At 38.9% G+C, this 121,896-nt stretch overlaps 1 protein-coding gene and 3 long non-coding RNA genes across 5 annotated transcripts in view; 2 read left to right on the top strand and 2 right to left on the bottom strand.

Moving 5' to 3' along the window:
- Positions 1-3,686: 3,686 nt before the first annotated feature.
- LOC113034749 (contactin-associated protein-like 4) lies at positions 3,687-84,743 on the top strand. Of its 2 annotated transcripts, XM_026189729.2 has the most exons (24): positions 3,687-3,983; positions 20,833-20,943; positions 33,005-33,198; positions 37,901-38,048; positions 39,562-39,765; positions 48,931-49,106; positions 49,226-49,351; positions 51,076-51,340; positions 52,018-52,167; positions 52,398-52,569; positions 57,199-57,305; positions 59,532-59,651; positions 59,828-60,028; positions 60,660-60,822; positions 61,092-61,219; positions 61,358-61,528; positions 65,614-65,832; positions 67,564-67,803; positions 71,303-71,542; positions 76,841-76,974; positions 77,191-77,278; positions 78,612-78,830; positions 80,667-80,738; positions 82,554-84,743. In XM_026189729.2, the coding sequence occupies exons 1-24, from the start codon at positions 3,749-3,751 to the stop codon at positions 82,748-82,750; spliced, it is 4,080 nt and encodes a 1,359-aa protein (XP_026045514.2). In that variant the 5' UTR covers positions 3,687-3,748; the 3' UTR covers positions 82,751-84,743. The 2 variants fall into 2 exon arrangements, with proteins under 2 accessions (XP_026045514.2, XP_080143744.1); XM_080287618.1 differs by lacking the exons at positions 3,687-3,983; positions 20,833-20,943 and adding an exon at positions 27,556-28,168.
- LOC113034750 (uncharacterized) lies at positions 19,065-23,584 on the bottom strand. The gene is made up of 3 exons (XR_003274233.2): positions 23,133-23,584; positions 20,798-20,927; positions 19,065-19,867 (listed from the first exon to the last, which is right to left on the bottom strand). It is a non-coding gene; the product is annotated as an uncharacterized LOC113034750 (long non-coding RNA).
- Positions 84,744-88,951: 4,208 nt separating the features above from the next.
- On the bottom strand, positions 88,952-95,809 carry LOC145419789 (uncharacterized). The gene is made up of 2 exons (XR_013901131.1): positions 95,114-95,809; positions 88,952-90,788 (listed from the first exon to the last, which is right to left on the bottom strand). It is a non-coding gene; the product is annotated as an uncharacterized LOC145419789 (long non-coding RNA).
- Positions 95,810-120,575: 24,766 nt separating this feature from the next.
- Positions 120,576-121,896, top strand: part of LOC145419709 (uncharacterized) — a 4,363-nt gene continuing 3,042 nt past the window's right edge. The window contains exons 1-3 of the long non-coding RNA XR_013901040.1: positions 120,576-120,702; positions 120,797-120,915; positions 121,004-121,219. This is a non-coding gene — a long non-coding RNA (uncharacterized LOC145419709). The remainder of the gene's footprint in view (positions 120,703-120,796; positions 120,916-121,003; positions 121,220-121,896) is intronic.

Here is a 121,896-nt window from a genome sequence, read left to right as displayed (position 1 = left end):
ATCCAGAGGTGGGACCAAGTCATTGTTTTGCAAGTCTCAAGTAAGTCTCAAGTCTTTATCCTCAAGTCTCAAGTCAAGTCTCAAGTAATGTCAGGCAAGTCAGAGTCGAGTCTCAAGTCACTGGTGTAAAAGTCCGAGTCAAGTCACAAGTCTGAAACTTTGAATTTCAAGTCTTTTCGAGTCTTTAAAAAAAAAAATGAAAAAATAATGTTGCAGTTATGCTAAATGTAAATATTAGACCATGTAATTTTAAAATCTGTGTTTTTCTCAACACATGACAAAATAGTGAACTTAGAAAATATACACAAATTGTGAAATTGCACCTCTTTAAAATGCAGCTCAATTAAACCTAGCTCCAAGAATAATTTTCACCGACAGTTCTGAGATACGCTGCATGTTATTCTTGGATGCGGTTGTAGGACCAGCTTTAAAATCGCATGACAAAAATAGACACCTTCGTTTTGGGATTTTGGTGGAGGGCCTTCGTGGTTTTATTTTCCTTATCTTTGTTTTTCTACGTTGCACCCCGGTTGCCTAGGCCGGGGTGTAACACATACACATTAAAAAAAACTGTATCACCAACGTAGCCTGGACAACATTTGCTAGTTAGATGAAGTCAGCTATCTCATCTTAGCATATTTATATGCATATTTATAATTATACGCTTCTTGGAGTGAGTGCACACACTCATGAAGTTTAGTAACTTCAGGTCACTGCAACAAGCCCAGGTACAGTTTACCGACGGATGGGTGCAGGACCTTGAAATGCACCGTGTAGAAAGTAAAGACCATCGTACGTATCATAAGTTTACCAGTCTCACAAATCGTCGTCATAAATACACATTCATTAACCGTTTATTAATATAACCTTTGAGCTCAACGGTAATTAATTAGCAGTGGAAATAATTTCTGGTAGCATCACAGAAATGTAGCAGTGACAATAATATATGCTGTAATCGTACTGGACAATTAGTGATACAAAAAACCTGTTTTATCCTGTGAATAAAAGTATATGTTTTTGTCAATGTACCATAATAACAGAAGCGAAACACAATATTGTGTCAGGACAATTCACTATTTATGCACAATAAACAAAGGAGCATAGCGCGACAATTTCTGTTCAGCGCCAGACTTGCTTGTAACCTATATCACCAATTATGTTAAGAAAAATGACGCATTAACTACTAAAAAACACTGACCTTCGTGTAAATGCTTGGAGCAGACTAACCTGTGAGCTGGAGGGTTCTGGGACGTTATAATTGGTCTTTGAATGGCTGCGATCCAGGCCATCTGTCGCCTCTTTGTTACTTCGGAAACATGGCTCGAACAATTTCTCTTCAACGACGTAATCCGATAACAACCGATCTCTTTACCCGTCGGCTTCCCGTGGCTGTCATGCGACCGGCTATTGCAGTTAATAATACAACGGCTTCTTGACATTTTTGTGTTTCTTTTTATCGCTGTATAACTGATTTTAATTGAAAGCCTGCGTGCGCTAGTACCGCTTGACCGCTTGCCACGAGTTCCCAGAATCCTTTGCGGTTCTACCCGTGAATGACGTCACATTTTCAATCTCTATATAATATGCATGTTAAATTTTATATTTGGGGTAAAATATCAAGTCTTTTCAAGTAAACCGGTTCAAGTCCAATTCAAGTCCCAAGTCATTGGTGTAAAAGTCCAAGTCAAGTCACAAGTCTTAGAACATTTTTTCAAGTCAAGTCTAAAGTCATAAAATTAATGACTCGAGTCTGACTCGAGTCCAAGTCATGTGACTCGAGTCCACACCTCTGGTACAATCATTCCACCCTGAAAGAACAGAAATCAACCCCCCAAATTACCATGACATTCATGTTCATGATGGTTTTATGTAAACATCTGACCACATCTGGATATTCCATTTCTGTACCACTCTTTGCACGGCACCAAGCCAACGTCTCTTTGTGTAAAAGCTTGCCAATAAATGTAATTCTGACTCTGAATGACCTTTTTGCTGACATATAAATACTCAGAATACCCAATGCATGTTCTTTGTGCGTGATAGGATGAGAGTGGGTTTCAGCTTCTCACTTTCAGAAACGTTTAAAACTAAAATTACACTTCAATAAGATGCAGGCAGCTTCAGCCCGTATCTCTAGTTTCTCTGTCACAGTGCTTACTCATTCATATGCAGCCTGCCTCCCTGCTCCTGAAAAGCCTCACTCACATTCCTGAGTGGCTGCATGGTAAGCCATCATGGCAGATAAAACAAGCACAGCGACGTGATCCAGGAATAGTTATATTAACTGTGATAATGCCACAAAGACCGCCGTATTATCTACTTCTTCATTCAGAAGAAGTGAGCTATTTACACAGTATTCACATCAACGTGTGAAAACCCAATTTAGACAGAGAAATTACTTCTCTCACCTCCTCATTATGTGTTGGTTTCAAATGACAGATGACTGCGCAGCAATGTCGGACTTTTCAAGTGAACAATAAAGAGTATTTTTTAAGACAGGTGGTGTTTTATCAGGCCTGTTTTTCTTGTCTTTTTGTTTGAGTACAAAGACTGGAGGTGGCGAGAAGAAAAAAAAACAATACCTGAGGCTTTCTGTCACAATCCAAGAGCATTGTTTCGATTTGGCAGTTTTTTTTATTACTATTTTAAAGCTGTTGCCATATTGCCATATACATTTTAGAAGCAATAAATATTTATATCTGTTTATAATTGGTTGGAGTTTAGATTTTCCCATGCTTGGACTCGAATGTATCAAATGAATATAGAGATGAAGAAAATTTGAAGCCTAGATTTTGATTTCTAGCTTCCATGAGCAGAGAATAAATTGTTCTGGATGTTGGAGGAGTTCGGACTGGTGTATATAAATACTTGCAAATTACAACTTCAGACCTAATTAAAAGGACTTCTGTTTTCATGCTATGAAGCGTTCATTGCCAGCAGGAATTTATACTGTCAAACCAAAGCCAGTGTAGTGCTAAAATCTTTGGATGTGATTACAAGAGGCCGTAAACTCATTATAATTATAATTCTTCATTGATTAAAGCTGATTGACTAAAATACTTGGAAAATAATACAGATGGTGATTAGCTTGTATGTTCAAAGTGGTTATATATTTGTGCATTGACCTTATTTTAACCAGTTTATGGTGCATATGTTGCATTTATTGCCATAAAAATATTTTCATGTATTTTTGGGACAGTTTCTGGATCTAGATTTCGCTCAGAGTAAAGATTAAAGTAACAGCGCTGAGAATCAGACCTTTAATTTGAAGTCATCCTTTAAATTCCTGTATCATCCTTCACTGTGCTGCTTTGGCTGATTTGCAGTGACTGAGTAACTGTGCTGGGGATCCCGTCACTGACCACTGGACCCGAACTGTTGGATTACAAACAGACCGTGAGCAGGAGCCCCGAGCCCAGTGGGACCTAAGATGACTCTTTTTCTCAAATGTTGCTGGAACACAATAGCCCAGCCTGCAGTGGGTTTTCCATAGTTTTCCACCAAAGGATTCAAGCACACTAGAATTTCTTTAAGTCCTCTTAATGACTAAAGTACCTTGCTTTGGCGCTGTGACATAATGAAAGCTTTCTCACTCCTCTCTCTCTCTCTCTCTCTCTTTTCTCTTTCGCTCTCTCTCTCTCTGACTGTGTGCCTCTCTCCCTCACTTACTTCTTTCCCCTCACTCTGCAGAGTGCAGCCAAACAGAGAGCAGCCTTGCTTCTGGTGCTATCTCTTTGGAGCCAGGCGGATGTTGGTAAGCACGTTGGACGCAGAAGCAAAAAAATTCATCAGGGATCTGGGGAGTGAGAGAGTCTGGAGGACTGAAGTAAAGAGGAGTGGAGAGGCAGACTGTCTCCCTCCTTCCCCGTGCTTTTCTTCAGCATCGTTTCACTTCGTCATGGATCTCTGGAGTAAAACAGTCCTGGGAATTAATGCACATGTCGCCCTTATATTATTCAGCTTGTATGGGGCAGTGAAAGCTGGTGAGTAGAATGAGATGTCATGTAAAGTTGTTTTGCAGTTTGCATTAATACAAGTAGCTCATTTGCCTTGGAGTTGGAGTTTTTGAGCTCTCAGATATTTTGCATTCTGTGTGTCATCCATAAAAACTAACTTTGCTGTTTTACATGCTTTTTACAAAAACAATATCTGGATTTGGGAAAATGCACTCAAATCTTTTCATTGATTTTGTTTCAGTTAAAAGAAGGCACTGGGAACCAGTGCATGAAGCATGGGGTTGGGAAAAGCGAACAAGAAACAATTTCTTCTCCCAAACCTTATTAAGCAGTTGCCCTTGAGCAAGGCACCTGCTCCAGTGAAGCTGCATACTTTAGAAGCATGAACATTGTGAACCAGGGAAAAAAGATAAAATAAGTTGTTGTTTTTTACTTTAATAATTCTTCATTTATTTCCTTAGTAGAATGTAGATATCAAAATGCTCAGAGTGTGAGAAAAAAGGCCTGTTTGTTTCTGAAAACGTAAACTTCAGACTAAATTCACTAAGTTCTACTATTTTCATCTTTTTCTCCCTGTTTGTGTTTTGCAAATTCTTTTGCAGTAACACGTTTCTTTTGATTTATTTCTCCCTTTTTTTGTTTTAAATCAGTTGCCATGTGTTTTTTCTGATTTGGAACTTTTGAAGCACAATTGCTGATGATTTAGCAAAGCATAAAAGATCAACCGTAGGCATGAATCAAAGTATCCTGCCCTCACAAAGTGAAATATATCCCAAAATGCTTGTGTCACATAATCCCACTACACCACTGGGATCCAGATCACACACTGTTTTGATGGAAATGTTAACAGAGGGATCACTTTACATCTGAGTTGTTTGCATGTGCCACACACTGGTGTATCAGTGACAAAGCTGCTAACACAGTGGAATGAAGTGGGCAAATTTCTCCTCTCCTAGAGGTGATGGTGTATTAAACTGTATTTTGAGTCAACATGCCTGAACAAATACGATTTATTAAGCTTTTCAGAAACACCACAGGCTTCATTCGGTGGAGGCAGCATTGGACAGGCAGATAAATGGTAGATATTACTACGTCAGGCTTATATTCCCCTTGACAGACAACAGCCGCTGGACACGGAGATGTGCTGATATTATGGGCTTTGAAAGAGTGAAAAAAAGAGATAAAGAGATTTCTCTGCCTTGGAGGAAATGGTTTGGGCTGAACAAAGTGCCTACCAGAAACTATAACTAAAACAAAAGAAAATGCAGCGGTCACTCTCAAATCAATAAGGCGTACTTGTAACCCATTTCTGCACTCTCAGAAAGCAAACATACAGTACATCATCCACTTAATAATCTCCAGTGCCCAGACCTCTCTCCACATTTTATTTGACTTTGTGTTAGTGCTGAGCCAGTGCCATAGGCAAGGTCTGACTCAAGCTATTTGTCAGAGTGAACAAAGGAGGTAAAACCGTCACAAGAGGGCAGATGCTTCTGTTTCTGCAGCTGGTCACAGTGACCCTGCCGTCCACCCGCTGCTTCTCCCAAAAGTACTGAAGCAGCAATGTTCTTTTGGGAGAAGCAGCAGGTGGATGGCTGGACAAACATTTCTGTGACATGACAATTCAGGCTTCAGACAGGTCTGTGATGGGCAGCCTGTTTGCCCTATGAAGACTTCTAACGAATGAAAAGGCTCAACATCAACAACAGCAGGTGTTCTGATTAGTGGGTGCCAGCAAAGATTTCAAGAGAATACATGAATTATCTCAGGTTATAATCATTAATGTTGTAGGAAGTTCTTTGATATTAGCCATATCCCATCTTATGAATTCCAAATGATACCAGTAAAAAAAAAAAAGTGGGTATTAAAGTGTACCCACATGGGAAGTGTTGTGTGAACTGGCGTGATGACCAAACGCGGATGAAAATCAGTGACATTCTATGCCCAACTCTGAGGTAAGCAATTAAAGTAACTAAATTAAGAGCACAAGATACGAGTGATTGACACATGACAGAAGAGCATTAGAGGGTTACCTAGGCAACTGGAACCTGGAATGTGCGTTAGTAACCAATTGTCAGCTTCATAGTGATGTGAAAAAAATTGAATCGCTACCTGTGTGGAAGCGACTTTGTGATGGTCTGCACACATGGAAGCTTTGCTTCAATCAGTCATGTCCTACAGAATAATTTGAAAGATGCTAACAATGGACATACACCCACTGGTAATTTAATGTATTAAGAATTAGCATAAGTGTCCAGTTTTAACATTCTTAGGGTTTTAGGGCTGTGTACACTGATATACATTGATTGAGGAATAGTTTACAATTTTAAGTCATCCCTCTGGACCAAAGAACCACAAAGAAGAACTTTTTTTTCCCTCCAGTGTGTTTCAATCAATTTGTGTTCACAATCTGTTTGTAATTTGCTCCTGATGAACTAAAACAGCTGCTCAGTTGGTGCCCTTGACTGTTTGTACAGTTATTTTCTGCAGATCATAGAAAGCGCAGATGCAATTTAGTGGTGGGATTTGTCCAGGATCACCAAGCTCCCTAATGAAGTTGTGGCTGTAGGAACAGCAAAGTAAAGACAGCTGATAACGAAAACTCTGAGGAAGGAGGAAAGATGAAGCTGATATAGCTAATATCTCACTAACACTGCACCTAACTGTTAACATCTTATCAGAATCATTCACATCCCAGCGTGACTAGATATCCTGTTCCAAGTCTCCCCAGTCTCACCTGAAGAAAGACAACAGTGGTTGATTTTTGACTACAGATTAAACGACATCTTGTTTGGATGATAAAAGGCCACTCACCTAAACACATTTTCCGTGTCTCCACAGGCCATTGTACAATAAAAATGACTCTCTTCTCATTAATTATGAGGCATTCATTAAATTCACATCCAACTTTCAATAACCGTTTGTTTCTCATTTCAAACCAACAGTCAAAGTGGTTCTTTTTACTCGCAGGTTACAAGTCTGCCGTAACCAACGAGAGTGAATTTTTTAACAATGACAGCAAAAAACCTTAGAGTGCTTAAGAAAGCCAACCCATGATCCTTCCCTACAGTATATATAAGAAAATTTTAAGCAAAACTTTCCCATTATATTGCTGCATAATGATGTGGTTATTACTATAGCTATGATCTTACCACGAATATGCTTTATTTATTTATTTCTCTGTCATCTATAAAATTAAAAGCTTAGGTTCTTTTTCAACCACAGCCTTCCTCTGTTACACCGTGCTTCAAAGACACGTTTTTCCGCTCCAAAATGGTCCCGCATAGGTTGTGTGAACCTGGCACATCCAGCTGAATGCACAGAACTACTTATCTCCTCCAATTATCTACACCACGTTCCTCCAAATTCACATGCTGACAAACACAGACCGCTAATGACGAGACAAAGCACGCGTCCAGACTGCTGTGTCTGTTCACACAAGACTTTAGACACCTAAAAGAGGTGCGAGGGATGTTTTTCTCTCTCTCTCTTCTTCTACTTGTCTCTAAAGTGCAACGTGGGATCATTATCTCTTCACTCAGCTGATTTTGGACTCTGTGAAATGTGTGTTTCACCCGGGGCCTAATGACAGATAATACCACTTCTCTTCTAACCTGTGTGTCTGTGCGTAGGAGCATGCATGCGCTGATGTGTGAAACGTGTGCATCCTCTGACAAGAGGATGTGTGAACATGATGAAAGCAGAGCAAAGGAATGCTAATAAGAGATGTGCCTGTGAATGCACACATGATGGCTAAAAAATGTTTACATAATGCATGAATCACCAGTCTTTCACACATACTAATAACCAAGAAGAGAGGTTTCCAAACTGAAACATATATACGGTACTTAACTGGCAGTAGGTGCTGCATCTCGTAAAAACAAAAAAGCACAAGGAAGTGTTGTCTTCTTTAAGTTCAGTTTCCTTTTATAGTTAATGTCGTGCAGGCACTTGTGGAGATTCTGGGGAAAACACAATAGAACAAGAAAAGTTTCCAGTGACCTTAAATAGATCACCTTATTTTCAGACAGGGTAAAAAACAAAAATCTGAGGATATTTCAGCCTAATAAACGTAAACATGATCAAAGGCACGGAGGCTAAAGCTTATAGAAGACTGACATTAATCTCAAGCACGGATATTTATGCCAGTAGAAGAAATTAGGAAAATATATGTACATAATTTAAAAAAACAAATGCAAAATGAACTTAAATTGCAGGAACTGAAACAGTCATATTAACGTGAAACTGCTATGTGAACCTTCAGTATTTCAGCCACCTTCTACTTTAACTACAATAATTGCTTGGCAATATTGTATCGATACAGGAAAACCAAATATTGCTTTTCTATTAAATAAATTAAAATAACCTGGGAATAATATGAACAAGAGGATTCATCTCATGGATCACCATCTAATCTGCAATCATTCTCAGAGTGAGCTCAGCCAATCAGGAAGCTCTGTGAAGGTATGTCATTTCCTTGTTACCTGGAAGCAGGAGCTGAAAGTTTACCATCAGTGCTTGAGCTAAGCTACCGGTGCTAAAGCAGCTGGTCATGAATGAATCAACTTTTGAGTACTCTCTGCGGGGTTTTAAAAATGATGAAATCTTTATATCACTAGCTGAATCGCTTGTTCTTATTATCAGCATAGCAGCAATGTATTCATGTTTAATATATATTATTAGCTCACTGATACAGTCACTACCCAATTTACATATTTTATGGAGTTTCCTGATTTTCTAATGGCTAACCCGAAATTTTGAGTTATTTTCTCAAAATGTTGCCTTGTTTCAAGTTGCACAAGTTGTTCAAGTTAGTGTATGAGGTTTGACTCACTTTTGGAGCCAGCCTCAAGTGGCCACAAGAGGAAGTACAGTTTGGTCAAGCCGACATTCTTTTGTTCACAAACAGACTGAAGATGCATTTTCTGACACAGCACATTTATGTGCTCATAACATAGTCTAATGTTCAAATATGAAAAACTGATTTTAACCAAAAACCCTCGAACACTATAGAGTGTGTGTCTGTTTTTTAAACACATTTTGGAAAATAAAATCTATTCAGTACTCTCAAGATGATTAAATTTGGTTGAAAATTGCATGAGCTGGGTAAATTAGCACCTGCCACAAGCCAAATTCCAGTAAAATATTTAAGTGGTTAGTATATTCCATTCATAAAATGAAAATCAGAAGTAATTATTTTGTCACTGGATGTTACATTTTCACATTTTATGATGTTAATTTCTCACCCTAGTCCTCAGAAAGATGTAAGCTGATGGGTTCCCAGAATGGGCATCAAATAACACCCTAGGCAGATGACCAGTACATCATAGGTCCAACACATCAAGACAGTGATTAGCAATGTGGCATCACAGCCAAAAGGTCCTGGGTTTGAATCTACAGCCCGGCTGTCCCCCATCACTGTGAATGTTGATGTTCTCCCCATCCCTGTGTGGGTTCTGTCTAGATACCATGACTTCTTCCCACAGTACAAAGACACGCACATTACATTAACTGGTGATGCCAAATTGGCTGTAGGCGTGAATATGAGTGTGAAAGTTTAGCTCAAATTCAAAACTAGGGATTTTTGTCGAATGAGCTTTAAAGAGATTTACACTAGACAAAGTGGGTAATTAATGAAATGCTGGATATGTGATTTTCCTTCAAGATTCGATTTGATTTCAGACTGTCCATTTCACATAGAATATCCAGATAAAATTTTTACTTTTCACTGTTTTGATATAAACATAAACCTGCAAATTTCATTAGTGAGGAAAGTGTTGTGCATTTCTTTACGCCTTTGATGTGATGGTGATGAATGATTCATGAGACACTGGTTTGTGACAGCAGAGATGAGAAAAGTGAGAGGAAGCTAAGGAGAACCCCTTGTCATATTTCTTCTTTAGTGTCATTTATGAAAATGTGTGTTCAGAGAAGGCGAGTCATGAATGTGAGTTGATGAAGTCAAGGCCACGTTACGGCGGCGGCACCCTTCAGAGTAAACTTGGAGCTGTCAGTCAAGAATCAGGATTTATTAACCCAGAGACAAGTAGTTAAGTGATAAAACTGACAGTCCTGTGCGGTCCATCCATCTGAGTTTGTGACACACTGATATTTGCTCAAGGCCAATGCCCCTGAATCTCTGGCTCCCTAAACACACGCTCATTTATCACAGGGTCCTGTCATCACTGTAGATCATGTGTAGCTGGTCCAAGAATCTGTCAAACTCTGCTAAGATCATTGTGTTCGGTCACCGCATTGTTGTGGGTCCTAGTTTGTATAAGAAGAGAACTTCAATTTACTGGTTGAAGATTTAAACCTTGCTGTAAAGAATCACTTGAGCAAAGTGTGAGAATCCCAACATACTAGAAGAATAAAGTGATGTTAAACCTAACTCAGGGCCAGATGTATTCTTTTCAGATTTCTAAAACTCTCAAGGATCTCAAAAGTTTGATTAGCCAGATTTAAAATCCCATCATTAGCTATGAGCGGAGTGGCTCCATAGTGTCATGGTTAATACATTCAGCTTACAAGCAAATATTCTTGTGAGCACTCCCAGCGGGGGAGGGATGTGTGTCAGGAAGGCCATCTTGCATCAAATTTGCGTGAAATCAAATATGCAGACTCATCATGTGACATTTAGAGCAAGAAAAGGAATTTCAGTGCATTCTTATTTAATTTGGACGTAAAATCAATCTTTGCACAAAAGGATATTAGACATGGTAATGAAGACAGCAAAAAACAGAAAAGTTCTCATAAGAAGATTGGAAGATTGGAAGATTGTTCGTGAGTAAAAATCCTTTCTCCAAGGACACTGGCTTTGTTTGTTGGACCTTGATAGTTTTGCGATATAGTTTTTTCACTTAAAACATCGTTGAAGGGTAAATATGTAGGCCTCCACATTATATTTAAAAAACAAACAAACAAAAAGAAGTCTCTCTTTTTGTTTTAACTTGCTCTTTGTTAAGCTTGTGGTTAGGATTAGGAAAAAAGAAATTGGGTTAACCCCAAATAATAACCCCATGTTACAAAGGTCTATTTCTATTTTGCTACACTGCCAAGTCACACCCTGACAACTTGACCCCAAAAACAAGATTTTCACAGTTTTTGTAAAAATACTACCCTTGTACCAACGCAGCTGTGACATTCTGCTCCAAGTCTGAGCTCATGCACTGTATCTCTCTCATTAGCTGATAGACATGTTGTACCTACATGCATTTCTTCACAGAAATTAGAATGTGGAACTCCTCAGTTACATAAAAGCCTTTCTACAGTACTTCTGGGTCATAGTTTATTATTTATAATGTACTGTTATAATACTTCTACTTGTTAGTTTTAATTAGTAAGCATGCAGTATTCCTTCTGTGTTTGGTGTTGTACGTATTTATTCTGCACGTACCGTACATTGTTTACCGGTCATTTATTACACCTGCCCTGACTGTAATGCATTAACTTTAGGTTGATTTAATGGATGTCGCTGACAGCTGAATGTCATCTCTAACATGCATATTTTACGAAGAACAGGGACAACGTAATGTATTCATAATTCAGAAATAATTTAGCTTGCCACATGTATGCTTTGTCATCCTCACATTCCTTTGGACTGCAAATCATCTTCTGCAACCTACCACACTCAGAGCTGCCACTGTAATTAGATTAGATGCAGCATCGTGGCAAATGTGAGAGCGGTTGAAATGCCAAAACATAATCTGATATTGAACACCTTGGGATAAAGCTGAGTCAAAGCTAAAACTTTGAGATGTAAGAGAAATGTATATCTGACAAGCAATTTAACGATTCAGTAAACGAGGCTGAAGAAATAGCAGAGAAAGATGAGTGTGCACCGTCAGAGTACTGAAACTTTCAGTTCCATTCATTTTATGTTACTTCACTATATAATCAGTTTGAGAATAGCATCCCAGCAGCTGGCAAAAATTCAAAGACAAAAATCTACACCAAACAGCTGAGAAAACTCCCACTGTAACTACTGTGACCCCAAATTATGAATAGGCTAAAACTTATGCATTTTACATAATAATAATTAGCTGGTGACATAAATATTTCTCACTGATTAAAATCTAGCATCATCTCATTTGAATTGTTTTCATCCTTCCCTCTCATGCATACTAATCCTTCTTCCAGAAGCAAGCAGAGAATTGTTTGTAATAATCATAAAATCTGTCAGTGGCGCAGACAGCCACGGTTATAAATGCGTCTCTCTGAGATGAGATAATGAGTAGCAAACATTGTTTCATTTAGGAAAAATCATATAAGAATATGATCAGTAACCTAATTCAGTTCAAGTTTAATGTGTAGAAAATGAGATTTCGCAGCAACACTTAAATAATTACAAATACATGCAAAATTAATTTTTTCTTCATAAATAAAAGAAAATATAACAGTTATTGTTGCATCAATGTTGCATCCTGTCATGTTGTTGGCTTTTTGGTGTATTCGTTGGCTTCTGGTTTCCATGTTTACTTTTCCTAGTTCTAGGGTCACTGCTTGCTACAGCCCATTTAATTTTAATGATATAGGTACACTAACCGGTCCCTTTGTCTGGTACCCCTGTTCAGCTGCTGGTGAACGTCCAAACCGAGCATCAAGATGGTTGAAGAAATACGATTTAAGTGACTTTGAATGTGAAATTGTTGCTGATGCCAGACAGACTTGGTTTGAAGATTTCAGAAATTGCTAATTGCTAATTGCTAATAAAAAAATATCCAATGAGCAGCACTTCTCTGAGCCAAAATGCCATGATGATGCCAAAGATCAGAGCAGAATAGCCAGACTGACAAGCTGATAGGAGGCCAAAAGCAACTCAAATAACCACTGTTACAAAGGTGTGCAGAAGATTATCTGTAAACGCACAACATGTCGAACCCTGAAGAACTACAGCAGCCGCAGAAGACCACAGCGAGTGCCAAGTGCTAAGAAAAGGAAAACTAAGGCTATAATGTGCACAGGCTCACTAAATTTGTCAATATGATCCGAACTCTCAGAGTAATGCTTCCAGTACCTTGTTGAATCAATACCATGAAAGTTAAAGTAGTTCTGAAGGCAAAGTGGGGTCCAAACTGATACTAGCAGTGATTGGTGAGTGTATATTCCAAAGATTTTCCTTGCGCTTGTTCCTTTTGTTGTTGTACTTCCTTTGTCTATCCACATGTTTACATTGTGTTCACATGCTCAAAAAATTAAGTGAACCTTCAGACATTGAATCTTATTGAATGGAATTTTAAAGTTTTAAATCTCTACTAACATATATTGTGCACTTTGTTAAAAAAAACAGGAAAAGGTCAGTGGTAACCAAAATAAGCATTAACCCTTTGAGGATTGGTTTTTAAAGGGGGATATACTTAATTTATCCCAAATTTAGGAAATTACTAATATTATCAAGTTTTGAAGTATGTCCTCCCAACAGGAAGTCTTATATCCTCTCCTGTGTCAACAGACCTTACTAAAAATGTATTTGTGTGTAACGATGAATCCCTGCCAACTATAAAAGTGCTGATCATTAGTATATGGACTAATCTACTTGTGCATTACTAGTTCAGGAACCAATACAATGAGACACAAGAAAGAAAGGCAGATGAACGCTGTAAAATAAAATCTTTTGTTGATAGTTCTATAAACTCCTCAGGGTAGAGGCAGTAGCATGAAGCCATAATGAAGTATGGAGTTAAATATGGAGGTTAAGGCAGTTGGTGTAACTGTCATATAAGTTATGCACCCAATCTGTCTTTAACGCACAAATGTACAAAGATGAAATGGCTTCAGGTGTATAGCAACAGCTTAAGAGAAGTCCACGCTGTGCTGTCTTTGCACTGTTGTAAATTTATCTGCTGGTAAAATCCAGTTTTTGGAATTAGCCTCTTGGTTATTTTCTCAAATGGGAAATACTAAAAACTTGCAAAACGATAATAATAAAAAATGTCATGCTGTGACAAAAAAAGGCTTCCTCTTCACGCATATATCATTAACTAGTAGCTCCCAGTTATTCCAGCAAATGACAGACTTAATGTGATGAGCTGAATATTCAGTATTTCAAAAATGCAAAACAGGAACCATCAACAAGCTCGGCCAGCAATGACTTGTTTTTGTTTTTTTAGTATGTTCCTTTTGATTTCTATGCCGCATTACGTGAGTAGTTGGGAGTCCAATATTTTATCAGTAATTGAAGTCTGTGACGTTTTGCATTGTTTTGCCGTATTCTGTAACCTTTCCGGCACTGAGGAACCAGGGGTTTCAGTTTTCTGTCACTGCAGATGGGATGGAAGTTAAACGTGTATGCAGAGTATTGCTCCTCTGGTACTCAAAGGATTACAGTCACCTGCACATCTCAAGTAAAGGTCTGTTTCTCACTTGAAAACATTTTCGTAATGTAGACAGCTCTCTTGATATGCTGCCAAAATCTTATTGAATCTAAATTTGGTCAGAAAATATGCTTCACCGAGCTGCTACTTTTTTCTTTGCCCTTGGCCTAAATTATATGCGAATGTGCCAAGGATTGTACCTAGGACATGCATGAGCGAACACAAGGTTTTGCAGCAGCATGAAAGACTTCTACCTGTCTTGTTCCCTAAATATTCCTGCAATGAGCACAAAGATGCTTTGATATTGTTAGAATTCTGCACCATACACAGGGGTCAGGCCCTCCCACCAGGGGAGGAAGCCACAGTTTCTGCTCAGTGCAGGAGCCCAGTGGAGATTTAATGCGTAGCGCATTTCTACATATTTCTTTTCCTTTTTCTTCTTTGATTTCTCTCTGGTCTCTGTTTTATTTTATTTGTAACCAGAATTTCCAGAACCTTATATTTGCATACTAAAGAAAAACATTGTCTCTGTGAACTTATTTTTATCTGTTACTCTTAAAGAATGAACTGCGAAAATTCCTCAGTGATTGTGGTTCATTTTTTTTTAGAATTGAAGACGTGTGTAGGATGAGTGGTGAAACATCTTCCCGAACTCAAAGAACTCCGGTTGGCTTTATTGTACACGTCAACATGTACAAGTTATTATGTGACACATCCCACAGCTGCCACAGATTTGTCAGCGGCACAACTATAATGCAATTATTGCAATCCAGCACATTCTAAAATTGCTCTACTGGACTGAAATCTGGTGACAGTGAAAACCATTTCTGTACAGTGAACTCACTCTCATGTTCAAGAAGACAGTTTAAGAGTTAGATTAAATGTTTTCCTGCTGGAAGCAGCCATCAGAAGATGGGTATATGGTCATAAAGGGATGGACATGGTTACACAACAGTACTCATTAAAACGATACCCAACTGGTACTAAAGTATACCAAGAAAATATTCCCCCCACCGTTTTACCACTACGGTGATACATGGATCCATGTTGTTTACACTAAATTCTTTGTGTAGCCTCAGTTTCCCATCAGGAATGCAACCCAGTGTGGTCTTCTGCTGCTGTAGCCCATCTGCTTCAGTGTTTGATGTGTTCATTCAAACATGCTTTTTTTCATACCTTGGATATAACAATCGATTTCATTTGATTCTCTGTTGGATTTCTGTCAGTTTGAAGCAGTCTGGGCTTTCTCCTCTCACACAACAAGTCATTTTCATCTAGAGTAAGGTCTCAAGAACTCAAGAGATGGTTGTGTAGGAAAATCAAAGCAGTTTCTGAAATACTCAGAGCACATCTGTCACCAATAACCATGGCATATTCAAAGTCACAAAAATCACCTTTCTTTCCTATTCAGATCCTCGGTTTGAACTTCAGTAGGTGGTCTTGAACATGTCTACATGCCTACATGCTTTGAGCCATATGACTGGCTAAACTGAAATTTGTGTCAGCGAGTAGTGACTGTATTTCTGAAGGTGTTACACGATCAATAGAAACAGCAATGTAACACAGTCTAACACAATATCCAGCCTCAAATATAACTCTACTTAACATCAGCATTAAGACATTATGTGTCATTATTAGGTATTTGAAAATAAATCTACTCATGTTGCCTCTTTAAAAAAAAGAAAGAGAGATGTAATACACTTTGCAAGATATGACTTGCCCTGGATACTGTGTTTGACAGTGAACTGAGCTACTGACCGGCAGTTTCTGAGTGGATAAGCATCCGTTTCAAACAATACCAGCATGCCAGAGGTGTTTATAACAAGGCAGGACTGGAAACATTTTTTTTAGCATTCAGTCGCAGCTCAGGAGCTATTCAATAGGCAGGCTCCTGTCTCAAGCCAGAGATACATGCTGGAATGAAGGCACGCAAGTCAGAGCAGAAGAGAGATCTCCCCGATGAAATGCCCCATTCTGCTACCTATATACACTAGCAAAAACGTGACATTACGAAGCTTATTTTTAATTAAAACACAACTGAAGACACACATACTTAATTGGGTCTGTGTAAGCGCGCCATCATGAAAAAATGCAGTCCTGAGATCCCAACTGTAGTGGGAAGTACCACAGGGATGGATTTAAGTACTTCAACAGGTGTTTAGAAGTCTGTCTTTCTCTCTTTGGACAGATTTGTCAATACAAGTAGTCCCTAGGTGCTCACAAATAGAAATATAAACATCGTAATGGGCATTGCTGCCGGTGTGATGTTACTGCAAAATGGTCTCTGGTGCACATAATTCACAGTGATCCAGAGACTCCACTATTATCTGTATAATAATTTATCACCTAGTAATTTTTTCAACATCTGCCCCTAAGCAATCCAAGCCAGCCTGGCATTGCAAAATCCGAAATAAATAATATGCCAAATGATTAAATGTTATCCCCAGAAATACTTTGCTTTTTCTTTGTATACTTTTGGTATCCTGTGATTAACTTCCTGGTATGTATTACTGAAACAAACTGTTGTATTTGCAATAAGTACTTACAATTTTTGTTGGAGGATTTATTTAAAAACCTATTTTTTGCCTTTTTACAGCTTTATTTGAAAGGGTACAGTGAAGAGTGACAGGAAAGCAGAGGGAATGACATGCGGCAAAGGGCCACAGGTCGGACTCGAATCTGCCTCCTCATCCCAGTGAGCTTAACTGGCACCTTCTTATTGGAGGATTGAGGAAGATTTGAGTTTGAGGCTCTAATATTTTTTGCTCGGCATTACTGGCTAGAAAATAAAGTCAGTTAGACATTAAGCACCACTGTATTGAGAGTCCAGTATCATTAAGGAGCTCCATACCAATAAATCTGACAGCTCTTGTTCATTTAGGTGAAGCCACTCATAAATGCTTCTGCTATTTCACTGACAGAGTAAAGTTGACTCTATTTGGTGACACAACACGATGGCAGGATGCATGAGAGAATGTGTGTAAAGTTCATTCTTTTGGATATATATTTATTTCATACATGCCATGGGCGTGCAGAGCACTGGGAGGGGTTCTCTTTTTATAGCACTCTCAAAGTCACAGGAGTTATGATTATAAGAGCTGTCAGGGCTAATGATTCACAATATCACTATTTAGGCTGAGGCCTGTCAAGCTAGCACTCCATTACTAGCCCTAACACCCAGTCCTCTGAGAGCCTACACTGTCTGCTTCTACATGGTGTTAAAAATATGCTAAGGCTGGAAACATAAATCTGGAAAGAAATAACCAAAAACGTGAGTATAATGAGTACCAGAGAATTTAATTGTACTGTGTGGTCTCTGTTTTATGTCTTAACTCTTCCATGAGAAACTGAGCTCCAGTTGAGTAAGCAGTAAGTGTTCAGAGCCAGCTTAATTCATTATGCACAATTCTGTGATTGTCTATGCAGCTTCACAGCTAACAACACCAGCTACTGGACCTATAAAATGTTATGATTGAGTGAGTGTAGACCTAATAGTTAAAGTTAGTTAAACTTAAGTTTTCTTAAGAGAAGCCCTTAAAAGGTATTACAACCATTAGAATCCAATTTGGAAAAATTACAACATTTATCAATCCACAGGTTTAGCTTCATATACATGAGTGTGAAACAGCAGAAGAAGAAGTTCTATTGGGCTTAGTTAGGTTGTGACACTCAGGAGGCAGCTGACAGGTACAAAAAGGACAGTTGGAGTGAGGTCCTTGCAGTACGTGAAGCAAAAACTTGGATGCAGGAGGAGTTTGGGTAGGCCATCGAGCAAGACTTTCAGCCAACATCACGGCACTTCTGAGAAACCGTCAGGTAACTGCAGAAGGGCAAGCAACCTCCTTTTCAAAGTGTATACAGTGGGGACAGAGTGGTGCTGACCTTAACTGAGGTTATAGTCAGTTGTTGCAAAGAATACTTTAAAGAATGTGAGAGGAATTGAGGAGATCCTCAAAGTGGAAGCAGAGCAGGGGACGATGGGGATGACTCGCTTATCAGGGTGGCCGAGGTCACTGAAGCAGTCAAAAAGTGACAAAGCTTTGCTTTGGGTTTCTTAAAGTTGACTGACACACCTCTGCAGCGTCAGATAGACGTTAGGGATAGTGCCTCTGTATTGACACCGGACAGTGGTCACCCTTTTTAAGAAGTGGAACCAGGAAATGTGGTCCAGTTTCAGAAGCATTGCACTCCTCAGCCTATGACTTTATCCTGTGCTTTCTGTTGCTAAATGTGCATAGGTGAACTCAGTGAAGGTCTTTAATTTCAACCCACAAAAAGCTGCATTTCAAATATGTAATAAATGAATAACTGGACACTGAACAAAATAAGAACAAGGTCTCGAAGTTCTCTTTAAATTTCTTTTTAAATGGACACGAGAAATTTCAAATATATTTTAAATCATTAAAATGTTGACATTCAAGAATGCCTGAAATATCTTGTATTATAATGTTTCATAGGAGTTCGAACAATATATTCAAAGATACTGATTATTATTATTGCAGTTTTGAATTATATCTTTATCACATATGTTTGCTGGAAATACAACCAACGCCTAGTCATCCTGCATCATCACATTCTGCCTATTTGTGAAATACCTGTCTCACTATGTAGAATGTCACCTTTGCTTTTAGTCCTTGATGCACTTAATGCAGCAATATTTTTCCTGAGAAATTAAAACAGTTGTGTTTTAAGGCACAAGGTCTAGATTTGGAAGTTAGCAGGGTGTTGTGGTTAATGTCCTGTTTGGACATTTGTGTTGCAAGTTTCTTTTTTTACTTAAAACTAACTAAAACTACATGGTCTGGTTTAACTTAAATAAATGTTTGAAAAAAATCAGGAAAGCGTGACGTATGAGCACCCATATGTGACTAGTTGGAAGTGAGCTATCCATCTCACTACTGTCGCTACACACTGCCGCTAAAGGACACCTTGTATTCAAAATTAGCTTTGACAGCAACACAGAAATGGGAACCGACTACATAATAACTTCTCCGCTTAAAGAATCAAATGATCTCTTACTCATGAAAACTTTATTTCTTATCTTTGCATAATTTTAGACACACAAAACCACAAACAGTACACATTATACCTCTCTTTCATATTAATTTCCAACCTTGGCATTCTTGGAAATCTATATAGGTATTTTGTTTCGTGTAGGCAATGGCACAAACACCATGGTATGCCTAAACATATATACGGTTTTAATCTTCGGTGTTTCACCGAAAGAAGATCTGTTTACACCTTAATTTTCAAGTCCAGACTCTAAGTGTCTTTTTCATACACATTGAAAGGGGATGAAAAATGCAGCTGTCAGCTTCACCTCTCTCAGTTGATAATTGAAAAGATAGACTAGATGGCACTTTCATTCAGGAAGGGGTGGGGTGAAAAACTAAAAATATATTGCAAATCATCAATTGTCATAGGAACAGGAACACCTGACTGTAGACAATTGTGGAAGTCCTTTCAAGTATCAAGGAGACATTAGTAGATTTTTATAATTATGCATTCTCTTTAAGTTGCTCCCCTTTATCAGCTGCCAGACAAAGGTGCTTTTGTTTGGAGATGAAGTGCACAGATGTAGATCTTTCAGAGTAGAATCTTAAAAAAAAACAAAAACATTTTATGCAAATAATCTTTAAACTGTGTAAACACACAAATGCCTTTTACGCTTTATCAAAAAGTTCAATTGTATTTAGCTTCTGATCATTTTTATCCTTAATGTCAGTACTTTTGTTTATAATCCAGAGTAATTTTGTACTTGATTTTTAATGCTTTACTTTTTACATTGCAAAAATCGCTGTACCGTGTTGTTTAAGCACAATTAAAATGATGAAAGTGAAAGCAAAGTCAAACTTTCTGTCTAATTTCCCAGAACAGGCAGAAATCCAATATCAAAGCAGGAAGGCAAAGTCTGATTAAATCTAGACTAAACAAAGCTTAAGATGCTTCATTTATATAATCTCACCAAGAGATATCTCTCTCTCCAAGCTCTCTAAGATATTTGGCTCCCGGCCACAAAGATCATCTAGCAGGAGGATTTAGCTGAAGTCCAATCCTCAAGTCACTTCAGCGGATTACTGAACATTTTAGTTTGTTAAATAACTGTTTATCAGACATGAATGCACAAAAATCTGCATATTTCTTTTCTTTATTGCTTATAACTGACAAAATGTTGCCTTGAACTTATGCTTGCAGTGTTTTTTTAAATGAACGTAAAAATGTAATTATGTATATTCATGTAATCCTTGGAGAAACTGATAAAGCTGAAAGATGCTGCTGAGTCTGTAAATTGAAAGAAAGGCTAAATGTTGTATCGTACCACACTCGGCATCAATTTAATATAGTCAATAAGAATTAGACAGTATGAGTAGCCTCACATGACATGACTGATCCACTCCACTGTTGGCCATTATGTTAAATGAATGTGTTTTGTCAGATGGCGAGAACACTACACAGCTTAAAGCTAATCATGAACATTAATCTCTATTGTTGTTTAACATTTGCAACAATGACGAGGTGTATGCTCACCTATTGTTTTAAATTATGTGTTCTCTGATTCTCAGAGGTGTGTCACAGTCCGCTAGTATCCAACCTGCCACCATCATCGTTCAGGAGCTCATCACAATTATCCGGCAGCCATGGACCCGGCTTTGCCAAGCTGAACCGGAGAGAAGGTGAGTAACAGTAATTACTGCATTTGTCTTGGCTGAAATGTTTTTGATCAATAAATCAAACTCCATTAGCTTTCCACATGGATTCTCCTAAGTGTTGTTCTTAGGGCACAAGGTAGGCATTACTTTTCATATTAATACTTACTCAAACGAAAGTGTGAAACTGTGTGATATGAGCGATTCTGCAGATTTTAGCAACTCCATCCACTGCTGTGTTTCAGCAACCGATGTACAACTGTCAATATGAAATTGGAGGGCATAACTCTAAAAGGAGCTGTTGTTAAGAAGCTAGATAAACTAAAGTTTAGTTTTTCTATATAGCACAGATTCACAAACACTTATATTATGGTAAAAAGCCCCTTAACACCTACAATATTAGAGAGTTAATGCCAATGATTTAACAGTCCTTTTTGCACAAGGACAGCATGATGCTTGGGAGCAAGATAGCTCTGAAATAACCAAGGCTCAAGTAGCAGCAGTCATCTCCCTCCCACACACTGGAGGCTTAGGGGTAAAGAAAGGAAAGAAAAGCAATACCTCTGTACAGGACAGAGTAGACAAAAGGTAATGACATGCAGTTGTGGCAGAGATTGCATGCAGAGTTTAAATAAATAAATAAATAAAAATTGAGAGTCATTGAGAGTCCCACTGAAGTTTCAGTCTATTGCAACTTGACCCAGCCCTAACTATAAACTCAATCAAGAAGTTTTAAGCCTAATTTCCTGAACTCCAACTAGGAATAGTTTTCACAGCAGAGTAGACCAATAGCTAAAAGTTCAGCCTCCCATTTTATTTTTGGAAACTCCTGCAAGTAAGCCTGCAGTTTGAGAATGATGTACTATGACTAAATATTATGGGCTGATCATTCAAGAGTTTGAATCCCTTCTACTCACAAATTAAATCTGGCATTGACATTTAGGAGAAATATGATCTCTCTCCCTCCTCCCTGTTAGTAGTGATGGGACGTTCTGTATCGAGGCTTCGGAGCGTGTGTCGAGTAATGGAGGGGGCGTTTCCGCGAAGCGCGTATCGAGGCTTGCTTCATTTATGGGAGGAGCTGAAAATGATGACGTCCGAAGCCTCGCTGCCCGGCTGTACCACGTGACTGGTTCATGAAGCGGTTCGAACTTTGCCGCAAATAATCATTTTCCATACTGCCAGCATAAATATACACAGTATACTGCCATCACTACAATATACATGTTTTACACACTCCTTTTGTTGTTGACATTTACAGGCTGTGTGCAAAATGCCACACTCTTCAAATTCATGCCAGCTATTATTTTTACGTCCAGTAGGTGTCCTGCTAGAGCAAATGAAGCTTCATGAAGCTTCGCGTTGGGGTGAACCAATTGGATGAAAAGCTCCAGTGCTTCATGGGGCTTCATCTGCCCATCACTACCTGTTAGTGCTCTCAGTGTGGTTTTTAAACTCAACTGAATAACTTCACTGGGAGCTTTGAGAATAAGCTAATAACAAGAAATTATGTATAGGCTAGAAGTTAGAAATGCATGGACTAGAATATAACCAGTGTTGTAAGTGGTGGAAAAGGGACAAAAATTAAGAGGTTTCAATGCAAAACTTAATAAACAACCTGAACCTAAGTTAGTTGGATTATAGAAGTCAGTCACAAATCCAAAAAACAAATATAAACAGCAGAATCAAAAGTCACCCAGCAAACATGAGGGACGACAACAACCAAGCAAGGGACACAAAAAAAAAAAAAATCTAACAGAGGTCAGAGGAAATATATGGCTATTTATACACTAAGTTAATTAGGACAGAGTGGAAACACCAGGGGAACAAGACACAGCTGAACCAAGTCTGAAAATGAGACATGAGGGGGTGTCCAAATTCACGGGCTGCATCCTCCTGAGGCCGCATTTGTAGGCCAATTACGTCACAGCGATGCGACGAAGGCTGTCCAAATTCGTAGACTCAAATGCAGCCGACAAATGCATCCTCATTTTCCCCGAATTTGAAGGATGGGTCGGTGTGTCCTTCGTGGCCTACCATATCCCAGAATTCATAGCGCGGCTCAACCAATTCCGTGTGTGAATTATTTAGGACCCAAGATGCGGCAGCTCTGGTGCAAGTGAGTTTATTTAGCAAAAGTAGACACAAACAGAGATGGTGAGGGTGAGCTTAAAACTAAGAAAGCCTAAACTGGGAACAACTAAGGAAAAACAAACCTGAAATTTTGAGACAAGAAACCGAGATACAGGGAGACGGAGACGACGACGACGACGACGACGACGAGAAGAACATAGGGAAAAACCACACAGGATGACGGCGGGAGAAACGCAGACGAACCAGCAACTAACAGAGGCAGACACAAGATTTAAATACACAGAAGGATAATGAGGGAATGAGACACAAAAGGAGGGCACAGCTGGGAGTAATCCGGCCTGACGAGACAGGGGAAAAGTAAAGTGAACACACTGAGATCAGACACGGATCTTCAAAGTAAAACAGGAAACACATACACGTAATGACATAACCCACAACCTTAACACAGACTGGGGGACACAGAACATAGGAACATGAACCATGAAACAGAAGAGTACAAACACCCAAGGTAACCAAAACCACAGAATAATAATAATAAACTAAAACATAAACACGGAGTCACAGACTCCGGATCATGACAGGTACTAAGTTTTAAAATTACTCTTATTACTCTTTCTGGGTCACAAAATAAACTTTTAACATATTTTCAGGCGAGAATGTAGCTGTGTAAACTTCAAATATGCTCAGTTTATCAAGATATCACATGTTTGCAAAACGTCTTCGGAGACGTCTGTTATCCACCAGCTTGATAGCTAGCCGGAAGCTCGAGGGTCACTGAAGCCACCGAGAACGGCACAACTCCCGGCACATCATTTTCAGATCACCGCATTCTTTCGCTACTCAGGTTAAACGTAATTTATAAGTCACTTAGACAACCTAAAAATGTTATTGTTGGGCTTTTTTCAGTGTTTAATTTGTTCGTGAGTAAATCGGTTTGATTGAGATTAAAGTCATTAGATTAGATTTGATAAAAAAAACTTTTTTAATCCCCCGGGTGGTTTTCACACAGCTGAATAAACATCAAACAGAAAACCGATTAAACAGAAGTGAGAGATGGTCGAGAATTTACACCACTGTCCTGTTATATTTTAGATAGGAAGGAGCAGACAGCTGAGTTTATTAAACTCCACCGAGACAGCGGTGACGCAGATCTGAAGGCTAGACCGTCACAGCCGTTTACTTCCGGTCTACCTGACCTTCTGAGGACCCGGCCCACGTAGACCGCAAAGGCTGGGTCCTCAGGAGGATGCAGCCCACGAATTTGGACGTGACTATGGGCAAGTAAAAGTAAGGAACAAAACACAAATGACTATCAAAATAAGACAGGAAGTAACATAACATATAAACATGTAACATAGAGACAACCAATTGATAAGATACAAACATATACAAGCTTGGAATAAACGAAAGCACAAAGGCTTAAATATAACTGAACACTAACAGAAAATAGAATACAAAAGTAGTGAGAACTAAAAACTACAAATCCTAAAGACTAAACACAGAATGATGATGGACTTGATGCAAAATAAAAGGAATTCAAAAACCCAAGAATATTAAAGAAAACCTACAAAACAAAGAAAAACAATAACATAAACTGAATATAAAACTATATGACACAGAGTTACAGAGGTATAGGAAACTTCATATACCGTATTAGGAATTTAGTATATTCCTCCCCTCTTTTTGAAGAAGTATTATAAGTGACATTTTCAATGCTCATATTTCAGTCTGTGCTTTCACCGGTGCCTTCTAGTATAAAAGGAATCCTGGGCTTGCAAGACTTTTAAAATAGAAGGTGCGATCCTCCAAAATAGATTCATAGAGCGTTCTCCTATTGTGTCAAAGATATTATATATTTCTTAAAGCTAATAAAAATCAAATAATGGATTTGAAAGCTTCTGAAACCTTTTCATATTTCTGTGACTCACCACTGAATCCTATGATGAAAAATAGAGTGGATGCAATCATTTATTTATTTATCTGCTTATTCAAATCAATAACTTTTCCATCTTATTAAATACTGTTATTTGACCAGAATTGGGACACTGATGCAAAATGTAACCAGCTATGGGAATCCTTTCCACTCTGATCAAGTCATAACTTTTTAAAATGTATCCTCTTCACGCAGATGTATAGATTTTATTGTAGATAAACATTCTCATTTTCACTCTTTAATTCCACTGGTGGGTTGAGCGAATTTCCTGAACACGCCTCAGAGGTAGCTGTCTTTAAACCAGATGTATGCACTTCAGAACCCCAGGATCCTGCCATCTCATTGGCATTTACCAACATTTTGTTGTTTTAGATTAAAATTTTTCATGACATCTACTCGTCATCTCAGGAAACAGGCTCAAAGGTAACAGGCAAGGTTGGTGATGTAGTTAAGCCAAAGAGTGTTACAATAGTTTAACTATTCTATCCCTCCCTCTGCTATACTCACAAGTATTCACATATAAAATTTAGAAGTTTAACATTAATAAATTATTGCTGCATCATTGTCATTTTTTTAACTCTCCAGTGTTTTCCTTGAGCAGATGTAGAGGGAAGCTCTCCTTTGTTTCTGCTCTGATGGTGCAGCAGCGCGTCTGATGGTGCAGCAGCACGTCTGATGGTGCAGCATGCAACATTAAAGACACATTTCAGCTGGATTCACATCAACTGACACCTTGTGATTTGACTAATCGGCAAAGAGAATATTTTGCAAACACATTAGAAGATAGAGGTCAACAACTGAATGTGTGGCTACGTGGTCACTGGGAAAAAATTTTGGTGCATCAGTCACCATCATTTGGCTTCTTTACACTCAAACCAGAGACATAAATCAAAAAGGAAATTTGATGTCTTTGTCTTTGACACAACTCAGGATGTGAATGATTTTCACCACCTAACAGACAGCAGGAAGCGCAGCCTGCAGGTTTCTGTTTCCTCGGTGTGTTTGATGGCAAAAGCTGTGAGCAAACACACCCACTGTGTTTCTCCACTTCTGTCAACCTGTTCCGTTTGTTTACGGATCCGAGTTTGATCTGCATAACAGAAGATGTGTTGCTTCTGAAGGAAGATTAAGTACATCTGAACAACATCAGTTAGTTTTTCTTTTTTTTTTCCCCGCACGGCTAAAAAAAAATCACCAAGGAGATGAAGATAGAATAAAACTTGGAATAAAAACGAAACTGAAGCTAATGATGTGCGTCAGATTTTGTGCAAACAAGAAACTACCATTTCTAAATCAGAGCACTCATTTTGCCTGTACATGTGTACTGTGTCACTCTATGGTACTTAATTTGGCTCCACATTTTGTTTTGGCATATTGTTACACTAGATATCCTTCGTGATGCAACCCGCAAGTTAGTGAAGTTTCACTTGTTAGGGAAATATGTTACCCACCATAGGGCCTTACTCATATTGATTGGTATATACACATGCACAGCAAGATACAGCTGATTTGCATGCAAGGTGTACAATATGTTTTAAACATGAGACAGTATGGAGCCTCTGAGCTGAGAGGTTTAACTGTTTGCTAATACAGAATCTTGCAGGCTCTACTGTTTAGTATCAGTGAGGATTTAAGTTATTGCTAATAATAAGAAATGCTTCATTTACTTATCTCTTGCACTAACAGCTGGGATCATTAAGGTTACAAAGCCTTATTAGTTTTCTAAATCTAAAGCTGAATTACTATGGATTCCTTAACAGATTGCATTTCGTTTTGAAAGTATTAACACAAAAACTAGAAAGAATCCAAAATTTGTCCATGTTAACAGATTAATTAACCAGAGCTGCTTTTATTTTAAAGTCCCAACTGTTCTCCAAAGAAATCAGTGAATAAATCAGCAGCTTCTGTTCATTTACGTCTCCTCCAGCTGCTGCTAACACTCCTCATACTCTATAGTTATTCTCTAAGGAGCCACCTTATTCAGAGTTAATTTACCAGCACATTTAGCAGACTCGTATGGAACAACACAGATGTTTAAGAGAAATGGATTGCTAATTTTGCTTCGAATCACTGCGCATCAGTCTTGTTGCACTGTTAACCCCAGCATTAGCCTGTGAGCAACCATGATTATGCAAATGTTGCCTAAACCTCTAACTGGCCTTCTTCATATCCTAAAACAGTTATTGTTTCCTTATTTTACTGTATTTTGTTTATTATTTTTTTGCAAATTTAATTTAAATATTTGGGAACAAATTATTGGAAAAATAAAATGGAGCTACCATGTGTTTATTATTTCTATGATTTCTAAAAAATAAATAAATAAAAATGAGCTGAAGGAAACAAACTGTTTAAACATTAACTGATTTCCCACCAAAATCAAATCAGAAAAACTGCTTTAACATTTAGAAACGTGCACAACCTATTCAGCCATGTAATTCTGTGTGAACTGCAGGCTAATCAGGAGTACTTAAATTAGATGAGAGTAAATGCAGGGGTGCACTGAAAACCAGTGTTGGTCAAGTTACTTGAAAAAAGTAATCAATAACTAATTACTGATTACTCCCCCCAAAAAGTAATCCCGTTACTTTACTGATTACTTATTTTCAAAAGTAATTAATTACTTAGTTACTTAGTTACTTTTTAAAAACACGATTTACAACCTGAAGAGGTGATAAAGCGATAGATCTTTCAGCCCAATTCTACTTTTTCTACATAATCCATCATACAAAATGTAATCAAATGGAAAAGTCTCTTTTTTTAACTTGTTTTATCAGTTTTAATCTTTTAACTTTATGCATCAAGCAAAACATTTAATTATATGCAACATTCTCTGACTTGAATAAATTAGTTTAACATTTAAACCTATTTTCTACACATTCCAGCACATAAAATAAAATATTTTTTGTGTTTTCACTCACTCTTTCAAACAGATGCAAGTAAAACACAGCAGAAAATAAATAAAGTCAAAGACTCAGCGGTCCTTTTGCTCTATTTTCACCTGTAAAGCAGGAGCAGGGTAGGCGGAGGGTTACCCTGGTGCAGGTGTGCTGCGGTCAGTTGAAGAATCCGCGCGAGTGTCTCTGTGAGTTTCCCATCACGTCGTAGCTACTCGGGTGCTTGCTCGGAAGTTTAGGGGTTTTTTTCGCTGTAAAAAGAAGTTTTCTTCCCACGCACGATGGACGCTAATGTTTTTGTCACTTTTTATGGAATCAAACTCAAAGTAAGGTCAGTACTTCCACACTTTAAACGCTGCACGCTCATACTCTCTCCCGCACTCGATATATTATCCATTGTTGATCTGCACACAGCTGCTGTCACCAACGTCGCACTTGCTTACGTCACTGTCATGAGACATTCTCGCAAAAAAAATCACGGTTTTAGTAACGCAGTAACGCAGCGTTCCTACGGGAAAGTAACGGTAATCTAATTACCGATTTTGCAATAGTAATCCCTTACTTTACTCGTTACTTGAAAAAAGTAATCAGATTACAGTAACGCGTTACAAGTAACGCGTTACTGCCCATCTCTGCTGAAAACAGATCTCATCCAAGAAGAAGAAAAGTTTATCCTACTGTAGCTTGCCATGTCAACATATACTGTGAAATCTCAGAAGTAATGAAATAATGATTACTGTTGTTTTTACTGTAATAGTAACAATAGTCATAAGAATGCTAATCTTGTCATATCACCTACCTTCATGATATCATTTTTTTTCTCCAGTGTCCAGCATGGACACCAGCAAACGCTGCAACCAGTGAAACTGTCACAAATATTAAACCAAACCTTCACAGTCCCGGGTTCTTGTTTACTTTTTATTAAGTTTTGGTTCTTGTTTAGATTTTACTGTTTGCTTTTATATTTGTCTAAATTCTTATTGTTTCATTCTCCCCCTTATCAGTTCCCAAGTAGCATATCCTCTATTCCTGCCTTTATTCCTCCCATTAGAGATGGGATCAGAGGAGGCGAGGAAAAGATGCAAAAGGAGAGGAGTCAAAGCAAACAAAATGTAACAAAATGAGACCTGTTTGACTTGGATCAAATATTTTAAAGTGTCAATTAATTATGATGTTTGATGCAATCGGATCATAAATAGTTTTGTTCATCGCCCAACTACATCTCTACTTTATGACATATAATAATATTAATGATATTTTTTACATTTATGACTACTTTTAATTCATTTCACAACATGTGATAAGATATTATACCTTCTTTTGAATATACACGGAAACAGGGCTGTCAAAGTCCAGTCATATGATATGAATCATATGCATAAAACCAGTGAGTTGCTAAAAGAGCACTCGTGGTTTGTTTACAGTAGTGCTCCAGTCTTTGGGTTTGTCTGTCCTGACTTAATTTTTTCCACCTGCCCCATGTACGTCCCCATGTATGTCCTCCATGTGTGCATGCATTCTCTTTGTCAGATCATGTTGGACTTTTGTAGAGCCAAAAACTCAACAATTCACTTTTCTTTTTAAAACCTGCTTATGTGTCCTGTGTTTGGGTCCTCTCTCTCTCACCCAATACGTTAATTCTGATCTGTTCAACCTGAAAGCTTCAATTGCTACACACAGAAATTGCTGCAACATTCAAGTACAGACAAGATAACTTGCCATTTTTTGGATAGGTTTGGTGAGCTGCGGTATACAAGATTTGGACAGATGAGAACACCTTGGAAAAAAAAAATCAATCAAGCAGCTGATCAGACAGCCCAATTTTTTTCTTTTTTTCCCATTTCTATTAACTTATGATCGATCAAATGTCCACAAAGAACAGTACTTTTTAATCTTTAATTAGATCTGTCCAGTTTTTCTCAGCCTGACATAATTTATGCAGTGAGACTGACATGCTTGATGTCTTTTGTCCATTCCTTGCTTTTCCCCATTTCAATCTTTTCCCTTTTTTCCTCACATAGCAGAAATAATGGGAAAACAGACTTTTGTTAGCTACATGCAGCTAATTGTGAAGCTGTCACTATTGAGGCAATCTGGCCATGGCATTGAACACATCTGAACTACCAGATGAGGGTATTCAATCATCTGTCTCTTTGGACAAACATGCAGGGCCCAACTTTGAGGTCAGCTTCAAAATCCTAATGTGTAATCTCACTGTAATTAAGTAGAAAAGCTGGAAATCAAAATGATAATATCTCGTTTGGAGGGAAATTGATTCCTCGAAGAACTATCAGATTCTGGTTCCAAAAGGGTTGGCTGTGTGAAAGTAATATCACTGGCTATGCAAAAACATTTAACTTTTTCTACATTAAATTGGATTTGGGAGGCCTTTAATGTTCTCGGAGAAAATTCTGGAACTTCCTACTCCTTGAGAAGATACAAAGGATTAAGTGAGCAGAGCAGAAGTGATTTTTCTTTAATTTTTGCTTAAGTCTCAAACTCAAACTTTTAATTCTACTGATACCAAGTGACTCAGCGGGCTTTAATCACAGACTCAAAAGTTTTTCACAAAAAAGCAGACATTGCATTCATATATTTCTATTATCATTGTCTTTCATTATAAAAAAGAATTGTGCTGGGAAGATAATGATACTGATGATATTTGGTGATATCTGTATGCATTCTCCTAAATCCACATTTAAACCTTTCAATTCTGTGTATCACTGTACCTTACAACTCATCACAGGTGATTCTTCGTCAGCCATGAAAAATGTGATAACCATGTATGTACGGTGTTTATTTAGGAGGCTCTATACTGCAAAGACTGCCTGCTTACCTCTGCTTTCTGACTCAATTTAAACACAGCACTTACAATATCAGATCCCAGGACACTTTAACATCAGCTGTACCTCTTATTCAAACTGAGCTTGGAAAAACTGGATTTAAATACTTTGCTGCCTATAAATGGAATGAGCTACAAAAAACCCAAAACAAAACACAACAAAAAAACAAAGAACTATGGCGTAACATTCTCTAATTTCTCTAACAACAACAACAACAAAAACAACAACAACAATAATGAACAATAGATTTGTCAGCCAAAAACACACATATAATTGAGCACAAGCTGCTTTAACATCAGAACGAATTATAGCTGTTTTTGGTATAATCACACTTTCTCTATAAGGACCGTTTCCTTTAACCTTCACAAAGTTGTTCAGTGTGTTGAATAATATTTTTTATGCTTTGATTATAATTTCAGCTTGGCCTGGGATAAAAAGTGACTGATGCTGCACAATTGACTGAGAGTTACAGAACCCCTGAAGTCCAAAAAGACATTTAAAAAATATATTATGTGTTCAAATTATTATCTTGATAAGATAGTTGTCTTATGAGAACAAATTATCTTATTCAAACTGGGGTTGCTGATTCATCAAATAGGAAGTTGCTAAATATTGTTTTTTCTTACTAACAAAATACGTTTGAACACTTGTGTACTGTTTATATCTATAGTTACATTAGATATTGTTTTGTTTTTTACTTTGATGACAGATTTGACTTTTTCATATTATTTTATTTATATATTATTTAATTGCTTTACCCATTATCCTTAGTGTACAAGGACAGTTGTAGGCTACAGAAGACATTAGTGCAAAATATATAAATAGACATCTGTGAACAGATCCTCTCATAGGTTGTCCTCTGTGTCCACATATGGTCTAAAGATCAGTCATTACTGGGCAGAATAAAACAGCTGTCTATAAAGGACATGATCCTCCCATAGTTTTACTGCTGTTCTGACATTGTTTCTACTAAGCTTTCAGTGGAAACAACTTGTATTCACAGTGACAGTCACATCTATTAGTGTGGCAGATATATATAACAAGGTGTCTGCAAACATGGGAAACAACTCTAGTGTTGGTTGTCTCTTGTGTCTAATTGTGTTAGGTTTTAAATATCTCTTTGTGTTCATCTAGCGTTCTGTTAAGGACTCTAAATTACCTTTATTCTGAATAGTGCAATACAAATAAGTTTGACTTGACTTGCCTATGATTATACTTACACTATATGGTCAAAAGTACTGGGCCAGGACTCTTAGTCCTTAAATTATCCTGTAGTCACAACCTGCAGGATATTTTTGAGATAAAGTGTTAATGACTAATTTGCAAACAAATTAAAAGAAAAAATAGGAAAAAGAGTTATGAACTCTATAAGAAAGGCAGTTAAGTTATGAGCCAAAAAAATCAGATCTGCTAATGAGGGAGAAGCAGGATTAACAAAAGCATCTGTTTATAGTTTGTATACAAAAAACTTTTTTTTTTTTTGGTAACATCTATTGTTATTATCTAATTTCAGTTGAACGTGACCCAGTACTGCAAACATAAAAATCACCTTTTGGTATTTTAATAATTGCCTGTCAAGCTGTTTGTTTTTGTTTTTGCTTGTTTGTCAGTGAAATTGTGCAAACATGTCATTTGTTTTTCCAAAGGAAACATAATGAGGTAGAGGCCAAATAGAAAAATGCTGGTGCAGTGCCTTATAGCTTTCTTTAACATTTCTGACAGGAAGAAATCATCCTGGGAGGAAGAATTCTTTGATTTTATCTTGTCTTCACCGTATTATGAGCCTCTGCCATGTACGGTGGTAATATGGAGCCCATGAGCTCAGGGCGCAATTATTGTGTACTTGAATTGAAATGTCTTAGTTGCAGCTTTTATTATGCACAGAAAATATTTTAAGCCAGAGATTAAACTCTTTACTCCAAATTAAACATTAAAGAAAGAAGCTTATAAAGCATTTGCATTTAAGGTGCTTGTACTACAAAAAGAAGTTTGTTTAGTGAAATCAGTTTCGGAAGAACTTGCTCAAATTTGCCTGAATGCTTTTTTGTTCTTCTTAATTATGAAATTGTATTTAAAGCATTCAGCAGATGTTTTTGTATAGCTTAGTGCTTCTTGATACTATTTAATTTATTTTATTCCCCTTTGGTGTTCTTTTAGTCTTAACTTTCTTGAGAAAAGTTTAAAGGTATTGTACTGTCAAGGTTTAACCTTTTTTTTTGAAGCTCCAAAAAATATATAATGAGATAGAAAAGTCAACTCTCAATTCCTCTGGTTATTAAGGGTGTTTTTCTTTCCCTCCCCTCTCTCTTTTTCCCTCTGCCCAGGAGCTGGAGGTTGGTCTCCTCTGAGTTCAGACAGATATCAGTGGTTGGAAGTCGACCTGGGTGGGCGGACACGAATCACTGCTGTTGCAACACAAGGCCGCTATGGCAGTTCTGACTGGCAGACAGCCTACCTGCTGATGTTCAGCGACGCAGGGCACAACTGGAAACAGTATCGACAGGAAGGCAGTATAGGGGTGAGTTTGTTGTAATAGCTCAGAGTCATCAGAGTTGGAGGAAAGTGAGCCTGAAGCGTGACTAAAGAAAACAACATTTTCTGAAAAAATCAAGTAAAGGTGTTAATGTATTAAGGTTTCCATCATCTACAATTATGTGAACATTTTGAGCTGTGGAAATAGAGAACAAATCTAAGTCTTCAGGTGTTTGCTATTAATTTACTGCAGAGGGAGAGCATCAAGAGAGATTTAAAATGTGGAAGTCAAACCTCTAGTGTTAAAAAAAGAAAGAAAGAAAAATCAGGATGGTGTTTCATTTATTTAGTGTATTGGTTAAGTCAGGTTTTTTCTAATGCTAATCAGGAGAAGTTGTTTCATCCATCCACTGGTTATATGAAGTGGGAACAGCAGGCTAAGCAGGTTATTCCAGACGTCCTGCTTTCTAGGAATGCTTTCCAGTTCCTCCTGAGGGATCCCAATGTATTCCTCCGCCAGATATATAATCTCTAGAGCAGGTTCTGGGTCTACCTCAGGGTCTGATGGAGGTAAATATCCACAGAAAGACCCTCAAACTACTATAGTGTTCATGACCATTATGTTATTATTTACTGGTTATGAAGTTTTAATACTGTAACTATGAGCTTTATGATCTTTCGCCCTGCTAGCTATACTAACAAGTTGACTGCTAGTGTCACAACTCTAACTCCACATGTTCAACTCAGTAGTGAATCCGAATGCAGGGCGCAGGATCTATTGATTAATATTTGATTATTATTGGCTCCACTCACCACTGTCTTACTTTTTTTTCCCTCTTCCTCTTTTCCTGTCAGTCACAGAAGAATAACTCCTCTTTGTTGTCATTACATTTGCTTAAACAGAATCATGTACACAACTTCGACGGCAGTGAGTGTAGTCAGATGGAGCCCCTTGAGGGAGGTCAAGTCTCTGTTGTAGTTTAAAAGTTTGTCAGCCCTTGGGGGTCTCCCCACTGACCTGGGGCCCTAACAGTTTCTAGTTTTAACTAGTGGCAAATGGCGCCTCTGGGCACATATGAGACACCCTAATTAAATGCCTGAACCATCTCAGCTGGCTTCTTTTGACCTCTGACTTAACTGCACTGGAGATATTGCCCTGAAGCGGGAAAAAAATAGCATCAATTTGCCGCCCTGTGGGTTAACCACACGCCAAGACAGACACTAAGGTCAGGTGCAATGTGACCCAAGTGGGGTGCAGTGGCAGGGGCCTGGGGAGACTGACCAGCTGAATTGCAGACTGATTTTGGGGGATTTCGATGTGAAGGGAGTTACTGTTGAAAAATATAAAACATACATTATTCATTTTATTGTAAAATATATGCTTTTTAATTTTGTATTATATAAATATGTGTATTTAGTAAGTTGCCAAGCTTGCATTCCCTCTTCTGACCTGACCAAATTTAGGGGAACCAATTCTAAAAAAATCCCCTGCAGTGTTAATTTAGGTGACGCTGCTTTCTCGTCATTGGTGGCAAAGATCCAATGTTGTTTAATCTGCTAATATAACATCAGTCTTCAACACTAATTGGTAGAGTTAAAGGTTGGGTGGCATTTAAAAGTTTTACATATATATATATATCAATTTTGCCCTTGAGAATGTTCCATGTTATTTTGTAGAATTGATAAACCAATTTTTCCAGTTGTGGCAAGGACAGAAAAAATTACAAAGATTTTTATATTTTCAGTTATTCTTTTAAAGGTTTAAAAAAAAAATGCTGAAATTAAAAAAGGAGTCTAGAACCACGTGGAAAGAAACAGTGCAATGTCATGGCAGTGAAACTGAAGGAGCTAAATGAAATTCAGCTATTGTTACTTTCTTTCTTAAACCTCTGTGTTTTTTCTCCTCTATGTTCTGATGTCTTCTTTGGTGGAAGCAAGACTGAAAAAATTATGTTATTATAACAGCATTAATAATTTAGAAACTGTTAAAAATATATGACCGAGAGTGTGTTCTTAGGTGATCTTGGGCTTACATCCAAATGCATTGTCTTGACTAAAATGCTCGATCTAAAACAGAAATCTGTTGAAAGTAAGCAGCAAAAATATAAAATATCAGAAGTCAGTAAAGCAGATAGCTTTTCAGTCAACTAAATAAAAAGATCACCTTTCCAGGAGTCTGCATTTCATTACTAGTGATAATTTTGCTTGGCCAGAAACTGAATATTAACAACTACCTTCCAGTTTATTCAAATGTACAAAAGCCAAAGTAATTAGCATCGCATTTTCTGATCACTTTCTAAGATCTAACAACTTTTTGCTTAAACCACACCTAGTGGGTAATGAATCCCAGTCATGCTGATGCTGTGGCAAATAGCTTTATTTTAAAGATTAGGAGAGTTAAGACTTTCACAGCAAGGGTAAAACTAATGTCAGCTTAATACTCCTTCTGAGGGAGAACAAAAAAGACTTCTCACAGCTTAAGAGCTTGTTGATTTCACACACAGCATAAGTCGGTATAAATCTGTGGCATGTCTCAGAAGTCCTTCCAAAGCTCTGCATATTAGTCAGCCTAGTTTATCACGGCTTTCAGGGTACAGAGTCGACTGCTGAGCAGCTTCATCAGTCACAATTCCTCCAGGACCTCTTTTTCCTTTAAGCTTAGAGGACAGAGTTTGTGAGGCTGAGTGAAGCGCTCATTCTCCAATTTTCGCTCTCATCGTCTCCTCTTTCATGCTTCGCATCAGCTGTTATGGTATAAAAGAGCAGGTTGTGTTGGGGATGTATATACTGTTCTAATTAAGAAATACAAATTCTTTAAGTGTCAGTAGAGGTAAATTTACTAGATTTGCATAACATATTTTCATTTCCTTCTGATGCTGATTGTCTCTTAATTATTTTTCTGTTAATGTTAGTGGAGCAGATTTGTCCTGGTCTATGTTATGACTCCTGGATGTTCATTGACTTTGTAGGTTTAGTAGTGGTTAAAGTGTTCTGAAGCAGCATTCTGGCACCTTCAGTTCACAAGCAATTAAACCTTATACACAGAATAATACATATTATGATTTAATTAGTTCGTTTTTTGTGTGCTGTAGATTGACAGCATGGAGATTTCTTGCCCAGTAATAAGAAAATAATTACATCCCACAGCCCACTTACACCTTCAACACATCCCTTCTGTTTTCTCCTCCCTTGAATTTGTTCATAGTCAAAATGTAAATAAAGTCTTGGCCACAATTTAAATGAAAAAACGTTTCTTTTTTAAGAGGCCGGTCATTTCAAATGAAATTATTCAAGCAGCTCACATATCATCATATGTAAACATGGATGCATTTAGCATTTCTGTGCAGTTTGTCACAAAATGTGTCCTCTATCAAATTCACATTTGTTCTACATATTTGACACTTTGAGTGTCATCAGTGACGTTTAAAAAAATGGAAACTTAAACTATGCATATATTGTCTTGTTCATTTTAAACTACTGTTTGTAAATAAGTGATATCTAAACGTGTGTTGCTGAATTATGTTTGGTGCACAGAGGCTGTGGCATTCATGGTCAAATGTTAGGATGTAGATCAAGGGTATTAGATATGAGTCTATATTTAAGGTGATGATGCCTCAAAAAGCAGTGAATATGAGCTGATCACAACCAGCTGAAAAACCTACTGCTGCTCACAAAACAAGTTATTATGAAAGAAGTATTTGCTCCCTTTGGATCATCATACATATGTTAATGTAAGATAAAGATAACCTGAGTAATAATTTACTATTATTATTATCTAATCAAACCTACCTGGCACTTCAAACAAGGTCAAGAAGTCCAATGCAGTGATTTGAATTAGCGGCTAACCTCATGCTCCACACCCTCCTGTCAGAGCCTCGAGCAAGTGGGGACTGAATGGTTTGTTTAAGGGCTTTCCAGCTGGGCAGATGTCCTCCATGTGAAGGACGTTGCTCACTGAGCCATCCTTTATTTCCGCGCAGAGCTACAATTCTGCTGTTTAGGTTGAGTTTACAGTATTTGCATATTAATTAAAAATAATGATCAGAATAGGTACACAAAGTAACCTTTCAAGTGAAACATTTTAATTGAAAAGCACCAAGAGAGGGAATATTAAGAAAAAGCATAAGCACTTGTATTTTAGGAAAACAGACTAGGTTCTGCAATTTATAATGGAAGTCATTTACTTATTAAAAGTCTTTTACTTATGTCCCTGTTGGGTTCTGGGAGGGAGAAGAAAAGAAAAACAGTCAGCTAAAGGTTTAAAATGTACATAGAGGAATTTTAATGCATCACGTTAAGTCCAAGTTGAAGCTGAAACGCTAAAACAAAATGCAGACAGGCTGTTTTAGGATTGCAGAAGTTAATAAATGTTATTCTCCACGGACCACATGTTTACCAAAGCATTTAACGCACATAAAACTACAACTACTGCTTCACAAATCTAATTTTCTACCTGATTGAGAAACCATTCACCAGAAACCTGGCCATATCTCAACAATATTCCCTCCATTAGGAGAAAAATCAAACACATCACTTCTCACAGATACCTTGGGGATAGTAGTTCAGCTTCAATGAAGAGATGAAATGTTCATTTTCTGTAAGAATCCTACTACAATAAATGTCCACAGGAGGAAATTTTAGTTATCTTTGTAGTGTCTCACAAACAAAAGATGAGTCGACTGATGCATGAATGCAAATTCACAAAACCAGCTAACTGTGATTTTATGTCTTTGTTTGTTTTCTTTAAGGCATTTGCAGGTAACAGTAATGCAGACAGTGTGGTTCAGCATAAGCTACAGCACCAAGTGATCGCTCGCTACGTCCGCCTGATTCCTCTCAACTGGAATCCAAATGGTCGGATTGGACTCAGACTGGAAACCTATGGATGTCCTTACAGTCAGTTTTTGTTTTTCAGTACTTGTTTCTCTACACTTACAGACATTAACTGAAAGCATGACAGTAGATTAGACACTTAATTTTGTTTTTGCGTCTTGAAAAAATTATATAACACTTTGTATTTACTGTATATTCCTATTTGTGTGACTTTGAAGCATATTTTGGGGGTAAAATACCAAAATGGTTTTTTTTCAGTGTCTCTTTTCATTTTTTTTTTTTGTTATGCTTAGCATCTAATAGGGACAGGTTTGCATCATCTAGCCTTGTGAGAGGGTTGGACATCAATGCATTTGTTAACCAATTTTTAGAATTAAACAATAAATTTCATTTCTTTTACCTTTGGAACCTTACCAAAGATTTCTTTCCTCAAAAGGCGTAAATAAAACAATGTGTACATAAAACAGGGGATGTAAATGTACCTTGGGGGTTGGTGAAGAGGCGGCAGATCAATGCTGATTACAGTAGAAATGAGCCACAGGTGAAACAGACAGTAGGAGCTCACCAAACACCTGCTCAGAGGAAGTGTTGATGGAGAGGGTTAGGGCGGAGCTATGGCCATGCTGGTTCAGCACGGTGTGAAAATATAACCTTGCAGCTTTACTGTTAATGGTGTTGATGCTAATGGGTTTAATTAGACTTTGACATGTTGCTGGCAGCGCGCAAACGTTTTGTGACTTTTCCGCACAACTCTGTAACTCTGTAACTGTATGTGATCTCCCACTTTGTAAATAAAAAAACAAAAGTCTTTCAGATCCCCAAAGATTTACCCCACATAAGGGCATCTTATATGAGTTCATTTTATTTACTTATTAAAATCTTATATGATTAAGGAATTTAAATTAATTTTTCAGTTGTTTTTTTTGTTTTTTTTTACCTGCACTAACTTCAGTGTACACACTTTGGTAACAGTGGTAGAAAAGAAGATTTATGTAAAGCATATAATATACCAGCCCTGACAGACAAACTTTTGAACAATTTCAAGGCATATTTTTTTTCTGGTGCTTTCAGCCTTTCTGTCACTTGTAGAAGTTCAAATGCATTGGATCCAATAACTCATGTGTCTGAGTTGGCGTTTCTAATTTGACGCTTCAATAGAGACACTGTAGGCTAGAGATTTGTGTTCTTAAGCAACACTTTCACCATTAGTGTATAATTTTCTTCAGAGTGACATGAAAGCTGCACAGTGGTCATTAATCTGCTTTCTATAGTCAGACATCATTTGAATATTAGCTTCTCTTCTTCTTTTATTGATGCTTAAATATTAATTTGCCTTTGGGAAGCGTTTACTGTAATATTTTATATGTATATGAACACTGCAGGTAGAAGATGAAGAATCCAGAATGTATGTTTTGCAACAGAAAATTGCAAAATGTGCAGCATATCAGATGGGATTTCTGGAAAGCAGGGTTGCATAATTAAATATTTAATGAGTGTAATGAATTATAACAATTACAAGCATCTGAGTCCAGGGTAATGATTTTGTGTGTGTGTGTGTGTGTGTGTCTTTTTAAAGATTCTGACGTGTTGAGTTTCAATGGCCAAAGCAGCCTCATCTACAGGTTGACTCCCAGGCCGAGGCAGATGTCCAGTGAGAGCATCAGCCTGAAGTTTAAAACCCTGAAGAACTCTGGGATACTGCTTCATGCAGAGGGACAGAACGGGCACAGCCTCACCTTGGAGTTAGAAAAAGGAAAACTTCAATTGCTCATCAGAAAAGGTACAAATCTGAGGTTTTTATTTATGCAGTGTGGAAACTGCCTGTGCTGCTGTTTTTATTGAACAAACTAAAAGAACTAACAAACAATTTGTTGGTGAATTACTAGTAGCTATAAAATGAAAGTTGTGTTGACATTGCAGCATTTTCTGGTGGATGTATTTCTTGAACATTGCTTGGTCATCATTGTTATTAGACAGAGGGGTTTGTGTATATGCATAATCTTACACCTGTTAACTCTTAGATGAAAAGAGCAAAGACTTCCCAATAATAATAATAATATAAAAACATGAAAACAAATTTCACTACAAGGGAAACCTCACTTTCAAGGTCAGGGCTTATCATTCAAGGTCTACTCAACTTTACAGCACTCCTTGAAGTTTGTGGATTTTCATTTATGCATAGCTCTCTTAAGTTCTCACCACAGCATTTCAGTTGGATTGATGTCTGACTTTGACTAGACCATTGCAACACCTTGATTCATTTTCTGGGAGATCCCTTTCTTCTGCAGAAGTGAGTGGGCCTTAACGCCCACTCACTTCCTGGGCCAATTGATCTTAGTAAATCACATGATAGGGTAGTTGATAGGGTAGGCTAGCTTTCACAGTGTGTTCACCCAAAACTAGGGATGGGTATCGTTTAGGTTTTATCCGATACCGGAGCCAAACTGGTACTTTTGAAACGGTGCCTGTGCTTAAACGGTGCTCAAACCGGTGCTTATGGAATGGAGAACACAAAATTGGTCCAAAAACCTCTCATGTTCAGCTGTTTTCCACTTTTTCTTTGGTCATTTTAGCCTTTTTGGCCAGGGTGACGGGAGTATCTGCCATCAAACAAGAAGACAGCTGCATGTAACTATGACGGTGTTTGCTAGTTCACCTTACATGCATTAATTTAATAACGTGGTTAGCCTACTCAACGTAAATTACACATGAACAACATTAAGCCACTCACCCAGAGAAGAACGGCTGCTGCTGCCATCATCATCCGTCATCATTTCTGCTACACTGGCAGGGCTAGGGGCCAGGACTCTCCTCTTTGGGTTCTTGGGGAATGTTGCTAACTCCGGGACTGATAACAGGCACCACACCCGCAGTAGATGTGCTGCTAAGTGTGAGGTCTTGCAGCAAGCTATCAAATACGTGCATTTCTCGGCTTTTAAAAAAACACTATGCGTTGCCGGGTGTTTCATCAGATTCGAGGTGTTACCTCCTTTGCACAGTATCAGCTTAAAGCACTTGTTGCAGGCTGCTGAGTTTGTATCTTTTACTGTGAAGTACAGCCAGACTTTTGACCGCTTTGCCTTGGGCATTTTTAATCTGTAGCTCTGCTCTAAAAGAACGTACGTACCTGGGTCTGCCTACTATCCTTGGAAAGGGAAAATGATTGGCTCGAATCAAAAGTGTATGACATCTCAGGGAAAAAAAGCACCAAAATAAAGCACTGAAATGTGCGCTGCTTTTCGGTCTGGTTACTACCGTTTATGTCAGAACACCGGATACCCATCCCTAGCCGAGACCTTGGCTGATTGTGACCCACACCCGTTTTCACACCTTGGCTCATGTGATTAGGTAGAGGATCAACAAGGGGTCCATGACCCATTCTGTTATAGATTTGCTAATGTGCTTGGGCTATTGTCCTGTTTCATGACCCAGTATCATTCAAGCTTTGTCTGGCAAATAAGAGATGGAATCATGTTTGAGTCTAGAGTACTTTGATACTCAGAAGAGTTCATGGTCAACTCAATGACAGAAAGAAGCCCAGTTGGTATAAGGTGCTGATATGCTGTGTTTGGTTTTCACCAAACCATACTTGTTCAGTCTTTTTCTAATTGCAGTGTTATGATAACTTTAGAGTCTGAGATGTAGTTTGTCTTGCAGTTTATCTGAAGCATTGCATTTTCTGACTTTGAGGTGAATTTGCTAGGACACCCACTCCTGAGAAGATTTTGGCATTGTGTAGTAACACACACCTGAATGCCAAAACCTCTGCTTTTATGGAGGTGATGATGTCACATCTGATGATGATCACTTAGGTGGGCTAGATTAGTAGCACCTGGCTGCTACCTACCCTCCTGATTCCTCTGGAAGCAACAAGGTTGTTTTTTCCATTATTGCACAGAGTCATGAGAAAACTTTCTTTTTCACAATATTTTATTCCATCACACTGCTATTTCAAAGAAGTTTGCTATGTTAGATAATATTAAAAGAACTGTAAAATATATATATATATATAGTTTTTAAAGAAAAACTCAAGTAAGAACCAGCTGCCACAAGATAACCTTTCAATGGTTTATTTTATTGGTTTTTCATTTGGTTGGCAAACTTGCCAGCTTTATTAATGTTATCCCAGAGATTTTATGGTGGAGAAGAACACATTTATCTATGGTTTATGCTTCTTCAGTTCATCACTACAGGATATGCTGAATTTACATTTACCACGTGTAGTACAGTAATATTTCATAAAAGATCTTCCTTCAAGTAATTCTCTGGTTTTAATTAAACGTCTAACCTTTATACTTCTGCTGCGCTTTGTTTAATTTATTTCACTAAACAGGATATTCATTTTACTTTTATGTGGATAAAATGAAAATATCCTAGATCCTATCTGGGTTCAGTATGTCATCATAGGGACTTATTATTATTATTGTCACTCTCCAATCTCAGTTATGCCTCAATTAAAAACAAAAATCCACTCTGTCCATATTTGATTGGCTAGCTGACTTTTTGGGCATGTTTTCTCTCTGGTATTTTACTTTTTGTCATTCCACTCCCTATTTTATTGGCTGCTGTGGTTGGGTTTATCTCTGCCCCTCTGCCCTCTGCACTCAGTCTCTTCTTCTGCCTTAACAGTTCTGCATTAGTAATTTATCACCATCCTTTGAATATGTCATTCCAGTTCTCTGCTTGCCTTTCTTTTTATGTTTTGTTTTGAAATTGAGTCATTTACCTTCCATTAACTGTGGGACTGTGCTTATTTGTCCTATTCTCTCTCATTATTTTCCCACCTACTTGCCCCCTTCTTCCTATATATGTGCAACCTGAAAGCAATACTTTCAGGTTGCATATACAACTAACAACTTAAAAATATACATTTCTGTGAAATTCGTAGTAAAGTTCCAAAACATAGGGGGTGAGAGGCAACACATTATTCCACTTGAATTACACTGGTCTCAAAGTTATGCTGACCCATGAGACCTGACTGAAATGTCTAATTTACAACTGTAGTTCCTGATTGTACTGCAGCGAAAACAAATTCCTCAGCTTGAACATGATCAACACAGATTGCTTAAATTTGTTGAAGGTTTTTAAAGAACTGTGTGATAATAGATTTATGTTTTTTCACTTTTTGGACATGCAAGCTTGAATGAGTTCACTCAAAAACATTTTTGGCCATGACAAAAATGTCACTGTTGGAATGGCGACAGTAAGGTTGATTTTGTAACACGATCTTTTCTCTTTTTTTCCTTTTAGCTGCTACACAGATATGAGACTTTGTCGTGAGTTTCTGGTGGAAGTTGTTGTCTGAAGCAGCTCTCTGTGATTTGTGTTTGAATTTTGGCCTAAAGCAAATTTTATTGCTGAATGTGTTTTTCTTTAGAGAGCATATGAATAAACATCAGTTCATCCAGAATCCATCCTCGATCTGTGGGTTTGTTCCAAGATGCTGAAAAGAATAAATGCAAAAGGCATGCAGCCCACTGAGATAATCACTATGAAAACATTCAAAAATCAGGTTGAAGTTGACTGAGATGACAGAGCTTTTTGAACGCTGACCTCTTGATCATGACAGCATTTGAAAATCAGGTTTTTTTAACACCAGCCAAAGATCAACCTTGGATCAAACCTTGAGTTAATGTAAAAAAAAACTGACAGGAGATTCTTCAAAACACTTCACAGGTAAAGAGAAGAAAGGACAGTGTAGCTTAACTTTCACACATGGCTGAAACATGCATTTTTGGATGTCCCTCTTTTTCTGCACATATTCACAGAACTGCATGGATAGAGCTGGCCGTGCTATGTCTGATCAGTTTTGTTGGCCCAGTGAATCACTCTGTGATAATTCAGCCCTTTGTCATTCTGTGCACTTCTTTAAAAGTTTAACTTTCCAAATTACAGCAAAGGTAATAACTGACTGATTTGCACCTGTACCAGCATTAGATTGAGAGTTTTATTTGCCCACATTCACAATGCAGCCTTCAGCAGTATTTAACAGACGATGCTTAGCTCTCGAGCCCAGTTTGAATAAATACGCTGGCTCATTAAAATTCATGGGTTCTTTCCAGAAGCAAACCATTTCATGGTTACTATACATTCATCAAATTCTTGGATTATAGTTCTCAGGGTCATACCTATTTAAGCTTGTAATTAAGCTGAGTTCTCTTTTATTTTGGCTTTTGATTATTTAGTGAAAGCAAATCTGCCAGCAGTCATTGTTCACTGATCTTGTGCCCTCTGGTCAAGTGTTTTTGTTAGGTGAAGAATGAAGACAGTGCTGCTTAAAAAATGTAGCACTTTTCTCTTGTAAAATAAAGAAGCTGCCTACCAGGTATAAGATATAAATATATACATATATATCATGGAAATATTGGAAGTTTTCTACATGTAAAAATAATCCCTTAGGAGACAGGTATAAAATATAAATGCCTTTTTTGCAGAAATATGTAGTAGCAGACAACATCCCCAGAGTTTTCGCTATAGCTCCTACAAACACACTGTAGATATTTGCAGTAATAACAAGGAAAGCTCTACTTAAGGCCCTTTTTTCAGGCACCACAGGAGAGGGGGAAAAAACTCCAAAAGGGACTCCTTCAGGCTTCCCCAAAATAGTGAGGTTCCACTAAACAGAGGGGTCATGTCCCAAGGCCAGTAACTGTACACAACAGTATGCATTTAGAGTTGTTGATAAAGTGTGTCTCTTTTACTCACGCTCATTTGCACAAACAGAGTACAGTTCATTTACTGTCCATGTAGGCACACATGACAAATCAAAATGACAAACTGAGGAGTCTTAGGCGGCACATCAGAATGCCGAACATGTCAAAAGTGACTGGTCGTATTTTACTCCCAACAGGCAGCTGGGAATCGCCTGCATTATTATGAGCACTCAGAGCTTTTTATAGCACATGATGAATTATTACAGGTGTAAAATATTTAAATATTTCCTGTCATTTAGTGGCTGTTCTTCTCGACCCTGCTGTTGGATGCAGGTGATGACTCATTCTGCCAGCTCAGCTGTCACAGTGAATGGTGGGCTGCATGTCATGTTCAATACCGTCTTACAATATTGACTTACCTTGTTATTCTGCTCTGCCTGTATTGACTGATGCGAAGGCGTTGCAGGTTTACTCAGTCTTACGGGGTTGCAAATAAGCTGCTTAGCTTTCATCCAAGAAGCAACATGCTCATGTCAGAAGGAGCCGACTGTGTTTAATTTTACAGCCCACAGCTGAATCATTTCAGTGACACAGAGGCTATGTTTGACTCACAACTGTAAACTGATTAGCTGTAAGCCCTGTGAGACTTGGATGGTCTTGAGTTTGGAGCAGGCCCAAATGTTTTTGGATTTGCTTGCTATGTTTAAAAACTACTGAATATGATCTTCTGGATATTCCATATTGCTTATGCTCCAAAGGAGCCAATTCTTTAACAATGTAACAACTCGGGTACATGTCCACTTGCTTTACTTTTTGATGCATCTCAGAAACAATCCAGCAGTAGAGTAGTTGTACTGGAAATTCTTCATATCGACTTGATTTGCTATGTTTCTTGCTTCCGTTTTGTTTTAAACTGTAATTCCTTCTTTTTTGCTTATTTTTTTTTTTGCTTGCTTGAGAAACTTTTGCTCCTGGAGCAGCAGCTTGTGTTGTGAGCACATTTAGAGGTTGTTCATTATGCTTGTGTTGACTGATTGTGCACACCGTCTCAATCATTTACTCTAAATAGAATAAAATGAAAACACTGAAACAATTATATCAGTCTGTCATCTACCAGTGCCTTCTAACAAAATTAGATTTAGAGCTGCAGCGAAGTGCTGAAATGCAGAAGTAGACAGCAGATTATGAGGAGGTATTGCCCTGGGTAGCTGTCTGAAATGATTTAAAACAAGGACCTATGTGAAAATTAAAACAGCTTTGAGGAACTTTTCACAGTAAAAAAAATCTTTTTTATTCTGAGGGCATACTCTAAATTAAGATGATGTCATACTGGGAAATTTCCAAAAGTCCATTATACAACAAATATTCCAGAGAAGGATTTTCTGGACAGGAAAAAGCTTTTACGGTGGGATAAAAAATTCAAGAGTTTCACATTGTTTTGCTTATCTTCGTGGCCTGTTTCGAATAATTTAAAGATGTCATGTGAACTTTTCTGGTAAATAAAAATTATGTATACATTCAACAAATGTGCTGAATGCATTTCCTTCCTCATAAAACATTTTTAAAGTTGACTTCTTGCACAATTTGAACTTGTATTGAATTGTTTACCTCCATGTTCTTTTTTTCCCCAAACCTCTCTCTTGCTTTCGGTGCCATAATGATGTAATAATTATAATAAATGTATTTGTCTCTTTGGCACCTGTTGCCAGCTGTTTAACACTGGAATATTGTGAAACCATTGGTATGAAGGTGTATTGCATCACTGGTATGTGTGTGCATGAGAGAAGAATAATGTGGACTCAGCTGGCACGAGAGATGGTGGTTTTTTTATTAATATTTCCAGTCATCTGCTGTCAGGTTTTGGTGAGCACGCGTGGATTGTAGCCTCAGTTTTATGTTCTAAACTGACTAGAGTGGCATCCAGTGTGGTCTTTTTCTGCTTAAGCCAATCTGCTTCAAGGATTTATGTGTTGTGTGTTCAGAGATGCTCTTCTGCATTCCCTGCTTTTAGAATAATCCTTTAATTGTCCCACAAGGGGACATTTGGATGTAACAGCAGCAAGAAAGACACATATACAAACAAGTAGTACACAAGACACAGAACAGAAACATACACAATTTTTACATATTTACATCAAGGACAATGGTTATCAAAAACAGATTAAATACAGATAAGAGGCAAACCCTGGTTATAGTGTGAATCGGTTGATAAAATAGTGCACGTTACAGCGCTGATGTAAACATCTATGTTTTTTGGGAGCAGTTTTGATTGTACAGTCTGACAGCTGCAGGGAGGAAGGACCTGCGGAAACGCTCCTTCATGCATCGAGGATGCAGCAGTCTGTCACTGAAGGAGCTCTGCAGTTCAGCAACATTTACATGCATGGGGTGGGAGACTCTGTCCATCAAAGATGTTATTTTGGCCAGTGGGTCCAGGGTGCATCCCAGAACAGAGCTGGCCTTCCCAATGAGTTTATCCAACCTCTTCCTCTCAGCTGCCGATAAACTGCTGCTCCAACATACAACGCTGTAAAAATGACAAATGCCACCACAGAGTCATAGAAGGTCTTTAAAAGTGCTCCCTGGACTCCAAATGACCTCAGCCGCCTCAGCAGGTAGAGTCTGCTCTGACCCTTCCGGTAAAGAGCATCAGTGTTGTGGCTCCAGTCTAGCTTATTATTCAGCTGAACACCCAGGTACCTATACGAGTCCACTATCTCAATGTCCACTCCCTGGATGTTCACCGGTGTCAGTATGGTGGGTCTGCGTCTCCGGAAATCCACCACCAGCTCCTTGGTTTTCCCAGCATTGATCAGCAGGTGGTTCTGCTGGCACCAGTCCACAAAGTCCAGAGTCCACTGTCTGTACTCTGAGTCATCCTCACCTGTGATGAGGCCGACTATGGCAGAGTTGTCAGAGAACGTCTGTAGGTGGCAGCGTGGGGAGTTGATGGAGAAGTCTGCAGTGTAGAGGGTGAAGAGGAATGTTGTCCCTCTGATGTTGTCCTGTTTTGGTTATTTGAGTTGCCTTCCTATGAGCTCGAAGCGTTTATCCATTCTCCCGTGACCTCTGGCATCAACAAGGCATTTGTTGTTGATTCTTTGTAAACCCTAGAGATGGTTCTGCAGACAAATCCCAGTAGTTCAGCAGTTTCTGAAATACTCAAACCAGCCTGCCTGGGATAGTGTGACAATACCACATTCAAACTCACCTAAATCATCTTCTCCACTGTGATGCTCATTGTGAGCTTGACCAGGTTGTTTTAACTATGTCTACATGATTACATTCATAGAGTTACTGCCATGTGATTTGGTGTAATGAGCAGCTGAACCAGGTGTAAAGTGGCTTGTGAGTGAATATTTTACCCAAAACATAGAAGTTATTAGTATAGTAAAAAGAAAAAAAAACAGTTGTCAGTAGACTACACCTTTGCTCAGTTTCCCTGTTTCTCTTCATCCTTGTGCGGTGCAGACATCAGTCTGCTGATCAGTGATGACTACTCCCATCTCTTTCTCAGGTCTCTCCCTCTTTTGTGCCAACTATCTGTTTGACAGATCAATTATGATTGATGACAGAACACAGTGAACTTGGCCCCAGTCTGTCTCCCTTTCTCATTCACTCATTCTTTCTTTCCCCACACAGACAAAGTAGTCTCCTTTCAAACAATATCTAATTCATATTTAATGACAGAGTGCATTTAGCTCCCCCATCACTCAGTGAAAGTGCTTCACTCTGCTGACACTTTAGGGAGTAGAAAGAATCAGAAGCATTTCACTGGTCATTTTTTTTATACCCATCTACCTCTCTTTCTCTTTTTCTCTACCCCATTTAGTGTTAATTACTGAATGTTTCGCCATCTGCGTTTTCTGGTTCTTTCTGAAATGTAGACCTAGCCTTAGTTTTGTTTCCAAGATATAAACCCCGGCAGAAAACTGTGACACCGTGGCACCACTTCAGAGACCTAGAAAACAGCGGGGAGTTCAAGTTGATGAGAAATTTGAAACTTCATTTCCAGAGAGGAGGAGGAGGAGAAGCGATAGCTCCTGCTGTGCAGTTAGAAATAAATATGTCAGAGTCAAATTCTTTCACTGCAGAAATCATTTGGAGGAAAACAGAATTAAAATAAACAGTTTCTACATGGAAAAGATCCTGACAGCCTGCAGAAAGAAAAGTCAGTGATGTAATACTTATCGCCATTGGTAAAGAAAAAGGTTTTAAGATTCAACTGTTCTCTCTTTTAACCACTGTTACTACATGATCATGTCATTCTTCGTCTTCCTCCCACGCGCCAGGAAAAAGTTTGTCTCCTGACAGCCGGTATCTTGTGACTCTGGGCAGCCTGCTAGACGACCAGCACTGGCATCACGTTGCAGTGGAGCATCACAGCAATCACCTCAAGCTCACAGTGGACAAAAGCACAGAGTGGGTGCACATCTCACCAACATTTGCACATTGGGACCATGATCAGGTCTGTATTTGAGGATAGGATGACAACTCATGAAAAGACAGATGGCAGAAAGACACCCACCTCGCAGCTGCAGACATTTTATTGTATCTGCTTGTTTGTGTACTCTGTCTCCTGTACAGATGATACTGGGAGCACAGCAGGGCTTCAGCTATACGTCATTCTATGGCTGTCTGGAAAACCCAGTTTACAATGGCCTGAACCTGGTAGACCTCGCTAAACAAAAAGACCAGCGGGTTACAGTGAAGGTAAACTTGCTCATAGTGTGCTGCTGAAAAAGCTATTTTGTGTATCTTTCACAATGTGTAGACAGGAGTCAAAGTAGAACTACCTAGTTATAAGTAAAAGTACTTGATTTAAACAATAAACAGATAAATAATTCTTAAAGGGGCCGATGTAAAAATAATGTCACAATATTCATGTATTTAAATGCATGTAAAAATGTGATTAGGAATTAATTTAGTTTTAAAAAGTTCAGTATAGTTCAATGTATCTCTCTGCATATTAAATATTTTCTGTCAGGCCTCTATTATGATAAAAATGGCACCTCAGACCAACATCTAGTCAATCTAAACTCCAGGTAAGTTCTGTCCTCTTGATGTCTGCCTGGAGGTCTCTGTCCAGGTGTTTCTTGACTGTCCTTTCTTTCTCTTTCCTTCATTGCATGTTAGAGCTTCTCTGGTGATGCTTGGTGATGATTTTATGATGACCTCACCTGGCCAGCTGCTTTTGAATCTCACACCGTGAGATTAAAACTTCCAGATGTTGATACACTGATAGCTTTTGAGTCTCTCTCCTTCTGTGAGGGGAGTATCATCTTCCAACTTGCCAGTCCTGTTTGGCTGGATGGCATCCACCTCCTAGACTCATTACTAGCAGAGTGATCTTACATTTATGTCTATGCTTTACACATATTGACAGCATGGGCACATATTGTATCTCATTTTTCTTGTCCTGTTTTTTAGAGGAAAGTTTGACTTTCTTCTTTTTTCTCATTAATTCTGGAGGCCCTTCTGCTATCTACACAAATCTCTAACTATTCATAATGTGGAATATTTGTTTATAATGAGCATGGATGCTGAAACTGACTACAAACACACTTTGTAGAGACAATTTTAATGGATGTTGAAATGATGAAGTCGGGTAAAAAACAAATATTTTAGTAAAAATGGTGGAAAACTACAAATGCAACACATAAGAGAACATACTGGCATTTATATAGTGTCGTTCAAGTCTTTAGTGGACCACTCAAAGTACTTATGCCTGCAGGTCACAAAGTGCCTCGTCACATATATTTATGCAGCACTTTACTTGTTTTATTTACCTTGCGTCCACATCTGCAGTCAATTTAAATTCACCAATTAATCTTGTTTGCTTGTGTGTGTGTGTTTGTGCACATAAAAATGTATGCGTGGCTTTTAGATCTCATCAAGCTACAGCAATATGTACAAGAAAACTGACCATCTTTAGCTTTCACCTCTTCAGTCTGCATTACTCTATATTGCTTTGACTACCCCACAAAGAGCTTTTAGATTTGATCAAGTGTCAGTGTGCTCTGTGCTGAACTGAAAATAGAAACCCAGTATTCCCACTAGAGGACACGGAATGGAACGTATCACTGTTGCTGCCCCAGCGGTGGATTTACTGCAATTACCACTTCTCGAAGCCTGCTTCTCACTCTCTCGCTATCTGTTTTTGCCTCTCCAAACTTCTGCTCCCTGGTGTGACCTTAGAAATCTTTTGGCTGACATTGGTCTTCACTAAGATCTGTGCTTATATTAAGCCTGACTATAATCATCATGGTAATGCTCCTATGCTTTTTAAAGGAGAATTGCTGATGACATCTTTTTGTATTTGGGTAGCACCAGACAGCCTTGGAACTAATTTATATTCAGACATGATTGTTTTCTATACTCATTCCTCTCTATTCATATATTTTCCTGTCTCCTCTTCTCTTTTCCATCTGTCTCAGGGCAATGTGACCTTTTCATGTTCTGAACCCGTTTTTGTTGCCACGACGTTCACCGGCCCCCAGAGTTTCCTTCGGTTACCAAGGATAGATCAATCTTCACTGGGTATCTCAGTGGGACTTCAGTTTCGGACATGGAACAAGGCCGGGCTGCTCCTGACCTTTGAACTCCCAAATCGAGAAGGCAGAGTCTGGCTTTACCTGAGCAAAGCCAGAGCACATTTACAGATCCACAAGTCTGGCAGGGCACCCCTGGAGCTCAACGCAGGTCAGTCTGACAACTCAAAATCATGTTAAACTCTTTCTCGGGTGCCTCCATCCTGCCTGCACTTACTAACTGGACTAATTTAAAGCCGTGATGTAAAAAAGGAGCTTAATGTTAGAAATTCAGTATCAAAAATCGTGATAAAAAATTTCTGTTTTGAGCCCAAAACACTGGAAGGCAGCAAGCTGATATCATCTAAACATCCAAATTTACTTATCAAGATACAAAATCCTGACCAACTCCAGAAAGACATTTTTGTGGTTAAAACTGACTCCCAAACATCAGATGTCCAAAGTGAACCATAATAAGTCTGTAGTATGAAGTCTGTTTGATGGCTGAGTGTTCAAATGTGAGAATTACACAGGTATTTTTTAGGTATTCTTCTTTTTGTATGCTTGCATGATTTTTCCAAGTGTCACCATTTCCTAATAGAAACTACTTCCAGGAGTGATAATAGAACTGAATGAAACTATGTCCTGTTATAGGCTGTGTGGCATTTGAGAAAGTGCAAATTATTCTTCAAGCATTGTTGGGAGTTCTTATGTTAAAGTAGTTGTAATATCACACACTTAGACATTCCTGAGCAAGAACCATCTTCTATTTTTTCCATTTTCAACAAATTATAATTGAAACATGATATCAACATAAAAACACTTAGACATATATGTGTGGCTCTTCAGGTTCAGCTCTGAATGATGGTCAGTGGCACTCTGTGGACTTGATATCAGGAGGAGGACGTCTGACCATCACAGTGGATGGTGATGAAGGAGCCAGTGCTCACGCGAGCCCCTCATTTTTAATTACCACAGGAGGTCATATATTCTTTGGTGGTAAGCGAGAAATGAACGATAAAACACATGCATCATTATTCATCTTTGTCTATATAATCTAATCTTGCATCGCAGCGCATTCAGTTTAGTTTTATTTATATAGCGCCAAATCACAACAACTTCTTTATATTGCAAGTTAGAGACCCTACAATAATACAGTGGTATGGTAGAATGATGGCTTGATTTCTCTTGTGTTTCATTTACTGATTGATGTTTTCTCTTCTGTCCAGGTTGTCCTGCTGAAGAAAATAGCCAGGAGTGCTTGAACCCCTTCAAAGCTTTCCAGGGCTGCATGCGTCTACTGACTGTGGACAACCGGCCAGTGGACCTGATCAAGGTGCAGCAGAGGCTGATCGGAAACTACAGTCACCTGCAAATCGATATGTGCGGCATTATTGACAGGTAAGACCTAAAGGGGCCGTTTGCGACACTGATTTATGTAAATGCCATGTATTGGGTATTGCTTATGTCTGTCTCTCCATTTGTCCAGGAAAAGAAACGCATTATTCTATGTAATGCATTTGTTGTATTAACGAGGATTGTCAGAAAAGAGGATTCACTGGCATTAAAATGTTTGATTTTGTTGTCACGCTTGCTTTGTAAACCTCCTTAATCTCCCTCTGAAGCCTTTTTGTGAAATGGGGTCGCATGTGGATTATTAGGCAACAGTGAATATGATACAAACGCAATATGGCGTCAATGTTTCCCGAAATGTGTTCTGGTTAAGAAAACGTCATAATTTTTCATGTAGCTTGTCTCTGTTTCAACTGGTATGAGGAAAATAAACCTGGAGGCGTTCACACACACACACTCCAAAGCAATTAGTGTTCAGCAGCGTGCTGATTAAACTTTTCTTCAAGTTTCCTGATTGCTGCCTCTTCATTCCTGCTCTTCCAGTGGTTATCTGTGTGGCTGTGCTCTGCATCTGGTGCTGTGCTTTGTATTGACAGTATAACATTTTATAAGGACACCAGCACCATGTATGCATACATGCTGGGGACTAAAATGCTGTAGCTGAAAAATCCTTTTTTACCGTCTGACAGAATCGATATTTCTGGGATTTCCATATCATAAAATAGTCGAGCAACTGCAGCCACTAACATGTCTATTTTCTCTTTCCATACTGCAGAAAATGTCAAGTTAAGCTCCTCTGTGTGAGTTTAATGTTGTGCTGTGTGTGAGCAATAACACATTGCTCTCAGAACATGACATTAGACCTTTTTCCAAATCATTAGAGCCCACTGGTGAATGGCACACATATTACCCACAGAGCAGCTTTTGTTTCAATAAAATGTCAACTTGAAAAATTGATTTACATTTCTCCAACCCCTCACCTCCAACCCACAGCACACTTTGTTGAAATAAGTGGTGCTTGATTGATCATATGTATACCAAATGTATCAGTGGACTCTCAGGCTTGATTGAAAAATGTATAAAAAAAAGAATGATAAATGCAAATATTTAAAGTGGTGGAGGAAATACGGAGTGCTGCACCTGGCTTCATGTCAACTTACTTTAAGTAGAAAAGAAGCAAAGAAATTGGGTGTTAAAAAAACAAACTTTACCATCTGACAGAGCTGCTGAGTAAGTCTTTTTCTAACAGCAAATTTCCCCCTGACTAAAAGATTAAAAATAGATGCTGCTCTCCCTCCCCTTCTTTTTCACTCTCCGCAGTCACAATTTGCTGACCTCATTTCCCCTTCCAAATATATTTACGTACTCATTCACTGCTCTGTTCATCCAACCTTCGTTCCCTTTGTTGCTCATTCCTCTCCTTCAACACACCCCAAACTTTATTTCCCCTTTCCTTTCTCTCCATGTTCTTTTTTTCCTCTCGCTGTTTCTGATGTTCCGCTTCTTTTCCTCCAGTCATCCGCTTTGCTGCTTTCCGTGTTTTACACAGGAAGACTGAGGAGGAAAAAGTTAACAGCAGCACAGTTTTCTCAGACTTGTTCTATGGTGTGTAATTTTGACACGAATTGCTGTGAAAATTCAGGTACTTTTGTCCAGTGATGTATTATTCTCACATATACAACTGTGTACTGTAAATCTGCAAGTTTCCTTTCAATCTTATAATTCTATATTTTCCACTTAGGTCAGGCTTGACTCTCATGCTTGAAGCTGTCAATGCCTCATCCAAGTAAAATCACAATGCATTAGGTGCAATTACTTTATTTAACACACACTCACATTAAAAGGCATGAAATATTTTAGCAACTTGAGGTGGTATTTGCTCAGCACACCGATGGTTCTGTTTGCATCCATAAATAGGAGGTTTTGTAATGGCTGTGCTGAATTTAAACATCACTTCTTGTGGATGATTAATCTGGTTTTGCAGTATTTAATATGTGAGGTCCATACAGCACAAGCAGGGCCTGTAGTGATTTATCCTGTATGAGGGTGTCTCACTTGCCCTCTGGCCTTAAGTGACACCCTCCTGTGCAGCTGATTTTACTCAGCAATTAGGCCACAGTATTAAAGACCGGGGGGGCGCTCCAGCCCTGAGAGCCTTTGTAGCTTTTGCTTGTGAGCTGTGTTTGGCACCGCTTCATCCCACTGAGTGGGATGAAGTGGTGCTTCAGTCATTTTGTCTTATTGACTTACTGTTTTGTTTGGCAACAAACTTACAGTTTTATTGTCTTCTTGTCATGGTCCTGAGTCCGACGACTCAGTGCTCTGTGTTCGTGTTTATTCTGTTATGTCTTGTCTGTTATGTTCAGTGTCTTGTCTGGTTCTGTGTCTGTTAGTTTCCTGTTTTATTCTGAAGGTCCTTGTCTTATGTGAGTGTGTTCACTTTACGTTTCCCCTGCCTCGTCAGTTGTGATTTCACCCAGGTGTGCTTCCCTCCTGTGTGTATTTAAGCCCTGTGTGTTCTCCTGCCTGTTGCTGGTTCGTCTGTGTTATTTGGTGTTTTCTTGTCTGTGAATCTCCTTCCGTCATCCTGTGAATTCTCCCTGCAAGTCGCTTTCTCTCGTGTTCAGGTTTGTTGTTTAGGTTTTGGTTTTCCCAGTGTAGTTTATGTCTAAGTTTGGTTTTTCGCCACACTCTCCTTTTGTTTGTTATCACTCGGGTTCTGTGTCAATAAAGCCCTCTCACTTCACTGTATATCCGCATCTTGGGTCCTTTGTTAAATTCACACGGCTTTCCCCGGCAGCCCGTGACACTTCTCTATTTTGATGGAACTTTTTTTAGTTTAAATACCCCCCTGGACTTTTTAAGGAAACATAACAGTGGTTAAGAACAAGGTTTAGCCAGCAGTGGGCTTTCATAGACTCTTAATGAATAATGATTTGCGTCCAGTGTGGGTATTTTTAAAAAGGTAATATTTATGTAAAGAAAATTGTCGCAGAAGCTGAGATATTGGCATAGGCGTGTTATGTGTGTCATACACACACCTGCACATACAAATAGCAAACCCAACCTTCTAATTTAGTGGTCTATTTCTGTACAACTGGCACCAGTCTGCTTTGCTGTCTGTTTCAACCCCTCCACCTGTCACTGGGGTTTGTAATATATTTGTTGTTTTAGATTTTTATATAAGTTGGGTTTGTGTTTCTATGTGTGTATAGTTTTGTTTTTTTCCACTGCCTTTATTGACCATCTTTTTATGCGAGGAGAGGAGATCATTCCATCCCAGATGTCAAAATGAGGCGCCATCCAACCATTTATTAAAAATATCAACTTAATAGGCAAAGTGGCACACATCATGTAAATATTAATAATAAATTTGCTTTCCATTTGCATGACCTGCTGGTATGTTTTGAATTTTTAACAACAGGCTGTCAAACTCACAGCTGGTGCAGCTGCTGTAATAAAATCTGCTTCTTGTCCAGATGTTCCCCTGCATGAAGAGCATAGAACTATATGAGCTCTCTAAATCAAGTTTATGTGCTAATTGATCAAAGTGTGTTTAAAGTTCACTATAGTTCAGTTGTCTTTACTAATGCCTTGGAAATGATGATGAATTAATTTTCACTTTGACTCAGCTGTGGTAAGTGACCAAAGTGAATTTAACTTTGGTCACAAAACTCCAAACCAAGGAGGGGTAATTGAGTTGGACTACTTTCCAGCAGAAAGCCTATATGTTATCTTTAAAGTTCCAACTTTTGTAATGGCATTATTTTTATGTTGTGGTAAAAAGTTTAAAATAACAGAGTAGCGGTAAGATACTCATTTTGTAGTCCATCTTATGAACAGATATTAACATTCTTAATTCAAGCCCATTAGACTTTGTGTAATGTACACATTACTGGAGATAAATTTCAGGAGTGGGTCCACCCCTCCTAACCTTTCGGTTCTCACCTATGTATGTTCCCCCAGTTCACCAAGCTGTTCATTCTTGTTTACTGGCCCCACCTTCCCTCTCCTTTTCAATTCTTTAACTTCTTCACTTCTATTTAGTACATGGGGATCTGCCAGGCCCGGGAGCCATCACCAGTCCCCTTTGAGGCCTTCCCCAAACCGCAGCTCAATTCATGTCCAAGCCATTCACCTTTACCTACTGAAGCACTGTCAAACCTAAAATGAGGACGTGGGCCCAGCTAGTGAAGTTTATTATAAATAGATTTATGAAATCCTTCATCCAGCCATCCATTCGCTTCTGCTTATCCTTTTCAGGGTCGCGGGGGGTGCTGGAGCTTATTCCAGCTGTTATAGGGTGAGAGGTGGGGTACACCCTATACAGGTCGCCTGTCTGTCGCAGGGCTAACACACAGGAACAGATAACCATTCGCACTCACATTCACTACCGCATTCACACCTATGGGCAATTTAGATTTTTCAATTAACCTATCCCCACAAACTGCATGTCTTTGGACTGTGGGAGGAAGCCGGAGTACCCATCTTTTGTCTTCAGTTGCCTTTGTCTTTGAGACTAAGCAAACAAGTTTTAATAAGACCCCAGAACTGATGCATTCTCTCCCTTTCTCCACCAAACTGGGCATCGAGAGCTACTTGCACTGTTCTCTCATGACGATGGGGTATTTTACATAGATATGGAGACGTGTGCTTTCTTTCCTGTCTCTCTCTCAGATGTTCCCCCAGCCACTGTGAACATGGAGGCAGCTGCAGTCAGTCATGGAGCACCTTCCACTGTAACTGCTCTGGGACCGGGTACAGCGGAGCCACTTGTCACAGCTGTAAGGCCATGATGGTTTTTTGAGTGGTGTCGTTCAAAGGTCACAGATCTGTATTTCAACTCATGTTTGGGAGTTTCCGTTAACCAGCGGTCCCCAACCCCCGGGCCTCGGACCGGTACCGGTCCATGAGTCGTTTGGTACCAGGCCGCTAGAGTTGAGGCTCAGGTGTGAAATGTATGGTTTTCAGGGTTTTTATCAGTTTTCAGCGTTGTCATTGTTTTTATCGTTAACTCGGTTTTCCTGGGTCTTTTCACGTGTGTTATGAATAAATCTTCTTTTTTTCGGTACCGGTACTAGTTTTATTTTGTTGTATTTATCCACGACACCTTAAATATTGTCGGGCATAAACTGGTCCGTGGCGCAAAAAAGGTTGGGGACCGCTGAATTAGACAGCCTGCTGCTTTAACTTTCCCTTCAGACATTTTTGTGGCAGAAGGTCAAGCAGAGATCTAACTTCTTTCCAGCAGTCATGATTGTAAGCACTCATGGAATAACTCTTAGCACAAAAACAGAGTGATTTAGAGGTCACACAAGAAATAATGAAAGAAGTGATACACAACTCTATTGGAAAATACATCCTTTATAAGCACTTTAGTTTAAACCATGAGGCAGTTTCTAAGACGAGCATGTAACATGTGCTTCTTTTTAGCAAATTAATGAATTTCCTTTGCAAAAGCGTTGCTATTTTTTTCTTCTTTTCAGGGCTTTGTAAAGTGCTCATTTTTGACCATCTAACAAAACTGAAAATCACTGGATATTTTACAGGACAAGCATGGCTATGCAGTCTTTGTTCAGCAGTGGCAACAGCAGCCTCTGTAAACGATAAGTGGTAATTACAAGATTCTAGTGCATTAAATTAAATGGTAAATGGACTGGTGCTTGTATAGAGCTTTATGTAGCACTCTTGTAACTGGGCACTCAAATTGCTCTTTACACCCATTCACTATATTCACCCATTCACAGTGTGCTTTATTCCATGCTTTCAAGTGGTTTCAAGCAAGCACAAGAGCACAAGATATGATATCCACATCTATTCATCTGCTGCTGAATAATTTTTGTTAATCAAGGTGCACCAACCTGTGGACATAGATTTGGGTTTAGAGAATATATCTTCAGCTTTTATTGAGGTTTCCATTTTTTTTTCATTAATTTGACCAGTATAAACAGTACAATCATAATTCATATTAATATAATAATTACAATTATTAGGCAATAATTCATTTTTTGTTGCTTTGCACTAATATAAGAGTTAAAAAAAAAAAAGACCAGCAAAATTAAATCAGATATATTAGCATAAACTTTATTCAATAAACCTTGAAGATATATAGCCAGATACACTTGCAACCATTAGGTGCACCTTTTTTGTACCTGGTTGGACTTGAAAAAATGTTCTCTAGTCTGATGATTCTCAATCTTCTATTGTCCAGTCTTGGTGAACTGTGAATTGTAGTCTCAGTTTCCTGTTCTTCCTCAGTGGCACCCAGTGTGGTCTTCTGCTGCTGTAGCCCATCTGCGTCAAGATGTGACATGCACCTCTGAATGCCTTAGCTCTACTGGTAACTTCCTATCAGCTCAAAGCAGCCTGGCCTTTCTTCTCTGACCTCTGGAATCACCAAGTCACTTTCACCCAACTACTACTCGCTGGATATTTTCTCATTTTCAGACCATTCTCTCTAAACCCTAGAGAAGGTTGTGTGGGAAAATCATCAGTTTCTGAAATACTCAGATCAGCCCTCTATCGCCAACAATCACGTCATGTTCAAAGTCAGTCACATTTATTCTCAGTTATAATGTTTTCCATAAATTAAAAAATACTAGTGCATTAAATTAAATAGTAAGTGGGCTGGTGATCTATATAGTATATAGTTAACTTTATGAGATTGTTTTGACCATGTCTACATGCTCACATGCATTGAGTTGGAACCATATGATGAAGTAATTTAACATATTCATTAAGCAGCAGTTGCACAGGTGCACCTATTAAAGTGATGAGTGTATTAAATGGTAACAATAATATCACTAAAATGTAGCTAAACAGATAATCCAGTGGAGAAAAGTTGGTCCCTCTGCATCTACATTGTAAAAAAAATCTTAAGTTACTTGCAATATGTTGAACAAGACCAGATGCTGAAAAACGAAATGAGCAACCACTGTGCAGTTGCATAGACAGAAAAACAAACTTAAATGTCTGCAGTGATGATGACGAGGATGTCTCTCTCTCCTCAGCAATATACGAGCAGTCCTGCGAGGCTTACAAACACAAAGGCAACATTTCGGGGCATTATTACATTGATGTGGACAGCAGCGGACCCATCAAGCCACAGCTGTTATACTGCAACATGACAGGTAGCTGATACACACATCAAAACACACACGCGTCAACATGCCTGGCGCACAATCTCTTCCCCTCTCTCTTTCATCCTGCCTTATTCTTCCTCTTTCAGTCCTGCATACATACAAATACAGATACAGGTGAAAATTAAAAATACACGCTTTCCCTTATTCTTCTTTCATTGCACCAGAGGACAACACATGGATGGTGATCCACCACAACAACACAGACCTAACGAGAGTCCAGCCATCACCAGAAGTGAATACACATGTAGTGCATTTTGAATATGCATCTGATGAGGAGCAACTAGCAGCAATCATAAGCCTATCAGAGCACTGCGAACAGGAAATTGCTTATCATTGCAGGAAGTCACGCCTACTCACCTCACCAGGTAAAGACCTTGGATGATCTTTAACGCCAAATTTATGTATTGTTGTGATGCAGTTTAAACAGGCAGTTGAAGTTATTTTGGACCAAGCATGGGTACTTCAAGACAATAGTTAAGACTCTTGCATAGTGTGTATTGTGTATCACATTGCATCATAACAGGTTTCTGTTTTTAATAATAATTAATTGTTTTTTATAATGTGAGATATGATCAACAGAATGTCTGTTTTACCTTTGGCAGCCAGCAGTAATAAAAAAGTAGGACCTTTTGACTCAAGGCAGCACAGGTCACTGTGGTTAGCACTGTTGCTGCACCGCAAGAAGGTCCTGAGTTCAATTCCACCATCAGGCCAGGGTGTACCCTGCCTCTCGCCCTATGACAGCTGCAATAGGCTCCAGCCTGACCCTAAAAAAGGATAAGTGGAAGCGAATGATTGGATGGACCTTTTGATTGAATTTACTACCATATAGTTGTGGTTGTGGTATAAAATCATTCAGTATAGCCATGTCTTTTTCTTTTTGTGTTTCTTTTTTTATTGATTACAATAGTCTACAAAAATGTGTCCCATTATAGAAACATAGCTACCATCTGGGGATCGGTCACTTGATATAAGTGATATGTCTGTGTGTTTCAGAGGGCTCTCCCCTCAGCTGGTGGGTAGGAGGCCCAGGTGTGGGACAAATGCACACTCACTGGGGCGGAGCTCCACCAGGGAGCCAGCAATGTGCCTGCAGTCTGCAAAATAACTGTGTGGACTCCAGATATCACTGCAACTGTGATGCTGACAGCAATGAATGGTACTGTATATCATAATACTCATATCAAAACAATTATAGTGTGACGTGTTCCGCTATAAAAATAGCTCATATCCTCACTGCATTTATAAGTCACCAAATTTGCTGCCAGTGCAGCAGATTTTTGTAGGTGTGGCAGCTGCAAGAGCATAAATCAACAACATGTGTTATCCTTTACAGTGAATCACATTTTATGCTAAAGATAGATGTCTTTCCCTCCTCTAGTTTGGAGTTTGTTTTTAATAAAAAAAATTCTGCTCCTTATTTTTTAGGACTAATGACTCAGGCCTGTTGACCCATAAGGAGACACTCCCGGTTAGATCTCTGGTGCTGGGTGATATCCAGAGACCTGGCTCCGAAAGCACCTACAAGGTGGGACCTCTCCGTTGTCATGGAGACAGTAAGTCGAAATCAGAGTGCCAATGTCAGTTTGTCACTTTGTACATGTTTTTAAAATGATGCAGGTGTGTCATGTCAGAGTTGTAAACTCATTCCTGTACCTTGCTTCATGTTTAAAATGCTTTCATGCATTTTGCAGAAAATGTTTGGAATGCTGCATTTTTTGACAAGGAGACATCATACCTCCACTTTCCTACATTACATGGAGAGCTGAGTGCCGACATCTCCTTCCTGTTTAAAACCACTTCATCATCTGGTGTCTTCCTGGAAAACCTGGGCATCAAAGACTTCATTCGAATTGAACTCAACTGTGAGTAAAACCTCTCTGGTGAGATGTCTAATCTAGACTTCACTTAGATGTGAGTACAAACTGAGCAGGAAGAAGAGTCCTCCGAGTTAAAGTTTCATGTGGTTTTAACTCAGCCGAGGTGATGGTGTCCATCAACCCTTCAAAAGAAATACTTTACAGCAGCACTGCCATTTATTTCTCCTCCTCTGGGAAATCACAGAATTGTTGTTTTTGATGTTGTTGTTGCAGCCAGCTGCAGTGCTTTTATAACCACCAGAGCGTGTAGCTCTCTATCACTCTACTTAAAACACTGAACTACCATGTAAAAGAAACATTTGACCCACCTGCAGTCATTTATATCTGCTGGTGGAAGTCCCCACAGACATCCCTGCAGAGCAGACATTATGACCAGGGGTGCATATAAATGGTCTGTAGGTGTGCATGTGCTGTCAAAATAAAAAACGCGCACCAGATAAGAAGTTGCAACGCACGTTTGCGTACATAAGATTTTCTGGAGGGATTTTCACGGCATATTTTGCACCACATCTCTGTTCATTATTTGTTTGAAGGCAGCTCACCTCCAGTAACCACTTTTCCGAGAATACACACTTCTTTCGCGGTTCGGACTCCTTCTGAAATTTCTTTGGAGGTGGAGGAACACCAAAGTAATTGCTTAAAGGAGCTTCTTCGACTTTTTTAAAATTTCTAAACAAATGTCTGTCTTTCTCCAGAAAATCTTATGTACGTAAACGGGTGTTGCAACTTCTTATCTGGTGCGCGTTTTTTATTTTGACAGTGTATGCGCACCTGCGGACCACTTATGTGTACCCCTGAATATGACAACAGACTAGTCTAGCATAGTATTAAAAAAGAGATGCTGGCATGGTCTGTGTGTCAGTTTATGTGAACTTGCACTGAGAGCATATGATGTGCCGCTGTAGATCAGGAGGCAGTGCAGCCTGTCCAGTAATCAGAAAGAGTGTGGTTTGATCACGGGTCTCATGCTCAAAGTATCCCCAGGCAAACTACTGAATGCCCAGCATATCGATTGTGTGTGTAGTGTTATTGATAAAGTATGCAGAATAAAGTGGTGTATGCAATGTATGCTTGAATTGCCTTGTACAGCAAAAAGTGCTTCGAGTAGTAAGACTACAAAGGAGCTGTATAAATGCAAGTCTATATACTTACAAGTCTATTTACTATTGTAGTTCAGCTTGACTGAATTGCTCCAGTTCAAACACTGATGTGTGTGCTGTTGTTGCTTTCCTCTTTGTTCCTCTCTTGATGAGGTGCTTCACTTCATGTGATTGCAAAAGAAATCGAATCTACCGCTGTAGCTGGTTTTACCTTAAAAAGAAGTCCATGTAACTATATATGCTTAAGGCTAGCAATCAGATCTGACACTCGATTCAGTACTTTCACAGTATTTTGCCGTAAGGCTACAACTGTTGCACTGTAAGCAAGACAGTATCTGCAGTGTGGAGGTACTGTTACTTCCTTTCCTTTTTTATATTCTCTTATATTATTTGTTTCATTTTCTTTTCCAGACTAAGCAGCTAGCTCAACATGCAACATATTTCAGTTAGAATAATTAGAGCTTGAGTAATAAAAAGGATGAAGGCAACAAAGCAATAAAGGAGAGCCGGTCCTGCTGAAGATAGAAAACAGGAAGAGGGAGAGCTAGCCTTGAACTTAGATGTGGATTGCTGCTCTCTGAACATCCAGAAAAGGGATTAGAGACTAACGGACTGATAGCAGGTGGATGAGGAGGTTATTTGGCCAGGGGAATGATGACAGAATTAAGAACAAACTGAGTTTGGTAGCATGGGAACTCAGAAGTGAGGAAAAGAAGAGAAAAGAATAAGGATCTTTTCAAATATCCTTTTTCCTACTTTCCTACCTGCCTGACGTTCCTTAAAAGCAAACCCTGAAAAGAATTTTAAAATGGCAAACATTTACAGCATATATATTTTTGACATAATTTCTCCTCCTGTGAACACCATGAATTCCTTGTACAAGACTGATTCTTTTACTACTTAAGTGATATATTTCTTCATATTACTTAGGTAGTAAAAGAACTTCCCCAGGATGAGGCTTGTCCTGAGTTCCTAAAGGCTCTGGATGTTATAGGGCTGTCTTGGTTGACGCAGCTCTTCAATGCTGCATCGAGATCAGGGGCGGTACCTCTGGTTTGGCAGACCAGGATGGTGAAGACCGAAGGGTGTGTTCCAACTATATGGGAATCACAGGTTCAACCTCCCCAGGAAAGTCTGTGCCAGGGTGCTGGAAAAGAGAGTCCATCTGTTTATCGAACATCAGATTCAGGAGTTGTCGTCCAAGGTTGCAGAACACTGGACCAGCTCTTTACCCTCTCAGGGAAATTTGAGGGTGCATGGGATGTACTTCTGGAGTATGGGGTGTCTGCCCCATTCTTTGCAAGAGCTTGGTCCACATAGCTAGCAATAAGTCAGACTCATTCTGGTAGGTGTGGACTCCACCAGGGCTGCCCTGGGTGCTGGCCCACCTTGGTGTTTCCCCAGAGAAGCTGGAGGAGGTGGTCAGGGAGAGTGAGGTCTGGGCTTCTCCAATTAGGCTGCTGGCCTTGTGAAGCAGAAGAAGATGGATGGACATTGACTCTACATCAATAACTTTAGCTTGTTTCTGTGAAAACAAACTAGTGCTTTATCTTTGTAGCTGGTTGTCACAACTACAGTACTTCATTTTTATCTTCCAAAGTTGTCGGCAGTTTTATGTGACATGCTTACGAGCTGCTTGGTGTCAGGTTGTGTTTGCATCACTTAGGTGATACATTACTTCAGCCTGAAAGTGTTTTTTCTCATCAGAGTTCCAGTGGTGCTCGTGTGTCAGCTGCCTCTGTTCCTTATCTTTCTTCCACAGATGATGTACTGTAGTTCTAACAGAGAATGAGGACTTCAGAGTGAGCATGCTGACAAGTAAAAGGGGAAAGCAAGAAAGAGTTTAGCAAGATAAAAGATCCTTTGTGGTTCCACTATAAAACAACACAAAGTTGCTGGTGTTCAAAACAAAGGAACATGCTCTACTGGTAATAATTCCTGGCATGCAAACAACTTGATGTGATCAGATTTGGCTATGAAAATGTTGCTCTGTGTCCTTTCTTTCTATTTTCTGGGGGAAAATAAATAAATATGACAGACAGATGACAAATTAAAGGACATTGTAGTGAGTGGATGCAGTGGCTGTGTTTAGCTGTGGATAGTGTTTTACTGGCATGGTTTGTGTCCACCTGTCTCTTCAGTTTAAAAGGTTATTGTAAATCAATACAAAATGGCTTTGAGTTGATCACCTTTAACCTACCTGAGTCAGAGACTCACCAGGCAAGGCAGGAAACTGCAGTGGGCTGCCAAACTTTAAGCTTTAGCAGTGGCAATGCTCAAAATTTGCAGTGACAGTGGGAGAGACCTGACTTGACCTGGCCCCGCCTGACTCAACTCATTCTGCTTACCGACCGAATGCAGTCTTTGAGCCTGAGGGACATACTGTAATAAACAGCATTTGCACAAATCATGGCCCCCAACCAATATTCACAATGTTTTTAGATGGTGTCAAAATAGTTATAACATAACTATGATGAATGCTGGTTGTAGAGGCCTCCTGTGAATTGTTGCCTGGCGCCTCAACCGACTCTAGAATTACCACTGAACAAAGCGGTCTCCTCCAAGGTGGAAGTGCTCCCATCCATATGATGTTAGAAAATGATTTGAATCATATGCTATGGTCTTTGCAGTCATCAGAACTCAAGCCACCTGAAAGTCTATTTGAGTTTCTGCAGAGAATCAATACCAAGATGCAGTGAAGGTCTTCTTTTGGCAAGGTAATAGCTCAATACATTAGTAGGATAATATTTTTTCCTTTACACTTGTTACCCACCATTAATTAGTTAGAGGTTAGACAAACAAAAGCTCACTCAGTTAAATCATGCAAATAATGAGCACATCTTTGTGTGTGAGCTGCCTTGTGTGCAGGGCAACAAGTACCAAACAAGCTGCAGGAAGGTACAGGAGACACAGAAGGTGCTTCTTACATGTTCTAAAATAAGTCTTATTTTTCTTTCCTCTCTGATGCAGCCTCCAATGAGGTCCTCTTCTCCTTTGACGTGGGTAATGGTCCATTGGAGGTTTCGGTGAAAGCTGGATCACCTCTGAATGACAACAGGTGGCATCGTATTCAAGCCGAGCGAAACGTTAAAGAGGCATCGCTTCGCCTCGACGAGCTTCCTGCTGTCACGCAGGAGGCGCCGGCTGATGGGCACATCCACCTGCAGCTGAACAGCCAGTTATTTATAGGTGTGCAATCAATTCAAAGCTGCTTTTTTTGAGGTCCCAACAAAAACAATGCGACATTTGGTTTTTACTCATGTAATTATTATTAGAGATTAGGATTTCTTTCATTTCAGTCCATGCTTGTTGTTGGAGCTGTCAGATTTCTACTTTTATTTCTTAAACTTTTTCAAATAGTCTGTTTTCTGCTCGGTCTTTGTTTCATTGTGTCCCTTATTTTTACACACAAAACCGCTCTGTGCTCATAGGGTACATTTTCATTGACCCCCTGGGAGGTTGGTGGATTTGCATTCTCGTCACAGAATATATAATCTTCCACGACTCCACACTTCCCTCATAGTGCACAAAGAACATATTGCATTGTCTGCTTATTGATCCGCATTGATGCTGACAGGTTTAAACAAGTCCACAGTAAAGCAGTTCTTGTTTCTAAACCTTACTTCGATATAAGCTTAATAGACTTAATAGAAAATCCCCACAAAGTGATAGAAATTCCCTGGGGATGTGTAGAAAAAAGTCACAGTTTTGTGGTCAGTGTCCTTGCAGTAACCTTGGTAGAGTGTTTGAACTCAGTCCATTAGTTAAGGTAGTCATTTCCTGACAGGTCCTGATGAAACTCTTGGCCCTGATACGAACCTCATCAACTCTGCAGCCATGGGAAACTGTTTATCTCATCATAACAGTCTTGAGATTGCCAGTTTGGCAGTCTGAGACAATTATAATGTTGCAGAGCGTGAACTCTGAGGACAGCTGGAGGTTGTGATGCGAAAACTCAGAAAACAATAACTTTTTGAGTTTAAATTCTGACCTGGAAGGAAAAAAAAAATATTTTCCTGTCACTGTCAGCCAACCAGACAGGACAAGCAGACTGTCAGAGCGATTGGCAGGTCGCTAACTTTCTAGATAACAACAATCAGCTTGGTGCTGGGTGAGCAGAGCCACAGCCAGTGAAATGTCAATTTCTGGAATTTTTCACCTGCCAGTTTGGGTTTCATTGTGCTTCATTTTAAAAATTCAGTATGAAACCGATGACAGGCCTTTTTTTCTTGGAGGTTGATAACACAGATTGTTTGTCATTCATGCGTGTCTGTACAGTATGAATGCATAAAAATCATATAGGTAGTGTTTTAGATTAAGATAAATTACATCTAAAAAGATAAAGCACTGCAAATATGTCTCCTAAGTTGCATTGTCCTGCAGCACTTTTATTTCACTGTGAATGATAAATATATAAAAATAAACTGGTTAAAATAGAGTTACATTCAGTTACATTCATAACTTTGTTAGTTCCAATTATCAAAATGTTGCATCTCTTTTTCACCTATTCATCAGGTAAATCCTAGACAACCTAAGACCAGGTGGCTAAAAATGTTCCCACAGACTGCCACAGTTAGAAAAGGTGTTTTCTTTTTTAAATTAGCAATAGATACATCAGCTTTCAAGAAGAGAGCCTTTCTGCATGTGCAAGAACCATATTTGCTAGATTAGTTTTATGGCAACTGTTTCTCAAATGCGAGGATTTGTGATTTATGCCACTGTGTTTAAATATATTTTGGGTCTTGGACAAACCTGCAATTTTTAACTTGTTCTCAAGGCAACTGTTAAATGTTTAAACATCACTGGGATTATATTATTTCACATTGGTGGTTTGCACAAAAACATAAGTAGAATAAAATAGACAACAGAGAAAATTCATTACAGTGTATGCTTTTTTTTCTGTGTCTCCTGTGTGTTCAGGAGGCACAGCTTCAAGGCAGAAGGGCTTTCGAGGTTGCATCCGCTCTCTGCAGTTGAATGGCGTCACTCTGGACCTGGAGGAGAGAGCAAAGATCACCCCTGGGGTTCAGGCAGGATGCCCAGGCCATTGTAGCAGCTACGGCTCGCTGTGCCAAAATCAGGGTCGCTGTGTGGAGAGACCCACCAGCTTCTCCTGCGACTGCAGCTCATCCGCTTACACTGGACCTTTTTGCAACAAAGGTACAGAGACTTGGTCTTCAAGCTCAAAGATGCACAATGTCAAATTGAAAATTACATTAAAAATCACTTAAAAGCTTAAATTTGGGGTTTAATAATATGTAGCCTTGGGTCACTTTAGCAGTAGTGCAGTTCTTGTTCTTCCTCTATCAAAAGTCACATAATCCAAATTAACACAGGAACCTGAAGAATGAGTGTATCTTTTGAAATTTTTAAAAACCCAGTCAGCATCTCTTGAGCAACTGTAGTTGCTGACCTCCAACACAGCCACCTTCATATGCGCTACAGTGCAGCACTTGGATGGCCTATAAATAAAACACATATACAGTAATGTCATATATAAGTGAGGTCACACCCAGCTGTGCTGGGGCACACTCTGCATACTCTACTGTATATACACAAGGATTAGCTGAGAGGTTTGGTTTGTACATGTAGATGTACGACGACCAGTGTTGGAGACCAAAGTACAACCAAAAGTATTGCTATGATGTGCATCAGACGTGTGCTGTTTTTGCCTTTGAAATAGTAGTTTTAAAGATAAAGATTAAGAGATGCATCATAGACAAGTTGCACTTATCGACACTACTGTAATTGATTGTGACATGTTGGCCTTTCTGTTTATATTTATGAATTAGACAGGAATTATTTGCTAACCTTTAGCAATCCGTTTGAGAGTGATTGCAATCAGTCAAAGCTGGACAGCAATAGGAGACAAGTTGCTTCCCAATCAAAAGGCAATCAAAAGTGGTAACCCAGAGGCAGTGTCACATGCCCAACTTCAGATTAACTATTTGAAACTACTTGTAATCAGTTGGTGAATGTGTACAAACTCAACTGCACAGACTGGGATGTATTCAAGGTGCAGGACACTGACAATCGTGTCGCATTGGACAGTTACACCTCCACTGTCTTGGACTACATCTGTTTCTGTGTGGACAATGTAACAACTTGGAAATGATTCTGTGTGTTCCCTAATAATCCACCCTGGATGACACACGGAGTTCAACAACTTATTCGGACAAGGAACAACGCTTTCAAATCCGGGGACCAGGAGGCATACAGTGCTGCCAGGGCCAACCTGAGAAGAGGCATCAAGACTGCCAAGCAGCAGCACAGGAGGCGTATCGAGGCCAGGTTTGAGAACAACACAAACCCAAGGCAGGTCTGGGAGGGCATCAGGGCTATCACGGACTACAAAAGAAGAACACCATCACCCTCAGCCGACAGTTCTACTCTGGCTGAGGATCTAAATCTCTTTTATGCCCGTTTTGATAGGGAGAACACCGACCCTGTCCTGTCCCCTCTCCCCTCAACCGACCCTGCTCCGGTCCTGAGCACTCATGAGCTGAGGCGTGTGTTCCGGAGCATTAACACCAGGAAGGCGGCCGGGCCGGATGGAGTGCTGGGCCGGGTGCTAAAAGACTGTGCTGCGGACCTGGCGGACGTCTTCACCTCTATATATAACACCTCGCTGTCCTCTTCACTGGTACCATCCTGTTTCAAAGCAGCAACCATCGTTCCCATCCCTAAACAGTCAAATGTCACATGTCTGAACGATTTCAGACCTGTGGCACTCACCCCCATTCCCGCCAAATGCCTGGAGAGACTGGTCATTAAACACATCAGAGCTGCTTTTCCACCATCTCTGGACCCGCACCAGTTTGCATACAGGGAGAACCGGTCAACCGAGGATGCGATCGCCACATTGTTAAGTTTGCAGATGACACCACAGTGCTCGGACTTATATCCAACAATGATGAGACAAACTATAGGACAGAGGTGCAACAACTAGAGTCATGGTGCCACGACAATAACTTGGTCTTAAACACCAAAAAGACCAAGGAGATCATTGTAGATTTCCGGAAGAGGGGTCATAACAACCATCTGCCTCTCTTCATTGGCAGTGAGGCGGTGGAGAGGGTGAGCAGTTTTAAATTCTTGGGGGTAACTGTGACCGAGGACCTGTCCTGGGGCAACCATATCACCTCAGTTGTCTTATTGCATTGGAGTCACACTGGGTTAAATATGTACACTTGGGTTTTAAGGGGTATTTATTATTTTCTTCTTTTTTTGGGGTTGTATGGAAGCCCCAAACGCAATTTCATTGTTCTTGACAATGACAATAAATAAATAAATAAATACTAAAAAAAAAAAAAAAAATTAAAACGTATTTATAAAACACAAACAAGGTCAAAAAGTGCCTAAAATCAAGAGAAAATATAAATAAATAAAACAAATGAACAACACTGTTAGAACATAAAAGATACAAGCTTACCAGCTACCTTTTCTATCACCTTAAAGCTACCAGTTTTTCCTGTCTTTAGCAGGTTGCTGTCCTATTTTCGGTTTAGTGTGACTGAGACATAGTGTACTATCACTTGTGTCTTCATTCTGAAAGGCAAAACTAAGTTTTAAAATCTACTCAAATCCTTTTTAAACTATGATGAAAAAGGATCAGTACCGCTGCTGACCAACACTGCTGCATGCAGGTGTATTTGATGTGGCATCTGCCGTCAAATCTAAGCCAAAATGCTTCGCATTCATTTTTGGCTTGGTCCCGGCACTGAGAGTGCAAAAGCTTGCAACCTTAATGGCAGGAGTAAAGCCAGCCCAGGCAGGAGGAAAAGATAAGAGCCAAAGAGGAGACGTATTGATGTGGTGAGAGAGGAAGATCAGTTATGTTGACTTCTTAAAGAAGCCAAAAGAAGAGGAGGATTTTAAAATGGAAACCAGAAGCTTTGTGAAGATTTTCAACTGAACTTTTCTGACAAATGTTTCATTTTCCGAAAACTGTCAGTAAAGAAGCCCCTGCTGGGCATCCTGATGGAGGGATTCTGTCATAACACTAGTGCGCACCCATACTTCTTTTTATTTAAGTTATCAGAGAAATATTGAGTCATTACATCGGCATAGTAACACAGCTTATCTATATTCAGTTATTAACAATCCCAGCTGTGTTGCTTGTTATAACTCTGCATTTTTATCTACAGTGGAAATCATAACTCTGACATCCGACTCTGTTATAATTAGAGAGCCAGATTTGTTGTTTTTTTTTTTCACCTGTCAGCTGGTTTCCTGTGGCTGCCTTTTCACCAGCTCACTAATTAGGTGTTGTCAATGAAACAGAGGCACAGCACATTTAAATATATGAATCATTGATATTGTCTCTTGTGAGATTAGTTGTCAGTATAAAGACATATTATTTATAGCCATGTAAATCATACTATACAGTATCTGCAGAATGATGTGGTTCAGTGAAATGACACGACTGGGATAAACTGTTTCCGGGGCTTATTTATCAGGTATAATGTGTATGAAATGGTAAAGAAATGCTTGATGTGAGGAAGAAGAACTCCTAGCTAAAATCTAAAAGCTCAAGTAAAATCTTTCACAGCTTGTAAATTAATCATCTACATATTAAAATATAATGCCCGCCACAACTACTGCATAACTGCTGTAACTTCTATGTTTGTAATTCAATTTATCGACTTACTCCCTACAGAGGTTTCAGCCAGCTTCAAGTCAGAAACATCAGTCACCTATGCCTTCAAGGAGCAGATGGTGAACGAGCTAAACAGGAGCAGCAGCAGCAGCAGCTCCTTCCCCTCCTCCATCTACTCTGACATAACCCTAAAAGCAGAAAATGTGTCCCTGAGCTTCAGGACCAGCCAGAGTCCTGCTCTGCTCCTGTACGTCAGCTCCTACCACAGAGAGTACTTTGCTGTGCTGCTCAGCAAGCCAGGTGAGCACTGAGATCCTCTCTGTATTTTTAATAAGGAAAGTGTTCTTGCATCAAATACTTTGACTTGGCCTTTATAAAATAACCATGACCTTTTGTTGCTTATATTTATAAGTTGTAACAGTGGTGTTGTAGCATAAGGCAAAAATTGTAGCATCAGTTTCCTGTTTTTAGCTCGCAGGAGTGGCACCCAGTATGGTCGTCTGCTGCTGTAGCCCATATGATTCAGGGTTTGAGTTGTTATTTGCGTTACTGTTGCCTTACTATCAGCTCGATCAGTCTGTCTATTCTCCTCTGACATCAACCAGATGTGTTCAGTATTTACTCTTTTTTTAGACCGTCTCTGTAAATCCTAGAGATGATTGTATGGGGAAAATCCCAGTAAATCACCTGCTTCTAAACCAGTAAGCTTCAGAACCAGCCCGGACAGTCTCATTCAAAGTCAATGAAATCTCTTTCCTTCCCTGTTTTAATGCTCAGTTTCATCAAAATGTAGACATGGTCATGGTCAATGGGCCTCCATGTTGCTACCATTTGATTGGCTGATTGCGTATTTGCCTTAGTGAGCAGTTGAACAGGTGTAACTAAAAAAAAAAAGTGAGGAGTGTTACAAAAAATGAAACGTTTTTTCAGTCTTATCAAAATAACAGATTTAAATGGATTTCTAAAGCTATTTATTGGTGTTTCTGTAATAGGCATGTAATAGTGAATGACATCAAAATCAAGAATTCAGGCTATGAAGGCCTCATCCATAATTTCAGCTCATCTCCGTTTGTCATCCTTCTTTTTTTTAATACAACGAGTCTTCCTGCCCTCACTCACCTTCTTTTTCCTATCATCAAGTTCCCCTCTTCTCTATTCCTGTTCACTTCTGTGTTTAATCAACTCACTGTGAGTTCAGCCAAAGAAAGAGACAAGAGGGGCCCATCTGAGTCGGAAAGGACAAAGAAGGCTGACAGACCTATTGAAAGTGGGATACCACCTAAATTAGCTGTAAATAGACTGCGAATCGGCTGCTTTAATAACCCAGGAGGAAGCTGATGACCAGGAGGTCACACAGTTTCCATGGTGATCAGGTAGTCAACATGACAATAAACTGAAGCACCCCATTAAAACTCTTGGACAAGCCTTTTCTGGTGAAAAGACTCTGTGCCAAGACTGCGAGCAGCTTGGTTGATGTGTCGCTGCTGCTGCTGTGCTGTTACTGCACCTGTGTAACATTTTTATTTTTGCTGTAGTTTTAAACAGGAAGATTATATTTCATCGCATGTCTAAATAAAGGATACGTCTGCTGAAATTCAGTACTTTTGTGATCGTCAATAAAAAAGATGATCAAGCCAATGATTAACCAATCTACCACCATGTTTTGGTGGGGCACTTGGGCTCAGAAGGCAAAGTTGGTCCCTGTCTCCTCTTGACTGCATGTTGAAATGTTCTAGAAAAAAGTAAGATACAAAGGTCTGTAAAATGGCATTTTAGTGTGAAAGTGCTTTAAATGGTCAGTAAGGCTAAAAAGTACTGCATGAACACCAGTCTATGCACCATTACAATTGACACCAATCAATATTTTCAGGTCTTGTTCTCTGCTGTCGTAAAGAGAGGCGAGTGTGAAGTCGTACACCAGATTGATTAAACTATTCCTGGATCTGTTCTTTGACAGAAAATGTCATCAGCTTCATCCTTTTGGCAGTTTTAGCCCACACCACACACATTGAGATGATTCTGGGACCGTAAACATGGTTTGCACTGTATTTGAATTTTAGTGGAAAAGTCAGCTCGTGAAATTTATCTTACTAATATTCAGTGTTTTGTTATGAAGCTAATGTTGTCTTGTAGGCTAACAGCTGTGAGTGAACACAGGTTTTGAAAATCCTGATGCTGAAGAATTTAGAGCTTAAAGCATTGCATTCAGGGAGCTACAATAGTGAAAATTATACTGAATACAGCTTGAATGTGGTAGTATCATTACATAATTTACCATAATTATACTTTTTTCTTGTTTTAAAAAGGTTAGAAGGAAGGGGCTTGTCTTCGGTAGCTGACTGAAATTCCTTTTATAAGCCGTGTTTCCACTTTTACGCTTATAATTCGTGAAACCAGTTGTTAAATCAGTGAGGCTCCACCTTCACTTTCAACCATTTAATATCAGACTGCTGAAATGACAGAATTAATACCTCTTATTTCATCTTGTTTATCTAATAACTCCACCGCTGAGCACATGTGGTTAATAAGTACATAAGAGGTAACAGGTGCACTGAAATTTGGGATTCATTCGTGGGATATTTTAGCTACCTGAAAGCGGTAAAAGTGAAAGAGTGATTTGACTGTCTGTAAACAGACTTATTCTAGTTTAGACCCATCTAGTAAAAGCATGGAAATGCCTTTTCCCACACTTGAACTGTTATTTCTACAGGAAAATGTGTTTTAGACAGCATTTTATAGGCTTTTTTTAGGGAGTCTCTACATCCATTCGTGGATGATGATAAGAGCGGAAATTAGCCTCGGGCACATACAGATAATATATTTCTAATAGACTGAACAAAAACAATGTGCATGCAAATTTCTCTTTTTTTCCACACAGTTTTAGTTGTGAATCTCTAGAGTTTTATACTTCTGGCACCTGGTGTTGTTAGTGATGGCTGAACCTTTCATCTTCAGTATTTGCTAACTTTTTACCACCTACTAGCTTAAAGCTTGCTGACAAACTCTCTCTGTGGAGTAATTTCAGTCTGTCAGCTCAGCAATCACCTCCCCTGACTTGTTAATCGTGGTCATTACAGTGTGAACACACTTTATAACTGCCTTTGGCTCACTGCTGTTTCTTCACCTTTAATAAGCACGGTTCAGAAGCCAAACGGGTGTTAAAAGTATTAAATTGTTTAAAAAAAATTATTAGCAGAGCTGAAAATATGAATAATGCATGATTTGAAAGTTGGAACAGGTTTCTTTCTCACCCCCATTTTTTTTCTGCTGCTCTCACTTTGTCTCTCCTGTCATTGTTCTCATAAGCAAATTATTATTAAAGATATGCTGATATGAATAGGAGTAAACTAAAAATAATGTGTTTAAATTCGCAGTGGATGACGGAACATTTGCTTTTGAGAAAAGCCTGATCAGCAACACATCTTCCTACAACCAATGGAGATCAGTCATTATTCATTTAAAAAAGGTGTGAGGAAAATCAAAGTACTTCATGCTGTAGAGAGCCTGGCTTTTCCAAATACTGAATTATTTCGGGATATTTTTTGGATCATTGTTCAGTTGCTAATACCCTTGAAGAGCTAGATCTTTTGAATTAATATAATCTTCAATATATTCATGATTATATAATGAGGCATGTTTATGGAGAAAATTTGATTGGGTCTATTTTTAATATAAATAGGAAGATGGCTTTTAAAATGCTACAAACGTAAAAGGTTTATGTTTGGAATTAAGTCATGAAGGTTTGAAATTAGGAATTGTGCACTCACCGGCTGCTTAGTTACAGTTTTTATAGTACTGGTTAGGAATATGTTTTGTCTATAAAAATCTCTCAATTCTTCGTGACACCTTTATACTCATGCTAGGTTTGAACTTCAGCAGCAGAACTTCTAAAGCCCCCCTTATTTTAAGCACAGGCTGGAGGATCCAGAACAAGGACCTCTGGAGCATTTAAAAAGGTTTAATGGAGTGAATAACACCAATATAGAGAGCTGTCAAAATGTCAAAAGAGGAAGCACATCAAGTAAATGTGATGAAAATGGCAACAGAGAGTGGACAAGGAGGGAAGTGGAAAAACCTTTGCAGAAGAGCAAAAAATCACTCAAATGTTATCAGAATCAGAATCAGAATACTTTATTAATCCCTAGAGAAATTTTGTGGGTTACAGTTGCTAAAGAACAGTAGCATTAACAATAACAAATTAGACTATTTATCAATATAATATGTTAATATATGAGGAATAGCACAATATATACAACAAATACAAGTCACCAAGTAATAAATATTCAGGGTTGACAGATGTGATTATAAATAAATATCAATAAATTGACAGCAACATTACAGAGTAAGAACGAGTATGTGCAAAAAGGATGTAACCATTGCTTGATACCACACTGATAGCAAAATCAAGGGGAGAGTAAGTGACACGACCGCATTATATATGCAACAGGTTGATGAGTGGATGAGATCAGGCAGAAACAACATAAACAGTTCTGAGACATGACAAAAACTATTTACTGGATGTAGACACTCCTCCACTTCATAATTTGCATCTAAATTTGCCATTTACACCTCAAGTTATTAGACACTGCAATTGAGACTTTTCTAGGGAAGAAGTGCAATTTTCATTAACACATAAGTGGAGGAAAGGAAATGTGAGTTTCCAGAAAGATGGCTCGAATAACTTTCAAAGCAAAAAAGCAACAGAGGATCATATAAACAATCCTACAATGAAAGCACACTATTATATAAATGAAGTTACTGATAACATTCACAGTAAAGTTGAAAAGGTAAACTGTGCATATTGACAGTGGTGTGTGAGTTTGAAAACAGAAAATGTAAATCTTGGCTGTTTTTGTTTCATATTAACCTCCTAAGACTGGAACTCTTTCATGGCATGCATTTTTAATTTCTCTTTGCTATTTGGGCTGATTGGGACCTGATGAATGTGAAAACAAAGAATTGCCTGATTTTTATTTTTTACCTGATTTTTGTTTCTGACAAAAATGATCCACATATGAGGACATTCATTTTAAATTTCAAAAGAACAGTGGCAGTATAATGTCCTCGTAAGTGGATATCAGGCCCCTGTGGGGCAAAATTTGTTTTTTTGGGTCTAGACAACCCAAAATGTGATGTCTACATATGTTGACGCCAGGTCCTAGGAGGTTAAGAATTATTTTTTTATTTCTTCTTCACCTTATAAAGTTCAGCATGCTCTTGAAAATGAGCATCACATAGTCTAGAATATGCATGAGATCCACACCAGCCACACAAAAATCAGTTGGTATGAAGGAATTCCAATACTTAATTTGGTATTTTAATATCTAACGCCAGCTTATTAAAAGAAAGGCAGGGACAATGAATCCACACAATGGACAGAGATGGCAAAGAGGAAGGATGCATGGCGGCAATGAAAGCTTTCTTTTTTGAATATAATCGGAGAAGAATATCTCTTATGTAAGGTGATTTTAGACAATATTTTCTTCAACTACAGGAGCTTTTGAAACTTCCCATTTAAACATGTATTCAATGTTATTCAGTCCTGTCTTTTGTGCCACACAGAAATATAGCAGTTTACTGTGCTGTTGCTAACCACAGATAAGCTAGAGGTGAGGTACAGACTGGACAGCAGCAAAGATGCAGAGATACTGAGGAGCAAAGTGAAGAACCTCGCCGACCGACAGCTGCATGTTATTACCATCAGTCGACTGGCAGACGTTGTCTCTATGCAGGTAACACACACGTGCAAACAAAAAGCACTCAACCCGTCTTCTTAGTCAATAATAAACAATAAGTCAGCCTCTGTCAGCGGAAAAAGCAACAGACAGGAGGTTTATGAAATAAAACCTCTCTGAAAATCAGTATTTACCAAAGTACTTACTAACTATTCAAGTGTTGGCGTTTATTTGAAAGCCCGTTTTGAAGGGAAACCTTTTATTTTCTGTCAGATTGACCAGAATCCCAAAGAGGACTTCAACCTGACATCTGGTGTAGAATTCAATGGCATAAGGTCGCTGGTTCTTGGCAGTGTGCACGGTAAGTGAGACAGCAAGGCCTTTCAGGCTGAAGAGCACTCAGACAGAATATTATTTTTTCTGCTATATCAGACAATAAGGCTTTCAAACCTTTCCTCACTGGTTCCCTCACTGGAGGCGGTGTTGTCTAGACTATAGGGTGTATACGACACAAGGTTTGCTTTCAGTTTTACTGCACAAAATGACAAGAACAAAACTCCTTCCAGGCCAGAAACAACTATTCCCTGCTGTTAACATAACACCAGCTTTACTACAACTTTACAACTTCATTAAGTGCTAACCATAGACAGTATACAAAATGAAAGCTGCTGTGACATCACCCACCGGTTCCTGAAAGACTGAGACGAATGTTTCTGCCATTGCAATCTTGGTTGCATTCAGTTTTCTGTTTTTGAGACTTCTAGATCATCTATGTATATTTTCCCCTTCTGAAAAAACTAAATCAATTGCTTAATATTTTTTAAAGGAATTTTTTTTAAAAAGCCAGATGCAGCAAAATACATTGCAAGTTAAATTATTTTTATGCAAATTCATCAGATGGCTTAATAAAACTTCTGTTTTATAAACATTTGAATTTTCTGGCAACTATTTAATCATTCAGGCTTTAAAGGGTTAAAGCTGTGTGTCCCGACTCCAGCCAAGCAGCTAAAGCTTGACTTTCAACAAGTAACAAAATCAGTGACCTCAAATGCACTAAGATTCGTTTCAGGGTCACGTCACAGGCAAAAAGTACAGAGGAGACAATGAGCCAAAGAACAGAAAAGCTTCATATGTGTCTTCATGCTTTCTTGAGTATTTTGGGACTTTTTTGTTTGTTTTGTTGGATCCTCCAGTAACCTTGTTTTTGTTCCCAGCCATTTGTCAGCATTATTTGTCCTTTTTTTTGTCTTTGTGTAAAACATTTGATCATTTGTAACAACTAAATGTACGACATTAGCATCTTTAATAGAAGGTTCATTGATGCCAGTTTTTACCTCATAGCGAAACTGCATCAGTAACCTCATCATTGTCATCTTCTCCTAGTAATTATGAGTGCATTGTAGTGGAGTTAATAGACCTCAGACTATTTGGAAGAGAGAAAACCAGACACTGATTATTTGGTCAATACTCTAAATCAGCCGCTGCACCTACCACTTTGAAGCAATATTCTTTCAGCTTGTTTTCTTATTATCTGCTTTTGCTATGCCCAAAGTATTATTTTTCCTTTTTGTTCTTTAGCAGAGTTACAGTAGCACTGCTAAAGCAAAATCAATTTTAAAAAAGTGAAGTAATCACCATCCTTACTGTACATTTTATAAAACATCACAGTCTGTGTGCTTGTCTTTTCTCTATAGATTCTGAAGGGTTGGATCCGGACTTGGCTCAGATTGCTTCTCTGGGTTTCACTGGCTGTCTATCTGCTGTCTTCTTTAACTCCATCAGCCCTCTGAAAGCTGCTCTGCTCCACCCAAAAACTAGTCCAGTTACCGTAACTGGTCCGCTGATCCAGTCCATTTGTGGCTTTACTTCAGCCAACCTCTCTCATGCAACAGAAACCACACACCATCTATCAGGTAAGAGGGTTATTTCCTTGCTCTCTTTATTGGTATTGGAGATTGAAGGAGATTGGAGTGGTGGCAATGATGGTCAAACTGTGTCTCCAACACAGTTTTGTTCTGTCCCTCGCATGGCTTCAGATCACGCAGAGAGAATTTCAGAAGCAGAGCATGTTGTCTGCATGGGGTCATCTGTTTTGAGAGTTGACTGGATTTTCTCTGCTGTTCCTGTATCTGACTTCCTGCTCCCCTTATCTGATTTGTTCAGCTTGAAATGGCTTACATAAAAAAATAGAGCTGGTGCTGTTTGCGTGACGCAGAGTGATTTGCTTTGAAATCACTGGCTGATTTCTTTTCTTTTCAGGTGCTTTTTATTTTTGTTTCTTTGGACACCTCAGTTTAGGCATCTAATTCAGGCCTCTTTGCACTAACTCTGCATGTTGCAAAGTGTCAGTTAGCTTGTGCATGTGCATGTGGCATCAGGAGATCCTTTAAAAGCATCCATATGGGACGAGTTAAGAATGACACCACTGCTACTGCCACAGCAGAAATGCCAAAGGACACCCGAGACAGCAAGTGTTTTGCCAAATGAGAATGAAAATTAGAAAGGACTGGTGTGTCATGGGCAGAAAAAGTATTACTTACTTTCACTTTAGACCGTATATGTGTTTAAAACTATTAATACGTTTTGAAAATATAATATTGTGTCTCTACCAATGATATCTGAATTTCTAAAGCTGCACATCCTATTTAATGAGCTGTTGCTTCCTCAGTTGTGTTATATGTAGATCTGGAACCACGCATAACGACTAGGTGAAGACAATCTCGACGTTTCATGGGGCAATTTCTGCTGGATGATGGTTTTTCTGCATTATTCCTGCGACTAGGATAGTGTCAAACATCAGTTTTTTTATGCCAGCCTCTACAGATGTTCTTTTTACAATTGCAAATGCATGTGTCAGGGAAAGGAATTAAATGTAATGACATTATCCTGGTGGTTTGCATAATTAGAACATCATCCAAATAGCTTTGAATATCATCATAAATGCAATGTCTGGTCTCCCCCTGCAGATTTTCAAATAAACACTGCTACAAAAAAAGAAAAGAAAGATGCTAAACTGCTTACCACTCAGACTTATCATGTCTCAGGTTTCTGCACAGCGGAGCAACAACAGTCATAAAGGTCATGTGCTATTCTTGTAAAAGTCAGCCTAAACGTATTACAGAAAATAAAGGCATATATTAAAACACAGATTTGTAGTTAGGGGACAACGCTTGGACATGTCTCATCTGTGAAAGCTACAGCATCCTCCACACAGGTCAGATAGTGAGTAGCAAACACATCCTCCAATATTTGTAATGTTCCTTTACCGCACAGCCACGGGATTATGTTTCCCATCAGACTCAAATAATTAATATTACTGAAATTCCTATCATAGGCACTTCTGTGTGGGTGATACCTCTCCAACTTCATGATGTGGATGACTCTAATGCTGTTGTGCACTGCAGTAACGGCTAGAAAATGAGGCAATTAATTTGAACCAGTGGTGAGAGTTTGCGTTGTCATATCCTTCCCCTGTGGTCACTCATCTAATCCACTCTGAAGTCCCACCATAGATGATTCCTGTTTCCCCCTCTCTGCATTCTCTTTTCAGCATGTCGCAATATCTATTTTTCGCCTCACTAATGGCCATCCTTTGCTTCCTTATTTTTCTTTTTCTCTTATCTATTCTCTGTACTTTATTTCATCATCTTCTTTCAGTTCCCCTGTGATGCTTGTGCTGCAAATTCCCTCTTTTCTCTTTCATATTTTCATTCTCCCTGCACCTTTTCTTCTATGTCTCTGTTCTGCAGGCCAGTCTGGATCAGTGGGAACAGGTCAGCCTTTAGTGAATGCCATCAGGAGTGACTCAGCTCTCATCGGAGGTACTGTGGCAGCAACCTGTTTCAATGTGGCTCTGCCATTATCATCAATCATGAGACAGAAACTGTGTACAAAGCCAACGGGGATAATGTGATGTCAAGTCAGTTAATAGACAGTTTCAAACTTGTTCTCCTATCACATCTTTTTTCCTTTATTGGAATTCATTTATACCTTTCTTTTGACACACCTCAGTGCAGAGGAACTGGCATTGAAATGATGATTAAAACTGAACTGCAGGTTGTGCAAATGAAAGCCCACAGCTGCCTCTCAAACAGCTTGACTGTGTCTGAATACACAAAGGAAAACATGGCTAATTAGAATACAAATTACGTTCGACTCCAAGTACAATTCCTGTCAGTTTTTGTTATTGCTAACATCAGTGTAGATACCTTCTAATAGCTCAAATTGCCCAGGGAGCCTGGAGAAGATGTGGACCCTGCAGTACTAATGATGAAGCAAAGCAATTTTGTTTCCTGTGTCTGTTGGGCCACTGACCACTCGCCTTCAGATAGGAGTTTTATTTCATAATGTTTTGTTTCCAGTTTGGCTCTCCGGTGATAATTTATTCCAATTGAAAATAAGACAAAAGCACTCAATTGTAACCAGTTTAGTTTCCTGAATCTGCTTTCATTGTAGAACAGCAATGAATAGTTTCAGCCTTTTTCAGGAGTTTCCAGAGGTTGTGTGTGTCCTGCATTATGATTTGCATAAAGTAGTCCAGATGGTAGGCACATGCCATGAGTCTATAACTGGTTTTATTTCAATATGTAAAGGATTAAGAGAGTTGCAGTTATTTTTACAAGAAGAAATGTTAAGATGTATGCAAACTTGAAGAAACTTTTAATTTCAGCTTTGACAATTAACAGGTGTTAACAATTCATGATGCATAAAACGTTTTTTCTTTTGATCACATACAGTTCTGACATATTTTAAACTGTTGCAGGTATATTTTCAGCAACGTATTATAAAATAATATCTCACCTCCATGTTACACATATGGCTGGGTGTTTCATTAGAGACTGCTGCTCCTTTTTCTCCCGACTCTCTTTCCTTTACTGACAGCTTGTGTACACCGTACTTGTGGTTCTGATGAATCATGTAAAGCAAACAAAAGAAAATTATGACATCCTTAGAACAGGGTGATATGTGCTGTGGCTTTCTGTGGAAGTCTTGTGAAAGACAAAAAAAATGTCCCAATAAGGCCAATTGAAATTCCCTGAAATGTTCAAAACTCAGTCCAATCCACAAATTGCTGGCTTGAGAATTTCACAAGTTTTTCATTAGACATGAAGAAAAAGCAGAAACATAGACTCAAACAGATTGTCTCTACGAACACTGACTTTTAGGAAAAATGCTAGTATGATACCAAGAAATTATGAACAAGAGTTTTCATTTTTATCAAAGGCAAAAAAATATGCTTTGAATTTCAAAGTGACATTTTTAAAACTGTTCCATTAACACTGTTCAGGTGTGTTAATGGAATTGTTCACTGTTCACTTTTTATTTTTGTGAGTCAAATCAGAACTTTTTGATTGCACCTCATAGTTGCATACCCTGTATTTGCTTTTTTAAGTAAGGCTGCCGTTGTCGTATACAGTTTGCATGGAAGAAGTCTCCAACAATTCTCTATGTCTACAGAACTGGAGCCTAAGCTAAGGGATGTTCCTATTGGCTGCTTTAAGGCACTTTAGTATCAGCTTTTCAGACTGAGAAGTTACATCCACTGTTTATGTGAAGTCTATGGTTGATGTCCTTAACATATACTTATATTGCCTCTGCCATACTGTTATAACTTTGTCCATTTATTTGCTTTGCAGGTGTGATAGCTGTGGTGATCTTTGTAACAGTGTCTTCATTAGCCATAATGGCCCGATTCCTCTACAGGAGGAAATGCACATGTCAGCGCCAGGAAGTAAAAACAGTGAAACCCGAAGACAATCCAGAGTTGCCATTCAGAAGTCGGATTACTTCACAGAACGGTCCCACTGAGAACCAGAAGGAATATTTTATTTAAGTGACGGTTCAACTTGCTTCTGACCTGGCAGTGTTGGAGCTGAGGGGACAGACAGAGATAGAGATGCCTTGTCAAGCCTCAGTGCTTTACACAACAAACTGAGCCTGACTACTGGCTCAACAAGACAGGAAGACGCAGACAGAAACTCATGTTCTTTCATTTTGTTTGCTTTGTTTTTGCTTCTATGGTAGTGTTTTTAAACAGACTCTAAAGATGGTCATATGTCAATATCATCGGTGGAAAAACTGTACATAGAAAATGATGTAAATGTTACAATTCTGACTTTATATCAACCAATCTTGTGATTATTGAAAGAACAGGACAAGAACAGGAATGATGTTGATAATGAATGTCTGCTGTTTTGTCAGTGAGCTCAGTTCATTTATTTTAATGTTATATTTCATGGTGGGAAAGAAAAGTGTATCTGTTCACAATGAACATGTTTGTGTTCTCTTTTCTTTAACATCTGTTATTCATGCTTCTTTCATTGTTACACAAAGCAAAGTGTGGCTTGTATTCATTTTCTGAAATCTGTTATCTGAACAAAGGTGGAAACCACAGATTGGTAGAAGTTGAGGTACTGATTTAACTTCTTTGCTCAAGTAAGTAAAAACCAAAAGGCTTTGGTTATGTAAGGACATTGCTGACTATTTTGGTTCAACGATAGCGGACTAATGTCTTCATTTTCTCTCACGATGTCACTTTTCTCTAGTGCAGGCATGTCTTTGCTTTCCACTCATATTCCCTGCATATATGTTTTTCGTCTTTCATCTCTATCACATCTTTTTATATCACGCATGATAAACACCAGTAATGGATACACCACACTTCATTACTTCCCGCCTCCGGTTCCTATGAAGGCATTCCACTTTTTGTCCCAATATCATTTTTTTCCTTTTATCTGAAAGTCAGTTAAGTATGAACAACATTTTTATGTATCAACTGGCGCAGACCAATGGACTATATGAAAAATGTATAACATAAATATTATATTTTGAGCCAAGTACCTCCAACCCACTCTCTGGCCAAATAAAAAACCCAAATTGCTCCTATAAGTTTCACCTTCATTGAAAACAACTTGTTTAGGTTTATCAAGGTTTGGTTTAACAACACAAGAAATATATTGCTGTACTATGTAAAATATTTTGTCAACCCATCACTCCACCCCAATCTCCTTTCTGTGGAAGGTTAGTGAGATTTGAAAAACCTCATCTAAATTCTTCAGTTTCTCTCATTGTGTTCATTGCTCTTAGCCGGGAATGGTGTGAAAATTAAATGTAGTGAACCGCTTGCACACACAGTATATGGTCATGTTTTTGCTGAGAACATTGTAAGTTGTCTTTTTCTATGGTGTATTTTAAGCAAGGACTGGATTTCAGTTTTATTGTATTTTCTCTTTTCATCCCAGATGTCATTAGATTTTATTAGCTGATTCAGCAGCATCTTCGTGTGCAAGTTAAAAATTTTCATTAAAAAAGTGAGTAAATGACCCCTACGATAAACCCGAGTTGAACTGAGGAGAAGTCGTGGAAGTGTGTTTCAGTGATGGCACCAAATGCTTGAAGACGATGCAGGGCATGCTGGGAAAAACGACATAGCTTTATCACTCCACTACATGTAGAAGCATGCAGACGGGCCTGGAGGATGTGGATGTAATGAAGAACAGAAGACCAAATAATAATGTTGATTAAATGCAAAACCACAGACTAAAGAGGACACTGAATCAGTTTATATAGTGTGAACTCTTTAGTGAATGTCGTGTTGAGTTGTTTTGAAGAGTACTTTTCAAGGTGGTGTTGATAGGTTTGGTTCTCTTCTAGTAGTGCTTCACTTCTGAACTATAGCAGCACAATCCTTTTTAATCGTACTGAAGGTTTACTGTGGTGTTAGTGAGTTAGAGTGACCTGCTGTTAGAGTTTAATTTGTACAGCTATTTTAGTAACAAACACGGTTTTTTGTTCGTTGAATTGAAAATAAATGATCTTTTTCTGAAGTGGCTTTATCTTTTCTTTCACCTGAATTATAACCCTGCAATTTTATTGCATTATTAACCTTTTTGTTCTGTTACTGAAGCTGTAATTTTTCCATCACTGACTCCATTAACATGAGCACAGTCTCTGCGAAATGGTACAGGGTAGAGTTGAATCGATGAACATGAGCTTTAGAGCTTGATCAATGAGCGGCTTTTAGTACTTGCAAGACGCTCCATCAATTGAGATTTAGACAGCTAATGTCTGAATCAATTATTTCTCTGTTAAATTAAGTCGAAACAGCAAATTTAATTACCATACATTTACATCTCTGAATGTTAGGCTCTATAAAAGTTAGGTGGGACTTTTTCTTCGCCATGTGACATTTCTAATGGATATGAATATGCATCTATCTGCAGAGAGGAGATAACTTCACCGTTTGCTGCTTTGTGATGCATTCAGGTGCAGAAGATGTCGATGTGCACCTAGCCTCTCTCCGAGCTATAACAATAACACGTGAACACAAAGCTTTGACATGACTGTGCTTCCCACGATTGCTGTCCACCTACTTTGTATGCACTCACACACATACACACACATGCCATGACGATTCAGGTGACAGCAGCTGGGTGGTTGTCAGCAGGTATTATTTACAGGAAGAGACACATCGGTGCCTCTAATAGCACCTCATTAGGGAGAACAAGAAAAGGACTTGTTGTAATGACACATGCTGCGGCACTCGGAGGGAAACAAATCAGATCACGAGTCAAGATTATTGTCAGTTATTTGAGGTAAAGCAAGTTTTCAGCAATGTGTGAATGCGTGACAAGGCTGATGTTATTCTGATTGCTTAAATTAGATTTGATGATTACCTAAGGAGATACTGACACCAAAACTGTGGGTTTGGTTTGAGAAATTGCTATTGTTTTTGTAAGCCAATGAAGCAGATGGAATCTGATTTTCTAAGAAGGCGAGGGAAGAAAAACAGAATCGACTATTATTGCATGGTGATGGAAAGACTAAAAGCTTTTTTTTAAGCTTTAATTTAATAGGGACAATGTAGTTTAACACTGGTCCAAAACAGAGCATGGAACTGATGTACTGCACAGAGTTTACAAGTATTGCTTTTTTCCAACTGTGGTCCCCTATTGGGCTTTTGTATACATAGTACACAGATAGAGAAGATTTACAGTGTTTAATTACATAAAGCCAAAATACACCATATTCACAAGACCATTGTGATACCAATCATCTCTGATTGGGGTTTTAGGTTTTGTCAAGTCAGCAGTAATCTCCTCAGACACGCTTGGGAAGTACTTAAACTGTAAAAAGCAGTACATTATATATACAGTCTGGATTACAGACAGCCATGTGTAATTTGTAAATCTCATGGGAGTTTACCAATATAAACTCACTTACTTGTGTAAAAATTCCCATCATCATAAATACCATCATCACTGACTTTGTGTTTCTGCATGCACTGTAAACATGAGGGAGAAAAGGGTGTCCACAATGTGCATGCAGGTTTTTGATACTGTAAGAATCTGCTGTTGACAGACTCGAGATCCTGCTGTGACTCGTGTCAGCTGGTCAGCGATGTTAAAGAAACCTCGCTGACAGCATGCAGACCTTCTGTGCTTGCACACCAACAGTGATGTCATTGGGGTCAGCAGCACGCAGGCCACAGGCGGGACTGCTCAGGCGAGACAATTTTTGTGTGTGATGATTTTGTGGCTGAAGAAGTCAACGGGGACACAATGAGACAGGGACCACGAGAATCATAGGAACAGCTGCTTCTTCTTTTTCTTTCTTTAAACCTCCACCACATTAGTGACCACAGCAGGGTTATTATTCTGTCCTCCCTTCTTTTAACTTCTACTTTTCTGAATTGTGTGATTGCAGCACCCGTGGGACAAATCACACACCGGTTCCCATTGATGTCCATTCTTCATATAAGATACTGACAGCAATATCACCGCCATGTGGCCTCTTAAAAGTGGATGTAAAATTAGCGCATGCAAAATTATTTCGTGGTTACAACCTGCAGATCAAAACAGCATCATAACTACCTGCCATTTACTATTTTTGCATTTGGATCGAGTGCTACTAGCTTATCATTAATCTTTTTCTCAGTCTTTTTGCACAACCCACTGTCATTGTTTGTTTTGCACAACCACCATCATTGTTGCACTTTCTATTGCACTGGTATGTCTGCACTGTCTTGTGTGTGTATCGATCTGTTCTGACTGGTGTTGCACTGTTTTTGTTTTTTGCATTTTTTGCACACTTGCACTATATGTAGTCCTGTGCTGATTCTCTGTTATATATTATATGTAGCACCATGGTCTTGGAGGAATGTTATCTCGCTTCATTGTGTACTGTAACAGTGCACATGTTTGAAATGACAATACAGCCACTTGACTTGACTTGATCTCTTATCTTTGGGGCAGAGCATGACGGGTTGTCAGCTAACTGGATGGTAAATGGCTCTTCCAGGCCATATATCATATCATTTGTGTTTAGTGTTGAATAAAATTGAATTAAATTGTTTGGATTGGAAAATGTGGCGTATAGATGTGTGTATAATCCGTATTACAACTGTTTCTTTGTTTTTTAAACACAATTACACTGAGCCTGAAGTATTCAAGGAGCTGCAGTTTGTGGGACCTCAACACTGGCGGTTCAGTTGAATTTGTGGGGACTGACTCACTTTTGGAGCTTGCCTCAAGTGGCCACTATGTAACTACTGGAATAAGTGTAACCACTTTAGTAGCAGTCCCACACGTGATTCACCATGTTCAGTATTAAATTGAAGAGCTTGTATTTTGGATGTTTTGCTGATGCAGATGGTGTTTGTTGTCTGTCTCGTTTGGCTCTGTAACATTTTTTTCCTCAGTCAATGACTTGTTTTTATTGAGAGTTAATTTAAATGGCCCTTCTGAAAGTCTAACAGTCTTTTATGGTTTATAGAAATGGCCCCAAACTGCAATGAGTCTTTGGGGAATATCTATGAGATTATTTTATTTGAACATCAGATGCATAGCTGAACTGAGATAAAACTGAGCTTGGCTGCAATGAAGAATGAATATACCCAGGGGATGTCACTAATCTGTAACTCCCAAATAACAGCTCTAGAGGACAACTTTTAATCAGAGTGTTTGAAGATGTGACTGAGTCTCTTTGTGAGTGAAAAGCACAAGAAATGGGTGGGTTTTTTTTTTAAACAAAGTGGATTTAGCCACAAAAAATATTACTTAGAAACAGCTGGTTTCACAGGATTTCTTGTTAAGTGTGACTTGTAAAATTATATATATATATGTGTATATATATATAGTAGGGTGGGGTGCACTTACTTACTCACTCAAGTTTGTGAGGAAGTGGAGTCCAATTTTTTGTGCGGCACGCCCTTTTGTGTGAACCTGAAAAAGAAACTCTGGGTTAAAGAAAGTTGATGACCACCAATGTGATACCACTTAACCATACTATAACCAGAGATTTAGCCAGTTAACACAAAGCCTGGCTTTCTTCATCATGGATGAGATCATTTGTCATTTCATGGACATATTAACAACATCATTGTGAACAAAAACAAAACTATTGGTCCTCATCACTGGCTCTGTCCAAATGTTGTAAAAAATTTTGGAGGGTAATTCAAACTACAGCAATCACACATCTTTGCTGGCTTGGGTTCCTGAAATCTCAAATGAATGCATAAAACTTATCAGTGCTTAAACAGATCCATTTGCAAATGCATTATTCATATTCCTAAGGTAACCACAAACATTTTTGAAATAGCTCAGTCTTTGATTGCTTACTTCAAAAAAGCCCCCTTGCTTCTGAGTGGATGAATACATTGGCCTTTTGCAGAGCTGTTGTGCAAGACAGGTCAGGACTAATTAACATTTCTAAAGATCCTGCTCACCTTTGTTTAAAGATGTTTTAAAATACATTTGCAGAGTTAAATTTTCCCAAGTTTCTCCTTGTTTTCTGTTTTTACACAGTACAAACTTAAAGTAAACCCTGATTTGAAGATGTAGCTTCACAACAGCATGTTCAAAGCTCATCCACTTCCACATCGCCTGTGGTAGTAACATAGTGAAACTTGGCAAGCAGCTGTAATCAGGTCCGAGTATTTGATCAGCAGCTCTTCAATAAAGAAGACTTTATTTGTCAAGGGGTTGACAATTTGTTCAAACACAGTAAGAGAGAAATGAGACACTGACAGACCGACTCAGAGTTTCAAAGACGTGCGCACGGGTGAGAGTCTCTGAGCAGACTAACACACCGAGCACCGTTTACTCGCTTTATTTATAAGGCAAAATGGGTTACATAGTACTTCCTCTTTCAACTGAAGAGGGGAGAGCTCAGGCATTGTCTTAGCTATCTAACTTCTGCACACAAACTGAAAAACAACGACACAGCAGTATTCATGCTTATCTGACATCGCAGACACTGAAGTAAAGAATGCATGTATATATCCTGTCTTTGTCAAACATCCCACACACTTAAGCAAGGAATACATTGTGTTCTTTTCAACAGTAAGCTTTACCGTGTGAAAATATATAAACACTTGATTATAAGGCATACTTGTTTCTACTTGATTATACTTTAATGATTTAACTAAAATAAAAATTCTCTTAACATTCCCTCCTGATGTTAATATATTTCACATGTTTTACTCAATGCATAGTCACTTGTTAGTCACATTTTCAACTTGCACGTCATTCAGTGGAATAATTAAACAACAAGCTTGTCAAGATTGTCATAGAGATTTTCTTCTCTCTCTCTCACACTCAGCATATCATACTGACGATAGGGATCCTCCATAACTGACTGAGCCAAGACATGGTTTCCTAACATACGCTTGAACATGTTTATCATTATGCTTCTCAGACATGGGATAATACAAGCAATGAAAAGGCAAAATAGTAACATCACACTGAAAAGGGCCAACAGGCCTTTAATCAGTAGAGATTTCCAAGAGCCGCTCAGCAGCCAGTCCCACCAACCTTGAGTATCGGTAACGTAGTCCTGCTGCTGAGCGTCTCTCAGTTGTTTCAAAACATTCAAAGCATTTGTCATGTTTAATGAATGGATGTTATCAGGTATGTAGGTACAACATGTAGTGTTAAACAATACGCAGAGACCACCTTTCTCTGCGAGAATGATGTCTAAAGCCACTCGGTGCTGCATGACAGTGATGCGAATTGCATCAATTTCTTCATTCTGTCCTTGATTAATGCGGGTTGAAGCATTTAAAAATAATCCAAAACGATAGTCCAGGGTTTCTATCTGTAGTGCGTGTTTCCCTACTCCTATCCATGGAAACAAAGCGTGTATTACCTTCTGGCTCTTGGTCCAGAGTTTGAAGTCATCTGGTACATCAGAACCAAGATATGGATCATGGGGCTTGAGGCCTGTGTTACGTTTAGCTCTGGTGTTGCTGTTCACTGACATCTTAAAGGTGTGGTCAGATACCAGAACAGGGGCACAGAGTCCGGTGCTGTTTGGTGGCAGCATGAAATAGACTTTCAGGCCACACGCCCAAGCTGCGCCCTGTACCCAGTATGTACCTGTTGATGAGCCGATGCCATCCCAATCTGGTGCCGCCAGGATCATGGAGCAGTTTCGGTTTTGTCCTAATTTCTTCAGACCCTGGGGCGTACCTGTTTGTCCGGTTGCTCCTGTTGAGATTTTATTCAGGCGTCCCTGGTGTTATTATTGGTTCTGCTCTTCGGTGGGATAGGTCAGTCTGATCTTCAGGGCGACCAGGCACACCCGAGCTCCCACGTGAGTAGCACTGCCGAGGAAGCACAGGGCGGGAAACCCGTTCAGCCCTGTCCTCCAGCAGGGGTTCACGTAAGAGTCAGGGGAACCGGCGTCTTATTGTGGTGCAAACACTTTCTTCACGTGGGATTGATGAATCCACGAAACTCGTTCGGCTATCTTACACGCTGTGGGTGTGGTAAGTAGCACCTGGAAGGGACCTTCCCACTTTGGAGCACTCCAGTTTTTCCGCTGGAGGACTTTAATCAGAATCCAATCACCGGGGTTCAACCTGCAAGAAACTGAAGAAAAGTCACTCGGCAGTTGATTGCTTAATCTCACTTCTTTATTCTCAAATAGTTTTGTCATCCATTCTGCCATTGTTGTTTCTGCAATAGATTTATTAATTGGCTCACTCATTATGGGGAGTGGAAAATGTCTGCCATGTACGATTTCAAATGGCGTTAGACCACCTGTTCCTTGAGTTATTCTCATCCATAATTTAACCAAGCTTAGACATTCAGGCCAAGGTTTTTTAGTCTCTTCCATACATTTCCTCAACCTTTGTTTAATTGTGCCGTTAGTTCTCTCGACTAATCCTGCACTTTGTGGATGATAAGAACAGTGATGTTTTATGCTGAAGCCTAAAGCTTCAGAAACTTTACTTATTACTTCATTTACAAAATGTGTGCCATTGTCTGATCTTATCAGAGATGGAATACCGTACGTTGGAATAAAATGATTACATAGACATTTTGCTACTGATATTGCATCTGCTTTTTTCACTGGGTATATTTCTGGCCACTTGGAAAATACATCAATTATCACAAGTGCATATTTGGAGGATTGTGATTCATTTAATTCTATGAAATCCATGTGGACAGTGTGAAATGGATGCGGTGGTATAGGGAAATGCCCTCGCTTTGGACGTAGATTTCCCTGTGCGTTGTGTCTTTGGCAAATTATACATGTTCTGATAAACTCTTGTGCTGAACTTTCAAAATTTTTTGTATAGAATTGTTTATTAAGAATATTAGTCATCCCTCCTGTTGACACATGAGTTTTCCCATGTGTCACTAAAGCAGCAGTTCTATGCAAAGATTTTGGAAGCACTGGTTTGCCATTACACATCATGAGGTTGTCTTTTAATTCTGCTCCATCTTTCACCCAAGATTTTTGTTCACTCAGCGATGCTGTTTTCTGTGCATCTGCTAGTATTTCTAAAGGTATTAGATCTATGGTTTCTGTTGTTAAAACATCAATTTGTTTTTCTGCAGCTGCTTTTGCTGCTTTGTCAGCAAAGTTATTTCCTCTCGTAATTTCTGTGTCATCCTTTTGATGAGCTGCACATTTGCATAGTGCTAATTCTTTTGGCAACGTTATTACTTCTAATAGCTTTTTTAGAAGGTTTGCATGTTGAACTGTGTTGCCTGAGGAAGTTGTCATTCCTCTGTTATGCCATATTTTAGCGAAATGATGAACTGCTGAATAGACATATTGACTGTCTGTGTAAACATTAACACTTTGACCCTTATACAAAGTACATGCTCTGATGACTGCGGTTAGTTCTGCGCTTTGAGCAGAGTTTGAGGAGCTGAGAGCTTTTGCTTCTATCACTTTATCAACAGTTGTGACCGCATAACCCACACAATTTCTACCGTGAATGTCTTTTGACGCTGAGCCGTCCACAAAAACATTACTGAAACTGCTCTGGGGGGAGCTGTATATATCAGTGCGAGGTTTTGTATCTTCCTCTAATTTTTGAATGCAACAGTGTTGTTCTCCGTCCAGAGAAATCGGCAAAAGTGTACTTGGGTTTAGCTGGCCACACTTCTCTATTTTTATGTGTGATTGTGTAAGTAGAATCCCCACATAAGAAAGTTGTCTTGCATGCGTGAGGAAAGAGAGGTTCGCTTGGAGCAAAATAGAGGTCACTGCATGTGGGACTTTGATGATCAATTTATGTCCTAGAACAATGTCTGCACATTTTTTAACTGCCTCTGCTGCTGCTGCGCATGCCTGAACACAGGTAGGTAATCCAGCAGCTACAGAGTCAAGTTTGCATGAGTAGAAAGCTAATGGACGTTGTTTTTCTCCAAAAGCTTGAGTTAAGACTGCTTTCATATACCCTCCTGCACCATCAACATGGAGAACGAAAGGTTTTCCATAGTCTGGTAATGCTAAGACGGTACATGTCTGCAGTGCTATTTTCAAATCAACGAAAGCTTTTTCTGCTTCTGGAGTCCATTGTACTTTGTCTTTTTTACTGCTAGTTCTTTTTTACTGGAAGAATTGGTGTATTACACGTGGCTTTATTAGTTTTCACGAGAATACCTGCTTTCTGCATGTCTGCAATTACTGGCCTAATTCTTTCCTTTGCTTCTGCACTCAAAGGATATTGTGGTTTCACAGGCCTTCTGGCCCTTATGCTGACCTAACTATCAGAGTGTCATTAGAGAATTTCATTTTCACTTGAGGCAATTTTAGATACCTTCTAGTTTTTCAAAGAATTCACACATCTTACATATTTCAAACTTTGAAGTTTTTTGTTTTGTATATATATTATTTCCTAAACTTTGCATTGTTCATAGCTCACAGTTCTAAAACTGGGCATTTGTAAATCATATGTCTAATCACTATGTGTCACCATAATCCACAAGTATTGGCACAAATTTGTTTCCAAACTAACAAAATAATCAAACAAAACAAAAACGTACATGAGTCAGGATACAAAGAGACAAAGAAAAATGCTGCCAGAAACAAAGCAGAAGTGTGAGGGGAAACTGAGCTCACAGACAGCTGTATGTGTTCGCTTTTAACAGCATGCAGCCTCTGCTCTAAAAAAAAGAACCAATAAAAATAAAAGAAAATGTGTAACATGCTTATCAACTTAGCGGTGTCCACACATTTAATTCAGCTTCATAATCCTGTAGGTTTAGTTATTATCTACAGGGTTTGGCTTATTAGTTGTTATTATAGATGTGCTCTGTATCTCAGTAATATTTATCTAGGATAAATGACAGGTTTTCAAGCAGGTTAAGTGCCTCTATGCACCTAATTGGTTTAGATATTGCTTTTATTTTCTTCATCTCATATGTCATTATACTGAGTTTGAGCAAACCTTTAAGCTTGATGCAGACTTCTTCATAACAATTGTCCATCTCACATCATACTGGCTAAGATACTTCTTGTCAATATTAATATTATATTTTTATTAATTATTATCATCTTTTTCTCTCTATATAATAACAATAGTGTATTACAATATTTTATTAGTGTATATCACTATATTATTACTGAGCCAATTTAATAGTTAGGATCATCTTACTCGGCAAACAGATAATTTATAGTTCATCCAATCTGTACAAGATTTGCTTTTTTCTCTTAACAGGTTTGTGCCTACTTTTAGACTGGTCTTCTGTTTGCCTCATCTCAGATCCAACCTTCAGATTATTATATTTTATTTTGTATCCATCAGGGACCGTGAGTGAGCTGCAGTCTCACTCACCCTCCAGGATGGAAACATTTATCTTTTCACACACTTTCCTTGGCTGAACAATGACACAGCCTTAATCTACCTTATGCATCTCTCTTTTTTATAGAAAAGGTCTTCATATGAATGATTTCCTTTTATTTATTTCATACAATCTGGGCATGATGGGTCATAAATGCACTGATTTTTGCAGCCACGGCCACTATCTCTATGTGACATAAAAAGGGGATCGGTTAGATGCTGTTTTGTCACATGTCCTGAGGCTGATTTCACAATTATAGTGTTTTTTGAGAATGTTACATTTGGGACTTCTACAGTTAAGACAGTTCTACAAGCTCCTGTGTCTCAAAACATTTTTAACGGCACACCTTTCACATATATTACAACTGCTGGTTTGGCTTTTGACTTTTTTCCACATATAACTCTTTTTGCAAAGCGGTTTTTAAAGCATTTATTGAATCAGGGGTGCATTTGCCTTGCCAAGCTGGACAATATATTTTATGTGGATTTCTCCACCTTTTTGCACTGACTATTCCTGCATTTGAACAGTTTTTTCTAACCACTCTTCGTCTGCTGTTAATTTTACTTTAGTTTTAGAGTTACCCATTTTGAACTAATTACGTCAGAACTGTGACACCTTCTTTGGCATGAAAAAGTGAGAATGGGTTTTCGATAACAGCCTTCTACTCTCCCACTAATTGAGAGAGCGGTTATCAATTTTACGTGATGAAGCACAACCCTTTTTTCCACCTTTACCAATACGTGAGTGTACACAGGAAAACAGTTTGAGAAGTGGTTTGACCGCGTATTGGGTCGTAAAAACAACTCACTCCTCACAAACAAAGCGCGTTTCTATGATTTTTATTGAGATTTTCCGTAGGCCTATTTATTTGTGTAACACCTTCACCTTCAGCCACTCTTCTTGGGTGACCGGAAACCTGTTCCGTTACAGCCACTCCCAGAGCGACCGGAACTTTTAATAGCGATTTTTCTAGAATTTCGCTCTTGCCTGTCGTCTTCCTAGTCCCGCATGGACACTGAGATCTGTCGGCGTACCTAGGTTTACACACTACTTAAAGGAAAATCTCAATATCAACGTATTTTAGCGCTTGGTGGAATGCGTGTCATATTCACCTCTACTGTGGCGCTGCGTTTTTGGATCCGGTGCTCATCGGGTCCTGGAGTCGTGAAGGCCGAACGCTGACCGGAGATCGAATTCACGTGTCCGGGTTTTTCGTTTTACTGATCAGATTTCTTCCAGCGCAGGCGTCACGACGTCAGGATCCGATGGAGACCGTCTATGGAAAACTAGACGTTAAAAATAACAGTCAGTTCTCCGGCTACGAAGGACCAATTAAATGTCAAGGGGTTGACAATTTGTTCAAACACAGTAAGAGAGAAATGAGACACTGACAGACCGACTCAGAGTTTCAAAGACGTGCGCACGGGTGAGAGTCTCTGAGCAGACTAACACACCGAGCACCGTTTACTCGCTTTATTTATAAGGCAAAATGGGTTACATAGTACTTCCTCTTTCAACTGAAGAGGGGAGAGCTCAGGCATTGTCTTAGCTATCTAACTTCTGCACACAAACTGAAAAACAACGACACAGCAGTATTCATGCTTATCTGACATCGCAGACACTGAAGTAAAGAATGCATGTATATATCCTGTCTTTGTCAAACATCCCACACACTTAAGCAAGGAATACATTGTGTTCTTTTCAACAGTAAGCTTTACCGTGTGAAAATATATAAACACTTGATTATAAGGCATACTTGTTTCTACTTGATTATACTTTAATGATTTAACTAAAATAAAAATTCTCTTAACATTATTGAACAGACTGAATTCTAAAAGCAGTAAAAGTTCAGTTTGAGTTTATACTTTAAAAATGCGGTGCAGTCAGTTCGGAGGTGGTAGACTCAACTTTTGACAAGGAGAATGGAGTTCAGCTCTCATCTGACATCAGTATTAAGTTTTGGTTTCAGTTCCTTTTTAAGCTTTCCAAAAGTACTTTGTGTGGTTAGCAAAAGATCTGGTCTGAGTTCAAATACACTCTTTTTACAGAATATAAAACATTCAGTGGCTTTTGTCCCACAGTGAAATGAAAAGCTGATGCACACAAAGATCTATATTCTAGGCGCTGCCATGTGTCTGTGCCTTTTAAAAGTCAGCGCACTGTTGGTCTGTTTGCCCACCCTAAGTGACTTTCTAACTCTGTCGAGTTTAGGACTTTTTTACATCATGTTATGCTTAATTTATGTCACTGCAGTTGTGTCTAATTTCATAGATATTACTCTACACAATGCCTACTACTTTTCATTTCTTTTAATAATCAGTTTCAATTTAATTATTCACTTCACTTTAAATAACACAACCCACTACGTCAAAGCACTTGAAAGTGGGAAGGAAAAACCTCCTTTTAACAGACAGAAACCTCGAGCAGAACCAGGCTCAGAGTGGGGTGAAGGGAAAGATGGAAAGAGTACAGACCAAGAGAGACAGGACAAAAGACACAATATACAAGAGATCCCAAGTTTAATAATTACTAATGATTAAATATAGTAGTGAAGCAGAAACACACGGGAAGTCAAAAAGAACTATATGATGTTTAGGAGCATTTTTTGGATGAACTTGTAATGTTACTAATTATCATTTTATCACTGCCTTCCACAAAAGTAGTCAGGGCACCTCTGCACAAGCTTGATTCACTCATTACAAAACCGTCTCACATGACTTTTTGTAACACCGACTAATTGTGTTATGTGCATCAAGTGTGTGTCTACATATCACATTTTCAGTCATGCAAATATTCATTAAACACCGATAGGAGGTTCAGAGTGACGGTATGCTCGCAAGGGGACGTTCCAGCTCCACCACGGTCACCCACACGCAGTGATTTTCACTCTGCACATAATCGTCTTTGCAGCAGCATCTGTGTTCAAGTTACACCTCTCCATACATATTTATAACCACTCGAGAGACAGCTGGGTTATGTGCTAAGTTTCCTCTCCTCTGCTGTGTAATTATTCAGTCTCGGTGGCTACAATACATCAGTAATGCTGTTTATGGCTCAAGGTCAGGGCCAAATGTCCACAGAGATGAGGCGGTGATGGATTACTGCTTTTCAGAGTCTTGAACTCTGTGGAACAGTGACAGATTTCAGCAAATCAAAAAAGACATTTTTCTCTGAGTCATTTTATTGACGCCTCAGACCTCTCAAAGTAAAACAACCTAAAAGTTTTCCTGTGTGTGCCTTCATTTGTCTTTTACCCAATCTGCTCCATCTAGATAATCAACAATCTCTTCAATTGTACAGAGCGCTTTAGTCTCTGAGCTCACTGTTTGAGTTTACATGTCCACCTGAAAGCAAAAAACGCTAAGCTTTGGAAAACACAGTCTGTGCAACCTGTTCTGTTTTTAAACACCACAAAGCACAAAGATAATGTGGATAAATGTGTAAAAGGTATATTGTTCGTGGTGCAGGGTGTATTGTGGTGGTGATTGTTGTTTGTGTTGGTTTTAGCATGTGTCTCTTTGCAGATTTGAGCATGATAATCAGTCAGATTCAGCATGGCGCACTGTTCATGCATTAAAAAAGTTCTCTTTGGTTTCACTGAGCTTCTAGTGCTCGTTCTTTTCCTCTTTTTAATTAGGCTAAGTTCTTTATTCTTGAGTCTTTGGTTTTTCATTTGACTTGATGATCAGTCTAGTGATAAAATTGAGTTTTGTAATCGTGTTTTGGTTTATGGTTTAATTTTTTTTTCTCTAAAAAGAAGAGGAAAGAAGACAATGGATGGATGGTTGGATGGTTGGATGGATGGATGGATGGATGGATGGATGGATGGATGGATGTTTTACTTCCCTCAGTGTTCCTGTCTGTCTTGTCTCTTTGTTTTCATGTTCTAATGCGAGTCTTCTTGTTTACATACTCCAAGCAGGTGTCTTTTCTGTTGCTTCTTGTTTTACTTTGAAGATCAGCCTTCTATGTCTGTCATATGTGTGCACCTACATGTGTTTATCTTTTTCATCTATTAATATTATTACTATTAATAATAATGTTTTCTTGTTTTTTAATGAGTGCCATGGGGATTGACGATTTTTATTCTGTTGTGCTGGTTACAATGACAATAAAGTTATTCTATTCTAGTCTAGTCTATTCTATTTTATATCCTAATTTACCTCCTGTCGTTGTAATCCATGATTCCTAATTGTTCCCCGTCTGTTAACTGTGTGCACCTGTGCCTAATCGGCTGTCTCCACTTTCCTAACCAGCCCTCTGTGTATATATAGTCCTGTGTTACCCTCACTCTCTGTCAGTGTCTCTTGTGCACAGCTGGTTTCTCACTGCCCGCTGACAGTCTATGACTTTTATACTTTTGTTACGTTCACATTTTGGTTTTTCCTGCATGATAGATAGCTTGATTTCACTGCAATCTACAGTGTCCGGCGTTTGGTTCCCTACTCCTGCACTTTATCTGACTAAACCTGTTGGAATTACTTGAAATTATATTTGCCTGTGATTTTAAATCACTCTCTCAGAATAGTTTACTCTAATCTGACTAATGTAATCACTGTTTAAATAAAAGTAATTGGCCTAATGTGTCATTTATACTATAATTGTGATTGCAGTGTTTGCCTGAATTCAGTTTTGTTTCTTTGACCTCTTTTATGAGCTCAACATTTATTACTTTTGTAAATATAATTTTGGGAGGGGGTTAAATAAATGAAAACCATATTTTTCTAATAATTCCTGGGACCCCTCCTGTTTTTCAACTCGGTCCATCACATGTGGTCACATTATAAATAGCTGGGAGTCTCTGCTGTTCCCTCACTTTGAGTAGTTTTGCATTGTTGCTGTTTGATGCTGCTTTTGTAGAAATAACCCAATTCTTACTTTCTTGGAAGGCTTCCAAGAAACAGGTGAATTTGTCCTGGAAACAGAGAACACTGTTTCAGTTGGGATGACTTGGATTTGATCTGTAACTTCAGCTTGTCACAAGCTTGGATTTATTTTGGTGGTTATCATTTTTTAATGTCAACATTGCTTTTAACATCACAGGACATTTGAGCTGTTGGGCAGATAGCCTTAAAGCAGATCTGCTACTGCTGTGCTTTTTGCTTTGCCTCCTTTTTAATTTTGTTTTGGATGTTGATGGACCTGGGTACGTGTCTTGAAACCGGTCAGGTTTTTTTAAAACAACAAATATTTACACATACATCTTTGTGTGTTATATGAAAGGCTTTTATTGTTTTTAATATATTAATTTTGGATTATTTTAGAGCAGTTGGTGTGTGGTTAACAACTTCATAGTACTAATAGTTACTTTATTTGCTTTAAACAGCACATTAGTTTATTTTTGGTTATTTTGAATTGTTTTTTTTTTATTGTTAATTTGTTAGACTACTGGAAAGAGGCCCTTCTTATAGCTGCTGATCACCACTCTGCTCCTGTCATAGAAAGAATGTATTTGATGGTTTTTCTTATGTTTTGGATATACAAAGAACACCTCTTTCTCAATCCACACTAGCAATGTGTACCTAATAGTAAAGTGTCTAGTGAGAGTATACAGTTGTGATGGTGTTATAGTCCACACAAGTTATATAACAGCTGGGTAACATTTCATTGATGAATATGTGTGCATGGGCTACAGGTTTGTGTTTAAAAAAAATCTCCAACTGTTAAGCTGTGTTGTGGCTCTATTTTTATATATATATATATATATATATATATATATATATATATATATATATATATATATATATATATATATATATATATATATATATATATATATAAAAATTTTATATTTTTTTTTTATTTAATTGTTACTTTCCAAAGTTTTTAAAAGCACAACTCAGGACTAACATGAGAGCCACACAGATAACACAAACATGCAGATCAGAGGTAGAAAGTTGCCAGGTTTCCACAGAGGGTGCTTTTTATTGTGGGTTAGTCATAAAAATGATGCAGAAAAGTTAGACTCGGAAAATTCTGCTGCCTCAGAAACAGTTTTTATCAAATTTTTGAAATGGAAACTCATTTTCTTTGCATGCTGTTCCATACACAAGCGTACCAACACAGAAAATGGCATCTTATAACATCATTTTATTCTCATTTTGATATCTGCACATTGTATATTAAGCGTTAACATCTATTCTCAGTACGCAGTTAACACTTCCAAAGTTAAAATTTTCATGTACTCCACAGATTACACCAATATCCCAGTTGATGGAAAAAAATCAGGCTCCATCATTATTGTTAAACCAAATATTACATTTTCTACCCTGAAAAGAAAATGCAACATCTTCATTTTTGGTCAGAAATGAGTTTTGGACCGTGTTCACTAATGTCTGTGTTAGACACAAGAGGATGAACGATAAACAATAATCTTGCTTGCTCAGTCAACATATTACATTCTCTACTTTTGGCTCAAAGTACAAAAACAAGTTCTTTTCAGCTCCACACTGAACCGTTGTTACGTCTTCTGTGGAGGTTATATTTTGTTAGCACGACATCTCAAATGTGAACATTTTAATTAAATTTTGTTGTAAAGTTTATCTGTGGATCAGGAAAGATCCACAGATGGTGTGTTTGGTGTGTTTGTGCGTGAGTGCACACAGGTTCAATAAATATTCATGATTTCTGCTGAACTTGTTACTGAAATAAAATTGGAGTGTGTGTGTGTGTGTGTGTGTGTGTGTGTGTGTGTGTGTGTGTGTGTGTGTGTGTGTGTGTGTGTGTGTGTGTTCTGATTCAGAATTATCCAACACATTTCTACCAGTTTGTTTGCTTTTTTTAAGCACTGGAATACAAAACACTTTTTCTTGTTGTTTGTTTGAATTAAGAAGCTTTCTAGGTTACTGTATATGTGTATATATCCTGTGTTGGGTGCCTTAGGGAGCTTTGCTGGTACAAAACATTTTATTTTTAAAGCCATGCCATCTGCATCTTTCTGTGTTTTGTGTAAATGCTATGTTAAGCTATTTTAAGCAAACGTTTTATTCCCAGCATGGCAGACACTGCCATTCATCAAAGTCACTGAAATGTCATACAACTACAAGTTTCACCCTTAGTATCTATGCCATGGCTATATGCAGCCCATTCTTTTGTGAAAGCCACTGGCTTTAAACTAGGAAATTTTTTGCGTCAAAACCTGGTCAAACAGAAGTAAAAATCACGTGGAAAATAAGTGAAATGCACAGATGCCTAACATAACGGTTTCAGCAAGAATAAGGAAGAAATAAGAGGCAAACACCATATGCAACACTTCCAACCTTGTGATGCAGACTTTATTTCTTTAAAATGGCGCTATTATACCTCAGGAAATCTAGACTCTGGTCCCCACTGTATCACGAGGGCACCAAAGGAGCCTTTTATAACAAGGAAACACAGCATTACTTTGGTCCATGGACAGCTGCAGACAAAGACAAGCAGGTGTTCTTTGTGTAGTACACTTTTTGTGTTCCCAGAAAGAGGCACACCAGGGTCACTGCCATAAATGTTTTTAGGGGTTAAAACACATGACTTGCCATGTCTAAAGATTTCGCATTAATAAAAGCTCCATGTGTAAGAAGTCTTTTAACTAAATATCAATAAAAGCATTTCTGAAACAACACAGCCTGTCTTCACTTAAAAGGGTGAAGACTGGAGGTGGTGCAAAGAAACACGACTTACAGCTGACCGACTGAATGGAGTTCAAGTCTTTTTCACCCTTGAGCTTGCGCAGCTTTTCAGCTGCCTCTTTCAGCTCAGCACAACACATGCAGTACCTCCCGTCAGGTCTCGGCATCCCATTGAAATAGGGAATGCATGATATGGTGATGGAGAACAGCTGTGTGAGTCAGCCTCCCCTGACACCCCCCACTACCTCACCCCTCCCCTGCAGCTGAGCCACAAACCACACCCCACCACAACAACATGCTGTTGGGTAGATAATTCTATTTAAAAAGCGCTTCATAACCACAAACATGATTTTGAGGTCCAGTTCAGTTAGTTGAGTTAGTGGAGGTGAGGTGATCGGCTCCAGCTGCACACACACAATAATCAAAGCAGTAAAAAAAATCATCCACTCTACAGAGGCAAGGCAAGGCAAGTTTATTTGTATAGCACAATTCAACAACAAGGTGATTCAAAGTGCTTTACAGAGACATTAGAAACAAGAACAAATAAAAAGCATGATTTAAAATTGAATAAAACAAGCAAATAAACTAACTAACTAACTAATTAACAAACAAACAAACAAACAAACAAACAACAGTATATAAAATCAAAACAGATAAAATCAGAACAGTAGATAAAATCAGTAGTTAAATGTAAGTTTTGAAATTTAAGCTTAAAGTGTGGATTTGGTGCTTTATTCAAATGCAGCTGAGAAGAGGTTATGAGAAGAATCCACATACACTAACGCAAAGTTAGCCTAGTTCATACGAGGTTGGAGCTACAGTTTTTGGCACATGCTTCGTTCTTCATCCCTCAGAAGTTGCCACTTGTCGGAGACAGAGTCTCTCTATGTAGACACTGGAAATAAGGCCAGGCTCTTATAGCTCAAACATGGTATCCGACTTATCAGCGAATTCTTCCAAAGAAAGTTAAATATTGAATAATGTGTGTAGTTGATCTCTTGCAACTACACACATGGTTTCTGTTAAGGTTTAGCACAAGAGCTCAGGGAAAGGTTACCAGTCTTTATTACAAAAGCCCTCCAACAGATATTCTAAGAATATGCACGGACAGGAGGTGGAGTCCAAAGAGGGGTTTTCAGTGAAAGTGAATGTTGGCCATTATCCCATCAATACTTCTGTGGTTTTCATATGTACTTAATAACTGCACAACCTCTGCCCCTAGAGAGACAAATTGTATTAAACAAGCAGGAGAAACATAATAATCCTTGCATACCTGCATTCAGTTTTATTCTAGTTTTAAAAACTTCATATTCTGCAGCACAGAATGTTCAGTATGAATAATCTGTGGTATTGTTTTTTACTGTGTGTAGGTGGGCAGAGTACTGAATCACTGCAGTGATGTTAAAGAATGAGCAGCTGTTCAGTCATCGGTATTTGAAGTGTTGAGGTGTCTCTAAAACTTACTCAGTATTCAGTCTGTTGCTGCTCCCTGTGGACTGATGACTGAGAGCTTCCTACTTTGTCAAATCCTCAGACACTGTCAGCATACCACAGTGCAGTCCCAGAGGCTCATGGGTAATCTTCAATCCATTGACTCTGTGTAAATACAAGTGTCATGATCTGACTTTTGATTTGTGGGCCTCACCAGCAAACACTTCGAACTTTGTTCCCGTCTTGTTTCTGCGACAGCTTGACTTCTTCCTAATCTGCTTCGGTATTCTTTTTATTAAATATTTGAATCAAACACAGCCTGGCTGTTCGTAAGGTAATTATGGGGCATACTGATAAAGAAAATGATAATATAGTTAAGGCTTCTGCTTTAGCTTTAACTATCAAATACTCCTTAGTGTATGTTGAAAGGTGAAAGGTGAGTTGTATGAATCATTTCATTTATGATGGCATCATTTATTTTCAGTAGGTGTAAATATAGAGATGTACTTCCAAGGCAGAGGGTTTACAAAAATAAAGTGTATCCCTAAGATTAAAAAAAGAGAGAGATGAACTAATAAATGGTAGAATTTAGTGACCAAAGATGAAGGACGAGACTTCTTGGATTGTCTCTTGGTCCAAATAATCACACACACTTGCCCATATTAAAGAGAAAATTCAGGCAAACACTATCCACTCCTCAGTTTAGTAACTTAGACTGGCTGAGATGAAGCCTAGCAAGCAGCTAGTGGTTATAGCCACCTGTCAGTAAAATAGTTTTGCCCTGGTGGCACGAACCATAACCTTTAAAATTCAATCAGAAGAGTTCTAAAAAATAACATGCAGATATTATGTAGGACGATATTAATTATAGATATTAAAACTGTTTGGAGAAACTGCAGCTTTTTGCACGACTGAATTTTTGTCATTTTTCAACCTGATATATGGCTTAATCTCTTATGGTTTCAACCGTAAAAAAAAAAAAAAAGAGAGAAATCAAAAATTAAGTCATCAAAAACTCCAAACGTGAAGCCAGCTTGGATCACAGACATTTTGAGAAAAATGTTGTTTTTAAACGATCCTATCACCAGGCCAGAGCAAATTCTAAAACATGATTTCGTCTGATGAAACTCTCTAAACATTGTAAATAACAGTTTTCTACAAATGAAACCCTGATTTTACTGAACCTGTTCTGAAAGTTCAGCTCTGACAATGGAAATGAAGCACAACCATCCTGCATCTGTTTTAATTACAGTAGCACCAGGTGGCCTCCACTCTAAATGTGCCAGCCCCCTAACCATGGCAGCAGAATGAGGTTTAATAATAGATGCACACTTTCACTGCTGTAGGAAACTCCAGTGAGGAAAAGGTTAACAAATACAAAGAATTAGTCATATTACAATGAGGTCACATTTATAACATTCAAACCAGGCTGAATCAGAGGTTTCAGAAAAGTTTGGTTAGGACTGACCCACAAACCCATGCCACAGGCCAATTCAGGAATTCTCTACTACACAACAAACCATGCACATACAAAGAAGCTTGCACATATCCATCGGAAATATTTTACTAGGATGTTTGTCTTTTTTTTGTGGGGGGGGTTCACTTCTTTCTAAAAGGAAGGAAACAGTTTACTAAGAAACTCGGTTAGATTCTAAATAATGTCCTGTAAATTCCTCAGTCCAGCTGGGGAAAGCACTGTACACTTAATGGTATTCCAGTGAAAACACCGATCCTAAAGATCTTCCACAATTAGAAGATCTTTAATTGTGATAATTAGTTTGTCATTGTGGAAGCAGGTAGGGGTTCTCTGCCATTTTTGTTTCACCTGTTTTCTCCTGGTTTGGTTAGACAGGGAGCTCAGCCATTGTATTTTGTTTTTGGTTAGTGAGTACTTGGTTTTGATTTCTAGCTAAAAGGGGGTGTTTTGTTTATTATTTTGGCCTTGGAGACCCTGAAGAAAAGAGCTTCCCTGTGTTTTTGTACTGTAGTAGTTTTAGGCAATAAATCTTGTATACTGACATCTCTTTCTCCAGTAGTTCATGTGTTCCCTTTCACTTTGTGTTACCCCTCACTCCAGTCGACACTCCGTTCATTAAGTGGGGCGTAACATAAGTGGGGGCTCGTCCGGGATTATTTGGGTTATGGCACAGTTTAGCCTGGGTGATTTTATAGTTAGGCCTGCATTGGACCAGCTTGATGCATGTCGGAAGGAGGATTTGTGTGCTGTTGCCGCGCATTATGACATCCTTGTGGCCAAGTCCATGAAGAAGAGCGAGTTAAAGACTCTTGTTGTCAGTGGGTTGGTTGGGCAAGGCGTGTTCCCCTTAGAGGTGGACTCGGGGGATGCCGCGTCACTCCTCGAAACCTCTGGTCATCCTCAGGTTTGTGCTGAGGAGGGGGCGGGGACACCTACGGTGGTCAGACCAGGTGAGGGAAAGCCACCAACCTCTCTTCCACGGTTTGAGCCCTTCTCTGTCGAATCTAGTAATCCCAGTGTTAGTGCACGCGTAAAGGTACGTTTAGTTCGTCTTGAACTTGAGGCCAAAGAAAGGGAACGTAAGGATGAGCTTGAGTTCAAGTTGAAGTGTCGGGAGCTAGAAGCTGAGACATCTATTAGGTTGCGTCAACTGGAGTTGCAAGCTACCAAATTGTCTCCTGAGCCTTCTGCTCCACCTACAGTGAAGGATGAAGACAACAATAGCAATCCTTCAGATAATTCTCCCCCTGCTCCTGCACCTCCGGCATTTGATGTGGGCAAAAACATTGCCCTAGTTCCACCATTCAGGGAGACTGAGGTGGAGGCCTATTTTAATGCGTTTGAGCGCATTGCTATGGCGTTACATTGGCCCAAGGAGGTTTGGTCCCTTTTGCTTCAGTGCAAATTAATTGGTAAGGCACAGGAAGTATGCGCAGCTCTCACTATCGAGGACAGTCTTGTGTATGACAATGTCAAAAGCGCTATACTCAGAGCCTATGAGTTGGTGCCTGAAGCCTACAGGCAGCGTTTCAGAACCCTGAGGAAATCCGCTGCTCAAACATTCCTTGAGTTCGCAAGGGAAAAAGGGACACTATTTGATAGGTGGTGTCAAGCAAGCAAAGTGTCAGAGTTCAACGCATTGCGTGAACTGGTATTGTTGGAGGAATTCAAAAACTGTGTTCCTGATCGTACAGTGCTGTACCTGAATGAACAAAAATGGCAGAGAACCCCTACCTGCTTCCACAATGACAAACTAATTATCACAATAAGGGCACACCTTCGCTCACAATAAAAGAAAGAAAAACCAAAGTTCAGAGGGTAAGTTCTCACACACATACACACTAAGGCCCGCTGCCCAAAACTCTACAGCTCACAGCTCTGGCAACATGGGGAAAATGGCAGGGGGTGTGGCAGTTTAGGATGGCAGCCTATATGCCGTGGCTGACGAGCTGGAACACACCTCAGCTGCGGCTCATGAGGCAGACCTGCAACACAAGAAAAGGAGAAAAACAACTCTTCTACAGAGGGAGAGCCACTAGAGGTCAGCGACCATAACAGGTATGCTATGCAAAGTTGTTTTCACTAGGTGAAAGTGATTTTATTTTTTTAATAGGCCATTGTATAGGCCATATTTTAATGTGCAGAAATTTAATATGCAGGTGAGAGGACAGGAGGTGTAAGAACAAGAAAGGCCGCAAAACAGAGTGAGCAGAAATCACAGAGGAATGTAAAGAAAGCTGTGACCGGAAAGCCTTAGCCTTAGGCTGTGGAGTTATGCTTGCTATGGACATCCAGCATAGAGGAGAGGCCAGATTCAGCAGTAACACTCAACATGCAGCACGAGACAGAGAGTCAACTCAGCTGCGAAAAGCAAAACTGAGTCTTTCTGTTACTGTTGTGGAAATGTTTTTTTTACACATTTTTTTACAGCTTTTATATGCTTAAGAGCTTTTAAGTATTTCTATATATTGTATATTTTCTTGTAATTTATTTCCTTAACTATTACACTTGTCTGTTTTTCTTTGTCACTATGCTTTTTGGCTGGTCTCCACCAGTTTCCCCTGTTAAATAGTCTCTGAGCGCTCCTGCTCTTGATCTAAAAGAGAGGTTGGACCACAGAAATGAGAACAAACAGGAGCATTTATAGACATATGAGAAGGAGGGGAATGCATGAGGCATGGTCCTGCAGCTGAACTTCAGCTAAATTATTTCCAGCAAAAAAGCACAAAGCTATTGTGTTGTTTCTGGGATGACGTGACAACTTAAAAGCAGAAAATGTGCAAAAATCCTTTGCACATATTATATTTTTAAATTCCAACACCTTCACCAAATGTTGAAGAAAACAGTGAACATCCTCCTAGCTGTGCTCATGAGCTTGGACTTGGACAGTTCAGGAGCTTGTGACAATCCACACAATAGCAATGTGTGGTTAACTAAATCGCGTGCATGATATCAAGCTTTGGTGAAAAGAAGCATATTGAAAGCAATTAATGACCACATGCAACTTCAAAACATGATGGCCACACATTTGTTCTTTTAGCTGTATTTCCCAGATAATAAAACCTTCAGAAAATCAGGAGGCTTTCCATTTTCTTGAGCACGTCTACACCAGCTGCAGGAATACGGATTGTGTCGCTTTGCTGTCTGGACTGCAAATGAGTCTGAGCAGCCCAACATGAACCCGTCAAATAATTTAGGACCAAGAACCATCCATACAGAACACAGCAATTAGAATCAAATTAAAGCAAATGTGAGTAGAAATGAGCATGGTTATTTCTTTGAGTCAATGGCAATTAAATTGACAACACTAAATTGAAGCTTAAAACAAACCCTGAGGAATAAATGCTAGAGGCATCATGGCTGCTATGTTTGATAATTTTTACAAAAGTTCTAGTGAAAGCCAATTAGTTGTTTTAGCATGCAGGGAGTACAGACTCCCAACAAGATGTGCTCAGAAGCATCTAAAAGCTGCTGTTAGCAGTGCTGCAAAGTCTGTGTGACTCACGTCCAACTCGCAGAATTGATCAAGAAACTAATTTGATTAGCAAATTTGGCAGCTGAGGTCATCCATCAGACACTGTTTCAGCTGGCTGCAGTGTCTTCACATCTTTTCTCCTTTTGGCATTCCTCCTCTTCCTCTGAGAGAATAGCGATCAAACACATAATGAATCCCTGATGATCCACACATGCTCGCCGTGCGCACACACACAGACACACAGGCACATGTGCACACAGACTTTGGATGAGCTCCTAAGTCTCTGTAGCTGTTGTCACTTTGTTTTCACCTTACCACTCACTATAGTGTGTGGTTGTGTGTAGGTGTGTGTATGTGTGTCTGTGGTGAAACATATAACAGATATTTGTTTTTAATTATTAAAAAATGATCTCAGTTTGAATTTCATTTATATAGGTCTAAATCACAACAATAGTTACCTCATGGCACTTAATACTGTAAGGTAAAGACCTTTCACTAGTACAGAGAAAATAGATAACACCACAACAATCATATGACCCCCTATGAGCAAGTACTCCCTTTTAATCCCCAGCAGAGCTAGGCTCAGGGTGGGGCAGCCATTGCCGAGACAGGGTGGGTGTAAGGTGAGTTGGACAGGACAAAAGAAAAAAACTATAGAAACTAACTGATTATGTCAGTTAGCCTACATGTCTTTAGAGCAGGGGTGTCGGACTCCAGGCCTCGAGGGCCAGTGTCCTGCAGGTTTTAGATCTCACCCTAGGTCAACACACCTGAATAAAATGATTAGCTCATTACCAGGCCTCTGCAGAACTTCAAGACATGTTGAGGAGGTCATATAGCCATTTAAATCCGCTGTGTTGGATCAAGGACACATCTAAAACCTACAGGACGCCTGCCCTCGAGGCCTGGAGTTCGGCACATGTGCTTTAGAGCATGGGAGGAAATCAGTGAGTTCAAACCCAGGATCTTATTGCAGTTTACATGATCGTTTTTGTCCAGATTTATAATAAACATTAGTGTCACCAAATCATGCCACAGGCTCCATTCTGATCCTGAGATGTGACATTGAATAATGGCCAGAAAAGTGTTTTACAGAATATGATTTTTCCTGAGTGAAGTGAAGTGGACTAGCATTTATGTAGCACTTTTCTAGTTTTGCTGATCACTCATTATACTTAACACTGCTAACACTGGCTTTTTCATACATATTCATTCAGCATTTTCTTACATTTAAGTGCTTTATTCAACTTAAATTAGGAGCTCTGGCACATTTTGAATAGCCTTTTAATGTATCATGCTTTTCTTTGACTTGGGAGGAATCTGGTGGAACATGCAAACCTTAAAGACCCCGAGCAAACCAGGAGCCTTAAACCAAGAATCGCTGTGACTCAGCTGTAGAACGAGTGCACCATGCATAGAATTGATCCTTCACATCTAGCATAAAAATGGTCTTGCTTAAGCATTTTTGACATTTTTATTGTTTTTGTTTGTATTTAAATTCAGAAGAAAGTGACCTGAGGTCACAGAGACCTTAACCATCGACTCTAAATTCCAAAATCTAGTCAGTTCTTCCTTGAGGCCAAACACGTCTTTGCCAAATTTGAAACAAATTCCCAGTGTCCCATGGGTGTTGCTGGTGGATATTATTGTCATCAATTGTTTCATTTTATTTGTTTGATGCTGTGTTTTTTCCCCCAACTTTTCCCATTGTGTAATGCACATGAACAACATTACTAAGAGACACTCTGTGTAATAGTGTCATGCCCTTTGGAAGTCATCAGAAATAGATCAACAGTGTTTGGAAGACAAAGAAATTGCCTAAAGCTGATTTTTCTCAGGAAACATTCTGTGTGCAACACTTAATAATCGACAACAGATGCCAAAATGGGACTACTGGGCTACAACTGTACATTTATTTACAAAATATGCACTAGACGCATAATATCACAGAGGTCTGATACATAATCCCATAAGTCAGGGAGTAACAAGAGTTTGTTTGTTGTTTAAAATTGCTGCCTTTCTCCACTGTAGCCTTGCTGCTGTTCTCTGCACTATAATCACTTCTTAACCTTCTCTGTGGTGTTGATTCTTGGAACCTTTTTGCTGGATCCTGACAGCATGTTGGCATGTTGATACACCTCTCCTGTTTGGAGAGGAGGAGAGTGGGTTTCTTTCTAGCTTGTTTCTTGTTTTGTTTTTGTTTTTTGTTTTTTTTTTCGTTTGTTTTAGTGCCAAAACACGAAGAATGAACCCCAGTTGTATCACAATGTGCAAATAAAGCAGCACCCTTCGTCTTCCTCCTGCTGTTGTTCATTAGGTTGGTCCTGACGTAGTGTTTTAAGTGTTATTTGTTTTTTGTTTGTTCTTTTCATCAGTTTGGAAACTTTTCCTTTAAATGTTTTTATATCCTGCTGCCATTTGGTTTTACTACATCTCTTCCTAAATAGGAGTTTCATCAGTGACAGCAGAGATATCTAAACAACCTCTGCATGTTCCATGGAAATTTCTAAGCCTGGACTTATTCCAGTGTTGAATTGACTCTCAAGTGTCAATTTAAAATCTTTAATCTCAGGTTTATTTGAGCCAAGTCAACAAACATGCTAACATTTCAGCCTTGTGCTCCTCATAGGACATCAGAGAAAATGAAGGTCAAGAAGATGGCTTACGTGACAGTCTCTGTGACAGTAACATTTATAGATTTCACTGTTTACTGGAGAAGTTAGACTAGCTGGGAATCTGTTTGACTTCATGATTGTGTTTGTCTGTTGCATTTTCCGTTTGAGTCCTGCTCTGTAATAGTGTCACAGTTTCTCGTAGACCAGGACAAAACATTGAGTCAGAGGCAAGACAAGGTGGTAACTTAGAAAACAAAGCATGTGTTTACAAGCAGGTCACTTGTATAATGTATGCATGGACTAGTTAATGAATGAATGAAATCATGCTTTAACTGAAATGGTCAAAGTCTGGGAGCCAGTGTCAGTCAGTGCTTGTGTGGCCCAGATCACTGGGCACAGGTGTAGCTCACTGCAGAATAAAGCACAAAAAACAAAACAGCAACAACTAGTCCCCCAGGCGGATGCAGACTGATGGTTGTGGGTCTGTGGCTCTTTCTGTGAGATTATCGTGAATTCATGTGCTTTTATTAAGCATATTCTTTACGAAACTGAGACTGGTCTACTTTGTCATGATGTTTTGCTTAAGTGCTATCTTTTTACCTTTTGGTATTCAACACGAAACTGCAAGATTTTGGTTTAGATTCACAAAGAAGTATGCTCTTTTGACTTTGTTATTTAAAGAAGAATGTATTTGTTTACATAACTGCGCTACTTTGGTATGTTTGCTATGCTGTATATCAATTTCATATGGCATGTATTTTATTTTTCAGCATTTTGCTCCAACTGTTTATATTAATCAAAATAAACTAAACATAGACACACGTGAGAGAGACATTTGTTAAAGAAATGTGTTAAACTCATTGCTTGAGTTGTTTCTCTTTGACCGATTCTGCAGTTGTTGTCTTTGCTTTGTGCCGTAGAAGCTGTAATAATGGATTGGATTTATATAGCGCTTTTCAAGGCACCCAAAGCACTTTACAATGCCACTATTCATTCACTCTCACATTCACACACTGGTGGAGGCAAGCTACGGTTGTAGCCACAGTGTAGCCACAGCTGCCCTGTGGCTACACTGTGGGAAGCGAGGCTGCCATATCGCGCCATCGGCCCCTCTGGCCAACACCAGTAGGCGGAAGGGTAAAGTGTCTTGCCCAAGGACACAACGACCAGGACAGAGAGCCCAGGGATCGAACCGGCGACCTTCCGGTTACAGATACGCTTCCCAACCCCCTGAGCCATGGTCACCCCATAAGCCATGTCATCTTGTTCATCCTGTTATTTAGCTGGGAGTTGTTCCTCCTGTGGGGATATTAGTAAGTGAAAGACTGATTGCCGATTGCAGTAATGCGGTCATAGAAAGTCTCTAAATAACAGAGGGTTTCCTTTCTCTGAAGTTTATCTAGAAGGCAAACGCAGCACTTTTTACAGCTTCTGTAGCTGTTTACTCAGGTTAATGTGAGGTTGTGCTTCACAACTAACATACACATAAATATTCAAATAACCATGTTGTGTGAACACAAACAAATTCCTACACATACTGATAAGATTTTTTTTCATTAGTCTTTTTTTGAAACTGAATATTCAAAATACTTGGATTTACCTTCACAGTTTTTCCGTGCTGTTTCTTTTTCTTTCCTCATTATCTCGTCACCATCTGCATATCTACACAGGCTTCTTTAACTATTAATCTAACCCATTCGATCAGTGTTCCATGTGTTTTTCTTTGTGCTACTCATTATTCTCTTTGTGGCTTAAATCTGGCTCGTGTGCCAGCCTGCCACTCATCGGCTGCCTGGCAGCTATCTCATCACCTCACCAGCCCACTCACCTCTACCAATCCAGTCTCTCTCCATGCTCTGTCACCAGCCAGCCTCAAGCTTCAGTACTTCCAATACTCACTTTTTACAATAAAACATTTAAAACTGACTCCTGGTCTGTTAGAGTCCATTAACATTTTGCCTGTTATTTTATCTATAACCTTTGGTTTGTACTGGGCCTTGTTCAAAAGTCAGAGTGAGAGATCAAAGCCAGATTAAGAAAAACCTAAACCTAAATCCTCTTTTCTAAGGGATTCAGATGGTTTCCTTTTGAGCAGGAGGCTCACTGCAGAAAAAAACAAAGTCAATGAATCCTATGCTGAAAAATTATTATGCTGATGTGCGTGGCTCCTCCAGAATCTTGATGACCTTCGAGAGGTCACTGAATGTTTTGACGAGTATGAATGATGTGAAAATGGTTGTCATCGTCCTTGGTCTTGAACACAGAGTTGAGTTTTAGACTTTTACATTTCAGTTTATTTAGTATTCTCTGTTTGGTTCTTAATCTCTTTACAGGTTAAAATTTCATGTACGTCCATTAATATTTTAAATCTTACTTGTTAATTTTAGTTTTTGGCTACATTAGAGTTTATTTGATCCTGCAGCTGTTGCCCCATTTTAACCCCATGTGTCAAGTTCTCCTGTTACTCATTTTCACTCTTACATTTGCATTTAGGTTTATTTCCTGCCATTGTCTTTATTTATTTTACCTGTGTCTGGTTTCCCCAGCTGTGTCTTTTGACCCTGTTATCTTGGCATTTGTGTGAACCATTTTCCTACCATTAAAAAGTGCATTTTGACTTTATTTTTCCGTGTTTTGGACTCATTTGGACTTTCATTTTGTTCCTTATTTTCTAAATACCTTGACAATGGTCACCAGATCTCTCGGGCAGATCTCATTAAACACCTGCTGGTTATTTTGGCCACTAAGGTGATAACGTATCTTCTCAAAAATATTACACTTTCAGCTGCATAACCTGAGAATTTGGACAACCAAGACATTTCTTTCATCGTAAAGGTTATGTCATAATTATGCTTGTGCTGAGTGTGTTGTTCAGAGACAAAATAAAGATATTTAAAACATAAATGGCAAGGCAAATGTATTTCAGTTACAATGATGACAAATAACGCTGACATTTGGCGAATAACCAAACTTTATAAGCAAGTCTTACCAAAGTCTAAAAGAATGACATTATACCCACAGGCTAATGAGCACTGACTCTTCTGTGTGCATCTGACGCATACATGAATCATAAACTTTACCGAATATGTTTCTGACAGCTGTGAAAGTCATGTTGGCATTCCCTTTTTTCAGGATTTCTTAAGAAAGGAAGCTGTGATGAGACGGACGGGACAGACAGTAAAGGTCCGTCTTTGTCTACCTCGACAGCTCTCATCTCCTTCTTTCTCTGTCACCCTTTGTCTGCCACTTTTTCTCTGTACTCTTGAATCTCTTTCTTGTTGTTTCACTGCAGAGATTGATGATTCAGCCTCTTGGTTCACTTTAATTTATCTTTCCTTTGTTCTACAGCTGAGATCAAGCTGCAATCCTCCGTTTGTTCTGTCCTGTCTGTGTGTGCATTCTTTAGAATACTTTTTCCTTCAGATTTCCTTCTTTCAATAAAATTCAAGTTGTAATTGCACATATGATTCAGCCCATTTTCTTCTGCTTTTCACCTTAAGACATTGGTGCAGTGGTTATTACAGATGCTTCATTTTATTGGACTTGCCAGGTCAGCTTGGGCAATTATGTGTAGAATTCTCCCCGTGCTTGCATGGATTCTCTCCAGGTACTCCCCTTCCTCCCATAGTTAATGTTGATTCTAAATTGTCCATAGATGGGATATTTGCAATGTATCACACTGCCAACCTGTAAAAACACGCAGACTCCTACTTGCCCCAGGACAGCTAAAATATACTCATGTACCAACATATATCCAGTCTACTCAAATTAATGTTCCTGAGACCTTGTAGGCGTTGTTGTTGTTTTTTCTATATTTCAGTAATATACTCATATCCTAATTTTTATGCCTAGTGGCCTTCATTTGGAGTAATTTCAAAGGGATATGGACAATGACTTTCTAATTCTATAAATGGAACGTCGCTTCTGTTTATGAAAGCTTAAGCAGTGCCAAAGTGCTCTAAACCTGCTGGGTGAGTTGTGAAAGACCTGGGGATTAACCTATTCTATATTCATACAGTAGTGACTTATCAGACAAATCCACCCCTCCCTGGTGACAAACAAAATGACAAACCTAAAATTTTTAAACTGGATTCCATCCATCAGTCAGTGAAATGAAGCTGGCTGGAGGAATGAAAGTACCATCAAAGATATTTAATAATTTATCAATTATGTCCATACAAAACGCACAAGGTAACAGTCGAAAAACACACCCCATCAACAGGGAGAACAGGGAATTTTCAGGAGAGCTAAACAGAAACAAGATAAACCACAGAAATAAGCCAAAATACAAGGAAAACCCAAGAACCTAAGCTCAACAAAACCATGAACCAACCGCACATTGGGTTGTTGGATTCAGGCTTCTCGCCTAAACTAGCTCAGGTAAACTAGACTACTCGAAAAACAAAGGCAAAAATACTGCCGGTAACTCCCAACTCATACTCAATAAACAAAGATTTAAAAGCAACAGAGAGATAAAGTCAGTGGTGATGGAGGCAAGGGAGGAGAAGAGAGGGACCAAGAAGCCAGCTTGCGATCTTAATGCTCTGCAGTCTACGGGTTTGTATTCATATGGTGAGCCTTCGTCAATCAATCAGCACTGAGAATATATCAGAGACGTGAGAGAGAGGTTAGGGTGGTCATACAAACACAACAAGATGATGATTGGATCAGTGCATTGAGGTTGCATTTAATAGCATAAATAGAATTAAACTCCTGTCACTGTGATAAGGTGAACAGCTGAAGTTAGTTGTATTATAGTGTTGATCAATGGAAGTGTCTTTCTGACCTGTAAAATCACTGTATCTGATATATCCTTGTGGCTCCATGGTGCAGTGGTTAACACATTCACATTCACCAAGCTATTGTACTCCTAGTGCTGGTCCCAGACCTCAATAAGTGGGAAGGCTGTGTCAGAAGGAGTGTGGGCCAAATAAAACATGCAGATCCAAGGGAGCAACCAAAACAGCTTTCGTCACGTCTGATGATTATTACAGGCAGTATATGTTAGTTATCCCTGGCCCACATATTTATTCTGCAGGATCCATTTGCTATATACAAATTTGACCTTTGGCCTCTCTCAAGCTATCATCATTATTACAAACTATAACTATGAACCTTTCCCTACCATAGAGCTGCCGAAATGACAAATGTGTGGATGTCCAAGCTGACATGTAGTATATACAGATACTCCGAATAACCTCCAGGGCTCCTTATCTGTAAGCACTGGCCATCTTCCTCATCCTGAAGCCTCTCAGTGAAATACAAAGTGACGCAAAATGGGAAAAATACAAATATTAATGCAGATGATCAAAAAATCCTGTCTCTCTTCTTAGCCTTTTGTGACTGAAATCACTCTACAAAGTGCTGTGATAGATTGGCCTTAATTACCAGCTTAGTGTTTAAGTAAGAGTTGTGGGGAACTCATGATTAGATGCTCTAGCCACAGACATTAAAAGGCAATGTTTCCTTTTGTTACCATTTGCAGTAGCCAGTCTTGTCCTGTCAGCCCAATGCAAAAAACACACCATGATTATTCACAAGGAAAACAAAAAGCACTTTTTAGATGCAAATGCATGTTGATAAAGACATCAGATTCACAAGGGCTATTGTTTGGTTTCATCTTGATAAAGAAGACTGGGGGGGAAAAAGTTTTGCAATGCAAACACGCTCAGATTCTAAAGACATGCAGAGTAACTTTAAAATGCACACAGGGATACGAGCAGAGTCTCTTAGAACCACCATCCACAGCTTATTTTTCCACAAAAAGTGAAGCAAAGAAAATATTATTATATCTTAGCAAATCTCTTCATTCGACCTCTGATGCTTCGGGTCAATGGTGGAAATTGTTTTTGTGGCCACAGAGAGACAGAAAATAAAACTGAGCTCAGAAGTTTGTAGAGAAGGTCTCTGCTTTACTATCAGGCACTAATTGGTTTTGCTGCCTGAGGGGAGGTGATGGTAAGCTGACGCGGCAAAGGGCCAGAGAGCTGGAGCCACAACCAAAGCTGGAAGTGATTGACAGCTCTGCGGCTCGGAGAGTCATCTGCAGGATGGGTGTTGTGTCCAGATGGAAAATGAGTCAGAAATGTGTCCTGAATGATGGTACAATGTGCAGCTATTTAACAGTGTGTACAAAACTAATAATTTTGTGTGTACTTGGGAAAATTCCAGGGTGATCCCATTCAATGTCTTTTTTGTAAAGTGGAAACAGATGGAACTTAATGAAAAACATACATCCCATTAATCTACTTTGTAACCCATTTTCTCAGATGTCATGGCTTTTATGACACTTTTGAGAAGATGACAGCTAAACGGATAAGCTCACTATATGTTTGATATAGCGTGAAAGAGCAGACAGTGAGCTGGAGTTTGTCATAGGAAACCACTAGAAACAAAACATGTCCACCTGTTTTTGTGAGAAACACTTTTAGACCATCAGAGCGATGACAGTTCCTTCACACCCCTTCAAAGGCCAGTTTTAGGTTTAAGACTCCACAGCAAGGTAAGGGTTTGGCATGCAAACAGAGATGTGTAATTGTTAGTAGCATTCGGTGTACACTTCAGCACTGGATACAAAAACATGGCCAGTTTAACCTCGTCTGCAGTCACTGTTTAGTAAAACTGAGCAGAGCATGAAATGCAAGTTTTACAACCCATGAAATGAGACCAAGGCACTAACCACAAAACCAAACACAAATTATTGTGTTCATAATCCCCGTTTCTGTACTCTTACTTCAAACTGAAAGTAAAAGTGATGAGTTGTTGTTTACCGTAAAATTTAACAGCAGCAAAAGAAAAAAGGACACGTTGGCATACACACCCAGGAAATATCATCGCTTTCTGTTAGAAACTGTTGAGGTTTCACAAACAATTGTAAATACATATTGATGTGCTTTCACTCTCTGTACCGTCATAGTCTAGCACTTCCACATATTTATGTTTCATTTGTATTGACATTATGATGATGAATTCTGTAGAATCAATTATTTATATTTATGAGCCAGTGCATTAAAGAGCAAAGAAGCAGAACTATTCACTTCTTGTGAAAAGCACACTTTCTGGTGAAGCCGATAAGATATCTGAGGCTTTACTGACATCTTGTGGGATGTCATGCTTTTGTCCCAACATTGCCTACAATGATAACAGGAGGTTATATTGACCAAGAACACCACATGTGCACTGGTTTTGACAGGTTTCATAAAGACAAATTTGATGAAGTTCTAAAGCCAAAATGTGATCTAAAATGTATTTAAATTTAACACATCAAAGCTGATGATAAAATGAAATGTTTAGAGATGTCATGTGATAGATGGAATTTGCAGATAAGATCAGCGCTCTAATTTCTCAATGCTGTTGTAACAGGCCCCTACTGAGCTGGCTGCCAGCAGAACCTGAAAGACAATAGGTAATGTTTTTTCCTATCTCACTTCTGCAAAGTCTCCTTTTTTTTACACATTCAATTGTTCCAAATGCATTTTAAAGTTACCGATGTCATTACGGTTGCTCGGAGGTAATAGTTACACTCTTTTTTCACATAGGTTGACAGGACAACTCTGCACAAACATGGCAGAACTAAGAGAATTAATATAACAACTGTGGACAGTTATTTTGAAGGCACTCAAAGCAGCCTGTGTGAACTCGTTAGCTTACTTCTATGCAAAGGATGCATGCTATGCAAAAGTTTAGAGAAAAGACAAACAGAATTGGCACACCCAACATTTGTACTTCACTTGGTATGTCAGTTATATGGACTGCATGTGAAAATTAAGGCCCTTATTTAGCAAAGTTACACATGAAAAACTTACACAAGACAAAAAAAAAAGTATCACATAATATGACCACACATTACAATGTGTTACTGCTGTTCATAGGAATCAGTTTTACAGTATATTTTAAGCAACACTACCATAAATCAAGGCTTTTTTCTTTCAAATAAGAGAAAATCCCTTGCTAAGTGACAGTATCTAATTTGGGAAACTTTGCAAAGAGAGTAACAATACAATCTTAGAGCGGTACAAGACGGATTAAGGAAGCCTCCACTTGCATACAATCATCGCAGTGAAAAACAGTACCAAAGCTCAAATACTGTTACTATTTATGGAACAGGGCCTGTGTTCTTCTTGTAATTATTCCGTTGACCTCAGGATAATTTCCTTGAGTAGATTCCTCAGTGCTGTATCACAGTGCTGTATGCTCTCATAACAAACAAATCACAAACAATGAACCATGTTTACCTGCTTGTTGTTGCGCTGTGGCTTCAGTCAAAGCAGACGTGACTGACTGTTACCGAAGTGGCATAAACCACACATGGGGAGTTGTGTAATTTTTATCTTTTAGTCAGCCTTCCAGTTAGACTGGTCTACCAAAAATCTGTGAGCACACTAGCCAAATATCTTAATAAAATACACCCCAGAGGCTAAAAAATACCCAACAGAAACAAAGAAAAAAAAAAAAAAGAAAGTACAAACTAACTCCTAGTGAACCTTACACTGAGGCTATGGATCCAACTCGTTGACCTTCCTTTTCATGTGACCAGCTGGACACCTTGGAAACCTGCTGAGTTTATAGATAAACTCTTCCCCCAAATTTTAGGATCATTAAATTAGTTCACCAACTTTTCCTTTCACAATAGATGATGCATAAATGACTCATACATAAACAATCTGTGGTAAAGTCACAGTTGCTTTTCTTGCCTCTGAAATGAAAAACCTCATTTGGCTTGCAGGAACCGATGCATAAAACCAACGTTATGCTCTTTCACCACCCCTCGCACACACAAAACTGGTTTGCAACCACCAGTTCACTCACAGATGGTGAGACAATAAGCATAGTCCAACATCTGATAATCAGTACAGAACCTGGAGCTTTTTAGAAAAACTTAACTTTTAGAACTTTCAAAAGCACAGTGCTCCCTTTAGGGGAATTTCCACCCCTTAAAACATTAAGACAAGGTTTATTCTTTTAGTTCAGCCATTCTACATTCATTCTATAAATAATACCTATAAAAAACAATATTTAAATCCATTCATTTTAGCAGATTCAATCCAATGCCTGAAAAAGTCTTGAACTTCAGAGGATTTAGAAGATTTACTTTGTGGAAAGTCATTGAAGACTCACGATAAAGCACCTCAGAACAACATCAAACTTTTTTTTTTTTTTTGTATTTCCTCTTCCAAGGAAGCTAAACAGACTTACTGTGACTGCAAAGACTACATCTCCTTTTGGAGGGGTATTAAATTACATGTCATGTGGTTTCCCGTTTACTGCAGGTTTAACCCTGGCTGTGCTCTCTAGAGCCACCTTTTACCACAAGTGACCTGACAAGAATTGTGGCAATTTATTGTAAATGAAACATTTCAGTGAAGTGGTTTGCATGATAACGACCTAGAAGTGACATACTGGTCTGTGAAAGAGCATAAGGCACTTGACTCAGTGATATGTTTTTTTGTGTGAGGACACACTGAGAGAAAAAATGATCATAGAGATATGGGTTCTGTGGTTCACAGAAACCACTGAAACTTTTACACAAGTTCTGCTTGCTCAATAAGTCAGAATATCTGTTTGCAGCTTTCGTGTCTTATCACATTTCCCGTAAATTAGAAGGGATTGGGGGAAAGGCATTCAATTTCAAAGAAGCTGGTATTTCAGTCGATATTACAAAAACCACGAAGTGAAGTGGTGGTAACTTCAGGCAGACTTTGCAAACAGGTTTGCATAAAAACATCTATTGTCAATGAGATTTTTGTTTCCAGATGATTACATATGTTGGTTACAATGTTTAAGGGATCCATGGGAGACATATAGTGCATATTCTTCATTCTATTTACTCATCTGCCTACACATCTTTTAATTGTCTCATTAAACCCTGCTGCAGGTATGACACTTTAACATAATCAATTAACTCACACCTGTTAGGAGGTGGTGGGTAGGTGTATTGTTGTTGTTTGGTTTTTGTTTTCCTTTTTGGCATAGGTAGGTGAGGCGGGGCTTGATGGCATTCCGGCACACCTGCGGCGCATCGGACGTCATCAGTGAGCGCTTTTATGGAGCTGAGTCACGGACGTCTGGTGTCAGAGTATTGTCGCTGTCACAAGTGGTAACGTGTTTGTGCAAGCTGAATCTGCTGATTCCACGCTATTGAGCTGCATGTTTTTAGGATCCATCTTCTGCCTGCTTCTACTTTGTTTTAGCCTGTTCCGCTGCCTGCTCGCCTGCCTAGTTTCTTTGTGTTGGCTACTGTGGATCCCTGACGGAGAGCTACGTTACACCAGTCTGTGATCACTGCTACAGCTGTAGTTTTGTGTTTCAAGTAAGCTCTCCAACTCTCTCCGTCCACTTTAGTTTAAATCTCGGCTGTCGACGTTACTCCGTAAACTCTGTTTGTCCCTCGTTTTCAGGTAGCTCCGGTGCGTCATCTGCCCACCCACATACCTTGGCTCTGTCTCATCTCTTCGGCTTTGCTCTCCTTGCACATTTTTATTTGTCACTGTATATAGCCCCCTCCCTTGTAAATATTCCCCATCATTGTAGATAAACTTGCATCACAACTCTCTTGTGCCCGTGTGTGTTTCTGCCACTAAATCCATCCGTGCAGTTTTCCTAACAACACCTGAGTAAGTAGTTATTGTTGGCACGTGTTGGCGCGCCCACACACACTCACTCACACACACAAACACACACACACACACCTATAAGATTTTTATCATACATAGTAATATACATTTAATCACTACCCTTGTAATGATAAGGACTTACGTGTTTAAAGGTGACTCAGACAATTGCTCATTCTTGCAATCGTGCAGTAATAATTAACATATAGCTTAGACAAGGCAAGGCAAGTTTATTTGTATAGCACAATTCAACAACAAGGTGATTCAAAGTGCTTTAGAGAGACATTAGCATGCACACACACAAAAAAGCAAACAAACACTGATTCAGCAACTGTAGCAATTTGGTTCTCTTTTTCCCAGAAGTCTGAAGTTTTCCAGTAACTGCGTCACATCAGCATCAGCATCAAGTTGACTTCAAGTTCCAGCAAAGCAAAGCCAGTTGCAATATTTAAGCTTGTTTAAAAAAACCACAAATCCTTATAACAAAAAAAAGGTTTGTTTCAGCCTTTTTTACACTATTGTACAGTTGAATTTAGAACAACATAAAATGCAAAACCCTGGTCTTTAAAAACAATAGATACAAAGTACTTTGAAGTGTGTTGCTACATTGCACAACAGGAAAGTACTGTTTTTAAACCACTGAACAGTCACTTTAGTGTTAAACCAATGATAAGGACCCG

Source organism: Astatotilapia calliptera, chromosome 13 (genome assembly GCF_964374335.1).
Source record: "Astatotilapia calliptera chromosome 13, fAstCal68.1, whole genome shotgun sequence".
NCBI classification, from domain to species: domain Eukaryota; kingdom Metazoa; phylum Chordata; class Actinopteri; order Cichliformes; family Cichlidae; genus Astatotilapia; species Astatotilapia calliptera.
Note: the sequence above shows the minus strand (reverse complement) of the source record. Positions and strands in the feature narration are given on the sequence as shown.

Coding starts and splice junctions, on each gene's coding strand:
- LOC113034749 (XM_026189729.2), top strand. CDS start 3,749: ATGTTGGTAAGCACGTTGGACGCAGAAGCAAAAAAATTCATCAGGGAT. Junction 52,168..52,397: donor AGGTCATATATTCTTTGGTG/GTAAGCGAGAAA, acceptor TCTTCTGTCCAG/GTTGTCCTGCTGAAGAAAAT. Junction 65,833..67,563: donor GAACAGCCAGTTATTTATAG/GTGTGCAATCAA, acceptor CTGTGTGTTCAG/GAGGCACAGCTTCAAGGCAG.